Source organism: Nerophis lumbriciformis, linkage group LG20, assembly GCF_033978685.3.
Source record: "Nerophis lumbriciformis linkage group LG20, RoL_Nlum_v2.1, whole genome shotgun sequence".
In the NCBI taxonomy this organism is placed as follows: domain Eukaryota; kingdom Metazoa; phylum Chordata; class Actinopteri; order Syngnathiformes; family Syngnathidae; genus Nerophis; species Nerophis lumbriciformis.
In genome coordinates, this window is record NC_084567.2 from 25,550,973 (window position 1) to 25,695,151 (window position 144,179).

The window sequence follows — 144,179 nt, forward strand, 5'->3', positions numbered from 1 at the left end:
ACATCCCTAAAAATTACAGTAATTATCTTTCATTAAATATGTAGCTTGTTATATAAAAGTCTATGTCCATACTAACAATCTAACACAAGGGTGTCAAATTCAAATACAGAGTGGGCCAAAATTTAAAACTGAACAAAGCCGCGGGCCAAGGTTGAACAAATTAACCTTTAAGGTACTCTACGAGCCATCGTCACGTCCGCTTTTCATCCATTCTAACATCGTTCAGACCCAGTCACAAGATATGTGCGGCTTCTGTACGCACACACGAGGGAATGCAACGCATACTTCATCAACAGACATACAGGTTACACTGAGGGTGCCAGTATAAAAAACTTTAACACTGTTAGAAATATACGCCACACTGTGAATCCACACCAAACAAGAATGACAAACACATTTCGGGAGAACATCCGCACAGTAACACAACAGAACAAATACCCAGAATCCTTTGCAGCACTAACTCTTCCCGGGACGCTACAAAATACACCCCCGCTACCACCAAACCCCCCCGCCCCACACACCTTGTAGTGTCCCGGAAGAGTTAGTGCTGCAAAGGGTTCTGGTTTGGTGTGGATTCACAGTGTGGCGTATATTTCTAACAGTGTTAAAGTTTTTTATTCGGCTACCCTCAGTGTAACCTGTATCGCTGTTGATGTTGCATTCTAATGTGTGTGCGTGCAGAAGCCGCACATGTCATGTGACTGGGCCAGCACTCGTTGGGCTGGCTGGCTGGCGGGCGTTTGGAAGACTCCCGGGAGGATCGGCGGGCCAGCTTTAGTGTTAATTTGATATCGCCTCAAGGCCAGAGTTTGACACCCACGCTGTAGAATAAAGGTATTTTTCTGCAGAACTGTTTGCATCGTCACTTTATTAAAGGTGGTTGATATTAACAATTCAGAAAAAATCTGTAAAATAATGGTATTTTTTTGTGGAACTGCCAGCATTGTCACTTCATTAAAGGGGAGCATTATCACAATTTCAGAAGGGTTAAAACCATTAAAAATCAGTTCCCAGTGGCTTATTTTATTTTTCGAAGTTTTTTTCAAAATTATACCCATCACGCAATATCCCTAAAAAAAAGCTTCAAAGTGCCTGATTTTAACCAACTCGTCCATTTTCCTGTGACGTCACAAAGTGAAGCAACACAAACAAACATGGCGCATAGAACAGCAAGCTATAGCGACATTAGCTCGGATTCAGACTCGGATTTCAGCGGCTTAAGCGATTCAACAGATTACGCATGTATTGAAACGGATGATTGTAGTGTGGAGGCAGGTAGCGAAAACGAAATTGAAGAAGAAACTGAAGCTATTGAGGAAAACAGTCGAAAAAACGGAAAATAACAGAGCTGATTTGACTCGGTGTTTGAGAAAATGGCGGATTGCTTCCCGATGTGACGTCACGTTGTGACGTCATCGCTCCGAGAGCAAATAATAGAAAGGCGTTTAATTCGCCAAAATTCACCCATTTAGAGTTCGGAAATCGGTAAAAAAAATATATGGTCTTTTTTCTGCAACATCAAGGTATATATTGACGCTTACATAGGTCTGGTGATAATGTTCCCCTTTAAAGGTGTTTGATCGTAATAATTTGGAAAAACTCTGTAGAATAAAGGTATTTTTCTGCAGAACTGTTTGCATCGTCACTTTATTAAAGGTGGTTGATCTTAATAATTAAGTAAAAATCTGTAAAATTACGATATTTTTCCGCAAAACGCTTCATGAAAATTTCTGTAAATATAATGTTTTTGATCATTATTTGGTTGACAATGTTTTACTTTAATTTTATGGTTTTCGTTTGGCAGACGTAGCTGCCAGTAGATGTGCTCATTGTTTCCTGTCCTGTGTCGTCACCCTGCAGTTCCTCTTCGGTCCCTGGATTCCCTGGGGCATTCCCTGGATTTCCTGAGGGCATCTGTGTATCCCTGGATACACAGATGCCCTCAATTCCGATCGATCCACCTGCTACTCCGACCTCATACACTCTGGCTCTTCCAACCCCAAAGCTCTCTTCTCCACAATAAATAAACTCCTCAAACCTACAGACAACATCTCCAACACCTTCAACACTACCAAATGCAATGCCTTTCTATCATTCTTCCAAAAAAAATAGACACCATTTACAGCAACCTGACTACCTCCGCCACTCCCTCCTCCCCACCTGCACCACTCTGCCCCTGTCTCTCTTCTCTCCAGTCTCCCCAACGCAGCTATCCAAACTCATGGTGGGCATGAAAAGCTCCACCCCATCCCATCCACTCTGGTTAAAAACTGTCTCCCACCCATTTCCCCACTCATCATCAACATCATCAACTCCTCCTTCAGCTCTGGCTTAGTCCCCGACACCCTGAAACTGGCCGCTGTCACCCCTATCCTCAAAAAACCTGGACTCAACCCTGACACCATAAGCAACTTCCGGCCCATCTCCAACCTTCCCTTCCTGTCCAAAATACTAGAAAGTGCCGTCGCCACTCAGCTCAAAACTCACCTCACTTCCAATGATCTGTTCGAACCATTTCAATCCGGCTTCCGTGCACGTCACAGCACTGAAACAGCCCTTCTCAAAGTCACCAATGACCTCCTCCTCTCCTCAGACTCCAGCCACCTCAGTATTCTCCTCCTCCTTGACCTCACAGCAGCTTTTGACACCATCAGCCACACCATCCTCCTCTCCCGCCTGGAATCATCCCTCAACATCACCGGCTCTGCCCTCTCCTGGTTAAGGTCATATCTCACTAACAACAATACATCAGTATAAACAACTGCACCTCCTCCACTGCCCCTCTGTCACAAGGTGTCCCCCAGGGTTCGGTGCTTGGTCCACTTCTCTTCATCCTGTACATGCTCCCCCTCGGTAACATCATCCGCCGCCATCACCTCCAATTCCACTGCTACGCCGACGACGTCCAGCTATACACCTCCACAAAATCCATCTCCTCCATAACTCTCTCCACCCTGACCGACTGCCTCACTGAAATCAAATCATGGACGCACTGCAACTTCCTTAAACTCAACTGCTCATGCTCATCATTGGCCCCAAATCCCTCACCAAAACTGCTCACAACTTCCACCTCTCTGTCGACAATTCCATTCTGTCCCCATCCACTCAAATCCGCAACCTCAGAGTCATTCTGGACAATAAACTCTTTTTTGAACAACATGTCAACCACATCACAAGAACGGCTTTCTTCCACCTCGAAAATATTGCCCGTCTCCGTCCATCCCTCTCCTTCTCTGCCGCTGAAACCCTGACCCATGCCTCCATCACCTCCAGACTTGATTACTGCAACAGCATCCTCTGCGGCTCGTCTTGCAAAATTCTCAATAAACCCCAATACATTCAAAACTCTTCTGCCCGCTTGCTCACCCACACCCGCTCCCGTGAGCACATCACCCCAGTCCTTCAGAAACTCCACTGGCTCCGCGTTCCTCACCGGATCCTCTTTAAAATCCTCTTTAAAATCCTCCTCCTCACCCACAAAGCCCTCCACAACCAAGCCCCCTGCTACCTCACCAACCTACTTCACCACCATACCCCTTCACGCAGCCTCCGCTCTTCTGATGCCAACCTCCTCTCCCCTCTCTTTATTATATTAATAAATACGCCTCAGGCTAAAGGACATCCCTTCCTCAGTGCCGTCTTCTTCTCCACCGCACGTAACAGTTTGTTCATCGTCTCGGCGCTCTGCCAGAGCTGAAGTGCAGAATGGGAGGACTTCACTTCATCCAATCTTTACCGTGTTTGCTTATCTGAGTGTTTTTTTCTTTTGAGGTGGACAATGTTGGAAATACAATTAATTTATTTTGAATGTTTCTTGTATTTGGAAGAGTCACTTTATCATCGAGTTACCAGTCATCTTTTTGTCTACTTCCTCTAGCAGCTACATCAATGTGTCATCACTGACCCCTAGTGGCCAGTATATATTAATTCACATCAGAAATACTTTAATAATCCACGAGGGGAAATTAAGATTTTCAACCCAATCCCATTCAAGATCAGACAAACATTACAGGGAGTCAGAACAGGATCGCTGACGGGTCTGCCAACTTCCGGCGCCCCTTACAAAAAAGGTAATCATAAGAAAAATCATCAGAAAAAGTCTGGGATTTTTTCTAAGTACAAAATCGAAGTAGGTAGGATAGGTAGGAAGTTTTGCCTTCTCCCATTTTGGACCGGTGTGGCATTTTGGAACTCATTCCTGGGTATGATTTTTGAGCATTTTTGGCATTTTGGCTTCTTTTTTACTTTTCTGACCTACTCAGTGGCCTAGTTGTTAGAGTGTCAGCCCTGATCGGTAGGTTGTGAGTTCAAACCCCGGCCGAGTCATACCAAAGACTATAAAAAAGAGACACATTACCTCCTTGCTTGGCACTCAGCATCAAGGGTTGGAATTGGGGGTTAAATCACCAAAAATGATTCCTGGGCGTGGCACCGCTGCTGCCCACTGCTCCCCTCACCTCCCAGGGGGTGATAAAGGGGATGGGTCAAATGCAGAGGACAAATTTCACCACACCTTATGTGTGTGACAATCATTGGTACTTTAACTTGAACTTTAACTTCTTTAACCCCGCCTTCCTGTGCGACTTTTCCAGGTGTATTTTGGACATTTTGGGTATGATTTTTGAGCATTTTTGGCATTTTGGCTTCTATTTTACTTTTCTTCCCCGCCTTCCTGTGGTAATCATGTAATCTGGTACATCATCACAATCTGTTTATTTGTAGAGATTCTCATAAAATGTGCTCTTTAAAAAAAACAATGTCATTTTGATATAATTAATCATGAACTACAGGCAAAGTCTAGCCAATCAGATTCGACTACGAAAATCCTTAGTTGATGACAGCACTACTGCACTGTACGCTTCAGTTTATTGTGTTCAACAGCCTCTTAGCATCTACAATTTGAGGGAATTTCTGGTAGGATATTCTAGAACAGGGATTCTCAAACTGTGGTACCACAGTACCACTAGTGGTACGCGGGCTCCATCTAGTGGTACGCCAAAGGATCACTTAATTTAATATTCAAACACAGTGTTACTGTTCAAACTGTGTGTATTGTTACAGTGGCCATACATATTAAAAATATGTATGTAAATATACCGTAAGTAACAAGCGGTAGAAAATGGAATAGAAAGGACATATTTAAAAAAATGTTTAAAAAATAAATTATATATATATATATATATATATATATATATATATAAACTATTTTTAAACTTGGGACTTCCCACGGGCAGGATTTTGGACACTGGCGGGCCGGATTCAAGATTCAAGATTCAAGATGATTTATTGTCAATTCTTAACATGCACAAGACACATAAGAACTGAAAAGTATATTTTCAGCACAGTCCCACTAAGAGCAGACATACGTTACAGGGAGACAAGACAAGACCGCCGACGGCGCAGCCATTTTTACGGCGCTCCTTATGGACGCGGCCGTAGTTTGAGGACCCCTGGTCTACGGCGTTTTACTGTCCTTCAAAAAGAGACCCTTCAAGTACTTGGGGTTTTCTTAACCGGAGCAAAAATCTGCTTTTTGTCAATTTTGTTCAATTCGCAACAAAATCTTCAATGCTTTAAAAGGAACATTTTTTTATTGCATAAACTTATTAAGTCTGAAAGTGACAATGTTTCACCTGAAACCGATCATGTTTTTACTGTGCAATGTCATAATAATATTGTCGCAGTCGTGGCTCAATGACAGCAAAGGCAGGTCGTTTTTCAAAGCTGAAAAACATAAAAAGACACAATTGAGATATGAAGACACAAAGTTATAAGTTTCATTCATCATCTATCTGGATAAATCCACGTGGTGACATGAGCAGAGCTTACTCGTAAATCCAGCAGTTCTTCATGAGGCTGTATATTTCTTCAGGACATTTTGGTGGCGCGTCCATCCGCAGCCCACTCTCAATCATTTGCAGAACATTGTTGCCTTTCATCCCCTGTTCAAAAATACATCACTGCACATTAAAATAACCTTAGGGCAGATTCTTATCTGAAGGGCAATAGTGGTTCAAATAGGACCAAAAAAGGTTGCGAGTGCCAGCACTTTGTTAAAGAAGGTAAAAAACACCATTCAATTCAAGGAAGAACTCCTACTAAAAGTACGGAGGAACCTTTCTCCTCATCGTCATCTCCACCAAAACGTTTTTAAATAAAGGTAAAAGTGATGTTAAATGTTTATTCATTATGTATATACAAAACCCAAAACCAATGAAGTTGGCACATAGTGTAATTCGTAAATAAAAACAGAATACAATGATCTGCAAATCCTTTTCAACTTATATTCAATTGAATAGACTGCAAAGACAAGATATTTAATGTTCGAACTGAAAAACTTAATTTTTTTTTTGCAAATAATCATTAACTTAGAATTTAATGGCAGCAACACATTGCAAAAAAGTTGGCACAGGGGCATTTTTACCACTGTGTTATATGGCCTTTCCTTTTAACAACACTCAGTAAATATTTGGGAACTGAGGAGACCAAATATTTAAGCTTTTCAGGTGGAATTCTTTCCCATTCTTGCTTGATGTACAGCTTAAGTTGTTCAACAGTCCGGGGGTCTCCGTTGTGGTATTTTAGGCTTCATAATGCGCCACATATTTTCAATGGGAGACATGTCTGGACTACAGGCAGGCCAGTCTAGTACTCTTTTACTATGAAGCCACGCTGTTGTAAAACGTGGCTTGGCATTATCTTGCTGAAATAAGCAGGGGCGTCCATGATAACGTTGCTTGGATGGCTTTGCGCCGATAACAATCCGGATGGTTACAGACCACTTTCCTCTTTGTGCCAGAGGACACGACGTCCACAGTTTCCAAAAACAATTTGAAATGTGGACTCGTCAGACCACAGAACACTTTTCCACCTTGCATCAGTCCATCTTAAATGAGCTCAGGCCCAGCGAAGCCGGCTGCATTTCTGGGTGTTGTTGATAAATGGCTTGGCTTTGCATAGTACAGTTTTAACTTGCACTTACAGATGTAGCAACCAACTTTAGTTACTGACAGTGGTTTTCTGAAGTGTTCCTGAGCCCATGTGGTGATATCCTTTACATACTGATGTCGGTTTTTGATGAGGGATCAAAGGTCACGGGCATTCAATGTTACGTGCAGTGATTTCTACCGATTCTCAGAACCTTTTGATGATATTACGGACTGTAGATGGTGAAATCCCTAAATTCCTTGCAATAGCTTGTTCAGAAATGTTGTTTCTTAAACAATTTTCTCACGCATTTGTTGACAAAGTAGTGACCCTCGCCCCATCCTTGTTTGTGAATGACTGAGCATTTCACAGAAGCTACTTTTATACCCAATCATGGCACCCACCTGTTCCCAATTAGCCTGTTCACCTGTGGGATGTTCCCAATAAGTGTTTGATGAGCATTCCTCAACTTTCTCAGTCTTTTTGGCTACTTGTGCCAGCTTTTTTGAAACATGTTGCAGGCATCAAATTCCAAATGAGCTAATATTTGCAAAAAATAACAAAGCTTTCCAGTTTGAACGTTAAGTATCTTGTCTTTGCAGTCTATTTAATTGGAAATAAGTTGAAAAGGATTTGCAAATCATTGTATTCTGTTTTTATTTATGATTTACACAACGTACCAACTTCACTGGTTTTGGGTTTTGCAATAGAGGCCGGCCAGCTGTGTGGCTGTGCCATATGTACGTTGGCAAACATCACTACCTCGCACCTTAAGAGCTTGGGCCGGACATCAAGTTTGACAGTTTGGGCTTTTAGCTCAATGCCTAGCATGCTCAACTCGTATGTAGGGGACCAAGGCTACACATGCAGGTTACATAGGGACGGAATTATTCTGTACTGTACTTGTTGCCCCGACAGTTTTTGAGAAGAAATTTCATACCTTGTATGGCTTCTCTCCATACGAGTACGCCTCCCACATAAGCACTCCAAAGCTCCACACGTCACTTTTGGTGGAGAATTTAAAGTAATTGATGCACTCGGGCGCGTACCACTTTACTGGCCACTTGCCGTGTCTCTTGGCCTGAACAAAGACATACGTCGTGCATCGTCAGGAGAAACAATTATTCCACACAGCCTCCAAAGGGTGAAGTCATCCATCACATTTCAGCAGTACGACACAATATATCTTCTGATTTGGAAAAATAGAAAGTAAAGTTTGGGGGCTGCGGGTAGTAAACGTTTTGGTTGAGCAAACTTTGTTTTAATGATGTTGGGTTTTTTTTAGATTCCTCACACGATTTTGCCACAAATGTAAATGCCATCAAATACGGTACAGAATTTCAGTAATCCAACACACCGTAATGAACAAACAAAACTCTTTCAAGCAGGTCAACTTTTAGTCAAACAGAGAACAATGGTAGGTATGAAAAAAACTAATCTATTTTCTATTAACCATTTGGAGTGACCTTATAGTGTCTTTAAGTTGAAGAGGCGTGGTAATTGTTCTAGTGGCCATAATAATTACGCATATATGTAATATAGTATATGCTATTATTCTGACTTTTATATCTTCTTTCTGACTCAGGTTTATTCTGCATTCTGACTTTTATATCTCAGGTTTATTCTGCATTCTGACTTTTATATCTCAGCTTTACTCTGCATTCTGACTTTTATACCTCAGCTTTATTCTGCATTCTGACTTTTATATCTCAGCTTTATTCTCCATTCTGACTTTATATCTCAGCTTTATTCTTCATTCTGACTTTTATATCTCAGTTTTATTCTTCATTCTGACTTTTATATCTCAGGTTTATTCTGCATTCAGGTTTATTCTGCATTCTGACTTTTGTATCTCAGCTTTATTCTTCATTCTGACTTTTATATCTCAGGTTTATTCTTCATTCTGACTTTCATATCTCAGGTTTATTCTGCATTCAGGTTTATTCTGCATTCTGACTTTTATATCTCAGGTTTATTCTTCATTCTGACTTTTATATCTCAGGTTTATTCTTCATTCTGACTTTTATATCTCAGGTTTATTCTGCATTCAGGTTTATTCTGCATTCTGACTTTTATATGTCAGGTTTATTCTTCATTCTGACTTTTATATCTCGGGTTTATTCTTCATTCTGACTTTTATATCTCAGGTTTATTCTGCATGCAGGTTTATTCTGCATTCTGACTTTTATATCTCAAGTTTATTCTGCATTCTGACTTTTATATCTCAGGTTTATTCTTCATTCTGACTTTTATATCTCAGGTTTATTCTGCATTCTGACTTTTATATCTCAGGTTTATTCTTCATTCTGACTTTTATATCTCAGGTTTATTCTGCATTCTGACTTTTATATCTCAAGTTTATTCTTCATTCTGACTTTTATATCTCAAGTTTATTCTTCATTCTGACTTTTATATCTCAGGTTTATTCTTCATTCTGACTTTTATATCTCAGGTTTATTCTGCATTCAGGTTTATTCTGCATTCTGACTTTTATATCTCAGGTTTATTCTGCATTCTGACTTTTATATCTCAGGTTTATTCTGCATTCTGACTTTTATATCTCAGGTTTATTCTGCATTCAGGTTTATTCTGCATTCAGGTTTATTCTGCATTCTGACTTTTATATCTCAGGTTTATTCTGCATTCAGGTTTATTCTGCATTCTGACTTTTATATCTCAGGTTTATTCTGCATTCAGGTTTATTCTGCATTCTGACTTTTATACATCAGGTTTATTCCTCATTCTGACTTTTATATATTCTTTCTGACTCAGGTTTATTCTTCATCTACATTACATTCTGATTTTTATATCTTGTTTCTGGCCCTGCGATGAGGTGGCGACTTGTCCAGGGTGTACCCCGCCTACCGCCCGAATGCAGCTGAGATAGGCTCCAGCACCCCCCGCGACCCCAAAAGGGACAAGCGGTAGGAAATGGATGGATGGATAGTAATATACAACTATAAATATTTGATACTTGTTTATATGACAAATGTGCTATAGACTGCAGTATTGTTGAATGAAGAACACTTATGTAGCTTGTGTGCTATTGTGTGCTTGGCTGTTGTGTAGCTGCCAGCTCATAGCAGCGTATTTCCTACAATGTTTTCCTTTTGTAAATGACTTGACTTGTGCGCTTATTGGAGAACATTTAGATGTTGCACAATTAAATTGACTGTGTTTCGTGGATTTTAGATGCAAGACGATGTTAAAGTTATTTTTTAGATGATATCAGAACTTCATCTGATATCAATATCCAATAGGGACACTGCTAAAAATGACTAATTAGTTGCACTTAAGAGGCTTTTAAAAAATAGCTGCTTTTAAATAAAAATTTAAAAGTCCTTGGAAGGAGTTACCTTGTAGTAGTTCTCGTCATCAGCAACTACTTTGGAGAGACCAAAGTCGCTGATTTTGGCGTAGTGCCGCGTGACCAACAGCACATTCCTGGCAGCAAGATCTCTGTGGACAAAGTTATGCTCCTCAAGGTACTTCATGCCCATGGACACTTGGTGGACCAGCTCAGTGATGTTTGTGATGCTCGTTTGTCTGCAAAGCATCAATCAACAGTTATGTATCTTTAACTTGCAAAAACCAAAACCAATGAAGTTGGCACGTTGTGTAAATGGTAAATAAAACAGAATTCAATGATTTGCAAATCTTTTTCAACTTATATTCAACTGAATAGATTGCAAAGACAAGATATTTAATGTTCCAACTGAGAAACTAACTTTTATTTTGCAAATAATCATTAAGTTAGAGTTTAATGGCAGCAACACATTGCAAAAAAGTTGGCACAGGTGCATTTTTACCACTGTGTTACATGGCCTTTACTTTTAACAACACTCAGTAAACATTTGGGAACTGAGGAGACCAGTTTTTTCCCATGCCTTGGGCACTCATACACCCCCATACCATCATAGATGCTGGCTTTTAAACTTTGCACCTATAACAATCCGGATGGTTCTTTTCCTCTTTGGTCCGGAGGACACAACGTCCACAGTTTCCAAAAACAATTTGAAATGTGGACTCGTCAGACCACAGAACACTTTTCCACTTTACATCAGTCCATCTTAGATGAGCTCGGCCCAACAGAGCCGGCGGCGTTTCTGGGTGTTGTTGATAAATGGCTTTCGCTTTGCATAGATTTAACTTGCACTTACAGATGTAGCGACCAACTGTAGTTACTGACAGTGGTTTTCTGAAGTGTTCCTGAGCCCATGTGGTGATATCCTTTACACACTGATGTCGCTTTTTGATGCAGTACCGCCTGAGGGATCGAAGGTCACAGGCATTGCTGCGTACTTGCAGCAATTACAGACCGTAGATGGTGAAATCCCAAAATTCCTTGCAATAGCTGGTTGAGAAATGTTGTTCTTAAACTGTTGGACAATTTGCTCACGCATTTGTTCACAAAGTGGTGACCCTCGCCCCATCCTTGTTTGTGAATGACTGAGCATTTCATGGAAGCTGCTTTTATACCCAATCATGGCACCCACTGTTCCCAGTTGGCATTCACCTGTGGGATGTTCCAAATAAGTGTTTGATGAGCATTCCTCAACTCTCTCAGTCTTTAGTACCACTTGTGCCAGCTTTTTTGAAACATGTTGCAGGCATCAAATTCCAAATGAGCTAATAGTTGCAAAAAATAACAACGTTTATCAGTTTGAATGTTAAATATCTTGTCTTTGTAGTCTATTCAATTGAATATAGGTTCACTGGGCCCGAGCTCATCTAAGATGGACTGATGCAAAGTGGAAAAGTGTTCTGTGGTCTGACGAGTCCACATTTCAAATTGTTTTTGGAAACTGTGGACGTTGTGTCCTACGGACCAAAGAGGAAAAGAACCATCCAGATTGTTATAGGCGCAAAGTTGAAAAGCCAGCATCTGTGATGGTATGGGGGTGAACCCGGACTGTTGAACAACTTAAGCTGTACATCAAGCAAGAATGGTAAAGAATTCCACCTGAAAAGCTTCAAAAATTAGTCTCCTCAGTTCCCAAATGTTTACTGAGTGTTGTTAAAAGGAAAGGCCATGTAACACAGTGGTGAACATGCCCGTGCCAACCTTTTTTGCAATGTGTTGCTGCCATTAAACTCTAAGTTCATGATTATTTGCAAAAAAAAAATTTAGTTTCTCAGTCCGAACGTTAAGTATCTTGTCTTTGCAGTCTATTCAATTGAATATAGGTTGAAAAGGATTTGCAAATCATTGTATTCTGTTTTTATTTTCGAATTACACAATGTGCCAACTTCACTGGTTTTGGGTTTTGTACATGTGTGCTGCTGGTTCAAAACATGGCACACAGGTAGCAGCATGATAATATAACTGTGCAGAAAAGGATTGTCTCCGTGGTAAAAGCCCCGTATGCACGAAAAAAAACCTCATTTAAATAAGGCGGTCTGCACCACTTCTCAATTTGACACACAGTGTTAGTAAATCGCACGCAACACGCCCACTAATAATACATGCAATTATTTTTTGCACACACATTAGCGTGTGGTATTTAGATTTTACTAAATCAGGCCCTTAGTCTTTTAGTTGTATTATAGCGAGTAGAGTAGAAACACATACTTGTTTTTCTGCAGAAACTTGTGAAGTGGACCTAGCTCGGCCAGCTCCATCACCAGCATGAGGCTCTCTGCCTCACAAATACCGATCATCCGCACGATGTACGGATTGTCCAGCTGCTGCATGACGCTTGCTTCTCGCAGCATTTCCTCACGGATGAGCGGGCTGTCGTCCTCATTTTTCAGGATTTTGACCGCGACCGGCTGTGCTGTCCTAGCACACAAGGTGGAATAGTGTTAGCGTGATTGTGCTGTATCTTGTGTTGATGCTATTCCTTTGATGAAGCACAAACGTAAACAAGTGTACATATATTTGCTTTATTGTCACGCTCATTATATCTCGCCAGCAGTGGGTGCTGTCTCTCAAATTACACCTACTCAGTGGCCTAGTGGTTAGAGTGTCCGCCCTGAGATCGGTAGGTTGTGAGTTCAAATCCCGGCCGAGTCATACCAAAGACTATAAAAATGGGACCCATTACCTCCCTGCTTGGCACTCAGCATCAAGGGTTGGAATTGGGGGTTAAATCACCAAAATGATTCCCGGGCGCGGCCACCGCTGCTGCCCACTGCTCCCCTCACCTCCCAGGGGGTGATCAAGGGTGATGGGTCAAATGCAGAGAATAATCTCGCCACACCTAGTGTGTGTGTGACAATCATTGGTACTTTACTTTAACTTTTAACTTTTAAATTGTGGTATGGAAAGTAACACAATCAGGATCCGAGCTCACCTACAGAGTCTTCTCTGGAGTAAGACAGTTGAAGTTGAAGTGAGAGGACTTGTTGTGTTGTTCATGTCAAATAGTAAATAGTCAGCCTCTCAATATTTGTATTCTAGGATTTTACAAAAATGTGTTTATAACCACGAGGGTTACCCTTAAAGGGGAATTGCACATTTTTGGGAATTTTGCCTATTGTTCACAATCCTGAGAACACATATGACTAAAAAACAAAAGCATTGTAACTTGTAAATAAAAGTCTAAAACGGAGCCTTTGCATCTATTTCGACCATAAAACCCCCAAAATAACTATCCAAAAAGTCTACAATGGAACCATTGCATCTATTTCAACCATAAAACCCAATAAATAACCATCCAAAAAGTCTACAATGGGACCATTGCATCTATTTCGACCATAAAACCCAATAAATAACCATCCAAAAAGTCTACAATGGGACCATTGCATTATTTCGACCATAAAACCCAATAAATAACCATCCAAAAAGTCTACAATGGAACCATTGCATCTATTTCAACCATAAAACCCAATAAATAACCATCCAAAAAGTCTACAATGGAACCATTGCATCTATTTCGACCATAAAACCCAATAAATAACCATCCAAAAAGTCTACAATGGAACCATTGCATCTATTTCGACCATAAAACCCAATAAATAACCATTCAAAAAGTCTACAATGGAACCATTGCATCTATTCCGACCATAAAACCCAATAAATAACCATCCAAAAAGTCTACAATGGAACCATTGCATCTATTTCGACCATAAAACCCAATAAATAACGATCCAAAAAGTCTATAATGGAACCATTGCATCTATTTCGACCATAAAACCCAATAAATAACCATCCAAAAAGTCTACAATGGAACCATTGCATCTATTTCGACCATAAAACCCAACAAATAACCATCCAAAAAGGCCACAATGGGACCATTGCATCAATTTGGACCATAAACCCCATTAAATAACCATCCAAAAAGTCTACAATGGAACCATTGCATCTATTTCGACCATAAAACCCAATAAATAACCATCCAAAAAGTCTACAATGGAACCATTGCATCTATTTCAACCATAATACCCAATAAATAACCATCCAAAAAGTCTACAATGGAACCATTATATCTATTTTGACCATAAAACCCAATAAATAACCATCCGAAAAGTCTACAATTGAACCATTGCATCTATTTCGACCATAAAACTCAATAAATAACCATCCGAAAAGTCTACAATGGAACCATTGCATCTATTTCGACTATAAAACCCAATAAATAACCGTCCAAAAAGTGCTAACAATACTCCATTTACATTTCGTGACCTGAGTATTAACCAAGTACCGTATTAGCAATAATGTTATTTTAAGTGCTAATGTTAAGGACCTTCGTTATGTTGCTGTATTAACATCCTCAGCTGGTGAGCTGCTTTCTCGCCTCTGAGCTCGTGAAAGTTTATTCTGGATTACAGTATAAATCATGTCTTTATCCTTTAATAGTGAAATGATGGGGACATAATCTGAGAGGTTGATAAACTTCGACAGCCAATTTAAACCCGGAGATGGCGAAAAAAGACACACAAAAGACTGTGGTTTGCACCCACATTTTTTTTTACCTTTCACGAGGATTATGAACAGTAATGGATCATTGTCCTAACCGTTGGCATCCAAGTGAGAGCAGACAATGTACAGTAAGTGATGTTTTATTATGTTTGATGTTTCTCACGATGCCTGCAGTATGTTATAGAAAGAAAAAGCGAACATTGTGATGCGTCTGTGAAATGAATGCGCCGCCATATGCTTAAAATGATGAAGATATGAAAATACTATATCTTATTATGAATGTGCCTGTTACGACATTAGGTATATACTTACAGCATCTATATAACATCTTGATGGAAGTATTTGGATGTTTTACAAATGCTTTATATGCATTGTAAGTAGAGATGTCCGATAATGGCTTTTTTGCCGATATCCGATATTCCGATATTGTCCAACTCCGATATCAACGGATACAGATATATACAATCGTGGAATTAACACATTATTATGCCTAATTTTGTTGTGATGCCCCGCTGGATGCATTAAACAATGTAACAAGGTTTTCCAATATAAATCAACTCAAGTTATGGAAAAAAATGCCAACATGGCACTGCCATATTTATTATTGAAGTCACAAAGTGCATTATTTTTTTTAACATGCCTCAAAACAGCAGCTTGGAATTTGGGACATGCTCTCCTTGAGAGAGCATGAGGAGGTTGAGGTGGGCGGGGTTGGGGGGGTAGCAGGTTGCGGGGGGTGTATATTGTAGCGTCCCGGAAGAGTTAGTGCTTCAAGGGGTTCTGGGTATTTGTTCTGTTGTGTTTATGTTGTGTTACGGTGCGGATGTTCTTCCGAAATGTGTTTGTCATTCTTGTTTGGTGTGGGTTCACAGTGTGGCACATATTTGTAACAGTGTTAACGTTGTTTATACGGCCACCCCCCGTGTGACCTGTATGGCTGTTGACCAAGTATGCCTTGCATTCACTAGTGTGTGTGAAAAGCCGTAGATATTATGTGACTGGGCTGGCACGCAAAGGCAGTGCCTTTAAGGCACACCCCCAATATTGCTGTCTGAGTGGAAATCGGGAGAAATTCGGGAGAATGGTTGCCCCGGGAGATTTTCGGGAGGGGTACTGAAATTCGTGAGTCTCCCGGGAAAATTGGGAGGGTTGGCAAGTATGACTTGGAGACGCAACTGCTCTGTACTTCTCCCTACGTCCGTGTACCACTTCGTACAGCGGCGTTTTAAAAACTCATAAATTTTACTTTTTGAAACCGATACCAATAATTTCCGATATTACATTTTTAAAGCATTTATCGGCCGATAACATCGGCAGTCCAATATTATCGGACATCTCTAATTGTAAGCAGACTTTTGTTCACATTTATTTACTAGTTAGAATGCATGGTTAGAGTGTCCACCCTGAGATCGGTAGGTTGTGAGTTCAAACCCCAGCCAAGTCATACCAAAGACTTAAAAAATGGTTCCCATTACCTCCCTGCTTGGCACTCAGCATCAAGGGTTGGAATTGGGGATTAAATAACCAAAATGATTCCCGGGCGCAGCCACCGCTGCTGCCCATTGCTCCCCTCACCTCCCAGGGGGTGGAACAAGGGGATGAGTCAAATGCAGAGGACAAATTTCACCACACCTAGTGTGTGTGACTATCATTGGTACTATGTCAGAATAATTGTATCTAAGTTATCACAAAACTTTATGTTGAAATGAGTTCCCGGCGAGCAGACAAAAGCTGTCTTTAATCCTACTACGCAGAAGGCTTGTAAAACTCCACTGTGTAGGATGGGAAGCAACATGAAGGTGTTTTGTTTCTTTCATGTATTGTAATCAACAGAAAGATATTGTCTTGACCCAAGAACTACAAAAGCAAAGAGGAAGCAGGACCAGACTCCCCTCCAGGCACCGCTTCTTTGAACTGTTTTACGACCTTTTCTGTGAACTGTTTACGACCTTTTCTTTGAACTGTTCTGTAACCAAAGGCGATGGCTGTTTACGACCCCGTCCCTTAGAAACAGCTGTTGCCATGTAATCAGGCAAAGTCCAAATAAAAGAGGAGACGTACAATCTTTCGTCAGAGCGTGTTGAGACACTGTGCAAGGGTACAGTGTCTACGCGTTTCTCCTCATTGAGCTACATTTAATTCTGTCTCTGTTTAATTCCTTGTTTCTTGTCTTTTTTAATAGATGTCATCAGTGTTTGAACCTGACACTTTAACTTTAACTTTAACTTAAAAAAAGACAAACATGTGTTCTCGTCTTACATAAGGATTGTGAATGATAGGCAAAAATCCCCAAAAAAGTGTGCTTTAAAATTAGTAATGGGAAAACTATAGTTGACATTGTTATTAGCTTGCAAACTAGTTGTTCCAGTTATTAGCTTTGATGCTAGCAAGAAATTCCATTTGTGATTGTGGACGACAGGTATTTTTCAGAGGCAGTATAGTACCGAATATGATTCATTAGTATCGCGGTACTATACTAATACCGGTATACCGTACAACCCTAGTGTGTAGCATTGGAAGGGCTAAGTGTTATCTTCCAAACGCTGCTAAGTTTGTTACATGAGTGTTTTTTACATATACTGCTCTCTGACTTGTTTTCAACGTTTGTAAGTGTTTGTGCTTTGAAATGTCTTCTGTGTTCCCTAAAATTTCTCCTTGGGGATTAATAAAGTATAAAGTATTTCTGAGTCTGAAATTGGTTTGGTGGAGCTTTTATCTGTATCGCATGTCTAAATTGATGCAAGTGTTGTGTAGCAGTTAGCAACACAAATGCAACCTTAGACGTCAACGCTTTTAAAAGTAATAATCACGACACACAATGAATGATGAATACAGTCCTATACTTTTGTTCTAGCAACACTGGAGCAGAGTGGACACAGCTACAGCATTTCTTGGTTCAAGACTATAATTCTGCTCTTTGAGTTTGAAAGATTGTATGCAGATTGCGCAGAGAGGTGTGAAAGCAGAAGTCTTACGTTCTGGTCTTGTAAATGCCCTTGCTGACTGTACCGAAATTTCCAGAACCCAATTCTTCGTCCTCCAAACAGAGCTGTTCCCGGTCCACTGTGGAGTTCCTGATCTCGTCTGGATCTGCATAGGTCCTGTCATATACTGGAGTGTCCATCGGTAGGGACTCTGATGGAAAAGTCAGCATGAAATATTACCGTTCAACATTAGTCTGGCAAGAGAATATAGTTTACAATACACAGGCACACTGACTTCACACGGTACACATTAGAAGTGAGTGACTGGGAGTGTGGACTGCACTGACTAGCAGGAGTCATAGCTAGCGACATTGCTGAGAAGAATCCAGAGCTTTAAGACAGTTTGAATACACCAACTGGTGCTAATTGGACATGTGTCAATGAGGAAGTCAGGGTCACACTGTGTTTCCAGACTTCAACCTTCTTAGATCTTGGATCTGAGTCATCTTCTTTCTCACCAGGTTCCGCAGTTGATGAACAATTCACACTAGACCAGTCCCTTATCAGATAGTGGGAGCGGATCCCCCCTTTATTAAAAGGCCCCTCTAATGCTGACTACATAGGCACTTATTTCATAGTTCTGGACATAAAAACGATGTCTACATGTAAAATTTCCTTCAAAATAGACAACGTAGTGATTTTAGGCTTCTTTTCTAATGAGTTTCAACAGACTGTGAACCGCCTACTTTTAAGCTCCAAAATGTGGGTCAGAATAATAGCTTTATATTCCTTTATCCACAAAGTCTATGCGAGGAAATAAGCTCCAGTTCTGTAGATCAGTGTTTTTCAACCTTTTCTGAGCCAAGGCACATTTTTTTTATTAAAAAAATCCCGAGGCACACCACCAGCAGAAAACATAAAAAAATGAAACTCAGCAGCCGATATTGACAGTAAAAAGTCGTTCTTGCAATTGTTGGATATGAATTCAAATCATAACCAACCACAGATCAATATAGCTCTTGTCTCAAAGTAGGTGTACTGTCACGACCTGTCACATCACCCGTGACTTATTTAGATTTTTTGGGTGTTTTCCTGTGTGTAGTGTTTTAGTTTTTGTCTTGCGCTCCTATTTTGGTGTTGATTGTCATGGCATGTACGGATGTGCTTTGTGGACGCCGTCTGCTCCACACGCTGTAAGTCTTTGCTGTCGTCCAGCATTCTGTTTTTGTTTACTTTGCAGTCAGTTCAGTTTTAGCTTTGTTTTGCTTCAATGCCTTTTCTTAGCGGCACTCGCCTTTTGTTTATTTTGAGTATTACACGGTTACTCTGCCGAGCACTAGACAGCACAGACACTCAACAACGGCACATTTGCGGATATTAACTATATATATACTGGTTTGCAAAAAATATTTTTAACCCAATTATGTGAAATTACATAATCTCCCACGGCACACCAGACTGTATCTCATGGCACACTAGTGTGCCGTGGCACAGTGGTTGAAAAACACTGCTGTAGATGACGTCACGGCAAGAGGAGACGACATAACGACTCTGGCGATAGGAAGGAGGTCTTCCAAATATAGATAGTTATCTACCGATTATTTAAAAAGTAATTAATGATATGGGAAATGACTGCCAGATTTAGTTTCAACAACAAACAATACATAAAGGGCCCTATTCTCCTATTTGCACTTGAGTGTTTTTTGTACATGCTTGAAGTTACACACGTTCCTCTTATTCGTATTCTCCCATCCAGCCTGGGGAGAGGCCCACTCCGCGTTTTTTTGGCAAAAGTGCGTAATGAGGCAGACTGATTGATTGATTGATTGAGTTTTGATTGAAACTTTTATTAGTAGATTGCACAGTACAGTACATATTCCGTACAATTGACCACTAAATGGTAACACCCCAATAAGTTTTTCAACTTGTTTAAGTCGGGTCCACGTTAATCAATTTATGATAAATGGTTTTGTCTTTTTTTCTAAGTTGTGTGAACATTGCGGAGGGTGGAGTTTTACAAACAAATGTGAATGTCACTGAAATCCGTGAAAAAGATAACACTTTAAATTTCGAAAGACCATGTCAATCCAGGCAGTGCTGTCACGTGAACGTGTATTGCCCTGGTGATGTAGTGTGTGTGCTTGCTACAACAGTTTCTTCTTCCTGGCTAAATGTTAATAATAATTCGTAGATGAAACTTTGTTTCACTTGTTATTATAGCCACCCTGATTTTATTTGTGGTATTAAGAGTTCTGTTTAGTAAAAATGTTTGTGAAGCTGTGACACATCAAAGAGGCTTGCATTGGTGTGTGTACAGGTATATGCGTGCACTGCAAAAACTGAAATCTAAGTAAGATTAAATATCTCAAATAAGGGTGATATTTGCTTATTTTCTGTCTAATAAGATAATTAATCTCACTAAGCAGATTTTATGTTAGAGTCTTTTACTTGTTTTAAGGGTTTTGGTCCTAAATGATCTCAGTAAGATATTACAGCTTGTTGCTGAGATTTTATTACCTATATTGAGTAAAACATGCTTGAAACTAGAATATCAAGTGCTGCAAAGCTGTGTCATCAACACTCACAAGTAGAAAACTACTTTTTTAAAGTAATAATTTCTTATTTCAAGCATGAAAAAAAAAATCAAGATTTTGACACAATTGTGTCAGCCAAATTGACTTTGCTGTTTCATTTTCAATGAAACAATAGAAAATACGTACTCATATAGTATGTACAGTTGGCACAGTACAGTAAACTGACAGTTAATATTTAAACATTTAACATGTGACATTTCAAACAATTTTGAACAGAAATAGTTCATGCACATTCAGATAAATTCTTCCAAATTACAAATAAAAAAATTCAGGCCGGGGGCCAGGCTGTATATATGCGCACTAATTGACTGAAAGAGCACGCACTTGACGCGATGATGTCATGCTATCAATGGAAAAATTCATTTTTAGACAATATGATTTGCCTGAGTGGCTAGGAGACCCCGAGAGTGACAAGATGTAGCCTTGTTGCCTTTCCATTAAGAACAATAAATTAGTTTTTAGTATAAGTTTGCTGGTTTCAAGAAATGTAATGCTGAGCGCATATCATTATGTCAAGATAATGGCACTAGCATTTACTTCATTTAATAACATTTTTCAACATATTGAGCAAAAATGTCTCTTTTTTTTTCTACCAAGAAAAGTGCACTTGTTATTAGTGAGAACCTTCTTATTTTAAGGTATTTTTGGGTTCATTGAGGTTAGCTAATTTTACTTGGAAAGTCTTGACAAGCCAAATAGTCTTGTTCTATTGGCAGATTATTTTGCTTAGTTCAAGTAAAATATCCCTTTTTTTTTTGTTGTTGTTGTTGTTTTTGAACACTGACTTTTTGCAGTGTGGTTCTTACTGCACTGACCAAACTAAGATAGCGTTCATCATGAGCCTACTATCGGACAAAGCTGCCGGTTGGGCCATAGCCCTTAGTAAGAAGTTTCCTGCTGTGTGCACGTCACTACCATTGTTTACCAAGGAAATTGTGAAGGCAGCCGCTTAAGCAAGGCAAACTCTAAAGCCGCATACTCCATAGACTTTCGTATCCTCGCTGTGGAGAGCGGACTTGGTGACGCCACCTTATGAAGCATTTTTCGCAAGGAATTGAATCGTCACATCAAGAACGAACTTTCTACCCGTGATGAAACTGTCACCCTTGACACCCATCCATCCATCTATCCATCCATATTCCTCTGCTTATCCGAGGTCGGGTCGCGGGGGCAGCAGCCTGAGCAAAGAAGCCCAGATTTCCCTCTCCCGAGCCACTTCATCCAGCTCCTCCCAGGGGATCCCGAGGCATTCCCAGGCCAGCGGGTGACATAGTCTTCCCAACGTGTCCTGGGTCTTCCCCGTGGCCTCCTACCGGTCGGACGTGCCCTAAACACCTCCCTAGGGAGGCGTTCGGGTGGCATCCTGACCAGATGCCCGAACCACCTGATCTGGCTGATCTCAATGTGGAGGAGCAGCGGCTTTACTTTTAACTCCTCCCGGATGACAGAGCTTCTCACCCTATCTCTAAGGGAGAGCCCCGCCACCCTGTGGAGGAAACTCATTTCGGCTGTTTGTACCCGTGATCTTGACATTTCAGTCATAACCCAAAGCTCATGACCATAGGTGAAGATCGACCGATAAAATGAGAGCTTTGCTTTCCGGCTCAGCTCCTTCTTCACCACAACGGATCGATACATCGTCCGCATTACTGAAGACGACGCACCGATCCGTTTGTCGATCTCACGATCCACTCTTCCCCCACTCGTGAACAAGACTCCGAGGTATTTGAACTCTTCCACATGGGGCAATATCTCTGACACACTCATTGAACTAGCCATTTGCCTAGACAACAGAAATCGCGAGTGCGATAAAGAGGACGCTAAGGAGGATAGACGATACTGTCTCTCTTCGTCTAATGGAGCAATATCGACAGTGGCAGGAGTCGACCCTGTAATCGTTCCTGCCATAACCACCACTCTTCATCCTAAAGACGCCGTGTCAATGCAGCAAGTCACCGCTGCTGAATTACGCTTGTCGCTACTGGGAAAGCATCATCATCATCATATCTCCAAATGTTTCATTTGTCCTCCCAGACAGACGGCATTTACACCCCCCCGCTGCTCATGTTTCTTCTTCTCCTGTGGAGAGTACCAAACAGCCTGCTTCCAATAGATTGTGTGAGTACCTACAGGCTCCAAGTCCTGGAAAAAGACTTGAACTTTCAGCAACTTCGTCAGGGGGGGAAGAAGTGTCAAGATTGTTGCATTTATTGACCTCGGGCAAGACGATTGCTTCATGGACTCGGACTTTGCAAAAAATTGCTAAAATTAAATTTGCTCCCCTAAGGAGGTCCGGTCTTTAGATGGCCATTTATTGGCGAGGGTGACGCACCAAACTGATACTTTAGCTTTGCAGTTATCGGGTAATCACCATGAAGCGATACGCTCTTTTATCCTTCCATGTCAGTCGACACCCATTATATTAGGTCTCCCATGGCTGAAACTGCATAATCCCAGTATTGATTGGGGTACAACCACCATTTTGAACTGAAGCACCAACCCGGCTCCCGAACACCAAGCCTGATGCTCTCTCCAGAGTTTTCGGACCTACCACTCTGGACACCATCATACCTGTGGCCCGTGTGTGTGGCTCTTCAAATGGGAGGTGGAGAAAAGGGTGTCTGTTGCCCCTTCTAAGACCAAGGTCCCTGACAACGTTCCTGCAGGCGAGCTAGTTGTACCGAATGAACTGAGATACTCTCATGATCTGCCGCCTGTCTTCTTTTTGTTGCATTGCCTGGTTTCTGGGCCACCTGCGTGCATACCTGATATGCATTTCCTCCTGACTACTTAAACTCTCCAGTCCCTTCACTCAACGCCAGTAGATTCTTGATGAGTCACCCTTTCAGTAGTGTTCATCTCCTCTGCTTTGGCTCCATTCACACTTCTTCTTCCCTATGGCTCAGCCGTGTAGTGTTAACAGTTACCTTTCCACACATTTTGTGTGCAATTTCTGGTTTCTCCACATACTGTGTGTGCATCCTTAGTTATTTTCCCCCACTCCTTTTGGAGTGCGCTTTATGTTATTATTCTTATTTATGTTTTGCTCTGTGTTGGGGTTTTACTCCAGCTAAGCCGATTATGACAACTTGCTGAATCTGCTTATCACTCAGCTTATAAAACTTGCATCTCATCCTCCTTATTTTCATTTTCAAGAATATAAGGTTCTGGATCATTATTTGTCTGAAAGTAGTCTTTGTTGGTGATGATTAGCAGTTTTTATTTAAGGAAATAGCAAACATTGTGATGCGTCTGTGAAATAATAAGCAAAATACATAAATATTACATGTTCAATGTGCCGGTTACATACAGTATATACTTGAGGTTTTTGGATGTTTTTTAGAGGGCTTTATAGGCAGAATAGAGTGAATCCCATTACCTCCATTGTTGGCTGACTTTTGCTAGAGTTTATTTACATGTTAGAATGCATGAAAAAAGAAAAATATGTGTGCTTGTCTCACAAAACAATTGTTAATGATAGACAACATTTAAAAAAAAGTGAAATAATAAAATATTGAAATAACTAAATATCTAAATTTTAAAAAGTATTTAAATTAAAATATAATTTTACATAAAATTAATGACAAATTAAATGACACATTAATTAACTTAATTCCAATTGTAATTAATTCATGACTGATTTAAGAAATTATTTCAGGATAAATTTAACTATTTCATTCTGTTCTCTTTGTTTCTCTATTTAGGGCAGGGGTGGCCAACCAGTCACAGACTAAGAGCCACTTTTTTTTTTTTATTGTGTTACTGCAAAGAGCCACATCCTACACATGGGCACACATGAACATCACCCCATCCCTTCCTCACACACACACACACACACACACACACACACACACACACACACACACACACACACACACACACACACACACACACACACACACACACACACACACACAGACCTCTGCTCAGCTAGATTTATTGTAAATGTCACACACCAACATGACTCCTACAGTACTAAGACCACAGAACAGTTATTTTCAACAATTAACATTGTGTGCACTGTCTCACACACAAACTCTCAGTTCAACCAAGTCCACAAACAATTTTTTTTCTGTTACTATGCATGTTGCTTAGTGGGACTTCTGGCATTCCTTGTGACGCTGAAGATTTGAAGCTTTTAAATGCGCTAATGACGCCTGACATATAAGGCAGAATGGCTTGCCATTACGTTCAACAAAAAAAAACTAACCCTCCCACTGTGTTAAAAATGTCCTGTGTTCTGCTTCATATTTTCGTTTTGCTGTGCTTTTTTCCCCTGCCATTTTGAGAGCGAACTTGTCACAAATTGTTTACTACTGTGATCTCACGCACATGCACGTTTGACGTTCGGCTTATTCTTCTTTTGGTAGACTGACCATACGTCCTCTTTTCCCCGGACATGTCCTCTTTTGCGGGGCTGTCCGGGCGCGGTTTCTTAAATGCCTCAAATGTCTGGCATTTTGAGTTAGGGTTGCATGTATTTTCAATGTACGTCCAGGGTTAAGAATGGGTTAAAAACAAAACAAATTGTGGAGGCGAGCGCACGTAGCAGCATTCGTGAGGGAGGGCCAGAGACAGAGAGCGAGAGAGCGAGAGAGTCGAGAGACAGACAGGACACAATAGAGAGATGTGGAGACAGACAGGACACAAGAGAGAGATGTGGAGAGAGAAAGACAGGACAAAAGAGAGAGATGCCGAAATGTAAATGCAACTTCACGGATGATTTGCGGAAAAGGTATCCGTGTTTTGGTCCTGGCCGTGACACATGGGAAGAAGAATGCACTGTGTGCAAAGCAGGAAGGTATATATCTGTGGCAAATAAAGATCTACAAGCCCACATCGACACTACAAAACAGCTGTGCAGGGCGAGCGCTCGTCTGCTGTGTTTTGTTGAAATATATATGTAATTAACTTGTTTTGAGGCATTATTTATATTTACGTTGTACACAAGAGGTTATTTGGAATATTTCTACCTCTGCACTGTTTCTAAAACTGTGCATGTTAAAGAATATAAGTGTGACTTATTTTGTTATACTGTCAAGCAGTGTTGGCGTTACCGCACTTTGTGTGTCTTTTTACGCATTGAAATCAGAAAGGACGCGCAATTCCTGAAGCCCGAGTGTCACCCGGACGCGGATTTTTTTTTTACCTACCGCCCGGTTTGCTTGTTTTTTTATTGTCTCGATAATCGCTTTCCGTCAGTGTTTTCTTTTGTTTATATTTGCCAGGTCAAATTTCCGTCCCCGTTTATTGCGTTTTTATTGGTCATAAATTTTGATTCGCCGAAAGTTTTAGCAGTTACAAATACTGCCTCAGTTTGCACTCAGACAAGTTTAACGCGAGGGGCTGTCAAAATAAAGACTTAATTTAATAGAGTTCTTACACCTTTCCTGCTTCCGGCTCCCAGACCGTAGTCGAGGAGCTCAGGGGAGACGTTCCTCCAGGGCCGATGTACTTCGGGGGTAACACACTTCACTTTACCCGACGGTGGGTCTTTACAGCTCCGGACTCTAGGGTGAATGACGAGGCCGGCGGTTTGTTGCAACTTTGTGACTTTATTGGAGTCTTGCACGCAGCCATCCACCAAGCTACTAGCACCTGCAGGCACTCACTGTTACCGCTCCCTCACCTCTCTCGCCCACCCACTCACTGACGTCACTCACCTCACATGCTGTCATATCTTAAAGGGCCACACACACACATACGCTACTCTCATAACAGAGTTAAGAGCCGCATGAAACCAGCCAAAGAGCCGCATGAGGCTCGCGAGCCGTGGATTGGCCAGATCTGATTTAGGGCATGGAGATTGCTATGACAACTATAACTATTTCCACTGAAATACATTCAGCATTGTCTAAAAATGGGGTACAAAAAGTCATGTTTTAATTAAATTATTTTTAAAAGCAAATGATGCAGATATTGCTGATACACTTCCATACAATATCAATAGAGTTGACATACCTCTGGCTACTACACCATCATTGGTCATTTCATAGGGGTGGGTATTTGAGGTATCGTGTCGGGATCCTTGGCTCTGAGGGAAATTTTTACCACAGTTAAAACAATAAACAATTTGATCTAATTTCTCCAACTCTCATGAACAAAATCAACAACGCAGTTACTAAAGAAAGCATTTCTTTACTCAGTATCATTGTAAAAAAAAAAGTATGGGGTTACTCACTAGGTGTTACAAAGTACACTTTGCAAATACAAAATGCATGTCATCTTTAATATAATCTAATAAAATATGGACAAATTAATTATAACGAAAATGACTTATTTCTACGAAGGAAAAGTTATTTTGTGATATGGTTTTATCGGCAAGCCCTACTTGTCCAAAACAACAAGTTTCCCATTGAAAGAAAAAAAACGCATCCAAGCACTAGTTGAAAGAAAAAGCACTTATCCACCAATTACTCTACTGACGCTTGCTTTTAGGCAGAGGCTGGAGGAGTGTTAGTTTACCTTTTGTCGTTTAGGTGTGGGACCAATTTTGATTTTTGAAAAGAATCCTCCAGCTGCCTTTTTCTGAAACACAGACACAATGTGCTCGGCAACGCAATCATCACAGCGCAACAGAAAAACCGTTAATATTTTCATACTTCAAATCTCTCACTTTATCTTTAAAATACCAGGTACAGGCAGACATGTTGTAATTTATGTTATTACTTAATCTAATTTAATTTGTCATTGGCAAGTAGCGTACAAGTACTGTATACACAATGATATACAGTATAATGTCTTTCTGATGTATTGGCTGCCCCACAATGGCAGTGTGTCAGATAAGAGATCTTGCCCCAAGTGGAGGCACGTCACTGCGTTGTGCCTCAACATGGATTGCGGACTCCGCTAACTGCTGGCCTGCTGTACAGTGAGACCGTATTGCTATATGAATTATATTATACATTTCCATAGTTTAGTTAGCTGAGGTATATAATATACAGTGTATTTTGTCAACAACTGTATGTGTGTAAAGTATTTCTTGTGCTGAGCAATCATAAAACTGCTGCGAAGACGCACTGTGTGAGGCTCGCAGTAATCCCGCCTCCTGGTGCCGGTTAATGCACCTCCGCCGCAGAGTGCACCCCCCGACGGGAGCGCCACACCAACCAAAGCCCACACCCAAACCCTTCACGTGCAAGACCGAATCCACCCAAAAAAAGTCACTTAACAAGAAGCCAAAAAGTGCAAAAACAACAATGCTCGCGCCGGAGGAGCCGTGAACGACTGCAGGGACACAACATTAGGTACACCTGCAGACTGCAGCACGGATTTCATATTTCATTCATTCACAACTCCTCCAACACGAACACCACTGTTCTCGCACTTATAAGTAAAGGTAAGACCATAATAACGTTTTTTTTAATTAAATGTGCTTTTTTGTGTGCTACAGTTTGTATGTGTAAAGTTAAAGTTAAGTTAAAGTACCAATGATTGTCACACACACACTAGGTGTGGTGAAATTTGTCATCTGCATTTGACCCATCCCCTTGCTCACCCCCTGGGATGTGAGGGGAGCAGTGGGCAGCAGCGGCGCCGCGCCCGGGAATAATTTTTGGTGATTTAACCCCCAATTCCAACCCTTGATGCTGAGTGCCAAGCAGGGAAGAATGCTGGTATGAGCTTTTAAACATAACCCGTTAACTGCTGCCTGGTGAATAAGATACTCTTTAGGGTTCATATGTTTGTAAATCTGACTGTGATGAAGTCAGTGCCTCACCAGCCATGAACCTCACCGCACGTCACTGAATTTTACCCACTTAAGGTAGTTTTAAATCTAAATACAGGTTAAACAAAAACATTTTTTAATATCGTGTAAAGGTTTCTTCATTCCAACAATTAGATTTACAAGGTAAAATAATTTATGACACGGGCTCATTACATAACTCAAGATATTTCAAGCCTATATGATATACTTTTGATGATTATGGTTTACAGTTTATGAAAACCTCAAACTGAAAATGTCTGAAAATTTGGGGTTTTCAAAAACTGTAAGCCATGATCATCAAAATTATAACAACGACTCACATATTAGTTTCACATTTGATGTTGAATTGCTGACATGAAGAAACTTTTGCATGATTTTCCACTTTTTTTGAGTTTGTAAATTTGCAGACTTTATTCACACAGAAAACCTGCGGAGGGAGCTGAGTTTGTCAGTTTTTAAATCTGGCTGAGATTCTAGTTTTGTACAAATGATTACAAAGCAAGGTATGTCAAACAAGCATGCCTTGATATAAAAAAGAAATACCGTATTTTCCGGACTAAAAGCCGCACTGGTACATAAGTTGCACCCACTAAATTTTAGGGGAAAAAAAGATGTTTTCATTTATTAGCCGGACCGAACGATAATACGCAGATATATACCGAAACGTTGTAAAATTAGATATTTACATAGAAATATGTAGTAAATTTGTAAATCTCCTTTCTGAGCTGCCACCTTATTGTGGTAGAGGAGTTTGCGTGTCCCAATCATCCTAGGAGCTATGTTGTCCGGGGGCTTCTATGACCCTGGTAGGGTCTCCCAAGACAAACAGGTCCTAGGTGAGGGATCAGACAAAGAGCAGCTCGAAGACCTATATGGAAACCAAAAAACAAGGACTCAGATTTCCCTCTGGAACAGGGCCCGGAGGTAGGGTAAGATGGCAAGCATCTGGTGGCACAACAAGGGCTCTGGAACCAGTTCTCTCGAGAGGGGCTGGACTCTCTTCCACTCTGGCGTTGCATGCAGTGAGAGGCGACGGGCTGGGGGTGGCAATTCTTGTTGCCCCGCGGCTGAAAGCCTGCATGTTGGAGTTTAACCCAGTAGACGAGAGGGTAGCTTCCCTCTGCCTTCGGGTGGGGAGACGGGTCTTGACTGTTGTTTGTGCTTACGCACCAAACAGTAGCTCAGAGTACCCACCCTTTTTGGATTCCCTCGAGGGAGTACTGGTGAGTGCTCCCTCAGGTGATTCTCTTGTCCTGCTGGGTGACTTCAACGCTCATGTTGGCAACATGGGCATGTTGACAGTGAAACCTGGAGAGGCGTGATTGGTAAGAATGGCCGCCCAGAACTGAACCCAAGAGGTGTTTTGTTATTGTTATTGTGCCCGTCACAGATTGTCCATAACGAACACAATATTCAAACATAAGGGTGTCCATATGTGCACTTGGCACCAGGACACCCTAGGCCACAGTTCCATGTTCGACTTTGTAGTTGTGTCATCGGATTTGTGGCTTCATGTTTTGGACACTCGGGTGAAGAGAGGGGCAGAGCTTTCACCACCTGGTGGTGAGTTGGCTGATGGTGGGGGAGGATGCCGGACAGTCCTGGCAAGCCCAAACGCATTGTAAGGGTGTGCTGGGAACCTCTCCTGTCAGAGAGAGTTTCAATTCCCACCTCCGGAAGAACTCTGAACGTGTCACAAGGGAGGCGCTGGATATTGAGTCCGAGTGGACCATGCTCTGTACCTCTATTGTTGATTGGAGCCGTAGCCACAAGGTGGTTGGTGCCTGTCATGGCGGTAAACCGAGAACCCGCTGGTGAGGGATGCCGTCAAGCTGGAGAAAGAGTCCTATCGGGTCTTTTTGGCTCTTGGGACTCCGGAGGCAGCGGACAGGTACCGACAGGCCAAGCAGTGTGCGGCTTCGGTGGTCGCGGAGGCAAAAACTCGGACATGGTAGGAGTTTGGGGAAGCCATGGAAAACGACTTCCGGACGGCTTCGAATCGATTCTGGACCAGCATCCGCCGCCTCAGGAAGGGGAAGCAGTGCACTGTCAACACCGTGTATGGTGAGGATGGTGTTCTGCTGACCTGGACTGCGGATGTTGTGGATCGGTGGAGGGAATATTTCGAAGACCTCCTCAATCCCAACAACACGTCTTCCTGTGAGGTGCCTGGGGAATCTGTAGTGGACTCTCCTATTTCTGGCTGAGGCTGAGGTTGGCGAGGTAGTTATAAAGCTCCTCGGTGGCAAGGCCTCTGGGATGGATGGGATCTGCCCGGAGTTCCTTAAGGCTCTGCATGCTGTGGGGCTGCCTTGGTTGACAAGACTCTGCAACATTGCATGGACATTGGGGGCGGTGTGTTCTAACTATCGTGGGATCACACTCCTCAGCAAGGTCTATTCAGGTGTACTGGAGAGGAGGCTACGCCGGATAGTCGAACCTTGGATTCAGAAGGAACGTGTGGTTTTCGTCCTGGTTGTGGAACTGTGGACCAGCTCTATACTCTTGACAGGGTCCTTGAGGGTGCATGGGAGTTTCCTCAAACAGTCTACATGTGCTTTGTGAACTTGGAGAAGGCATTCGACCGTGTCCCTCGGGAAGTCCTGTGGGGAGTGCTCAGAGAGTATGGGGTATCGGACTGTCTGATTGTGGCGGTCCGCTCCCTGTATGATCAGTGTCAGAGCTTAGTCCGCATTGCCGGCAGTAAGTCGGACCCGTTTCCAGTGAGGGTTGGTCTCCGCCAGGGCTGCCCTTTGTTACTAATTCTGTTAATAACTTTTATGAACAAAATTTCTAGTCGCAGTCAGGGCGTTGAGGGGATCCAATTTGGTGGCTGCAGGATTAGGTCTCTGCTTTTTGCAGATGATGTGGTCCTGATGGCTTCATCTGGCCAGGATCTTCAGCTCTGACTGAATCGGTTCGCAGCCGAGTGTGAAGCGGATGAGAATCAGCACCTCCAAGTCCGAGTCCATGGTTCTTGCCCGGAAAAGGGTGGCGTGCCATCTCCGGGTTGGGGAAGAGATCTTGCCCCAAGTGGAGGAGTACTTCGGCGTCTTGTTCACGAGTGAGGGAAGTGTGGATCGTGAGATCCACAAGCGGATCGGTGCGGCGTCTTCAGTAATGCCAACACTGTAACGATCCGTTGTGGTGAAGAAGGAGCTGAGTCGGAAGGCAAAGCTCTCAATTTACCGATCGATCTACGTTCCAATCCTCACCTATGGTCATGAGCTTTGGGTTATGACCGAAAGAACAAGATCACAGGTACAAGCGGCCGAAATGAGTTTTCTCCATTGGGTGGCGGAGCTCTCCCTTAGAGATAGGGTGAGAAGCTCTGTCATCCAGGAGGAGCTAAAAGTAAAGCCCCTGCTCCTCCACATCGAGAGGAGCCAGATGAGGTGGTTCGAGCATCTGGTCAGGATTTGTTGACACTTTGAGTTTAGACAGTTTCTTAAAGTGGATAATTTTAGTACATTATTAGAGTTCTTTGCTTAATCCCTTCTATAATTAAGCCATTAGCGAAGAAAAATCAATCACTTAGCCACACTTTTGTCTAAACCGCAGGGTTCAAAGCTTTGGAAAAACATAGGGGTTTATATTCCGGAAAATACGGTATATATTTACTGTATACTGCAGCACCACAAGCATCACAGAACACACATAAACTTACAATTAAAGAACTGAATCCGGAGGGGTCAAGAGGCAGCAGCAATTGTCCAAACACAACTGTGAACAAAAAACATGCAGAAGTACTAGTACTTGTATACTGTGTGTATTGGCTGACATGTATGTTAGTACCTGTGTCTCCATCAGGCCGTGGACAGGGGTCAGTCAGCACCTGAAGAAGGCCGTCTGGTTTGTATGAGTAGTGCTCCACCAGCTAGTATAAAAACAGGCAAACAACAAACTCATGCTATGCTCTCTTGTACTTTGTACTGCAAAATGTAGGCCTATCTGATCAAATACTAAAAAAATGTTTAATGTTCTCATCGGAAATATTTTTTCATCAGTTTTTTAACAGGAGGAACAAACTGGGAGAAAATTAATATCAGTGTCCTGAAAGCAGTTTTTCAACAAGGAATCCTTATAATGTACCAGTACATGTACAGTGCCACCTCGGCTTTCGATTAAATTTTGCTCTGGTTTTCTGTTATCAAACTACCATAGTCCGATTTGCCCACAAATGTTTCCATGGAATGGCGTGTCAAAACTACAAAATAATCCACAATGGGACCAAAGATGCCATGATCTGTTTGGCGAGTTATGCGTCTAACATACAGGTTACACTGAGAACGGTAAATAATAATGGACTATTGTCTATAGAAGCCCTTCTGATGAGTGATAATTGATTATTTCCATGCTCATGTAAAATCATAATTATTCTCTATCAATGTTGTGGGTGTCAGCAACAAATTTATTGGATTTACATTAATACTAATAGGAAAAATGGTTTCAGTTTTTGTTGGGCCTTTTGGAACGGATTAATAATGAAAACCAAGGTACTAATCAGGCTTGAAGACAGAGCCTCAGTCAGAACACTGAAGATGGTTCATGAATGATTTTATCTGGCATGATAAGAACTACAATCATACTGCCAAAGCAACAAAAGAGCAGCTCAAAAAAGCGCATTAAAATGCTGGAGTGGTCTCTAAGTCTCTAAGATCTAATCTCAAAAAACATAGAAAATCCATGGCTGTCGCTGAAACTATGAGATACAAGGGACAACCTCAAAATGCCTCCAGAGATGTTTGCAACCCTGCTGACCAACTACAAACAACTACAAGTACACTATGACAAGTAACTACAAGTACTACAAATGCACTACAACAAGAACTCCAACTAACACAAGTACACTACTTCAAGCTTCAATTTATACACGTACAAGAAACTACAAGTACACTAGTACAAGTGCTAAAAGAAACTACAAGTAAACGACTACAACTACAAGAAACTACAAGTACACTACTACAAGAACTACAAAAAATTACAAAACTATAAGTTTACAAGCGACAACCTCAAAATGCCTCCAGAGATGTTTACAACCCAGCTGACCAGTAACAAGAAACTACAAGTACACTACTACACGTACTAAAACTACAAGAATCTACAAGTCTGCTACGACAAGTACACTATTACAGGTACTACAACTACAAGAAACTATAAGTACAAAAAAATAATAAAATGAAGCTCATTTGCTCACGTGACACAACACAATATGATAAAAAAATGACTGACCAATCACCGAGTACTGTGTTTTCTGTCGAGGTTGCTGATTGGCTCAGCCGCATCGAGCCTCCTGTTTACTTCAGCTAAGTTCAATGTTCTGCTTGCGTGTTTTTGTGGGAACATTTTAATTTATTCAAAGCCCTACCATGTCGTCACATTGTTCTGCGCCTTCTAAGAAATCTGGCTCAGAACTTAATCCCCAGAAAAATATGTTCCATCAGAGAAAAGGTGGACCTCCTCATTGCTATGCTAAAAGAAGGTAGCTCAGCTACAAGCTACTAAGGTTGTCTCGATACCAATATTTTGGTACCAGTACCAAAATGTATTTCGATACTTTTCGATACATTTCTAAATAAAGGAGAGCACAAAAAAATTGCATTATTGGCTTTATTTAAAAAAAAAATCTTAGGGTACATTAAACATCTGTTTTTTATTGCAATCAAAGAACAATTTTGTCCATAAATAAAAAAGTGAACATACGAGACAATATGCAGTAACATATTGTGTCTGTGGAAGGGGGTGTGGCCTGCGGGCCTGCCGCGGAACGGGGTGTGCAAGGACCGGCCTCGAAGACAGCGACAGGTGCGTGGATGGCCCAGGTGGGCCTTGTTATCTAATCACATGTCGCCTTTATTAACAGCAGCCGGGACGAGACACGTGGGGGGAGCTGGAGTGAGAGCAAAAAAGACACGGACACGAAAAGACAGTTTGCTGGAAAGCAAAACCCCTGCACTAATTTATGAAAATAAAACAGTGTTGTAACGCTGATCCGGGCTCTCGTGGCAGTGTTTGGTGGTCTGAGGAACCCACTGGAGGCCAACCTCCACAGTGTCATTGCACATTCTATTATTTTGTCAAAATTATAAAGGACAAGCTGTAAAAATTAATTATTAATTTACTTGTTCATTTACTATTAATATCTGGTTATTTTCTGTTTCAACATGTTGCATCTACACTTTTGTTAAAATGTAATAATCACTTCTTCTGTTGTTTAGATGTTTTACATTAGTTTTGGATGATACCACAAATTTAAGTATAGATCCGATACCAAGTAGGTCATAATTTAAGTTCTCATGTGTACAGGGACGTATTTCCTGATTTTATGACTATAATAGGAATTTAAAAAAAAAGAAAAACGATTTTCTGAAAATAAAAAATATTGATGTAATCATAGTAGTATCGACTAGATACGCTCTTGTACTTGGTATCATTACAGTGGATGCCAGGTGTAGATTCACCCGTGGCATTTGTTTACATTCAGGTGCGCTAACTTTTGTTAGCGGTGATGCCGGTGAGCTGTTGTATCCTCCTACGGTGTGTAGTGAAGCATGTTTAGCTATTCCTCGTCCTGCAGGGATGATACTTGTAAGAAACGTACTTTATTCGTCGCCATGGAGGCGAGGATTAGTGATTTAGAAGTAGCTAAAACACCGCCGACTGCGGATGGATGTTCGCTGCAATGTTCGCCTTGTCTCAAAGCACCTCTTCCTGAGGGTGTTTCAGTGTTATAGCTTCACCTTTATCGTCAGTTTTTAGGCCAAAATGCGTTCGTTCTCCCTTTTCTGTCTACACACCTTGTCTGCTTGTAAGTACTCTGTGATTGTGCGCTGCCGAACATGCTCCTCTGCTCGTAAAACCAGCAATGTCACGACATGACCGGGAACCGGTACTTTTCAAACAGAGTATAGTACCGTTTTTGATTCATTAGTACTGCAATACTATACTAGTACCGGTATACCGTACAACCCTACACGCTACTATCCACTAGCTTCCATTACAGGATCAATGAATATTTGGATATACACGAGTGACGCCAGAACATAACTCCCATGATAGACGTGGGCCCAATCACATCCTTTCCTCGAACATCTAAAGTAGGAGTGTGCAAACGTATTGCAGTGAGCGCTGCATACAGAAATATTTTATGTTTGAAGCCACGTTTATATGTACTTTTTCAAAAAGCCCTGGAGCAATAAGAAACTACCGAGACAACCCTTACCAAAGGACAGAAAGTTAAGTGGACCAGAGATGAGTGGAACATGATGCAGAGTAAACCAAAACCAAATGCTGAGGTACACCAAGATGAATAATAGACAAAGGGAAAGAAGAAAGGATGTTTTACCTGCCAAAGCGTGTCAAACATCTTTCCATCTGGAATACAGAACTTGTCAGCCACGTCCTTGTCGATGCGGTAATGCATGACTTGTCCTTGGTGTAATAAACAAAGAGCATAGGATCCATTCGCATCTCTCTGTCGGATACTACACACACAAAAAGAAGATTTGATGTTAGAAAGTAGTAGTGTCAGAGTAATTTTATGTATGTTATCACAAAAGTTTCCGTTTTCGGAAACTTCCGCCGAGCAGACAGAGGCTGTCTTTGTTGTACCAAGCCAAAGACTTGTAAAATTCCATTGTGTACGATGGGAGAAGACGGAAGGGGTTATCTATTGTGATCCAAGACCTGCCCAAGCTCGATCCAGGACCAGCCCAAGACCGAGGCATCTTTTTCTTTTGTGTTAATGTGACCGAAAACAATGGCTATTTACAAACCCCCCATTCCTTTAGAAACAGCTGTTATGTAAACAGGGAAAGTCCAAATGAAAGAGGTGGCGCAGAATTCTCTAGCCAGAGCGTGGGTGACACTGTAAGAGGTTACAGGTCGACACATTTCTCCTCAATTGAGCCAAATTGAATCCTGTCTGTTTAATTTCTTACTTCTTGTCTATGTCATCGATGTTTGAACCTGACAAGTAGTACTTGGACACAATTTGTACAATATGATGCTATAAACAATCCAATGCAGGTCAATATATGCACTACATACACATCATGTATTTGTGTTATAGCTGACATAACAAATGAGTGTGATATCTCCCGTATTTTTCGGACTATAAGGCGCACTTAAAATCCTTTCATTTTCTCAAAAATCGACAGTGCGTTGTCATTACCAACATCGAAGCTATTTTATTTGGTACATGGTGTAATGATAAGTGTAACCAGTAGATGGCAGTCACACATAAGAAATACGTGCAGACTGCAATATGACGCCAGTGAACGACACCAAAACTTGAAATGTTCCATTGAGAATATAGAACATTATACACGGTGCTCAAAAAGCTATGAAGCTGCACCGCTTGATGGATTGTCGGCGCGTTACGACTACAGTAGTCAGACGTACTTTTTAACATACAAGTATTAGTATGGTGTGTGTATAAGGACCGCAAAATGGCACTTATTAGCAGACATTTTATTGGGCGTTTTGTTTCGCAATATTATGCAAAACCAACTTTTCTTACCTTCTGGTACCTGTTGATGTGTATTTGGAATCTGCATAAATCCAGAAAATTTGCGCGCGTCCGCCTTTGTAGTCCGCCGTTGTCGATAAGCTTCTTCTTTTTCGCTATATTGTTATGGGGCATTCATCCTCCGCTGTTTCTATTTCTAATATAAAGTAGCGTAAAGTTCTAACTTATATCTGTCAGTCGACTTGCTATGGAAGTGCTAAAATCTACCGGTGTAGTGAGTTTACATTATTCACCCACGGAACTTTAGTTAGAGCAGGGGTCAGCAACCCAAAATGTTGAGCCATATTGGACCAAAAATACAAAAACAAATCTGTCTGGAGCCGCAAAAAATTAAAAGCCATATTATATACAGATAGTGTGTCATGAGATATAAATTGAATTAAGAGGACTTAAAGGAAACTAAATGACCTCAAATATACCTACAAACGAGGCACAATGATGCAATATGTACATATAGCTAGCCTAAATAGCATGTTAGCATCGATTAGCTTGCAGTCATGCAGTGACCAAATATGCCCGATTAGCACTCCACACAAGTCAATAACATCAACAAAACTCACCTTTGTGCATTCACGCACAATGTTAAAAGTATGGTGGACAAAATGAGACAGAAAAAGGAGAGGCATAAAACACGTCCTAGAAAGTCGGAGAAAGTTGTACATGTAAACAAACTACGGTGAGTTCAAGGACCGCCAAAATTAGTAGGACAAAACGGCGCTCGCCAAATACTCGAATCAGTGAATTATGTTTTCGGCTAATAAATGCTTTAAAATGTATCGGTATCGTTTTTTTAATTATCTGTATCGTTTAATTTTTTTAAATTTTTTATTAAATCAACATAAAAAACACATGATACACTTACAATTAGTGCACCAACCCAAAAAACCTCCCTCCCCCATTTACACTCATTCACACAAAAGGGTTGTTTCTTTCTGTTATTAATATTCTGGTTCCTACATTATATATCAATATATATCAATACAGTCTGCAAGGGATACAGTCCGTAAGCACACATGATTGTGCGTGCTGCTGGTCCACTAATAGTACTAACCTTTAACAGTTAATTTTACTGATTTTCATTAATTACTAGTTTCTATGTAACTGTTTTTATATTGTTTTGCTTTATTTTTTATTCAAGAAAATGATTTTAATTTATTTATCTTATTTTATTTTATACATTTTTTAAAAAAGGACCTTATCTTCACCATACCTGGTTGTCCAAATTAGGCATAATAATGTGTTAATTCCACGACTGTATATATCGGTATCGGTTGATATCGGTATCGGTAATTAAAGAGTTGGACAATATCGGAATATCGGATATCGGCAAAAAGCCATTATCGGACATCCCTAATGTTTAATATAAACAGTGTGCTTTATAACAATTATGGAGGTTTGTGTCATGTTTGTCCTCCTTCAGAAACCATATTAAAACAAAAAATATATTTTTTTCCCCTCATCTTTTTCCATTTTTCATACATTTTTGAAAAAGCTCCAGAGAGTCACTAGGGCGGCGCTAAAGAGCCGCATAGAGCCGCGGGTTGCCGACCCCCGTATTAGAGAGTTCCGGTCGGACGTTTTTTTAACGGGACACATTTTCGGCGTTGTTGTTGCACTAGTGAGCCACGGATGAGGAGATGCTGCTCCGTTATTCATTTAAGTAAAGTCTGAATGTCATTAAAACAGTTAGCTCCATCTTTTGACACTTCTTGGACTCCCGTCCTTGCACGCTACACAGCTACAACAAAGATGGCGGGGAGAAGACACAGTCGAAGGTGAGCCACGTAAAAAAGACCGCCCACAAAACGGCGCATCCTGAAGTGACTGTCAGAAAGCCACTTGAAGATGGTCTGTAAAACATAATCTATGCAACATTTTTACCAAAGAGCCACCATTACATGTTATGTAGACCACAAGGAAGTGTTTTCAATTTAGAAAAAAATCTTAATATGACCCCTTTAATGCGCCTTATAATCCGGTGCGCCCTATGGCCTGGAAAATACGGTAATTATATATCTCATTATTATGGCTTTTTTTTTTTTACAATGTGTCGAGTGACAATTAAAGACAAAATGCAGGCTGAAAATGTTCCATGGTCCTCACTTTAGACACCCCTGCTTTACAAGGAGTATTTTAGTAACATACATGTATGCAGACAAGAACATCACTAAGGGATTGAAAACTAAGTGACTATTTTATCAAAAGTAAAGAAACATTTATCATTGTTGAAAGTACAATGTTGGCTCAGTGGCCTAGTGGTTAGAGTGTCCGTCCTGAGATCGGTAGGTTGGGAGTTCAAATCCCGGCCGAGTCATACCAAAGACTATAAAAAAATGGAACCCATTACCTCCCTGCTTGGCACTCAGCATCAAGGGTTGGAATTGGGGGTTAAATCACCAAAATGATTCCCGGGCGCAGCCACCGCTGCTGCCCACTGCTCCCCTCACCTCCCAGGGGGTGATCAAGGGTGATGGGTCAAATGCAGAGAATAATTTCGCCACACCTAGTGTGTGTGTGACAATCATTGGTACTTTAACTTTAACTTTAACTTTTAATAGTTCCAGCTTGCAGTCCTAATCAACATTTCTATGGCTTTCTTCTTATCCCCTTGTAGTTGTTTACATACAATTTGGAAGGCCAAGTGTTGCCAAACAGGGGACTTGATCCACGAAAATGACTTTTTTAGCTCTGGATTTACCTTGGCACTACAGCTTGCCTTGACTCCTGCTAGCCAAAGACTAGACAGACGCATGGCACCATTACCACTTCCTGTCCCTCACCTACAAAACCCAAAACCAGTGAAGTTGGCACGTTGTGTAAATCGTAAATAAAAACAGAATACAATGATTTGCAAATCCTTTTCAACCTATATTCAATTGAATAGACTGCAAAGACAATATATTTAATGTTCAAACTGGAAAACTTTGTTATTTTTTGCAAATATTAGCTCATTTAGAATTTGATGTCTGCAACATGTTTCAAAAAGGCTGGCACAAGTGGCAAAAAAGACTGAGAGAGTTGAGGAATGCTCATCAAACACTTACTTGGAACATCCCACAGGTGAACAGGCTAATTGGGAACAGGTGGGTGTCATGATTGTGTATAAAAGCAGCTTCCATGAAATGCTCAGTCATTCACAAACAAGGATGGGGCGAGGGTCACCACTTCGTGAACAAATGCGTGAGCAAATTGTCAAACAGTTTAAGAACAACATTTCTCAACCAGCTATTGCAAATAATTTAGGGATTTCACCATCTACGGTCCGTAATATCATCAAAAGGTTCAGAGAATCTGGAGAAATCACTGCACGTAAGCGATGATATTACGGACCTTCGATCCCTCAGGCGGTGCTGCATCAAAAAGCGACATCAGTGTGTAAAGGATATCACCACATGGGCTCAGGAACACTTCAGAAAACCACTGTCAGTAACTACAGTTGGTCGCTACATCTGTAAGTGCAAGTTAAAACTCTACTATGCAAAGCGAAAGCCATTTATCAACAACACCCAGAAACGCTGTCAGCTTCGCTGGGACCTGAGCTCATCTAAGATGGACTGATGCGAAGTGGAAAAGTGGTCTGTGGTCTGACGAGTCCACATTTCAAATTGTTTTTGGAAACTGTGGACGTTGTGTCGTCCGGATTAAAGAGGAAAAGAACCATCCGGATTGTTATAGGCGCAAAGTTCAAAAGCCAGCATCTGTGATGGTATGGGGCTGTATTAGTGCCCAAGGCATGGGTAACGTACACGTCTGTGAAGGCACCATTAATGCTGAAAGGTACATGCAGGTTTTGGAGTAACATATGTTGCCATCCAAGTGACGTCTAAAGTCTGAATGTCATTACTACACCGGTACAACAAAGATGGCGGGGAGAAGACGCTGTCGAAGGTGAGCCACGTAAATAAGACCGCCCACAAAATGGCGCATCCTGAAGTGACTATCAGAAAGTAGCTTGAAGATGGTCTGTAAAACATAATCTATGCAACATCTTGACCAAAGAACCACCATTACATGTTATGTAGACCACAAGGAAGTGTTTTCAATTTAGAAAAAAATCATGGTAAGACCCCTTTATTGCGCCTTATAATCCGGTACGCTAGACCCGCTCATCGGTCGTGCGCCCTATGGTCCGGAAATTACGGTAGCTAAAATTTAGGGCACATTTTGATTAAACCTTCAAGAAATGTCGAAAATACTTGCAAGATAAGTCATTACATTTTTGGGGCTGATCCAGATCATTTCTACTAGATTAACTTACGTTTACATCACGAACTGCAACTTCAGTGTGCGTATGACTACAACCTTTGCCGCCTTCACGCATAGAGACAAAGACAGTGGTTGACTGACAAGAGGTTTCACTCCTTATATTTCATTCTATAGATTGCTCAAACAGTTATGAGTGGATTTTGATTAAACTTTGAGAACATGTCAGAGATAGCCTTCAGTGATGTCCTACTTAGTCCGACTTCACCTCTCTAGATACCGTAGTTTATGTCACGGCGAGAGATACTGTACAGAAACCCACTTGCACACTACTGCGCATTGGATCCCCTCAACAGTGTATAAAAGGGTATTTTTTTCGGCGTATTTAACATTCAATAAACCCGCTTCAGCAATTAAAATATATCTTATGTGGTACTGTCAAAATTTAAATAATTGTATAAAACAAATGAAACATGAAAAAATAAATAAATAAATATTTGAACTCACAATTTGTAGCACCCATTCGACGCCGTATAAGTCAGTGGTACTGTCGTAGTCGGTTGATTCGTGTGAAAGTGGCGGGATTTCCCCATTTAGCCGCCAATGTTGTGCCAAAATGTGATTGCCTGCCAAAAATGTATTTCCTTCGCGGTAATGCGCAGCGCTCGCTAAACCTTCATTGTTTGGCTTTGTCTGTCCACAGCGGATTACTAGGTGAAAGACAAACACTTTATCTTTGTGGTTATTGAGTTACAGTATCTGTGGCTCGTATGGTTCCGGTGCCACTTCCTGTTTTCCGCAACTTGTGATCGGATACTCACTTGGGACTCCCAAGTGAGTATCCAATCACAGCGTGAGGCCAGCAAGAAGGCCTTACTGGCAACAACTCGTGATCTGATTGGCTATCGCAATTGTCTATCACCTCTATGTGTCCGTTCACTTAAAGTGCACAGACGCCCACATTGTTGATTCTAAAGGCAGATTTCGAACAGCATGGCAACATAAGCTAGCTGAATTCTGATTGGATACAAACTCTAAACAAACAACAACAGCTTTGCAAGGAGCATAATATGACATTAAGAGAATATGAATACTTTTAGATAATTAGGGAAAGTAAATAAACAATGACCTGCGATGAGGTGGCGACTTGTCCAGGGTGTACCCCGCCTTCCGCCCGATTGTAGCTGAGATAGGCTCCAGCGCCCCCCGCGACCCCGAAGGGAATAAGCGGTAGAAAATGGATGGATGGAATAAACAATGACTTTTATCTTTAATTATAATCATACTTGCCAACCGTCCCGGATTTTCCGGGAGACTCCCGAAATTCAGCGCATCTCCCGAAAACCTCCCGGGACAAATTTTCTACCGACAATCTCCCGAAATTCAGGCGGAGCTGGAGGCCACGCCCCCTCCAGCTCCATGCGGACCTGAGTGACGTGTCGACAGCCTGTTTTCACGTCCGCTTTCCCACAATATAAACAGCGTGCCTGGCCAATCACATTATAACTGTAGAATGATCGAGGGCGAGTTCTTGGTTTCTTATGTGGGTTTATTGTTAGGCAGTTTCATTAACGTCCTCCCAGCGCGGCAACAACACACAACAGCAGCAGTCACGTTTTCGTCTACCGTAAAGCAGTTCGTCTGCCGTAAACAGCAATGTTGTGACACTCTTAAACAGGACAATACTGCCATCTACTGTACATGCATATGTGACAATAACATCTATGGCTTTTAGAGAGTGCAGTGCACAACTGCGCACACAACAAGGAGACGAAGCAGAATGCATCATCAGAGAGGGTGTTCAGCATGGTTAGAAACATAGTGACAGAGAATAGAACAAGGATGGACAATTCAACCCTTAACTCAACAATGAGTAGACGAGTGTTATGTGTGTGTATATGTGTAAATAAATGAACACTGACATTCAAGTATTTCTCTTATTTATATATATATTAGAGATGCGCGGTTTGCAGGCACAACCGCGGAGTCCGCGGATTATCCGCGGATCGGGCGGATGAAATAAAAAAAAAAAAGATTTTATCCGCGCGCGGGTCGGGCGGATTAATTAGATTTTTTTTTTTTTTTTTTTTTTTTTTTTTGCGGGTGGCAGTTAAACCAATTCGGAAATATATATACATAGTTAAATGTTGTTACCCACATACGGAAAACGAGCAGGCACCTGCTGCATATGCCACAACAGAAGAAGAAAAAAGAAAAGAGATGGACACTTTTACGGAGCGGAGAAGGGACCGAGGCCCCTTCCCCCGAGAGGGCCCCACCGGGAGCCGTAGCTGAGGCGATCCGCGAGAAGGGCCCGACGCACGTCCAGGGTCACTACCGCGCCCACCGCACTGACACCTCGTCCGCCTTCGCCGCGGCCGACGTCACGCGCAGCAGGTAAGCAGCTTACCTGCCCGCCACCCCCGTGGCCGGGGGCTCGTAACATGGGTCACTCCGCGCGCTCCGCCCGCGCAGCTTACCTGCCCGCCACCCCAGTTGCCGGGGGCGCGTAACAGGGGTCACTCCGTGCGCAGTGCGCTCACGAAAGGGGTGGGGCTCACCCTGGTTTATATAGAGAGCAGGACAGTGGCCATGGAAGTCGGAACCCGCTAAGGAGTGTGTAACAACCCACCTGCCGAATCAACTAGCCCTGAAAATGGATGGCGCTGGAGCGTGGGCCCATACCTGGCCGTCGCCGGCAGCGAGACGCGCTTGGAGGTGCGCTCAGCGCGGCTCCCATATGATTGCGCACTGGTGTGCGTCTGGGTCGTGACAGCGTGGCACGCGAAAGTCTGTGCTGCATTGGATCAGTCTCCTTTCTTTAACAGGCAAAAGCTTTATAACCTCACCATACCTGCCAACTTTTGAAATCAGAAAAACCTAGTAGCCAGGGTCCAAGGGCCGCAGGCCCCGGTAGGTCCAGGACAAAGTCCTGGTGGAGGGTTCAGGGCTTCGCCCCCCGACGCAAAATGATTATTAGCATTCAGACAGGTTAAAATGTTGCTAAAACCATCACTTTTCTATCAGTCACAGTGACTTTTCAAAACAAAAATATTACAGCAAAAATCATATGGGTTGATTGGCATGTTTATTCTGTAAGCTAACTTAAATAGTTTGAAATTATTTTGACAGTTAATGCCAGTTATCCTGTCAACCTTTCACAAGACTTCAATTTGTTAATTGAAAGTATAAACAGTATAAACACTTTTTACAGTAAACAAATGGTAAAACAGTACTAAACAATTCCATAAAAAAAAAAATTGGTGTCATTATTAACTTTCTGTCCAAGCTTGTATAATCTACTGCCTTGTTCAATTGTAAAAAATATTCTGTGCCTAAAATTCACATTTCTATCACAATTATCATACTGTAAACATGGTAAGCTAACTTCATTAAAATTAATAGTCCTGTCAATAGCATGGAATTACAATTCAAATGTAGTTTTTTTGTAAGCCTTTCAAAAGAATTCAAAATATGAAAAATTAATGAAAATTAATTTAAGCCATCAGACACTTGAAAAGTGGCACATCACATCTCTAATGTAATCATTTGAACTTTTCAACAGAAATAGCACTGCAAAAATATTAAGGACATACTTCTGTATTTTGGTAGTTATGCTGTCAACATTTAACAAGATTTCTTCAACTTGGACTTGAAAGCATAAATAGTATAAACACTTTTAACAGTATGTCGTGCTGTGAAATACAGCCGACAGGATTGCGCACCAAACACGAAGCAAGGCCAAAGCGCACGCGCGCATGGTGCAGGAGAACAAAGGACTTCTTTCATTTAAGGTTTGTGATAAACCATCAAACTCATTCGTTAAAAGGACTCTATAGTAATATAAAGCGAATTTTTCTGGACATTATCATGCAAGAAAAGTTTATTTTTGGGACCGCGATCACCACGTAATGATTTTTAAAGGTTGCATTACAAACATTTACTGTCCCATGTGATCAGCCAGTGCGATTGGAAATCCATGCTCAATTATTGCCTCCGTAAATAAAACTTCGGGCGGATGGCAGGCGGGTGCAGTTCTGATCAAACGTTACATCGGGTGGATGGCGGATGGTTGACGACTTTCTGACGCGGTTGCGGATGAAATAAATTGCCTATCCGCGCATCTCTAATATATATATATATATATATACATATATATATATATATATATATATATATATATATATATATATATATATATATATATATATACATATATAATAAAATATATATGTGAAATACTTGACTTGGTGAATTCTAGCTGTAAATATACTCCTCCCCTCTTAACCACGCCCCCAACCACGCCCCCACCCCAACCACGACCCCCCGACCACACACCCCCACATCCCCCCACACCCCCCCCACCCCACCTCCCGAAATCGGAGGTCTCAAGGTTGGCAAGTATGGATTATGTTAGGCCAGCAGAGAAAATCTTGGTGGACCTGACGGCACACCACAGAAGGAACCAGTGATTACATTTTGGGGCTGGATTTAGGACTTTTTTACTATTGGGAGGTGGGTTCTGACGGAGGTCTTTGGTGCTTTAAGTTATGTTTGTTGTGTTTTAAATACCTGCATTTGAAACGTGTTGGTTGATTCAACAATGTATTCCTCTAACTCATCAACATGTGTTGTGGATGTTGTAGGACTGTGTTGAATGACACGTTTCTTCAACATTGCAGGACAATTGGTACAAGTATATGTGGATTGGCAGCCTGGGGTGAAGGTCCCCCTTTTTAAAGAAAGAAGACTGGAGGTTATATTCCAACGACAGGAGGAGCACACTCCTCAGCTTCCAAGATATAAGTCTATTCCGGAGTGCTGGAAAGAAAATTACCGTATTTTCCGCACTATAAGGCGCACCTAAACACCTCCAATTTTGTCAAAAGCTGACAGTGCACCTTATAATCCGGTGCGCCTTATATATGGACCAATATTGAGCCACAACAAACCTAAACTTCAGTTTCATAAAGTTTAGGTCTTGCAACTACGGTAAACAGCCGCCAACTTCATTTTCCCCCGTAGAAGAAGAACTTCTTCTTCTACGGTAAGCAGCCGCCCCCGTAGAAGAAGAAGAAGCGCACTGTGCATGCTGGGATATAAGACGTTTCATTTCAATTTGTGTGTTTATGTAAAGACCCCAAAATGGCTCCTATTAAAGGCCTACTGAAACCCACTACTACCGATCACGCAGTCTGATAGTTTATATATCAATGATGAAATCTTAACATGGCAACACATGCCAATACGGCCGGGTTAGCTTACTAAAGTGCAATTTTAATTTCTGCGCGAAATATCCTGCTGAAAACGTCTCGGTATGATGACGCCTGCGCGTGACGTCACGGATTGTAGAGGACATTTTGGGACAGCATGGTATTGCTCTGCACTATTTCGGGTGTTACTATATTGTGATTGTTTGATTTACCGTAACACGAGTAAATCAGCTGTTTATTCATTTTGGGAGTGAACAGAGTTGTCAGAACGCTGGTTTGTAATCCATTACCGTATTTTTCGGAGTATAAGTCGCACCGGAGTATAAGCCGCACCTGCCGAAAATGCATAATAAAAAAGGAAAACAAACATATAAGTCGCACTGGAGTCTCATGCTGCTCATGTTTTTTGTTGTTGTTTTTGTTGTTGTTTTGTTGTTGTTGTTTGTTTTAAACAACAACAACCTTAGTTGTTGTTTTCATAGTTTCTTCAAACTATGAAAGAAACTGCAACTTATAGTCCGAAAAATTCGGTAATAAAGTTTGACTGACCTGACTGTTTTGATGACATTCCCTTTAGCGCAGCTCCATCTAATGGATGCATAGGTGCGCCTTATAATCCGTTGCGCCTTATATATGAACAAAGTTTTGAAATATGCCATTCATTGAAGGTGCGCCTTATAATCCGGTGCGCCTTATAGTGCGGAAAATACGGTACTGTAAGTCCAACAAGCTATAGAAGGGGCAGTACGTTTTTTGTCCTTGAACAGCTCTACCCGCCTTGGGGTGTAGAGCTACAGCAGTGAAGTCGGCCAACTGGCACAGTGGTGTAAGGACAACAAACTCTTTTTCCATGTGGGGAAGACCAAAGAGATCATTGTGGACTTTCAGAAAAGCATGCTGTGGAGAATGTGGGCAGTATCAGGTCCCTGGGGGCTGCACATTTCCTAAGACCTGTCCTGGTCTAATATCACAACATCACTGGCCATGGAGGACCAAAAAAACATATCTACTTTCGCCACAATCTGAAGAGACCAAAAGCCACACCACCCATCCTGTGTTCCTTCTATCGCTGCGCCATCAAGAGCATCATCTGTGCAATGGATTGTGAACACTGCCAGCAAAATGATGGATGTCCCTCTCTTCGCCACCATTGCTGACATTTTTAGTATTCGACGCAGTCACAATGCCGTCAGCAGTGCTGGTGACAACCCCCACTCCTCCCACTGCCACGAGGGGATCGGAGCCTCCGAGCACGCATTACAAGACTAACAAACAGCTTTCTTTATACTAAACATCAAGCTATCAGAAAGCTGAACACTGACTGCTAAATCCCCCCAATTCCATCCCTCTGGACATTAACCCACTGAGTAAATTAAGGTGCGTCTTTGCTGTTTTTTGCACAAATATGTGCTTTTTGCGCTCAGATTGTCTTTTTGCACTGTGTATTTTTTTTGTTTCTTTTTAACGTTTTAAGACTTTTCCTAAACTTATACTTATTTATGACTCCAGAATACCGCTTGAGAGAGAAACGGTAATTAGATACTTCTGTATGTCTTGCATATATGGAAAAATTGACAATACCGCTCACGACTGGATTCAACTTTATTGTCATTGCACATGCATTATACATATATACAGTACAGGCCAAAAGTTTGGACACACCTTCTCATTCAATGGGTTTTCTTTATTTTCATAACTGTTTACATTGTAGATTGTCATTGAAGACATCAAAACTATCAATGAACACATGTGGAGTTATGTACTTAACATAAAAATGTGTAATAACTGAAAACATGTTTTATATTCTAGTTTCTTCAAACTAGCCACCCTTTGCTCTGATTACTGTTTTGCACACTCTTGGCATTCTCTTGATGAGCTTCAAGAGGTAGTCACCTGAAAGGGCTTTCACTTCACAGGTGTCATAGTTTTGATGCCTTCAGAGACAATCTACAGTGTAAATAGTCATGAAAATAAAGAAAACGCATTGAAATGAGAAGGTGTGTCCAAACTTTTGGCCTGTACTTGTATATGTACGTTTGTATATGTATATGACCAATTTGACGTTGGAGTCTGCGCGTCTCCCTCGTCGAAAAAGACCTCAACGGCGCAGTGGGCGGATGAGGGTTGCATAGAAGCTCCACAACAGTCACAAAGGAGGAAGAAGGCTGCAGCAAAGATGGGCCCCCAATTGTCTTGGTCTCCATGCCATTAGACCCTGACCTTCTCTTTGCCAAGGACAGTGTGGTGGCTGTCTGTGCACCAGTCTCACCACTTTAAAAGATTTCACACACAGGCGTTCTCCTGAAGGCAATCCCACCAACAGGACGACAATCATACTCGTTTCGAGTACTGTATATGTATATATATATACATATGTACTGTTTTTACATTAGAGCTTTCATCCAATCAGAATTCAGCTGGCCGAGGCCTTCTGAATCAACAAAGCGGCGGTCCGTGCAGGGTAGGTGAACGGAGCACATACAATTGATAGATAGTTGCGACAGCCAATCAGATCACAAGATGTTGACAGTAGCCCTTCTGGCTTCACGTGGAACCGGTGAATGTGACTTTTACGCTTCCTGTGAATGGATATCCACTTGTGACCCACAAATGAGTATCCAATCACAAGTTGTGAGTTGCGAGAGCAGGAAGTACCACACCGAGCAATACCCGGCTCGCAGAGAAAACTGATATATACTCACTTTTTTAATCCACAAGGAAGGAGAGCTAAACGTTGACTAGGTTGCAGATATATTTGCGAGAAGGACATTTCAAGAGAAGCTAGATCTTGTGACACGAGCTTGTCCGACCCACAAGCTAGCTAACCTGCCCCAGCCAGGTTGATTTTTTCCCGTTTAATATGTTTTTTTTTACATTTTTACAATTTTTGACAATACCACGTGGAGATATGTTTTAATTGCTGACACAAGTTTGTTTCGCTAGAAAATAGCATGTTTTGTACACTGTTGAGGTGATGTAATGGCCAGTAGTGCACAAATGTGTTTCTGTATAGTATTGACTTAATCGTTTTAAATTATTTTTGACCTGTTGTGGTATGACGGCTGTTGTTCTGTTGTATTGTCTTGTTGCAATTATTGTTGTAAATCTGTTTGTGCCACCCTCTTTGTCAGGTCGCTCTTGAAAAAGAGTTTTAATCTCAATGAGTCTTTACCTGGTTAAATAAAGGAAATTGATAGATTTCTCCAGCCGTGGTCATGTGGCGACATAAATTATGGTATTAGTATTTATTAAAGTTGTCAAGACTAGGACTTTGGCGTGGTTTGTTTTCCCATGATGCAAATGATTTGGACCGGACATGGCGTGAAGGTAAATACATATTTAATTTTAACACTCAAAAAAAGAACAAACAAAAGGTGCTCACAATGGAGGCACAAAACTTAACGCAGGGAACAAAAACTTGGACTATGCATAACCCTAACCCTAACCCTAACCCTATGAACATGGCAAAACAAAAGACACTAACTGTGGCATAAATAAACACAACTTACTTGCGGAAGCAAAGAGCAGCATGAATATGATGGCGCCAGGCCGACCAACAGAAAATGACAGGCCTAAATAGTCATGTGGTGATTGAAAACAGGCCACCTCACAAAGCCTTTGAGGTTGATTAGACCTGCTCAATGAGAATACTACTCTGAATTGATGCATTATTAATAATTAGACTTGATTTGATGAAGCCATACAGATTATTTAAAAATATACATGGACACTGATGAAAGTTTTTTAAGATTGTTCATGTATTACAGCACCACCATTGTTTTAATAAAACAACTAACATAAGTGTGTGCCCTGTATACCGGTATATGATGTCAAGCACCGTCATGGTCACTGCAATTGTCGTCCTACCACAGTCGACCACAGATGGCGACACCATCTGCCACATAATTGTATGCCAAGGTACAAATAGGTTTTACTCCTCTTCATCCTATGCAATTTGGTTTCTGCCACCATCATTCCACAACTGTGTGTTTTAAAAAAAGATGAAATGTATGATGGACAAGAACTCTTATATGCCTGCTGTGTTCCTGTGTTCGAAACAGTCAACTATCATGTCCTCCTGACAAAATTAACATATTTAATTTTTTCTGATGACGCAATACTGCGATGAGGTGGCGACTTGTCCAGGGTGTACCCCGCCTTCCGCCCGAATGCAGCTGAGATAGGCTCCAGCACCCCCCACGACCCCGAACGGGACAAGCGGTAGACAATGGATGGATGGATGGATGGACGCTATACTGATAAATAGTGTCAAATCAAATTAAAAACTGGTGTTTTACAAGGATCAATCTTTGAGCCTTTACTCTTTTCCCTGTATATATTAATGATCAACCTGATGTATGTCCAGAGTTATTATACAAATGTACGCTGTAGATGCCGTCATTTTCATTCATGGTAACGATACTAAGGAAATGTCATCAACGTGCACTACATGATATTCATGACGAGCTAAATAACACATGCATACCATCAAATGCAAACTAAAAAAACCCCACAGTATACATCATGTTCCACAAGCGACGAGTAGATATTAAAAGATCCAAGGTCCACTTGAACTAGTTTCTCAATTTAAATATCTTGGAGTCAATGTTCCCCGCCTGTGCAATTGCGCACTGCTCAAGCGTCCTCTGCGCACGGCGAATCTATGCCACGCACAAAATCAAATAAAAAAATAAGCGCATAACAATTTTCGACACGACACGGACACGACAGAGAAAAAAGTTTTCGTCATCATTGTTCAAATATTGTAACGTCTGTCGAGACGCTTTGAGGACATGAATTCCATCGATCACTTTACTGAGCAAAACTCCTTAATGTCGGCCATAAACACATCACCAAAACATTAGTAAAAAAAAACGATATCTAGCAAAACTGGTCATTTTCTGCAGTACAAACCAGACCAAAACCAACTTTGTTATATCAACAGCAGCCGCTCGCCCTTTCTTAATTGCGCCAAAACATGCACATATGGCACTTAGCCAGTGATGCGTTTACAGCCGCACAAAAAGTCGGACAACTCCAACACCACACATAAAGTGTAATTCCAGGTCGTTACACTATGATTTACCAATCAAATGTGTGCTTATTCTAGTGTCATTCATTAGGAATCTTAATCTATAAATATTAATCATGAAATGCTGTTAGTATATTAAATAAATACTAATAAAAATATATTTTTTACAAACAGGAAGTTGCAGGAATGTACACATGATCCCCTGCTTACATCTCATTGTGCAACATGTGAATGTTTTAATGGGAACTAAATGCGATGTCTGAAAGGGGTACAAACTATTTCCAAAGCAGGACCTCCACCCAGACAAACAATACAAGTACACAGTTCATGAAAAACAATATTTTTTGTTATTGTCATTGTAAGTGGGCCTAAACACTTATATTAGAAAATAACCTCATGGAAATGACTGCTGTCATTTGATTATAATAATAAGAGAATGTTGTCTGTCTATCTGTGTTGGCCCTGCGATGAGGTGGGGACTTGTCCAGGGTGTACCCCGCCTTCCGCCCGAATGCAGCTGAGATAGGCTCAAGCACCCCCCGCAACCCCGAAAGGGACAAGCGGTAGAAAATGGATGGATGGATGGATGTTATTTAGTCAGATTTGGGACAGGTGTGCTGCTGGTGTAGCCACAGTGTGCACGTCTGATGTTGCTCACATGGGCTCCACTGAATGCTCAGGGAGTTTTTGAGTTTGCTCACACACATGAAAAATTGGAGGGAACATTGCTTGGAGTTATTCTGGACTACGGTTGTCCCGATACCAATCATTTGGTATCGGGACAACCGTAGTGTATATTGATGTGTATTGTATATTGATACTTTTCGATACTATTTAAAAATAAAGGGAACTACAAAAAATTTCAACATTGGCTTTATCTTAACAGAAAATTGTCAAGACTTGGACTAAGGTGTGTTTGTTTTCCCGAGATGCAAGTAAAGCTGGACTGGACATGGAGCGAAGGTAGATACATGTTTAATTTTACAAAAAGAACAAACGAAAAGCGCGCACAAGGCGGAAGTACAAAAACTTGGCTATTGAAACAAAAACTAAGACAAAGGCAAAACTATGGACGCAAAACTAATAAACACTTGCTGTGGCATGGCATGAAGCATGAATAACAAGGGTGTGTAGAGGGTGATGTCGCCAGAAAGACAGCCTGGCAACTTGAAGCTTAAATAATAGTGACATGATTAGTGAAAGCAGGTGCGTGACTCAAAATGTGAAAATGTGAGACAGGTGCGTGACATGAGGGTGTGAACCAGGTGAAACTAATGGTTGCTATGGTGACAAAGGGAGTGAAACCACGAACTAAAAAGTGTCCAGAAACCAAGCAAAACATAACTAAACAAAACATGATCACAGACATGACAAAAATCTTACAATACAATACACATATGTTTTTGTATTGCACTCAAACAACAATTTAAGAAGGTTAAAATATAAATTAAAAGGCATTAAACACATTGGGCTTTTCTTGTTGCACTGTAAGAACAATTTAAAATGTTTCCTTTTTACATATAGTCTGCCATAATCAAGTATTAGGTTAGAATATAATAAATAGCTTTATTTACATCCTATTAAATGTTTCATGATTTATGGTTGCCACTCCTGGTCTGTGCTTTAAGAAAAATAAAATTATTAGTCCATCCATCCATTTTCTACCGCTTATTCCCTTCGGGGTCGTGGTAAGTACTAAAAACAAAACTATGGATAAAAGTACACAGATAAGCCATATAGCAAGTAAAACACACTTTTGTTAAAGATAAAACACAAATTGTAGCAATTTGTTACAAAATTCAGTCATTTCACTTGCATTAGCTGACTGTTAATTGGGCAGTTTTAACTCAGCTAATATTTGGCATCAATCCAAGCAGCTGTGTGCGTGTCTACGTATTACATGTTATGTATCTACATGTTATGTATCTACATGTAGAGGAGCTGGTTAACTCATGAGAGTAGCGTGTGTGTGTTTATGAGAATGGCAACTGTTGGCTGAGTGACGTCAGTGAGTGAGTGGGTGAGCAAAGAGAGAGAGCGGTAGCGCTGCACTGCGCAGTAGAGTAATGAACGGGTCTGGTTGTGTACTGTAAAACTAACAATAAAGCAACCAGACTGTCACGAATCGGCGGCCTCGTCATTCTGACCTGAAAGCAGAGCTTAGCAGACCCATTGACGGGTAAAGTGAAGTGTGTTAACTAGGGGTGTAACGGTACACAAAAATTTCGGTTCGGTACGTACCTCGGTTTAGAGGTCACGGTTCGGTTCATTTTCGGTACAGTAAGAAAACAACAAAATACACATTTTTTGGTTATTTATTTACCAAATTTGTAAACAATGACATAACATACATATATATACACACAGGGTCCATTGCCAGGGTTAATGTGGTCAACATATATTAAATAAAAACTAAATAAGATAAGGCTCAGAATGGTTTCTTAACAAAACCTTTCTACATATAAAGTGCTTTTTTTGATTGATTGATTGAGACTTTTATTAGTAGATTGCACAGTACAGTACATATTCCGTACAATTGACCACTAAATGGTAACACCCCAATAAGTTTTTCAACTTGTTTAAGTCGGGGTCCAAGTTAATCAACATTAAACTGCCTCAAGTTGTTGCTCAGATTAAATAAAATGACAAAACTTTTATTCTACATATAAAAAGTGCAACATTAAACAGTTTCAAGTCAACTCAGCCTCAGATTAACTTTTCTTTCCCCCCCCAGCCTGGCTAACTTGGCAGTAAGAGGATATATGGGCTCATTGTTCTTCCACCATAGAAGTGGGTCAAAATCTAGTTTTTAATGCAATATGGACTTATATCTGCTGCTATAAAAACATTTGTATGTGAGGTGAGTGTGTGGGCGAGCGAGGTGAGTGAGCGGTAGCATGAGTGCGGGGAGTGGCTAGTGTTTTGTTGGATTGGCTGTGTGCAAGACCTCAATAAAGCCACGATTTGCAACTAATCACCGGACTCGTCATTTACCCTGGAGTCCGGAGCTGAGGAGACCCACTGCCGGGTAGAGTGAAGGGTGAAACCTCCGTCCTCCATTGTTGTATCGCGCAGCCAAAGTGTTCCCAAATGGGAGATCTTAACGAGGCAGGAGGGTCTTCCAGCTCTGGCTTTTACATGTTGTCCTAGCTCGGTCGCTGCTAACATGTGTACTCGTTCGGTACACCTTCGAACCGAACCGAAACCCCCGTACCGAAACGGTTCAATACAAATACACGTACCGTTACACCCCTAGTGTTAACCCAACGAAAACATCGACCCTGAAGGGAACGTCCGCCCTGTGCTCCTCTACTTTGGTCTGCACCAGAGCCAAACAGCAGGACAGGTGTAAGAACTACATTATTACCTGTCAATGTTTATAACTCCTTGTGCAGATCTGAATGTTTATTATTTAAATGTTTACCTAAGTTTGAAGCAAAGGTGGTAATACTAATCACCACATTTGGCGAGGCGTGTTTTAAAGCAACACTTGAAGCGCGGCGCTTCCTTGTTTAAAGCGCCAGCTTTACCGTAAGTTCTGAAGCCCAAATACCTCTATTTTGCACTTCACACCGTCTTTATTAACCAGTAGAATTGTCGTGTTTTGCCATTCTTCCTCTCTAAGATGTTATTTCTTGCATGTACTTTGTGTGTGCGTTTTGACACACTCAACATCATGCGCCTCGGCTCTGTAGTCACCGCCGCACAGCGGACATTCAGATGAAAGAACGGTACTGGTACTTTTCAAAGGCAGTATAGTACCGATTTCAATCAATTAGTATCGCGGTACTTTATTAGTACCGGTATACCGAACAACCCTATTCTGGACTCAAATTTGCCCTTTGAGAAACACATAAAAAATCTTATCACCATATTTTGATACAGTGATATGAGAGTATGGTCTACACTCATATTGAATATTGCTTCACAAACTGGGTGATTGCAGGCACCACCTTTTTAAAAGCGATTGAACATACACCTGGGGAGAGGTTGATTGGCAACACTAAATTGACCCTAGTGTGTGAATTTGAGTGTGAATGTTGTCTGTCTATCTGTGTTGGCCCTGCGATGAGGTGGCAACTTGTCCAGGGTGTACCCCGCCTTCCGCCCGAATGCAGCTGGGATAGGGTGGATGAACAGCTTTATAATAGAGCAATTAAGATATTTGTCAGAAAACCTTGTCTTATTATCTTTGTAAAGTTTTAGAGGAATGTACGTTTTTACACTGTGAAGACCTGAAACTATTCAAAATGTTGAGTCGTGATCGCATTTAACTGCGTGGATCATACTTGCCAACCCTCCCGAATTCAAAGATCGCTCGCCAGTACTCAAATGGCAGAACAAAAGCTACTCAAATAGTGAAAGGTAAGTGTTATTTTTTTTTTAAAGTAAGCAGCAAGTACAGTACAGTTAGTAGAACAACTGTGTTTTCATTACTGTTTACTATACTATATTTATATATATATATATATATATATATATATATATATATATATATATATATAAGAAATACTTTAATTTCAGTGAATTCTAGCTATAAATATACTCCTCCCCCTTAACCCCGCCCCCAGCCCACCCCCAGGCCCCCAATCTCCCGAATTCGGAGGTCTCAAGGTTGGCAAGTATGGCGTGGATCGTTCTCCCAAGATGCAGACTGGAACTCCAGAGGCAAAGTGCAGGTAAGACAACAATGTATTCTCATAAATCAGGAAGGAAATCCAGATGAACAAAACAAGCATGCCGATAGCACGAGAAGCAAAGCTAAGGAAAAGGCTAGCGCGAAAATTTAGCATATAAACAGGCATAGGAATCAAAAGATAGACGTCGTAACTGTTGCGTAGAGCACACAAGACAGCCAGACTGATTGTGGTGCAAAAAACAGGAATAAGTAGCTCTCTGATCAGTGCCCACGACCAGGTGAGCATCCCGACCACTAATCAGAGGCAGGTGAAACTAATCAGCACCCAGGGGTGCTGAAAACAGAACTAAGGGAGTCAAACTAACTGAACAAAACATGATCCGGGCAAGGGATCATAACACAAAAGTGCTATTTTCTTTAATAAATGTATATAAGAACAAGCTCTCACCCCTGTTATGGAATACAGCCATTAAAAAAAGAGCCACAGGACTTAACACCAAGTCAGGAACTAAAGGTGATTGCAAGATACAACACAAAATACATTTTAAACTGCTTTCCAGTCCCATTCAGGAAGAGCAGCACACGAGTTACTTTCAAAGTAAAACTAAAACCATGGTCACATGCAAACCAAACATGCAAAAAAAATGTTTTACCTATTTCAAAACGTTTGCTGTATGCTTGTGTTTTTATCTATTGTTAATACGGCATATTTAAGCAACATCTGATGTTGTGTCATTAACGTACATTGTCCTTTTGAAAAAATAAATACACAAACAAAACAAAAACTCATTCCTGTTAAGTTCAGTCCAGTTACTCTAATGAGTCATCTTAGGGAACTTTGTACAAAAATGACAAAAGTTGGTTGAGATAACCAGTTTTAGTCCAATATTAAAAGTTAATGCAAAAATTTAAGTTTATTTTGAGATAATTACAATAAGGAATAATACCCTTATACAACTTATACTGTATACTGTACGTGTCCTCTTTGAAGACAATTAAACTATTTTGGTATTAGTCACTGCATGACTCTCTAAAGCCAGTGTCAACATAGTATAAGTAATACAGTCATGAATAAGAACAGCATACATATTTTATGATATGATGTTTTGTTCAACTGAAACATTCTTGGGAGAAACAGACGACACCTAAAAGTCAAATCTTGATTTGCTGTCATTCTTCCTCTTTTATGGCTATTTCAGGAAGTGTTTTGCAAGCCATCTGAGCGGAAACCAGTCGACCTGTATGCGTGTATGTACTGTAAAATGTGTGTGTGTGTGTGTGTGTGTGTGTGTGTGTGTGTGTGTGGTCTTTGTATCTTCAGCCAACCGCGACCACTTCTCAACTGCAGAATGAGCAGACAGGAGGCCTCATTTTGTCCAAAAGCAGTACCTGTACTGTACATTATACAGTAAGTATACTATGTGCTGTACTGTCACGTTTAGAAATGATTTTACATTAATAAAACAAAAGTCCTGGAGGAATATGCTTCTATCAAACATACTGAAACATTTTTTTACGTCTGCAAAACCTGACCTGCAAAACAGTATTTACCACCATGAACCATCATCCTAATTAGTCATTTGAGTGTCTAAGAATCTGTTACATTTGGAATGCATGGCAGTGTTGGTTGTGTTCCCTCCAACGCAGAAAAACAAGCAGGAGCTCCGAGCAGGTAGGAGTCTGTCCTTTATTCCAGTGTTTTTCAACTTTTTTTGAGCCAAGGCACATTTTTTTCATTAAAAAAATACGGAGGCACACCACCAGCAGAAAAGGTTAAAAAATGAAACTCCACCAGGTTGTCGTGCCTTATTTTGAGTTTGTTTTTGTTTCCTGTGTGTAGTGCTTTAGTTCCTGTCTTGCGCTGTTATTTTGGTGACCCTTCCTGTTTTGCTTCACGCCTTCCTTTGAGTGCTATTGCCCGCACCTGCTTTGTTTTCGCAATCAAGACTATTGAAGTTGTGCGTACGCTATCCTTCTTTGTGGGGACATTGTTGATTGTCATGTCATGTACGGATGTGCTTTGTGGACACTGTAAGTTTTTGCTGTCGTCCAGCATTCTGTTTTTGTTGACTTTGTAGCCAGTTCAGTTTTACTTTTGTTTTACGTAGCCATCCCTATGCTTCAGTGTCTTTTCCTCGCGGGACTTGCCTTTTGTTGATTTTTGGTTTAAGCGTTACATACCTTTTTACCTGCACGCTGTCTCCCGCTGTGCTCTGCATATTGAGATCACGACAAACCATCCTCGACGCGTTCCAACTTCTACAAAGCAATGAACTACCTGCTGCCACCTACTGATATGGAGTATTATATGGTTACCCTGCCAAGCTCTACACAGCACAGGCACTAGACAACGGCACATTATTATGATTATTGATTTTGAAAAAATATTTTTGGGACCAATTAGGTGAAGTTGCATAATTTCCCACGGCACACCAGACAATATCTCACGGCACAGTGGTTGAAAATCACTGCTTTATTCGTTGAGGCAAGCCAAAATATACAAAAACTCAAGCCGCTAAACAAACGTGGAGCCAAAAAACCAAATAGTCACCAAAGGTGAACAGCGAGGAAGTCTATAATCAGGGAAAACACTTAAGCGCGGTGACAAAGCATAGGAAAATGTTGACCCAGCAACTTGAGCCGGGTGACTGAATACTATAAAGGGGAGTGATTAACCAAAACAGCTGGTGGGAACACTAATTACTAAACAAGGGCAGGTGTGGAGAATTGGTGCCCAAGGAAACCAACAGCAGACAAAAGGAAAGAGGGTACAGTCAGCAAACAGACTAAAACATAAGAAAAAAAGCTAATAAACAAATCACGCCATGACCCGGGTAACGGATCATGACAAGAATCATTCATAATAAATACTCACACACACCAAAACACCATCCATCCATCCATTTTCTACCGCTTGTCCCTTTTGGCACATTTTTTTATATTGTATAGTATGTAAAACACACAATAACTGAAATGAGGCGTCGATATGCAGTTACAAAATAAGTATTAGTTAGAACGATACATCTTTTTATGCTAGATTTATGACTTTTTATGTATTTATCATTTATATTTATCATTCATTTATGTTACACTAGTTTAGCTTCTTTTTTGTTCCTTCTAATCAATTTTATCCCATGTGTGCTTTGTATTATCTTATTTATCTTATTCTATTTAGGGCTATAATTTCCCTTGTTTGACGAACCAACGCTAGCAATGGTTATAGTGGTGAAAATAAGTAAAGCATGCTTAGCAGCCTAATGTACACCCAAAACAAAAGAGGAGACATTTTACCAAGGTATGCCTATAGGTCAGGGTGACATGGCACCCCAAACCATCACTGATGGTGGAAACTTTACACTAGACTTCAGGCAACGTGGATCCTGTGCCTCTCCTGTCTTCCTCCAGACTCTGGGACCTCGATTTCCAAAGGAAATGCAAAATTTGCATGGTTGGGTGATGGTTTGGGGTGCCATGTCATCTGCTGGTGTCGGTCCACTCTGTTTCCTGAGATCCAGGGTCAACGCAGCCGTCTACCAGCAAGTTTTAGAGCACTTCATGCTTCCTGCTGCTGACCTGCTCTATGGAGATGGAGATTTCAAGTTCCAACAGGACTTGGCGCCTGCACACAGCGCAAAATCTACCCGTGCCTGGTTTACGGACCATGGTATTTCTGTTCTAAATTGGCCCGCCAACTCCCCTGACCTTAGCCCCATAGAAAATCTGTGGGGTATTGTGAAAAGGAAGATGCAGAATGCCAGACCCAAAAACGCAGAAGAGTTGAAGGCCACTATCAGAGCAACCTGGGCTCTCATAACACCTGAGCAGAGCCAGAAACTCATCGACTCCATGCCACGCCGCATTAACGCAGTAATTGAGGCAAAAGGAGCTCCAACCAAGTATTGAGTATTGTACATGCTCATATTTTTCATTTTCATACTTTTCAGTTGGCCAACATTTCTAAAAATCCCTTTTTTGTATTAGCCTTAAGTAATATTCTAATTTTGTGACACACGGAATTTTGGATTTTCATTTGTTGCCACTTCAAATCATCAAAATTAAATGAAATAAACATTTGAATGCATCAGTCTGTGTGCAATGAATAAATATAATGTACAAGTTACACCTTTTGAATGCAATTACTGAAATAAATCAAGTTTTTCAAAATATTCTAATTTACTGGCTTTTACCTGTATACACACACATAACACTCAAGGGACGGCGTGGCGAAGTTGGTAGATTGCCAGCAATCGGAGGGTTGCTGGTTACTGGGGTTCAATCCCCACCTTCTACTTCTACCATCCTAGTCACGTCCGTTGTGTCCTTGGGCAAGACACTTCACCCCTTGCTCCTGATGGCTGCTGGTTAGCGCCTTGCATAGCAGCTCCCGCCATCAGTGTGTGAATGTGTGTGTGAATGGGTGAATGTGGAAATACTGTCAAAAGCGCTTTGAGTACCTTGTAGGTAGAAAATCGCTATACAAGTATAACCCATTTATCATTATTTATCTACTCATTGTTGAGTTAAGGGTTGAATTGTCCATCCTTGTTCTATTCTCTGTCACTATTTTTCGAACCATGCTGAACACCCTCTCTGATGATGCATTGCTGTGTGGCACGCACAAAAGTGCTTTCATCAAATGCACTAGATGGCAGTATTGTCCTGTTTAAGAGTGTCACAACATTGCTGTTTACGGCAGACGAACTGCTTTACGGTATACAAAAACGTGACTGCTGTTGTTGTGTGTTGTTGCCGCGCTGGGAGGACGTTAATGAAACTGCCTAACAATAAACTCACATAAGAAACCAAGAACTCGCCCTCCATCATTCTACAGTTATAACGTGATTGGGCAGGTATGCTGTTTATATTGTGGGTTAGCGGACGTGAAAACAGGCTGTCGACACGTCACTCAGGTCCGCATGGAGCTGGAGGGGGCGTAGTCTCCAGCTCCGCCTGAGTTTCGGGAGATTTTCGGGACAAAATTTGTCCCAGGAGGTTTTCGGGAGAGATGCTGAATTTCGGGAGTCTCCCGGAAAATCCGGGAGGGTTGGCAAGTATGCGTAAGGCGGAGTATTCTCGTCTGTCCATTGTGTGTGGAACTGTCAGTTTGCACGTCCTTTTGATACTAAGTAGTGCTCGCAAAACTGTGAAATAATCATTTATCACATTGCGAGTGATAAATGATTATATTTGCATTTTCTCCTACCAGTATTGTGGGCGTTTTGATGATCAGCTAATATTTTGCATATCAATGAAGACAGAGACACAAAATGGATTGCACGCCTTATTCTGCTCACTTAACAGACGCAATCCACTTTGCACATGTTTAGTAGATCAGCTTTGCGTGTGTTTTCAGGTTTGCACGTGTTTTGGTACACGCAAACCTTTAGTAAATCCGACCCTTGGTGAGAAAGAGCACTATTGGTGCAATAATAAATAATAAATGTAAAGATAAAAGTCAATCAACCTCACTCTGGAAAAAGGTTAGGGAGCAGCACAGCACACATCGTCAGCACGTAGACAGCAAAACCTGCATTAGAAACGTATTAGCAAAGTACTCACAGGAATTTTCCATTTGTTCGAGAGCCGTTTTGTAGCCTGGACTCTGAGTCTTCTCGAGTGATTTTACCATGGAACCAGGGCATTCCTTCATGAGCAGTGGTTGCAATACGCTTCTCCAAATGCGGCCTCTGGCTGATGATGGCTTGTTCCAGAGCTGTACCCTGCACACATCACCATCAACACACTCGTTATTCAAACTTACTCAAATAAACACACTAAATGTTCCATACCAACTGTCTAATACGATTGTACTTTTTATTTTATATTTACTGCTTTGAAGGTACAGGGTTTGACTTTTCACTCTCTTTGTAATACTGTTCAGCTTTTAGAAAACCCACGTTGTGTAAATCGTAAATAAAAACAGAATACAATGATTTGCAAATCCTTTTTCAACTTATATTCAATTGAATAGAATGAAAAGACAAGATACTTGAAGGTCGAAGTGGTAAACTTTGTTATTTTTTGCAAATATTTGCTCATTTGGAATTTGATGCCTGCAACATGTTTCAAAAAAGCTGGCACAAGTGCCAAAAAAGACTGACAAAGTTGAGGAATGCTCATCAAACACTTATTTGGAACATCCCACAGGTGAACAGGCTAATTGGGAACAGGAGGGTGCCATGATTGGGTATAAAAGCAGCTTCCATGAAATGCTCAGTCATTCACAAACAAGGATTGAATTGTTGAACAGTTTAAGAACAACATCTCTCAACAAGCTATTGCAAGGAATTTAGGGATTTCACCATCTACGGTCTGTAATATCATCAAAAGGTTCAGAGAATCTGGAAACCAACATTGAATGCCCGTGACCTTCGATCCCTCCTGATACTGCATCAAAAAGCGACATCAGTGTGTAAAGGATATCACCACATGGGCTCAGGAACACTTCAGAAAACCATTGTCAGTAACTACAGTTTGTCGCTACATCTGTAAGTGCAAGAAAGCCATTTATCAGCAACACCCAGAAACACCCAGAAACGCCGCCGGCTTCGCTGGGCCCAAGCTCATCTAAGATGGACTGATGCAAAGTGGAGAAATGTTCTATGGTCTGATGAGTCCACATTTCAAATTGTTTTTGGAAACTGTGGACATTGTGTCCTCCGGACCAAAGAGGAAAAGAACCGTCCAGACTGTTATAGGCGCTATGTTCAAAAGCCAGCATCTGTGGGGGTGTGTTAGTGTCCAAAGCATGGGTAACTTACACATCTGTGAAGGTACCATTAATACTGAAAGGTACATACCGGTACAGGTTTTGGAGCAACATATGTTGCCATCCAAGCAACGCCTTTTACATGGACGCCCCTGCTTATTTCAGCAAGACAATGCCAAGCCACATTCTGCATGTGTTACAACAGCGTGGCTTTGTAATAAAAGAGTGCGGGTACTAGACTGGCCTGCCTGTAGTCCAGACGTGTCTCCCATTGAAAATGTGTGGCGGATTATGAAGCGTAAAATACGACAACGGAGACCCCGGACTGTTGAACAACTTAAGCTGTACATCAAAAAAGCTTCAAAAATTGGTCTCCTCAGTTCTGAAACGTTTAGTGAGTGTTGTTAAAAGGAAAGGCCATGTAACACAGTGGTAAAAATGCCCCTGTGCCAAATTTTTTGCAATGTGTTGCTGCCATTAAATTCTAAGTTAATGATTTCTTTCCAAAAAAAAATAAGTTTCTCAGTTCGAACATTAAATATCTTGTCTTTGCAGTCATTCAATTGAATGCAATTTTAAAAGGATTTTTAAATAATTGTATTCTGTTTTTATTTACCATTTACACAATGTGCCAACTTCACTGGTTTTGAGTTTTGTAGTAGCAAACGTATCAGCATCATTGTATTGTGTACAGTCAATAGGCCCTTTTCCACTGGAGGAACCTTTTCAGGAACTTTCCCATTTATAAAGTTCCCTCTGTGTTTCTACCAAAAACTACCCGTTTTTAGTTCTTCAGGAACCTTTCTCCTAGCTCGGTAGGATTTTCAAAGCTACCCGGAACCTTTTCGGGGGCAGGCTGTGCTGTCGAACGCTAAAACATATTTTTCAAACAAACTAGCGCCATTGCGCAGCATGCGAGGACGACTTGTTTGTTTCTTACTTCTTGTGTATTTCTATTACAACTAACTTGACAACAGTGAAAAAGCGGAACGAAAGGTATTTATTTTTACTATAACAAAAACAACAAACTAAAGGCGCGCACAAGGCGGAGGTACAAACTTGACTATGAAACAAAAACTTACACTTAACGTAGACAAAGGACATGAAACAAAAGAACTGCTAAACGTGACATGAATAAACAAAAACTTACTTGGAACAAGCATGGAAACGATCATGGAACAATGGCATGGAATCAACGCATGAGTGACAAGGGTAACAGCAGATAATGTCGCCAGGCCGACCAACAGAAAAAGACAGGCTTAAATAACAGTGACATGATTGGTGACAGGTGTGTGAGTCCAAACGTGGAACAGGTGAAACTAATGGGTAACCATGGAAACAAAACAAGGGAGTGAACAACCAGGAACTAAAAAGCGTCCAAAAAACAAACAGCACATGGCCAAACAAAAACATGATCAACACAGACATGACACTGTGAACCCTTTCAATCCGGTTTCTGGGCAAATCACTCTACGGAGACAGCCCTCGCAAAAATGACTAATGATCTACTGCTAACGATGGATTCTGATGCGTCATCTATGTTGCTGCTTCTTGATCTTAGCGCCGCTTTCGATACCGTCGATCATAATATTTTATTAGAGCGTATCAAACCACGTGTTGGTATGTCAGACTTAGCCTTGTCTTGGTTTAACTCTTATCTGACTGACAGGATGCAATGCGTCTCCCATAACAATGTGACCTCGGACTATGTTAAGGTAACGTGCGGAGTTCACCAGGTTCGGTTCTTGGCCCTGCACTCTGTAGTATTTACATGCTGCCGCTAGGCGACATCATACGCAAATACGGTGTTAGCTTTCACTGTTATGCTGATGACACCCAACTCTAGATGCCCCTAAAGCTGACCAACACGCCGGATTGTAGTCAGCTGGAGGCGTGTCTGAATGAAATTAAACGATAGATGTCCGCTAACTTTTTGCAACTCAACGCCAAGAAAACGGAAATGCTGATTATCGGTTCTGCTAGACACCGACATTTATTTAATAATACCACCTTAACATTTGACAACCAAACAATTACACATGGCGACTCGGTAAAGAATCTGGGTATTATCTTCGACCCAACTCTCTCGTTTGAGTCACACATTAAGAGTGTTACTAAAACGGCCTCATCTCCGTAATATCGCTAAAATTTGTTCCATTTTGTCCACTCGCGACGCTGAGATCATTATTCATGCGTTCGTTACGTCTCGTCTCGATTACTGTAACGTATTATTTTCGGGTCTCCCTATGTCTAGCATTAAAAGATTACAGTTGGTACAAAATGCGGCTGCTAGACTTTTGACAAGAACAAGAAAGTTTGATCATATTACGCCTATACTGGCTCACCTGCACTGGCTTCCTGTGCACTTAAGATGTGACTTTAAGGTTTTACTACTTACGTATAAAATACTACACGGTCTAACTCCAGCCTATCTTGCTGATTGTATTGTACCATATGTCCCGGCAAGAAATCTGCGTTCAAAGAACTCCGGCTTATTAGTGATTTCCAGAGCCCAAAAAAAGTCTGCGGGCTACAGAGCATCTTCTATTCGGGCTCCAGTACTATGGAACGCCCTCCCGGTAACAGTTAGAGATGCTACCTCAGTAGAAGCATTTAAGTCCCATCTTAAAACTCATTTGTATACTCTAGCCTTTAAATAGACCCCCTTTCAGACCAGTTGATCTGCCGTTTCTTTCCTTTTCTCCTCTGCCCCCCTCTCCCTTGTGGAGGGGGAGTTACACAGGTCCGGTGGCTGGCTGTCCAGAGTGGACCGCTAGCCTGTGCATCGGTTGGGAACATCTCTGCGCTGCTGACCCGTCTCTGCTCGGGATGGTTTCCTGCTGGCCCCACTATGGACTGGACTCTCACTATTGTGCTAGATCCACTATGGACAGGACTTTCGCTGATAAGTTGGATCCACTATGGACTGGACTTTCACAATATTATGTCAGACCCACTTGACATCCATTGCTTTCGGTCTCCCCTGGGGGGGGTTACCCACATATGCGGTCCTCTTCAAGGTTTCTCATAGTCATTCACATCGACGTCCCACTGGGGTGAGTTTTTCCTTGCCCTTATGTGGGCTCTGTACTGAGGATGTCGTTGTGGCTTGTGCAGCCCTTTGAGACACTTGTGATTTAGGGCTATATAAATAAACATTGATTGATTGATTGATTGAAATGACATCAAATAATAATTATTTACTTTATTACATGTTGTAAAACTAGTCAGTGACACTTCATTTCCACAGTGTGGCGAAGACACAACAAACTTCCTTCTTGTTTGTCTAATCTTGAACAGGTTTGTGCTGAAAACAAAGTTTCGTTGTACTTGTGCAATGACAACAAAGACCTACCTACCTACCTACTTACTTGCCTACCATTTGTGATTATTAGCCTCAACTGAGAGAACAGAATGCTAATGCTAACTGCAAAGCTGCATTCAAGAATGGCATGAGCAGACTCTTTTTCCTGAGGAAGCTTAGGTCCTTTAATGTGTGCAGCAAGCTGTTGGAGATATTTTTTCAGTCTGTTGTGGCCAGTGCCCTGTACTTTGCAGTGGTTTGTTGGGGGAGCAGCACCAGCAAAAAGGACTTAAACCGCATTGACAAACTGATCGGGAAAGCCGGCCAAACTATTGGCACGCAGTTGGAGCATACTTGCCAACCCTCCCGATTTTCCCGGGAGACTCCCGAATTTCAGTGCCCCTCCCGAAAATCTCCCGAGGCAACCATTCTCCCGAATTTCTCCCGATTTCCACCCGGACAACAATATTGGGGGCGTGCCTAAAAAGACACTGTCTTTAGCGTCCTCTACAACCTGTCGTCACGTTCGCTTTTCCTCCATTCAAACAGCGTGCCGACCCAGTCACATAATATATGCGGTTTCTACACACACATGAGTGACTGCAAGGCATACTTGATCACTGAGGGTGGCCGTATAAACAACTTTAACACTGTTACAAATATGCGCCACACTGTGAACCCACACCAAACAAGAATGACAAACACATTTCGGGAGAACATCCGCACCGTAACACAACAGAACAAATACCCAGAATCCCTTGCAGGACTAACTCTTTCGGGACGCTACAATATACACCCCCCTTACCACCAAACCCCGTCCCCCCTAACTCCGCCCACCTATATTACATATATGTTATATTTTATATTGCTACTATTAGAGATGCGCGGTTTGCGGACACAACCGCGGAGTCCGGCGGTTGAAATAAAAAAAAATTAGATTTTATCCGCGGGTCGGGTCGGGCGGTTGAAATTAAAAAAAATTAGATTTTAAATAGATTCAGGCGGGTGGCAGTTAAACCAATTCGGAAATATATATACATAGTTAAATGTTGTTACCCACATACGAAAAACGAGCAGGCACCTGCAGCATATGCCACAACAGAAGAAGAAAAAAAAAAGAGATTGACACTTTTACGGAGCGGAGAAGGGACGCCTCGCCGGGGGTCCGGGACAGAGGCCCCTTCCCCCGAGAGCCGTAGCTGAGGTGATCCGCGAGAAGGGCCCGACGCACGTCCAGGGTCACCACCGCGCCCACCGCACGACACCCCGCCTCGTCTGCCTTCGCCGCGGCCGGCGTCACGCGCAGCAGGTAAGCAGCTTACCTGCCCGCCACCCCCGTGGCCGGGGGCTCGTAACAGGGGTCACTCCGCGCGCTCCGCCCGCGCAGCTTACCTGCCCGCCACCCCCGTTGCCGGGGGCGCGTAACAGGGGTCACTCCGCGTGCAGTGCGCTCACGAAAGGGGTGGGGCTCACCCTGGTGAGCCGAGTTGGCCACTTTTGGTAAGCAGAACTGGCACTGCGGGATGAACCGAACGCCGGGTTAAGGCGCCCGATGCCGACGCTCATCAGACCCCAGAAAAGGTGTTGGTTGATATAGACAGCAGGACGGTGGCCATGGAAGTCGGAACCCGCTAAGGAGTGTGTAACAACCCACCTGCCGAATCAACTAGCCCTGAAAATGGATGGCGCTGGAGCGTCGGGCCCATACCCGGCCGTCGCCGGCAGCGAGAGCCGCGAGGGCTAGGCCGCGACGAGTAGGATGGCCGCCGCGGTGCGCGCTGAAGCCTCGGGCGCGAGCCCGGGTGGAGCCGCCGCGGGTGCGAGAGACATCGCACCTCCACGCGCTTGGAAGTGCGCTCAGCGCGGCTCCCAGATGATTGCTGCATTGGATCAGTCTCCTTTCTTTAACAGGCAAAAGCTTTATAACCTCACTAATGCCTTGCATCGTCTATATTAGATATACAACAACGGGCGGGTGCGGGCGGGTGCGGTGTTGATTAAATGTTAATTCGGGTGGATGCGGATGGTTGACGACTTTTGTGATGCGGTTGCGGATGAAATAATTGCCTATCCGCGCATCTCTAGCTACTATGGTACATTTTTAGTCCACTTTATACCTGCATTACCCTTTCCATCCTTTGTAACTGAGCTACTGTGTGGAACAATTTCCCTTGTGGATCATTAAAGTTTGTCTAAGTCTAAGTCTAACAAGCTAACGCTCAAGCCATTGTGTTTGTGTTGTCAAACCCTGACATTTATTATTTATATTTTTTATTTACAGCTGAAATGGACCAAAAGGAATCGACTGACCCCCATGAATTCATCATTTACTGAGAGGACGACCTTTTGACTGTTGGACATTGCTGACAAAAGCCTGATATATTTTTTTTAATGAACAATTAACTTTATCTGTTAAATCGTATCGTTTTGTATATGATGGCTTTGTATTTAATTTACTTACTTTTTAGTAAAAAAAAAACTGTGACCTAACATTGTCCATTTATTTACATGGTATCAGGGTAGAAATATAGTAAACCATTCTTCCATACGTCATCAGCCTGATTTGTATAAACTACCCTGAGCTTTGAAATGCGGTGGAAACACAAACCACACACTTCTACAGGAACCTATAGACCCAGGTTCCAGGAACCAAAAGGGCCTAATAAATGTCCTTTAAACCTAAAAAAAAGACATTAAGAGACGTTAAATGTCACTCACCCACACTTTAAAGTTTGAAATATTATCTCACCAAAGCACAACACTTTCGCTTCAGCACTATGTTTGTGCCCTTTTTTCTTGCTTTTTATTTGGCCACGTTATCAGCATCCAACACTTGCTATTCACCACATACAGTACTGTATTTTTGTCCTAGTTTGTTTTTCATTGGCATATTGTCCAAACATGAGTTGATTGTTGATGATATACAGTATATTAATAGGGCTTTTTTTTAAATGAACACATTAAAACATCATCATTATTATTCTGAATAAAAATGTTAACACAATTAAGCCATCTTGGAGCTAGGAATGACTCAAGATCCCTGAAAGGGTTTTGGCAAGGTATTAGTGTCAGTTTATACAAGTAGTTTCAGTGTGGTATATGTACAAATGTACAGTTTATACAAGTAGTATTAGTGTGGTTCATGTACAAATGTACAGTTTTACAAGTAGTATTAGTGTGGTACATGTAAAAAATGTACAGTTTATACAAGTTGTGTTTATGTGGTACATGTACAACTGTACAGTTTATACAAGTAGTATTAGTGTGGTACATGTACACATGTACAGTTTATACAAGTAGTGTTAGTGTGGTACATGTACAAATGTACAGTTTTACAAGTTGTGTTAGTGTGGTTCATGTACACATGTAAGTAGTGTAAGTGTGGTACATGTACAAATGTACAGTTTTATAAGAAGTGTTAGTGTGGTACATGTACAAATGTACAGTTTTATAGTAAGTTTTAGTGTGGTACATGTACAAATATATAGTTTTAAAAGTAGTGATATTGTGGTACATGTACAACTGTACAGTTTTATAAAAGTTGTGTTAGTGTGGTTCATGTACAAATATACAGTTTTATAAGGAGTTTTAGTGTGGTTCATGTACAAATGTACAGTTTTATAAGTAGTGTTAGTGTGGTACATGTACAAATGTACAGTTTTACAAGTAGTATTAGTGTGGTACATGTAAAAAATGTACAGTTTATACAAGTTGTGTTAGTGTGGTTCGTGTACAAATATACAGTTTTAAAAGTAGTGATATTGTGGTACATGTACAAATGTACGGTTTATTCAAGTAGTATTAGTGTGGTATAAGTACAAATGTACAGTTTTACAAGTAGTGTTAGTGTGGTACATGTACAAATGTACAGTTTTACAAGAAGTGTTAGTGTGGTACATGTAAAAAAAAATTACAGTTTATACAAGTAGTGTTAGTGCGGTACATGTACAGTTTTACAAGTAGTGTTAATGTGGTATATGTACAAATGTACAGTTTTACAAGTAGTGCTAGTGTGGTACATGTACAAATATACAGTTTTATAAGAAGTGTTAGTGTGGTTCATGTACAAATGTACAGTTTTATAGTAAGTTTTAGTGTGGTACATGTACAAATATATAGTTTTAAAAGTAGTGATATTGTGGTACATGTACAACTGTACAGTTTTATAAAAGTTGTGTTAGTGTGGTTCATGTACAAATATACAGTTTTATAAGGAGTTTTAGTGTGGTTCATGTACAAATGTACAGTTTTATAAGTAGTGTTAGTGTGGTACATGTACAAATGTACAGTTTTACAAGTAGTATTAGTGTGGTACATGTAAAAAATGTACAGTTTATACAAGTTGTGTTAGTGTGGTTCGTGTACAAATATACAGTTTTAAAAGTAGTGATATTGTGGTACATGTACAAATGTACGGTTTATTCAAGTAGTATTAGTGTGGTATAAGTACAAATGTACAGTTTTACAAGTAGTGTTAGTGTGGTACATGTACAAATGTACAGTTTTACAAGAAGTGTTAGTGTGGTACATGTAAAAAAAAATTACAGTTTATACAAGTAGTGTTAGTGCGGTACATGTACAGTTTTACAAGTAGTGTTAATGTGGTACATGTACAAATGTACAGTTTTACAAGTAGTGCTAGTGTGGTACATGTACAAATATACAGTTTTATAAGAAGTGTTAGTGTGGTTCATGTATAAATGTATGTGTTAATGTGGTGCATGTACAAATATACAGTTTTACAAGTAGCGTTAGTGTGGTACATGTAAAAAATGTACAGTTTATACAAGTTGTGTTAGTGTGGTTCATGTACAAATATACAGTTTTACAAGTAGTATTAGTGTGGTTCATGTACAAATATACAGTTTTAAAAGTAGTGATATTGTGGTACATGTACAAATGTACAGTTTATACAAGTAATGATATTGTGGTACATGTACAAATGTACAGTTTTGCAAAAGTGTGAGTGTGGTACATGTAAAAAAAAATTACAGTTTATACAAGTAGTGTTAGTGCGATACATGTACAGTTTTACAAGTAGTATTAGTGTGGTACATGTAAAAACTGTACAGTTTATACAAGTTGTGTTAGTGTGGTTCATGTACAAATATACAGTTTTACAAGTAATATTAGTGTGGTTCGTGTACAAATATACAGTTTTATAAGTAGTGTTAGTGTGGTTCATGTATAAATGTACAGTTTTACAAGTAGTGTTAATGTGGTACATGTACAAATATACGGTTTTACAACTAGTATTGTACATGTACATCTACGTACAATAAACTTAGACTTAATTGCCTAAGTCTAAGTCTATTGTACATGTACAATGATGTCATATACCTGTAATGTACATTGTACTGCATGTGTTGTTAAGGTCAAGTGTTTAAACAATAGACTGGAAACCCACCTGTAGGTTCCAAGTCTGCTTGACGTACTCCTGGATCAGTTTTTCCTTCAGGTCCTCAAAGGGCCCCACCTTGGGCTGCATGTTCTTGGGCCGGTTGCAGGGCGTCTTTAAGCGACAGACAAGGCCGTCCAACTCTTGGGTGTGGTAGTCGATCAGGTCTATGGGGCTGCTGTGGCTCTTCCCACCATCGATAGCGTACGTTTCATCCTCTTCTCTCTCAATGCTGTAGTGGTAACAGCGACTGGAATGCAACACGGACAGGGCAAAGCCTCCCAGGTGGTTCCGACTTTGCCGTAGCAAATACACGCCACTTGCCACACCTGCCTGCTGCAGGTAATCCTCCGCCTCTTCTCTGGTAATGTTGCCGTAGAAGAAGGGCAGCTTGTTCACGCTGTCAGCCATCTCGGCCTGAGGATGGCGACTGCCGTCAAACAGTCCACTCGCAAGGTGTGGTGGCTACCACAATACCTAAAAAAAACAAAAACACATTTGTACAGTAATCAACAATGACAAGCCTTTAAACGTGTTGCTGAAAGAGGGAACCATGACACAGCAGTAAGGGTCACATGACCCAAAGTCCGATCGAAGAGGAACTATCTACAAACGAGCTACATTCTGCTTATTCTTTGTTAAATAGGAGAATTAGACTATGCATGTTGTTTTTTTGTCCGTGGAGATTGTTTTGTTTTTTTAAATAATATTAATCATACTTTTGAATTTTGTTCAATCACGATTAATCACAATAAATTACTTGCTTGGATTATTTCAGTTCAGTTTAGTTTCAGTTCATTTCGAACATGCATACGATACAATGTAATGCGTCACATATTTCCAGTTGTTTCATTACAGCACTTCCGAAAAGGAGTAGGAAGAAGCTGAGCTTTTTAAATCCTACCCCTTTTCATACCATAGCAATTTTTTCCTATTTCCTTGTTATCTGTAACATAACAGTGAACAAATAAATAATAAACAAATAATATACCATAGTAAGTAAACAAATATTATATACATAAATTATTTTTGTCTCAATAAAAATGTAAACAATTTAAAACAAAACAAAACAAACAACAAACAAAACAAAAAAAGGGTTCAAGATATTCATCATAATTCTTGTTCTGTGTACTTTGTGAACACTTGCATTTTGAACAGTCTCTTAGACCAGTGGTTCTTAACCTTGTTGGAGGTACCGAACCCCACCAGTTTCATATGCGCATTCACCAAACCCTTCTTTAGTGAAAAATATATATATCTATATTTTCAAATTCCAGACAAAGTTATATGTTTTTTTTCACTGGTGCACAAAATGAACCGTGCATGGACATCACCATGTTCAAAGAAAAAAGCCAACACAGTACATGAACTCACAACAAATTACACACCTGCAAATCAGATGGAAAATTAGAGGGAACATTGTTTGGGGGTATCCATAATACGCCGATAGGGAGAAGTTTTTATTTACACGATGAGTCGGGTGTGTCTTGACCTCCGCGGTGGAGGCTCCACCAAATCCCTGAGGCCGACTCACCGAACCCCTAGGGTTCGATCGAACCCAGGTTAAGAACCACTGTCATAGACTGAATCATATTGTTTGATTTCTTTGGTTGATTTAAATTAACTTTATAAAATACGCCAAAATTTTGACACAAATGCAATTTTATTGTCAGAATGTCATGCAGGAATATTTTTAAGTGCTTTAATTGTTGATAAAACTGCGAAATATGCCAGTGAGCACACCAGTTGGAGTCTCCTCACTCGTCTTTGCATTAACCGCGGAAGCCTTTCAGGTAACCATCCGCAGTTAAGGTTAAAAGGCATGTCCAGTCAAAATAAAGATTAACCTGCATTTACACATGATTAATGTGATATATATATATATATATATATATATATATATATATATATATATATATATATATATATATATATATATATATGGGCAGCACGGTGGAAGAAGGGTTAGTGCGTCTGCCTCACAATACGAAGGTCCTGAGTAGTCGTGAGTTCAATCCCGGCCTCGGGATCTTTCTGTGTGGAGTTTGCATGTTCTCCCCGTGACTGCGTGGGTTCCCTCCGGGTACTCCGGCTTCCTCCCACCTCCAAAGACATGCACCTGGGGATAGGTTGATTGGCACCACTAAATTGGCCCTAGTGTGTGAATGTGAGTGTGAATGTTGTCTGTCTATCTGTGTTGGCTCTGCGATGAGTTGGCGACTTGTCCAGGGTGTACCCCGCCTTCCGCCCGAATGTAGCTGAGATAGGCTCCAGCGCCCCCCGCGACCCCAAAGGGAATAAGCGGTAGAAAATGGATGGATGGATATATATATATATATATATATATATATATATATATATATATATATATATATATATATATATATATATATATATATATATATATATATATATATATATATATATATATATTTACGTTAGGTCAGGAAAAAACACAGAGGCTATTTCATCCCTACAAGCCTGTTTCGCAGCTTTCACTGCTCTTCAAGTGTCTGTGGTTGTTACATATACTGTATATAGGGTACAATACATGGGGGTGAGGCCATTGTTACACAGTAGCGCCTTATTTCTGTGCCGGCATGATGAGACCAGTTTGTTGCGTTTGTTTAAAGTTGACATGCTGGGGTGGTATATAATAAACATTTTTTCTTTCTCATCATGCCGGCACAGTAACTAGGCACTACTGTGTAACAATGGCCACACCCCCATATATATGTAACAACGACAGACACTTCAATAAAATCCCCTGAAGAGCAGTAAAACCTGCCAAACAGGCTTGTAGGGATGAAATAGCCTTTGTGTTTTTTCCTGGACAGGCACAGAAACAAGGCAGTACTGTGTAACAATGGCCACATCCCCATGTAATGTACCCTATGTACATGTAACAACCACAGACACTTCAATCAAATCCCCTGAAGAGCAGTGAAACCTGGGAAACAGGCTTGTAGGGATGAAATAGCCTCTGTGTTTTTTCTTGACCTAACGTATTTATACCGCTCTTCCCTGGTATTGAGCTCTGTATAACAGATAAACCCCAGAAACCTCGACTATATATATATATATATATATTAATTTTGCCAACTTAATTTTTTTTTTAAGTAATTTAAAACCCTACGGATCCCGGTACATGATGTAGTGTAGTTACATTTGTGTTACTATGGTAACTGTGACATGAAGCTTGTATTATTTATACACACACTACACATTCATGTAACCAAAATAAATTCTACTTCAAGTTCAACCAAATCAATCATACAGAAGACAATTCAAACCACAAACACTTATAAAGCAAGCAGCATATATCATGAAGAAAGCCATAGAACACAACACTAATGTAACAAACTTAGCAGTGTTTGAAAGTTAACAATAATACAATTATCATTCCTCTTAAGCAAAAATTCACTGAAGAAACATTTTTATTTACCTTTTTGTGATAAGTAGTAAATATACAGTATGTACATTTTAACATCTGCACTAACCATCAAAGTACGACATTTATTTTCATTAATCCATGTGCATTCATTAAATATAATTCAATTCCGGCTGAGAACAATGGCCTCAGATTTGGAGGTGTCGAGTCTCATCCCATAAGCTCTACACTCAGCTGTGAACCACCCCAGTAAACACTGAAGGTCACAAGCCTGGTGAGGCCATCAGGACCACATGCATCTGCAAACGGCAGAGATGACATCCTTAGACCCCCAAACGGGCAGTGTTGTGCCATCAGGGCCAGCAAGGCCTTCTCTTCTGGCCTAACATAACCAGAAATCATGATCATAATTAGAGGTAAAATAATTTTTTTATTTACTTTCCCTAAATATCTAAAAGTATTCATATTCTCTTCATGTCATATTATGTTGTTTTTATTTTTATTTTGTATCCAATCAGAATTCAGCTAGCTTATGTTGCCATGCTGTACCAAATCTGTCAGTGGCCTTCAGAATCAACAATGTGGGCGTCAGTGCACTGTAAGTGAACGGGGACATACAGGTGATAGACAGTTGTGATAGCCCATCAGATCACAAGTTGTTGTCAGTAAGGCTTCTAGCTGGCCTAAGGTTGAACGTGATATTTACGCGTCCTTTGATTGGATGCTCAGCGGGACTGTTACCGGATGAATTTGAGAACACATAGAGTTGATAGACAGTTGTGATAGCCAATCAGACCACAAGTTGTTGAGAGTAGCCTATCCAAGTAGGCTGATGTTAACGAGACTGTGATTGGATACTCACGTGTCATTCCAAAGTGAGTATGCATTCACAAGTTTCAATTTAGCAGGAAGCGGGAAGTGTTGTGCGGTAGCCAGACCGGGATAGCAGAGAAGGAGAACAAAACGTTGATTTGGTGGCAGATATATATATGCAAGGCCATTTTCAAGAAGGATATTTAAAGAGAAACGAGACGATGTCGGCCAACCCCGGAAGCTAGCTCAGCTGTTCTGGCGATGAAATGCTCGCCATTTCCACTCGAAAAAAGCCGACGACGAGGAGTACCACTGGCTTATACTGCGTTGAATAGATCCTACTAATTGTGAGGTTCAAATATTTTAGTTTTTCACTTTTAATGTTTTTTTCAATTTTAATTTTGACAGTACCACATAAGATATCTTTTAATTGCTGATGCGTTTTAATAGATTTTTTAAATGCGCCAGAAAAAACAGTTTTGTACACTGTTGATGGGATCCAATACTCGTTGGGGCGTAAATGTGTTTTTGTATCGTATTTATCCAACAATGGTCATGTGGTGACATAAATTATGGTATTTTGAGAGGTAATCTCTGAAGTCGGACATCACTGAAGGCCTAGGTGGGAAACGCACGGTCCGCCACTGCAAACTGGACACACTCAACCCCTTGGCAGCGCCTATAAATGCTGTTCATGAAAATTTTGAACCAAACCCGGAAGAGGCTAATATTTACACCGAATAGGCTGGACTTACTGCTAGCAATGCGAACCAGACTCCTGCTCTGTTTAGGACAAAATGGAATTCAGCCGCATTCCACAAATCCTGTACTCCCAGAGCAATGCACTCAGGTCAAATGCCTTTCCAAGTCCACAAAATGCAGGTGGATCAGTTGGGGAAACTCCAATGCACCTTCCATTACCCCTAATTTGGTGTACAGCTGGTCCAGTATTCCATGCCCAGGATGAAAACCACATTGTTCCTTCTGCAGCTGAGGTTGGGCAGTCATACCTTTCTCTCAGCACTCTGGAATACACTTTCTCAAGGAGCCTGAGGAGTGTAATACCCCTGTAGTTGGAACACACCCTACGGTCACCCTTATTGAAAAGGGGGACCACCGTACCGGTCTACTAATCCAGAGGGACTTTTTTCAGCCTCCACGCAATGCTGAAGACATGCGTCAACTAGGATGGTCGTACAACGGCAGCCCAGAAACCAACACACACTGAATAGTACTCACTCTGGACACAGTACACAAATCAACAGGTGTCAGAAGACTTTACAAACCTACCAACAACATAACAAAAGAAGAGGAAAGACTAGAGAAAAAACACATTTTATACGCACTCAAAAGCTGCCAGTATCTAAGACTACAATAAGTAGTTTTTATTATTAAGTCAATTTTAGCAACAAGTGTACAGCTCATATTTTTGTTAATATTTTTAGTAATGAGAGTATATAGTGTATAATTTGTTAAGTTGTTTTTAGTAGTAAGGGTACAGTAAATTGCAAAAAAAAAAACAGCAAGGCCGAGCACCTGTTTTCTGGAGGTTAAAGATAATTTGTAAGTAGATAAGATTTGATTGACGAATTTAAATTCTTAATACTACTAAATCCTACTAATTATATGCATCTCGTTTTATTCATCCAGGATTAATTTGCATAAACTGATCCTGTAGCTTCCAGCGAGTATTTGTAGTTTTAAATTTGCCTTGGTACTACAGTCGAATACAACGTAATTATTTTGAGTCAAAATATTGCACTTATAGCTCAACTCCCACAGTTTGCTAAGGAAAATAAAACTATATTTTTTTGAAGCGATTAACACAAAAGAAGAGATTCAGCATTTAGAAAAACAAATATTGTTAAAAACCTGAACAAAAATAGTTTAACTCATTTAAAATACAATACAATACAAATAACAATTTGAAAATTACTGTCATAGTAGATATAGCTCCAAAGGAAGAAGTTGAAGCAGATCTCAACTGAATATAGCTGAAAGGTTTGGACGTAAATAAAAGCTGCTGATTTAGTGTGTGGAAAAGAAAGGAAACTTACTGTATGTTTTGTAGTAAAGATGGACATGAGAAAAGATGTGTGGGTCATGTCAGCCATTTTAGTAATGTGGCCAGCGGGTCACGTTCAGCCACTAACTGACATTTCAATGCTTGAAAGCAGTTCTGGCTTCCTGATTTCAGACGCCTTTGACAGTTGGATGCTTTTACTTCCCCTTCTTTTGATAAGAACACTGAACAACGCCGACGCACCGCTCAAAATATACAATTATACAACATAAACTACTCTGTGTATAGGCCGACAGTAAATACACTGCTTTGTTTAGTAGTACTCTAGTGGCGTCAGTCTCATGCACCGAGGCAAATTCCTTGTTTTGTTGCACATATTCTAATTATTTTTAAGGACAGTATATGTAAAACACAAAAATAATATAGGAAAAAATGGTAGAAGAATTTAAATTGTAATATTTTATGGAATAACCTTCTAAAATGTGAATAGTAAAAGTGATAAGTTAAATACAGGTGAATGCTTGAATGATACAATAAGACCATGCAGCAATATTGTACTATTAATGTACATAGTATAGTGTTAATGTTAATATTATTCGTTCATGCACAACATCTTACATATATCTTACATTGTTCAGGCTAAATGTACTAATAATTGTAAATGTAAACTTTAAAATAAGGCAATTTCATTTTGTTTCTGTACCAGGCTGCCAAACTCAAGATTACTCATTTGAATAAGAGGACTGAAAGGAACAGAACTGAGTTTGTATTATAGAATTAGCAAATACATTAAATATGGCCATTTATGCTAATTGCATGTTGACAAAAAGCACATAACAATGATTTAAAAAAATTAAAAAATGTGTTAAAAAAAATAAACAAAATAAATATAGGTAACATGACTGTGTCTCAGTCTGTGGGGTGAACATATGGAACAGCCTGAGTGATGAGCTCAAACACTGTTCAAACATTGAGCATTTTAAGATATTGTACAAATCTAATATTTTGGTTCGGTATAGTGAGGTCTAGGCTTATTTTGAATATGAGTATGAATGACTTATATGACTTACTTATGATGATATATTGAGAATTGTAAGCACATTGTTCTGGGCATGTGGATCTAGGTATGTGGATCCAGATGAATGTGATAAAATGTGGTTCAGAGGAAACTAGATACAATATTAGTTTAAGTAACTAAAAAACTTTAGTTTTTTGTGAAATAATAATATTGCCATTGAGCACAAGACTGTTCAATGGAGTTATGTATGTAGATTATGTACTACATGTATGATGTGGAGCTGACTATGACATACTCAAACAACTAAAATAAATAAGATAAATAAATAAATAAATAAATAAATAAATAGAACTATTTTAACCCCAAATCAAAGTTGAAATATTATTGAATATACAGAAAAATAAATGGGCTCTTTTTCCCATGGCCACATATTGTGCACAAGTTGAGGGGTGTAGGGGTCAGCCATCCCTGTTGTGGCCTATTTGGTAAAAAAAAAAAAAAAGCGCAAAATTGCCCTCTTAGGAACAAAAACACCTGTTAAAGTGCCCTTTTTTGAGGCAAAACGCCTGCTTGAGTTCACTCATAGGAGCCAAAACGTGTTAAAGCTGGGGTACCTAATTTATATTTTTTAACTAAAAAAGAACAATCATATTATCATCATAAAGTGTATCGTAACAGTAATCATTTCTGAAAAAAATTGTATGTCTGCGTGCTGACTGTGCCCTTATAATTCAAGTATTTTAGTAAATAAAACCCCGGGAGACAAACTAATTTGTCTATCTTACTAACCACAGGATTTAGAGAAAAGAGGGGTGAGCAGGGCCCACGAAGGAGCCTCCTCATTGGCTGAAAAGATACATAGTGAGTGCAAATATGTTTTCAGTAAAGCATGGCTGCCGAACACACACCTGGAAAGAATGCGATACCTGCGCTTGCTGTTACAGCATATATTGCTAAAAAACCCAAAAAGAGGAAATCAGAGGAAGAAAAAGTGGCTGCTTTCCCTCCAGACAGGTAATGTAACGTTCCATTTTCCTATATTTTGTATGTATCTTTTTGCGTGGCGACGTGTGTTACCGATAGTCTGTAACAAAATACGAACTAGGGGATCCTTCGATGCAAATTCAGACTGTCAACAACCTATTGTAAGTGTGTGCACATACAGCTCTCTTGTGAGATATTGTGCACTTCCAGAGAGGAGGAGACTGAGAGGGACTATCAGTGAGGTGTGCAGAGTAGGGGGCGGGACTTACAGTTTGTTTTATGCCATGGCATACTTGCCAACCCTCCCGGATTTTCCGGGAGACTCCCGAAATTCAGCGCCTCTCCCGAAAACCTCACGGGACAAATTTTCTCCCGAAAATCTCCCGAAATTCAGGCGGAGCTGGAGGCCATGCCCCCTCCAGATCCATGCGGACCTGAGTGACGTGTCGACAGCGGCCAGCCTGTTTTCATGTCCGCTTTCCCACAATATGAACAGCGTGCCTGCCCAATTACGTTACAACTGTAGAATGATCGAGGGCAAGTTCTTGGTTTCTTATTTGGGTTTATTGTTTCATTAACGTCCTCCCAGCGCGGTAACAACACACAACAACAGCAGTCACGTTTTCGTCTACAGTAAAGCAGTTCGTCTGCCGTAAACAGCCATGTTGTGACACTCTTAAACAGGACAATACTGCCATCTACTGTACATGCAGATGTGACAATAACATCTAGAGCTTTTAGAGAGTGCAGTGCACCACTGCTATACTATATATATATATATATATATATATATATATATATATATATATATATATATATATATATAGAATTCACTGAAAGTCAAGTATTTCATATATATATATATATATATATATATATGAAATACTTGAGTATTTCTTATATATATATATATATATATATATATATATATATATATATATATATATATATATATATATATATATACATATATATGTATATATATATATATATATATATGTGTGTGAAATACTTGACTTGGTGAATTCTAGCTGTAAATATACTCCTCCCCTCTTAACCACGCCCCCACCCCCACCCCCCACCTCCCGAAATCGGAGGTCTCAAGGTTGGCAAGTACCGGTATGTGCCATGGTGACACAAGATTCAAGTATCTCAGCTTTAAAGTACCCTAATATAAGCAAAATGTGTACTAAAGTGCCTTCTTAGAGACAAAATGTGTGGTAAAGTGCCTTCTCAGCAAACAAAATGTGTTTTTAAGTGCCCTCTTAAATAATGCATGTTAAAGGGGAACTGCACTTTTTTTGGAATTTTGTTTTGTTCAGAATCATTATGAGGGACATAACGATGGAAGGTTTTTTTGCATTGTAAATATTAAATAAATACGATCAAAAGTTTGCTTACAATGGAGCCTATGAGAAACGCACAATTCCGCCTATAAAGCCCTGAAAAGACATCCAAACCCCTCCATTGATGTTTTATATACATGATGTAATTATATATGTAATGTAGTAACTGGCACATTTATAATAACATTTAATATTTGCGTATTTTGATCATTTTAAGCATGCGCGGCGCATTCATTTAAAAAACGCATCACGACGTCTGCATTTTTTTGTTCCTCATCACTGATTATCAAGCAGTGGTTCTCATCCAATTTCCTTCAACTCAATAGTAATAAAACCGAAATCTTACTTATCGGTACGAAAACCATTCTCGCCAAAACCAACAGCTTGTCCATTACTCTCGGCAATTCCTCTGCCTTACCCTCCTCCCAAGTCAAGAGTCTGGGTGTCATTCTCGACAGCACACTCTCCTTTCAAGCCCACATAAACAACATTACCCTGTCTGCTTACTTTCATCTACGAAACATTAATCGTCTTCGCCTATCCCTTACCCCACATACTGCTGCCATACTAGTCCATAGCCTGGTCACCTCTCGCCTGGACTACTGCAACTCTCTCCTGTTTGGTCTCCCTCACAAGTCACTTCACAAACTTCAGCTTCTCCAGAACTCTGCAGCCCGGATAATCACCAGAACCCCTTCAATCCAGCACATCACCCCTGTTCTGCAGCAACTCCGCTGGCATCAAACATCGTATCCACTTTAAAATAATTCTCCTCACCTTCAAAGCCATCCATAACCTCTCTCCGTCATATCTCTCTGACCTGCTCCATGTCGCCACGCCCTCCCGTTCCCTAAGATCTTCTTCATCCATCCATCTCACTGTCCCTTTATTTAAACTGTCCACCATGGGTGCCCGAGCTTTCAGCCGCTCTGCCCCACATCTTTGGAACTCTTTACCACCAGACCTTCGTAACTTAGACTCAATATCCCTCTTCAAATCAAGACTCAAAACACACCTATTCCTGACTGCTTATTCATTGTAATCATCTTATCTTCTCTATCTTTGTTGTTGTTGTTTTTATCCAATTTGATTTTATTGTTTTGATTTTGTACGGTGTCCTTGAGTGCCCAGAAAGGCGCCTTATAAGTAAAATGTATTATTATTATTATTATTATTACTCATTGCAGACTTTATGAGAGCTAACAAACAAAATAAAACCTCACTTACTGTACAAGGTCCGCTGTCATTAGGATGCCGACTGCTACGATGTTCATATATTCTCATTTAGGTGAAGAATGTCTCATAATCCTCACAAAGAAAAGAGGAGGGGGGCAGAGGGGGCCAGGTGTCTTTTCGTGTCATTTACCGGTCCTAAATAGCTGTCAAAGTGTACCAACTTGTCAAACTCATAAACTTTTTTTTTTTTTGCAAATAATAATTAACTTAGAATTTCATGGCTGCAACACGTGCCAAAGTAGTTGGGAAAGGGCATGTTCACCACTGTGTTACATGGACTTTCCTTTTAACAACATTTAGTAAACGTTTGGGAACTGAGGAGACACATTTTTTAAGCTTCTCAGGTGGAATTCATTCCCAGTCTTGCTTGATGTACAGCTTAAGTTGTTCAACAGTCCGGGGGTCTACGTTGTGGTATTTTAGGCTTCATAATGCGCCACACATTTTCAATGGGAGACAGGTCTGGACTACAGGCAGGCCAGTCTAGTACCCGCACTCTTTTACTATGAAGCTACGGTGATGTGACACTTGGCTTGGCATTGTCTTGCTGAAATAAGCAGGGGCGTCCATGGTAACGTTGCTTGGATGGCAACATATGTTGCTCCAAAACCTGTATGTACCTTTCAGCATTAATGGCGCCTTCACAGATGTGTAAGTTACCCATGTCTTGGGCACTAATACACCCCCATACCATCACAGATGCTGGATTTTCAACTTTGGCCTATAACAATCCGGATGGTTCTTTTCCTCTTTGGTCCGGAGGACACAACGTCCACAGTTTCCAAAAACAATTTGAAATGTGGACTCGTCAGACCACAGAACACTTTTCCACTTTGAATCAGTCCATCTTAGATGAGCTCAGGCCCAGCGAAGCCGACGGCGTTTCTGGGTGTTGTTGATAAACGGTTTTCGCCTTGCATAGGAGAGTTTTAACTTGCACTTACAGATGTTGCGACCCACTGTAGTTACTGACAGTGGGTTTCTGAAGTGTTCCTGAGCCCATGTGGTGATATCCTTTACACACTGATGTCGCTTGTTGATGCAGTACAGCCTGAGGGATCGAAGGTCACGGGCTTAGCTGCTTACGTGCAGTGATTTCTCCAGATTCTCTGAACCCTTTGATGATATTACGGACCGCAGATGGTGAAATCCCTGAATTCCTTGCAATAGCTGGTTGAGAAAGGTTTTTCTTAAACTGTTCAACAATTTGCTCACGCATTTGTTGACAAAGTGGTGACCCTCGCCCCATCCTTGTTTGTGAATGACTGAGCATTTCATGGAATCTACTTTTATACCCAATCATGGCACCCACCTGTTTCCAATTTGCCTGTTCACCTGTGGGATGTTCCAAATAAGTGTTTGATGAGAATTCCTCAACTTTATCAGTATTTATTGCCACCTTTCCCAACTTCTTTGTCACATGTTGCTGGCATCAAATTCTAAAGTTAATGATTATTTGCAAAAAAAAAAAAAAAGTTTATCAGCTTGAACATCAAATATGTTGTCTTTGTAGCATATTCAACGGAAAATGGGTTGAAAATGATTTGCAAATTATTGTATTCCGTTTATATTTACATCTAACACAATTTCCCAACTCATATGGAAACGGGGTTTGTACTTTTGAAACAGGAAGTAAATAGTTTTATAAAAGAGATGATGTCATTCATTTCTGGCAAGCTAAATGAAAAAAAATGTACAAATGCAAAAAGTTACAGTAAAAAAAATGGAGCAGTCATGTGCAATGACCAAACACTGCTCACCGCTCAGGAAGTGCCATCTGACTTAATTTGCTGTTACTTCTTGTAAAGGAAGCATTGTACCTTTTATTCAGAGGTTAGAATGCATCTGCTTCAGAAATGCAACATTTAAATCATGCACACTGTGTGACAGACCACACACAACAATAACAAATATTATTTGTCAGACTTTGAAAATCCCTCATCTGCAGTACATGTTACTGCTTTTCTACCTTCAAGGTACTCAAAGCGCTTTGACAATTTCACCACATTTACCTGCTGATGACGCAGCCTCAGGAGAAACTGGGGGTTTAGTATCTTGCTCAAGGATACTTTGGACATGGTCACAGGGGGATTGGGAGACAACCACTCTATCGCCTGAGCAACACTGCCCCAATGATCGCGTCTCATCACGAAAGAAGAGAGCACTTTGAGATAAAGTTCAAGTGTTCAAATCATCAAATATCATTTTAAAATTTCAACATTTAAAGCGATACACATGTTTAAAAATACTGAACACATGCACTTAATGATGTGCGCAACAACTATCAGATTTCCACACTACAAAGCTTTACACCAGGGGTCACCAATGCGGTGCCCGCGGGCACCAGGTAGCCCGTAAGGACCAGATGAGTAGCCCGCTGGCCTGTTCAAAAAATAGCTCAAATAGCAGCACTTACCAGTGAGCTGCCTCTATTTTTAAAATTTTATTTATTTACTAGCAAGCTGGTCTCGCTTTGCTCGACATTTTTAATTCTAAGAGAGACAAAACTCAAATAGAATTTGAAAATCCAAGAAAATTATTTTAAAGACTTGGTCTTCACTAACTGACAAAGAAACAGATAACAGATTTGGTGTCCAGTTCAAAGTGTGACATGATTTATTTCAAAATTTGAGAGTTTACTTTTTTATTTTACGTGAGTTATTATTTGTACAAACATGGTGCAAAGTAATTCATGATTTGTTAAAAAAATGTTAGTGGCTAGCTAATTAAAATGGGATATTGTGATTTCACAAGACTGTCTTAGAAGTCATCATTTGAAAATGTTCAATTTGAAAAATGTGCACTTAGAGAAAATATAAAAATAAAGTGTTGCATATTGATATTTATCTGTTTCTATATATATTTATTGTGAGAAATCATTAAGATGACCAGTGTTTCCACAAAGACAAATATCATTGATTATTAATAATAACATAAGAGTTAAAGGTAAATTGAGCAAATTGGCTATTTCTGACAATTTATTTAAGTGTGTATCAAACTGGTAGCCCCTGCAATGAGATGGAGACTTGTCCAGGGTGTACCCCGCCTTCCGCCCGATTGTAGCTGAGATAGGCTCCAGCGCCCCCGCGACCCCAAAGGGAATAAGCGGTAGAAAATGGATGGATGGAAACTGGTAGCCCTTCGCATTAATCAGTACCCAAGAAGTAGCTCTTGCTTTCAAAAAGGTTGGTGACCCCTGCTTTACACACTGCTAAAGCTTACTTTAATTGTACCATAACAGTGTTTAGGTAAATATAGTCCACTTAGGGTTGTACGGTATACTGGTATTAGTATAGTACCCCGATACTAATGAATCATATTCGGTACTATACCGAATATGACCGATATATGGTCCTGTAACGACTTGGTATCGGATTTGTGGTTTCATCCAAAACTAATGTAAATTATCAAACAACAGAAGATTAAGTGATTATTACATTTTAACAGAAGTGTAGAATCCACACTGTAGATAGAACATGTTAAAAGAGAAAGTAACCAGATATTAACAGTAAATGAACAAGTAGAATAATAATTCATTCTCTACCACTTGTCCTTAATAATTTGACAAAATAATAGAATGGAAAATGACAAAATATGTTACTGCTTACATCAGCAGACTAAATTAGGAGGCTTTGTTTGTTTACTTACTAATAAAACACAAGTTGTCTTGTATGTTCACTATTTTATTTAAGTACAAAATTGCAATTAGAAACATATGTTGAAGATTTTTTGTTAAAATAAAAATTTTTGTGGTCCCCTTTATTTAGAAAAGTACCGAAAAGTATCGAAATAATATTGGTACCGGTACCGTGTTTTTTCCTGACCTTACGTATATTCCACTCTACCCCTTGTAATGAGCACTATATAACAGATAAGCCACAGTAACCTCGACTATATATATAAATATATATATATATATATATATATATATCCATCCATCCATCCATCCATTTTCTACCGCTTATTCCCTTCGGGGTCGCGGGGGGCGCTGGGGCCTATCTCAGCTACAATCGGGCGGAAGGCGGCGTACACCCTGGACAAGTCGCCACCTCATCGCAGGGCCAACACAGATAGACAGACAACATTCACACTCACATTCACACACTAGGGCCAATTTAGTGTTGCCAATCAACCTATCCCCAGGTGCATGTCTTTGGAGGTGGGAGGAAGCCGGAGTACCCGGAGGGAACCCACGCAGTCACGGGGAGAACATGCAAACTCCACACAGAAAGATCCCGAGCCTGGGATTGAACCCCAGACTACTCAGCACCTTCGTATTGTGAGGCAGATGCACTAACCCCTCTACCACCGTGCTGCCATATATATATATATATATATATATATATATATATATATATATATATATATATATATATATATATATATATATATACACACAGGTAAAAGCCAGGAAATTAGAATATTTTGAAAAACTTGATTTATTTCAGTAATTGCATTCAAAAGGTGTAACTTGTACATTATATTTATTCATTGCACACAAACTGATGCATTCAAATGTTTATTTCATTTAATTTTGATGATTTGAAGTGGCAACAAATGAAAATCCAAAATTCCGTGTGTCACAAAATTAGAATATTACTTAAGGCTAATACAAAAAAGGGATTTTTAGAAATGTTGGCCAACTGAAAAGTATGAAAATGAAAAATATGAGCATGTACAATACTCAATACTTGGTTGGAGCTCCTTTTGCCTCAATTACTGCGTTAATGCGGCGTGGCATGGAGTCGATGAGTTTCTGGCACTGCTCAGGTGTTATGAGAGCCCAGGTTGCTCTGATAGTGGCCTTCAACTCTTCTGCGTTTTTGGGTCTGGCATTCTGCATCTTCCTTTTCACAATACCCCACAGATTTTCTATGGGGCTAAGGTCAGGGGAGTTGGCGGGCCAATTTAGAACAGAAATACCATGGTCCGTAAACCAGGCACGGGTAGATTTTGCGCTGTGTGCAGGCGCCAAGTCCTGTTGGAACTTGAAATCTCCATCTCCATAGAGCAGGTCAGCAGCAGGAAGCATGAAGTGCTCTAAAACTTGCTGGTAGACGGCTGCGTTGACCCTGGATCTCAGGAAACAGAGTGGACCGACACCAGCAGATGACATGGCACCCCAAACCATCACTGATGGTGGAAACTTTACACTAGACTTCAGGCAACGTGGATCCTGTGCCTCTCCTGTCTTCCTCCAGACTCTGGGACCTCGATTTCCAAAGGAAATGCAAAATTTTCTTTCGTCAGAAAACATGACTTTGGACCACTCAGCAGCAGTCCAGCTGGTGTCGGTCCACTCTGTTTCCTGAGATCCAGGGTCAACGCAGCCGTCTACCAGCAAGTTTTAGAGCACTTCATGCTTCCTGCTGCTGACCTGCTCTATGGAGATGGAGATTTCAAGTTCCAACAGGACTTGCCTGGTTTACGGACCATGAAATTTCTGTTCTAAATTGGCCCGCCAACTCCCCTGACCTTAGCCCCATAGAAAATCTGTGGGGTATTGTGAAAAGGAAGATGCAGAATGCCAGACCCAAAAACGCAGAAGAGTTGAAGGCCACTATCAGACCAACCTGGGCTCTCATAACACCTGAGCAGTGCCAGAAACTCATCGACTCCATGCCACGCCGCATTAACGCAGTAATTGAGGCAAAAGGAGCTCCAACCAAGTATTGAGTATTGTACATGCTCATATTTTTCATTTTCATACTTTTCAGTTGGCCAACATTTCTAAAAATCCCTTTTTTGTATTAGCCTTAAGTAATACTCTAATTTTGTGACACACGGAATTTTGGATTTTCATTTGTTGCCACTTCAAATCATCAAAATTAAATGAAATAAACATTTGAATGCATCAGTCTGTGTGCAATGAATAAATATAATGTACAAGTTACACCTTTTGAATGCAATTACTGAAATAAATCAAGTTTTTCAAAATATTCTAATTTATATATATTATATATATATATGATATATGATTTTAAAAATCATTAAAACAGTGTCATTTAGTGTCTTATTAGCATAAATAGCGATAGTGATATAGTTTTATATATATTAATTTATATATATATATATATATATATATATATATATATATATATATATATATATATATATATATATATATATATATATATATATATATGTTAGGGTTGTCCCGATATCAATAATTTATATGTATATATGTGTATATCTATATATATATATTTTTTTTTTTATTATTTTGCTTTTTCTATTTTTTTTATTTTTTTTAAAGATTTCTCTTTTTTAAAAGCTTTTTCTGTTTTTAAATTGATTCTTGAAAAATATAAATGGATTTACTATCGGCTTAAATAAGAATCCCGATTTGGATGTGAATCAATTTTTTTCAGCACAAATTTTTTTTTACTTCAAAACATTACATTTCCTAGTTCTACGGGCACACTTTTTTCTTCTTGTATTAAGATAAAATTGATCAAATGTAATTGTACTTGATGAGAAAATTAGCTGAAATGTGCAAGTCATTGCAAATCCAGGACGTGTTGATGGGTATACAATATGCTGTATGCTGGACCAGTTTATAATTGCAAATTAATATTTATCATTATCTCTTGTTTGGTAGCTACTATATACAGTAAAGTGATAGTACACTTTTGTCAATATACATTATGTGGCAGCTGAACTGTTATTAACCTGCTTTATTTCTTTCATAATTCCTGTACTTGGAAGTCTGGAAAAACACTATAATCAATTTAAATTATACACAAAATGTTCAATTGAAGTAATAATTCATAAATATGTAAAACAAAAAAATAACTATTTGAAAATAATTGCAATGAACTAATAAAAGTATAGAGATACAATATATTATAATAAATAAAATGAAAAATAAAATGTACTTATGTAGTATTAATAAATTATATGTTTGGATATGATGTATGTATTTATGGTTGTGTCAAAAATACCAGTACTCTGCTTGTTGAGGAATTAGCCTGCGCCACCATTAAAGTGGTAAATACTGCCATCTGTTGGAAGCAATTATCAAACGTCAAAAGCAATAGCAGTCATACTCACGCCATGGAATGTGGAACACGATCATCTTACGCTCCATTTTTTTCCTCTCACTGTGTGAAATTCATTTTAGCATTCCGGTAGCATCCCATCGTCGTCATCCTTCTGTCCCACAGACGCCAGATTCCTCAGCCACTTCCGATTGGTCGACAGGCACTTATACGTCATCATTTAGGTGACCAATGGAAATGGAGATGCCAAACGTGTCCGGCACATGTAGGGCATACTCACGTTTCGCCTTTAGAGGGCGGTGTTGTCAAACCCATTACAAGCGTTTCACCTCGAATAGTTAACAAATGTGTAATGTTTTACAACTACAATACTATCTAATATTATACATTTTACAAATGTTACGTTATTCGTGCTAAATGTACTATTGATACTTTAGCGTCCAGAAGAAGTGCACACAACTTTTATTGAGCAACCTACTATGCTAACACAGCTCAATTTATCTCGTTCCTTCCATGTGCTTACCATGAATTGATTAAGGTGGACCCCGACTTAAACAAGTTGAAAAACGTATTCGGGTGTTACCATTTAGTGGTCAATTGTACGGAATATGTACTGTACTGTTGTGCAATCTAATAGTAAAAGTTTCAATCAATCAATGCTCGTCTATCCTCGTGCCTCATTTCCGCAACCGACGACGAACGCTTCCGCCCTCTTCGCGTGGTATGTTCAAGATAATGGGAACTCTGACTATCACTCACTCAGGAACACAACATCAACCCAGCAAGTCGTTCCAATACTTTATAGAGTAGTAAAATGAACTTAATTGAACAAAGAACATATGATTAAAAAAAATCATTAAAACAGTGTCATTTAGTGTCTTAATAGCATAAATAGCGATAGTGATATAGTTTTGCGCCTGGGGATAAGTTGATTGCCAACACTAAATTCAAGATTCAAGATTGTTTATTGTCATATGCACAGTTAGACAGTTTGCCGTACAATGAAAATCTTACTTTGCTAGTCCACGCTTCAACAAGTCTTAGCTAAAAATAAAAAATACATATAAAAATGTATATACAAGGCACAGTAAGTAACATAACATTATTGCACATTCTGATTGACAGTCAACAGTATAAATATGGAGGTGACATTTGGTCACAGCAGCAGTTAAAGTGTCTTTCGTGATCAAAAGTGAAAAGTGTCTACAGTGATGGTTCACAGTTCGGGGGTGGTCATGGTAGCTGTCTTTTGTTCAAAAAGATAAAAGTAAAAGTAAAACAGGGGGGGCTAGCATTCACATGTTAGCATTCATAAGCCTGATGGCCTGTGGGTAGAAACTGTTTGTCAGTCTCGTAGTCCTGGATTTCAGGCTCCTGTATCGTCTGCCTGATGGTAGGAGGCTGAAGAGACTGTGCTGGGGGTGTGTACTGTCCTTTATGATGTTGTGTGCTCTCCTGGTGGCCCTGGTAGAGTACATGTCCTGTAGTGAGGGGAAGGCTGCTCCTAATATGTACTGAGCAGTTTTAATCACTCGCTGGAGTGCCTTCCTGTCCTTAGCAGTGCAGTTTCCATACCAGACCGTGATTGAGCTGGTAAGGACACTCTCAACCGTACTTCTATAGAAGTTGCTGAGAATTTTGGGTGGCATGCCAAATTTTCTCAGCCTTCTTAGGAAGTACAGTCGCTGCTGGGCTTTCTTTATTGTTTGTTGGGTGTTGTGATCCCAGGTGAGGTCCTTGCTGATATGGGTCCAGAGGAATTTAAAGGTTTTCACCCTGTCCACCTTTGTCCCCCCTATGTACAGAATTGGCCCTAGTGTTACGTACAGCGGGGGAAGGAGATGACACAACGGCAGAGATCAGTTCAAAAAGTTTAATGAACTGGCTAATGATGAAGTGGTGGGCATACTTGCCAACCCTCCCAATTTTCCCGGGAGACTCCCGAATTTCAGTGCCCCCCTCCCGAAAATCTCCCGGGGCAACCATTCTCCCGAATTTCTCCCAATTTCCACCCATACAACAATATAGGGGGTGTGCCTTAAAGGCACTGTCTATAGCGTCCCCTTTTCCTCCATACAAACAGCTCATGGACACTACTGTATACCATCAATGACCCAACCCTAACTAGATGAGCCCGCCCACCAATTCAGAGGCTTCACTACACATCTTAAAGGGGAACTGCACTATTGGGCGGAATTTTGCTTATCATTCACAATCCTTATGTACGACAAGAACAGTTTTTTTTTAATGCATTCTAAAATGCGATCAAAAGTCTGCTTATATTGTAGCCTATAACAGTCGCTCTATATAGCCCTTTAAAAAACATCCCAACACCTTCACTAAGGTTTTATATACATGATGTAAGTATATACTGTATGTTTTTTGGATGGTTATCGGATTTTATGGGCGGAATAGAGGACTTCACATTGTATTTTATTTATTGTAGGCATTTATTGTACATTTATTGTAAGCAGACTTTTTACATTTATTTTCGAGTTAGAATGCATAACAAAATATACCTCCGTGGTCATCCATCCATCCATTTTATACCGCTTGTCATGTCTTTCATAATGATTGTGAAAAAGTGCATGTGGAGGCAGATGTTGTCAGCGCTGCCTGCAGGAGCAAAGGTCACCGCCTCTGTCAATGGTGCTGAGGACAGAGCACCATCAGACGGGGGCGTGGCAGTGCTGACGGCGAGACACAGCTGGCAGGTGATTAGATTTCACAGGTGGTACGTGTTAATCTAATCATCTGTTATCTTTAACAGTAAGCGGCCGGGAGCAGAGGGAGAGAGAGGATACGGACGTGACCGGAAAGTCGCGTCCTGGTGGAGAGAGAACTTTTTTGAAACCATTGATTATTAAAACTTTGTTAAAACCTGCACGCTGGGCTCCTGTGCCGTGTCTGACAGTGGGACCGCTAGGAAGCGACTTCCACAGTGCAGTACTCCTTTAAAAGTAAGCTCAGTCAGCTCAGACTTGGGAGTTGTATGTTTTAAAATGTTCTTTGTCTTCAGGAAGAGGCTAACGTAGCATGCTCTTAAAACGTGAGCGTAATATTAGCACTTTAGGTCTCATAGCAGAAACTATACAGAAATTCCAAGCACAAGTATTTATCCACAGCGTGTATGTACTTCTTTTTGTACACTGATAATGATTAACTGGAGAGCACTCTAAGCTTAAAATGCCATAGCATGAAATGTAACCCCATTAAATAAAACACTTAATGTCGTAAAAACGAGGGCCGATTAGTAGGGACAGTAAGTATTTGTTTTAACAAGTTTGTCCTTAAAAAGATATGGTCAATATATATGCTTTAACACAGCGATATAGAAGGTTTAAAAAATCCAAAACTTTGTCTTGCCAAACAACAGCCTCAAAACTAGGATTTGGATAACACTGTAAAAGGAGGGAACTTAAAAACCAAAGTTACTGTTCATATCTTCGTATGGGTGCAAACCTATTAAATCACCAGAGGATAAAATATTTATTTTCCGTTCTATATGTGTCCTGTGATAAGACTGGTGACCACTCCAGGGTGTCCCCCAACTCTCACCCAGTCAGCTAGAATAGGTTCCAGCTCACCTATAATAAGGACAAGTGCAATGAAAGACACAGATGGATGGATTGTCATTTATCTATAAAAGTACAAAAGTGTGTATAACTAAGCGTAATTACCGTGTCCATAGTAAAAAATATTACATTTTTATTGCATTATTATTTTAACATGTATGACTGTACTAATACATGCTACCATAACAATAATTGCATTACTTATTATCATAATATTAATGATTACTATCAACATCAATTATCTTAATACTTCCATGAATAAAATAAATTCATTGTACATTAGTGGATAAGCTCTTACGGTATTTGCCAATGAAGTGGTAGCTACTTTGTTCTATCTAATCATCCATGGTGTGTGAAGAGAAAGAAGCAAACATTTCATCAATTGTCATTTCCCTTTCACAAAGGAACATTGAACTCGAGGCTCTCGGTGTTGTGAAAAGTTTGACACAACAGGTGCAGTGAGGCCTGACTGCAATTTAAACTTCATGGAAAGGTGGTGTGAAGAAAAAAGTGGAGTGTTGTGAGAGAACACACTGCAGTATAGGTAGAACGTCAGAAGTCAAAACATCTCATGATGGCATCTTTGTCAAATTTAAAATGAAGGAACGTGTTGGACGACAGCAGGTGATCCAAGTCTTTTAGGTGGGCTGTATGCAGACCACTACGAGAATTGCATGGACTCCCGTCTGTGGAAAAAAAAAAAGATTGATCATAAGTATATCTATTCATACTCAGAACAACGTAAAGAAAGTCGCTTCATCTCAGCTTGTAGTATTGGTTACTGGTAGAGATGTTGAAAATATCCATACCTCTACAAAGTTGATGCCAAAGAACATTTCCGGTCTTAAAAAAATGTTTCCAATGTTTCCATATACATGTATTTACTTACTCGCGAAAGCCTGTCACGAAGTCTGCTATGGTTCACCTTCGCTAATAAACAAAGGATTATGGAAGTGTAGCATAACTGTAGGTGTGGTGTAACTCCGGTTCACAACACACCTCATACACACATGGTTTGCCAGAGAATAAGACATAGCAGAAATGATCTGTGATGCACTTTTGCCACTTTGTCGCTACATTCAGCGAGTAGAGGTGCAGTACATATTAAAAGTAAAAGAAAGGTTTATCTTGCGTCATGCAATAAGCCCAGGGAGTGTGCATTACCACAGTGTGCAGAAAATCTCCAGCAACATGCAACCCAACCTTTATCCCTTTAAGTGTTAAAAAAAAACACACACATTTTTAACACACACACACAAAGCTTAGAGACACTCTTCTGTAGTTTGGTAACAGGTTGTACAACACGGCTTTACTTATTTCATCAGGAAGGCAAAGGTTTTTTATTATTATTATTATTATTATTATTTATTTACTGCTGCTCTTTTTTAAGTATATTTTATATAAGTGTACAGTTACCTCTTGGCAGTTGATACGGCAATTTGAATTTTGTGCAAACAAATCTAGAAGCACAGTGATCTTAAATACTCAACATGTTAAAATACCTTTCAGGAATTAAAAAAATTCATGGGTTCAGTTTTTTCTATCATGGTGTCGAATAAGAAGAATTGTGGAAGGTATTGACATCTGAAATTTTGGTATGATAACCCTCATACTCCTGCAGTACTTTGTTACTGTTTTGTTGGTTTCATGCAAACAACAAGGTGATCCACTTTGTAAAGAAGTACAAGTGTGAATAATTTTGAGTGCAACTGTATGTTCACAACATATCATAACGTGATATTCATAGCCATAATGAATGTCCTAAGCACAGGTTAAGTTGTGTCTTTATGACGAAGGCTTTTTTTTTTTTTTTACACTGAATTTATGTAACTAAATTTTCTGCGTTTGAATTTTGTGAACTGATTTTTTATTTTTATTTTTTTTACATCAAATTAGGCTGATGGCAGCACCGTGAAAACAGGGGTTAGTGCGTGTGCCTCACGAAGGTCCTGGGTTCGATCCCGGGCCCGGGGTCTTTCTTTGTGGAGTTTGCATGTTCTTCCCTTTATTGCGTGGGTTCCCTCCAGGTACTCCGGCTTTCTCCCACCTCCAAAAGACATGCACCTGGGGATAGGTTGATTGGCAACACTAAATGGTCCCTAGTGTGTGAATGTGAGTGTGAATGTTGTCTGTCTATCTGTGTTGGCCCTGCGATGAGGTGGCGACTTGTCCAGGGTGTACCCCGCCTTCCGCCCGAGTGCAGATAGGATAGGCTACAGCACCCCCGCGATCCCGAGAGGGACAAGCGGTAGAAAATGGATGGATGGATATGCTGACAATTTCAATGAAAATAAATTCAGTGTAAAAACAGCATAGAAAAAGCAGTTAACTGGGCTACGTTGGCGTAATACAACATAATTAACATTTCAATGTGGCCCGCTGGATATTTTCAAACTATAGAAATGATTCCAAAGGTTAAAATCTGCACTTTTTAGTGACATACGGTTTCTATGTCACGATATGCAGCTAAACTGACTGTGATACACAATGTGACCAGCAGGTGGTGCTGAATAATGATGTTCAGATAAACATAAGAAGAGTCCCATCTTAAAACTCATTTGTACACTCCTGCCTTTAAATAGAGCCCCCTTTTAGACCAGTTGATCTGCCCTCTCTTTTCTGCTCTACCTTCTCTCCTTCGTGGAGAGATTATTAGGTGACCACGGAGGACGCGCTAGCTGTTCAAAGTCGGCCCTGGGGTGGACCACTCATCTGTGCATCAGTTGGGAACGTCTCTGCGCTGCTGACTTGTCTCCACTCAAGATGATCCCCTGCTGGCCCCACTATGGACTGGACTCTCACATTAATAACTAGATCCACTCGAAATCCACTGCACCGGTCGCCCGGGGGGGGGGGCGACCCCACATCTGAGGTCCCTTCCGAGGTTTCTCATTGTGCCCATTGGGTTAAGTTTTTTTCTTTCATTTAACTTTTTTAAATGTCATAATTTTGATTTAATAATTTGCTTGCTTTAAGTCATGGTAAGCTGTTTGCCTTTGGGACAACCGAGGCCAAAAGGCTGGTGAAGGGAGAGCTGCCACCTGTGTTAAGGGTGCCTCAACAGAGTGGCCCCACGACTCAACTCCCACCCCACCTTCAAGCAGTCAGTGATCGTGCTGAGGCTAAAAAAAAACCAACTTGGAATTGGACTTCAAAATGTGCATTCACAAGGAGCTGAGCAGCAATTGATGGTAATTTTCAAATTGTTTACATTTTCTCATCACTACTGCTTAAATGATTAACAGGCACAACAATTATTTGTTAGGATTATTCTCAGAAATAGTAACACACACACACCACCAAACTAACTAGCCTTTTTCTAGCTTTAGGATATGCATGTATTTAATTCATTATAGTATTAGTATAGTATTAGTATTTCAGGGAGCTCTTGCCACACAAAACACCAAATCATCCAATTCCCAACCCTTTTTCTTTGAGTATACTTGGTGGCAAGCCGTCCAAGTGGGCAGCTATGAAGCAGATCCCTGTTTGCATTGACAGGAAAAATAACAAAATACTCTTTTCACCCATCTGAAGTCACTCCTCGCCACAACTCCATCAACAGTGGAATATACTGGTGATGTGAAATTAGTTTGCGAAGTTCTTTTTTCAGAGGTGAGCATAACCGTGTAAGTGCTACAGAATTGTCAATGCCAAAATAAATGGTGTGTTAATTGTTAAATAAATTTAGTTGCTTAAAATTCTCTCTGTCTTTTTATGTGGCATTTCTGCAGTGAATGGCATTTCGTGACAGGAGGCAGAACAGGTCTTCCTGACAGGGCCTGTTGTCCATCAAAGGTAAGAGGAGAAAAGTAGGAACACTTGTAGCTCTTCTATTCCAATAGTTATCATTGTCTGTTTTCAGTGAAATGGACGAGTTCTGCAGGAGGCTTGAAAGGCAGTTGAGGAAGGAAGGAGCACTGCCATTAAGGCTGTTTTGTGAAAAGTTCAGCTTGTTAGACTTAGACTTGGACTTCCTTTTTATTGTCATTCAAATTTGAACTTTACAGCACAGATAAGAACGAAATTTCGTTACATAAGCTCATGGTAGTGCAGGATAAAAAAGCAATAAGGTGCATATATAAATAAATAAATATATATAAATAATATATAAATATATATATATAAAATAAATAAATATATATAAATAAATAAATAAATAGATTACTGTACAATAAAACAGTTAAAACCATTTCATATAATCTATTTCATTGTAGGTTATTTAAGGCTGTTTTGTCAATATAACAACAGCGATTTAAAATAATTGTGTTTAATTGTAGGTTATTTAGTACAAAGGCTTTAAAAATGTGTTTCAAGCATTTCAAACCATTACATCTTGATATATTATTTGGATTTTGCTTTGTGGAGTGCTATTGTGCAGTTGCATTTATAGAGTCAAGCAGTAGGTGGCACTGTCGAAAAACCATAAGGGGTCTTAACGTGCAGCCTCCGGGTCTGCAGAAACATACTATTGCAAAGTTTGGTCATTAATAGATGAACAACACACTACAGTGACCATAGGAACAGTGATATAAGTGGATGTTTTTGATATCCTTTTGCCTTTATTTTTCGCCATGTTTGTTGCATATGTGTTGCTCTTGCTTGATTATAAAATATGTCAGTCAAGAGGTGGTCTGCAGTAGAGGAGTATATATTTTAAATGTACAGTGTTTTATTGTTCATAGTTAATATTGTAAATTCCACATTCTGTATTTGTATGTACATTTGAGTGTCTTTTTCAGTAAAAAACTAAACAGACCATCTCAAAAACAGATTGCACTTTAGATATTTTACTGAATTATATGACAGAATGTACATACAAATATAGAATGTGGGATTTACAATATAAATTATTAACAATAAAACACTTGATACTGAGAATGTGTTGCGCTCCTGCAGACTAGATCCTTGATTGACATGTTTTATAATCAAGCAAGAGCAACAAACACGGCGAAACATTAACGCAAAGGGTAAAAAAACATCCACATATTCGATATATCACTGTTATGCAGAACTTTGCTGTAGAATTCTGCCTCCATCTTGACACTCGCTCCGGATTTTTTGCTCTGAACACAAGCCCTGCACACTCTGTTCGTTCCCAGAGGTTCGTAGGTCACTCAAAAGTGCAGATTCTAACCATTGGAATCATTTCTACAGTTTGAAAATATCCAGCATTGAAATGTTGATTATGTTGTATTATGCCAAGATAGCCCAGTTAACGGCTTTTTTTATGCTGTTTAGTGATACCCGTGTTACATGACTTCAAACTCACTGGCTGGTTCTGAGACAGGATTGATTGCCCATCCATCCATTTTTCTACCGCTTATTCCCTTCGAGATCGCGGGGGGGGGGGGGCGCTGAAGCCTATCTCAGCTACAATCGGGCGGAAGGCGGGGTACACCCTGGACTAGTCGCCACCTCATCGCAGGGCCAACACAGATAGACAGACAACATTCACACTCACATTCACACACTAGGGCCAATTTAGTGTTGCCAATCAACCTATCCCCAGGTGCATGTTTTTGGAGGTGGGAGTAAGCTGGAGTACCCGGAGGGAACCCACGCAGTCACGGGGAGAACATGCAAACTCCACACAGAAAGATCCCGAGCCCGGGATTGAACCCAGGACTACTCAGGACCTTCGTATTGTGAGGCAGACGCGCTAACCCCTCTCCCACCGTGCTGCAGGATCAATTGCTTCCGTCTTAATTAACCGGAAGTTAGTCTTGCATTTTGAAGCAGCACATTTTTCCACACTGATTTTATCATACACACAATTTTTTACACCGAATTTTAAAACACTGAATTTATTTTCAATGAAATTGTCAACAATAATTTGATGTACCGGTAAATTAGAATCAGTTCACAAAATTCACACGCAAAAAATTATGTTACATCAATTCAGTGTCAAAAAAAGCTTTTTCATTGACACAAATGAACATCCATACACAACTTTGAACCTTTTATAGGGACCCCAGTACAGAGTACATGTTGTTGTATTTGTTGCTATGGTAACTGTTTACATGATGTTTGTATCAATACACATGCTATACATCCACCTTACCGCAAGAACTTAAGCAATGTTATAAAAACTCACCAAAACTGTGGTAATCTAGTAAATACATGTACATTTTCAACACTAACCATTGAAGTCTTTACTTGTATTGATCCATGCACACCTTATTATTAATGGGATTAATTTGAGGATTTTTTCTAGCAAGCCTGTCAAGTCCAGGGCATTAGCGGTTAAGAAGTGCTGACAGATATTTTATATCATTATTGTAAAACATACTTGTTTTACAAGAGTGCATTGAAGAGAGCAAACATTACAGTAGCAATAAAAAGCATACCTTTCTCAAAACTGTCTTGCAGTCTTCTGGGATGAAGCCGTTTTTCTTCCTTCTACATAAAAGTAAATTATTATGTAATATATCATATATACCCAGAGTAAATAATGACTTTTAGTGAAGTACTTACTGCAAATACTTTGACGTGCTGGCTGTTAAATCCAGTTTCATCGTTTCCTTTCTTTGGATAAGATGAATTCTTCCCAATGCCTTTTAAGTATTGATTCTACAAACACACAACAAAAATATTTTCACCACGACACATTTTCATGTTTCTTACATGTTCATTTTGTCCAAACAGAAGCCTGGAAAATCAACCACAGCTGACTTAATATATGACTTGTGTCATATATTACATGTACAATGTAAGTTATATTTAAAATATTTTACATGCAGTACAGGAAACAACATACATGTACTTTTTGTGTACAAATGTATTTGTTTAGCGCATTTCATACGCAAAGCAGCTCAATGTGCTTTACATTTGGTAACAGAACAGAAAAACATTAAAATTAACAGTAAAATAATTTAAAATGATCAATAAACACACTACATCAACATGACCGAAAATCTCCCTCTCAATTATATGCAGTAGAGAAAAAAACTGTTTTTAGCTATGATTTAAAAATGTTAACATTAGTTGCGAATTTTAGCTCTGGTGGCAGTTTGTTCCACTTCTTTGCAGCATAACAACTAAAAGCAGCATCACTGTGTTTACTGTGAACTCTGGACTCCACTGTCTGACTTGTGTCCATAGACCTCCGAGATCTGCTGGGTTCATACCTGGCTAACCTTTCTCTGATGTATTCTGGACCAAACCCATTCACAGATTTACTCACCAGCAGCAGAACTTTAACATATACTCTGAGGTTGACTGGGAGCCAGTGTAAATAATTTAAAACTGGAGTAATGTGCTCAGACCTCTTTGTTCTGGTTAAGCTAAAGCGTTCTCAACCAGTCGTAGCTGTTTGATACTCTTTTGGGGGATTCCTGTTAGAAAACCATTACAATAGTGCAGTCTGCTGGAGATAAAGTGAAGTGAAGTGAAGTGAAGTGAATTATATTTATATAGCGCTTTTCTCTAGTGACTCAAAGCGCTTTTACATAGTGAAACCCAATATCTAAGTTACATTTAAACCAGTGTGGGTGGCATTGGGAGCAGGTGGGTAAAGTGTCTTGCCCAAGGACACAACGGCAGTGACTAGGATGGCGGAAGCAGGGATCGAACCTGGAACCCTCAAGTTGCTGGCACGGCCACTCTACCAACCGAGCTATATCGCCCCTAAAAAAGCATGGACTAGTTTATCTTGACCTCTCTGTACTGTATGTTATGAATCTGAATGTAACACTGTATGAAATAAAATATCATGTAAATCAATAACTTCATTACTTGTGTTACATAAAATTTAAATACATAAATGTCACAGAGTATCTCTTAAAACACAAGATGAAAAGCTCACAAACGAAGAAGTACGGTGTGGTGAGCAGAAAGGTGTTTAGCAGGTGAGCATAAGGCAGCTGACTCTCCCCAAATTATAATAAACACCTCCCAGTCAACTACATCACTATGAGCCCGTTGACGTTCTAGAAACGTAAGTGGCAGCTCAGCTCGCTCGCAGTCCTTGAGGTGAAGGCTAATTAGCTTTTAGCGTAACGTTAGCTCATTTTGCGGTGTGTGCGCGTGCGTGTGTGCATGTGTGTTACGGACAGAAAAACCCTGTCTGTCTGAGAGAAAGACAAGCATTATTGACCAAAAGATAACAACTAAGTTATTTAACATTACCCTTTTCTGTGTTGATTGAGCTGTGTTGAAGCAGCAAAAAGGACATTAGGTTAAATGAAAAGTTTCCTGAAGCTGTCTCTGATAGTTGATATAATAATGTAACTGCATCATAAAGCCTACATGAACTCCATGGTGTTCAAGGATGAATAGTCTTTCCTATTGCTATTGTACTATTTTTTCAGCTAGTTACATTAATCATTAGTAATGTAGCAGCCTAGTTTTGAATGGCAGGGCCCCTGCTATCACATGTTGATAAATATATAACATTTACATAATTAAAAATCAACTACAGGCTTCCCAAATGCTGTAATAAATTAAGCATGATGAGTTGAACATATGTCAGCATGTGGCATAATAATGCCATACTTAGTATCTCAGATAACCAGGACTGTTTTGTTTTTACTTTACGGAAAAAATATCGAGATATATATCGTATATCGCCATTCAGCAAATGGAGCGGAAAACACACGCGACGAAGCCGGTCTACTACGCAGTCTGTAGTCTATTGCCCCCCAGGCTGTGGTGGCAGCGACGAGGTGGAGACGTGATGGCGACAGGCCGAGTTACACCGATCCTTACACTCACTCACCCACCCCCTTGCCCCGTCTGTCCGCCGGAGAGACACCACCTTAACTAACACATTTTCTGGGGGAAACACTGATTATTATTATTATTATTATTATTATTATCATGCATTCAAGGTCATAAAACATATTGAAATGCACCTGCATTGTTTTGTGACTGACTTAAATAAAAAGTCTGTTTGTCCACTTTTATATTTAGTCGCCGCAGTTTTCTTGAAAATAATCTCGAAATATCGTCTTGTCTCGTTCTCGTGAACCCAATATTGAGTATCGCCTGCTGAGCTAAGTGTATTGCACACTCCTAGAATTCTATTGTCCTCCTCATCTACTTTATCAAAAGGCGAGTACTCGCAACTTTCTTTGGCCACATGGTGGATATGTTATAATTGTACTCAATATAAAAAAACAGAGACTGAGTCACCCAACACATCGGACTAGTCTGTTACGTGCAATGTTTGGCCATACAATACTTGAGAGAGTATACGAAAACCAAGGCAAACGTGCGGCAAACATTTCGAGGAAAAGCAAAGTGTATTTATGGTCCAAATTCTAGAGCCAAATAGTTTTTTTTAGAAATGTTTTAAAATAAATTCTGCACTATTTTGTAAATATACAACTTTTATAAGTGAGCCCAAATCCCTGCCAATGCAAATGTAACGAGATTCCACACTCAACTGTGTTTTGCTGAGACTTTGGTAGCTTTGTGAAGAAAATGAACATGAAAGGCTTGCAAACATGCAGAAATAACAGTTGAGTTGGTAAAGAGTGTGAAGTCATCTTGTATTTTCCAACCTGGTTCAGCTCATAGTGGATCAGCTGACTTGGGTTTTTCTGCTGCTTCTGTTTGCTGCAGCTGTCTCCTGTAAATACTTCAACAGTGAGGTGCCCAAATTTTGATCTGAGAGAAACAAGGAAGGTAAAGTGAAAGTTTTACATTTTAGTCAGCGACCATGATGCCTGCCTCCATGCTTGTTCACAGTCTGGTCACACATCGATTAGGTAACGCTTTCCTCTCCAACTAAGTAATACAAATATCACATGTGCAGCAACCGGATTACACCGAGTCAGTTCTACTTTCTGAAAACCTCACAAAAGTAGCCATGAATCAAAGGAAACGTAGCAATATTTTGATTGACTTTTCTGGTTGATTGTTTAGTTAAGTAGTCTAGTTTATGTGTACAAGCACAAGGTAGGAGATGACAGTTTTGTATTCACTTCATTTATATATTGTGGAAATTTTGGTTTATTTTTTTATACACAAATTACTAGACATTCTATTTGTAGTTTTTTCCCCCTGTATTGTTAAAATGCTCGTTTGGGAAAAAGTTCCTGTAAAGTTGATTTATCTGTAGCTGTGTGGTTTTTATTGTGTGCCTTCCATTTTTTTTAGGTGAGAGACAATTCAAATGAATGATCTCACTGTCAAAGCATTTGGAGAAAATACTACCTTAAAAAGAAACTGCACTTTTTTTGGGGAATTTTGCCTATCGTTAACAATCATTATGAGCGACAAGAAGACAAAAGAGTTTTTTTTTCTTTCTTGCTTTCTATCATATAAAAATCAGCTAGTTCGCGGAGGGGGTAATGCAGCTAATGGGAGCAATCAATTCTACCTCTTAACACTTTAAAAATGCATAAAAAACCCGTCAACAATACTTCATTTACGTTCCGTAATCAGTATAACAACCAAGCTGTAGCGACATTGTTATTGTAAGAGCGAACATGGAGGAACTATTTTTCTATTGTAGTAACACATAGACGTGCTTCGGTATTAGCCGTAAAAGATAACTAAGGCAAGTGATAGGCTTTTTACATCCTTCCATACATCCATTTTCTACTGCTTATTCCCTTCGGGGTCGCCGGAGCCTATCTCAGCTACAATCGGGCGGAAGGCGGTGTACACCCTGGACAAGTCGCCACCTCATCGCAAACAACACCAAATGCGTTTGGGTTTGTAATGCACAACACTGCGATACGACACCAATCTTTACTGACTGAAAAACATGAACAATCATATTACAGTACCTGTAAAATATTAGCCCACATTTTATGTTTTGTTTGTACACAGCTGAGCTAGCCAGACAGCGTATGTACTGTAGTTGTACTAACATGCATGGCGTGCTGCGTGTATCATGATCGATATTAAAGTGACTCAATCGATGGACAGCTGTTCGTCCGGTCCAGCTGGCCAGGGACGTTTCCTGTTGATTTTTGGTAAGCAATTCATTTATTGCATCAAAATCGCTGTCATCCTTTTCTCCAGGCTTCCATCTACTCCAACATCTCACTCTTCCTTAGTGCTTGCTTCTATAAACAGCAGTATATTTAGCTTCAAAAGTATATGGTTGTAAATCCTCATTTGTCAAAAAATGTTCGTCTGTTGTCTGTTACCAAGTCTGCCATGATTAGAAAACACACTTGTGTTTGATTCCAGAAGTAAGAACACACATGTTGCCAGAAGTCAGACGTGCGCTGCTATGAAAACAGAAATCAATGCGCACAAAAAATTACTAAAATTCTCAAAATACGGTAAATATTGAACATATTGTTATGAACGTGTCAGTTACTATATTATATATAAACTTGCACTGTATATATAAAACGCTGTTGGAGGGTTTTGAAGTTGTTTTAGAGGCTTTGAAGGCTACAACGGTGACTCTCATTAGCCGCATCTTTTAAGCTTTTTTTTTATCATCTTTAAAATATTAGTTTTTTTTAAAAGACATGTCTTCTTGTCTCTCATAATGATTGTGAATGTTAGGCAAAATTCCAAATTTCGGAATTATTCCCATTTTATCTTATAACTTCTGCCAGTGATTATTCCATTCGTAAAAACAAGTAATTTCTGAAAAAATTTATAAAAGAAATATAAGAACAAGCTCGTCTTTTGAACAGCTCTTTGAACAGAACTGCTCTTCAAAATCCGGCTCCTTTCAGAGAGCCATAAATCCCATCTCTATTAGATACCTAAAATTGTACACCACCTCTAGACATTTATCCATCCATCCATTTTCTACCGCTTATTCCCTTTGGGGTCGCAGGGGGCGCTGGAGCCTATCTCAGCTACAATCGGGCGGAAGGCGGGATACACCCTGGACAAGTCGCCACCTCATCACAGGGCCAACACAGATAGACAGACAAAATTCACACTCATATCCACACACTAGGGCCAATTTAGTGTTGTCAATCAACCTATCCCCAGGTGCATGTCTTTGGAGGTGGGAGGAAGCCGGAGTACCCGGAGGGAACCCACGCAGTCAAGGGGAGGACATGCAAACTCCACACAGAAAGATCCCGAGACCGGGATTGAACCCAAGACTATTCAGGACCTTCGTATTATGATTTATCATAGACAAAAAAAAAATAATTGTGGGTCTTTAGCAGCCTGCTGTGAATATATATTTTTTCGTATTAAGATGTAGACCGGAATTTCAGAGCCAGTAAGACACTACTACCATGGCTCCAGAAAATATTGCAGCAGCTGTTGTTTAGGTTTAGCATAAGCATTTAGCACTCTTTTGGCAGGCCATTGACATAGAGACTAAATAAAATTAGGCCTAGGATTGAGCCTAAGGGAAAATGTACAGTTTGATGTCTGCTAGGTAAGAATGTATCCAGCAGAGGTGAACTTCTGGATAAGTTAGGTGCTTATAAATGTAATTTATTTCTATTTTTACACAAGGAGTGACTAAAGAGATAAGCTTTAGATGAAAGTAAGATGTAGAAAAGTGATGAGCTAATTTACCCCGCATTGTCTGATGGCTTTCCTGGAGTGCTGCCATTGGTTGCCAAGTCTTCTTCACTGTCTGGACTCTCACCTTTCAACCTAGCAATCCATTCCTTTAATGGCCTGTGTCCGGAGAAAGCAAATTTGCCGTTAAGTGTTAAACATTATTTGTGAAGAACTGATTGACGTTAAAAGTTTGAGCTTCAAGATAAATAAATAGGAGATGACAATGAAACTTTGCGAAGAAGTTCACCTGAACAATTTGTTGTTTCAAAAGACAATTACCAGTACTTATATTTACATTCCACCTTAACACTCATTAGTAATGCAATGCATTCTCAAAATGATGTTTGACCCTGTAATTAAACAATGTGAACGTTTTAATAATCATAATACCTTATTCAGTGTACTTTTAGTTAGGGAATACTACAATCAAATGGTAGTTATGTGACATGTATAACAATTAAAGGATGGAGACTACTTTCATATAATTTGTACATTACAGATGGTTACATTGTAAATCAATCAACGCTAAACTATCTGAAAATGTTGTATATCTAAGTGACAAAGCTAATCCGTGTAGTATTTGATGAAATACCCTAATAATCAATGTCATATTTTTGTTATAATATGCCTTGCTAAAGATAGGTACAAGGATGCAGACCAATACAAAAATAAGAGTTTGAAGAGTGTGAATGAATATTCATTATTTTTGGTAAAGTTTATTATTAGTTGAATGCACTATCAATAGTTCCAGTTTGTAGTCCTGTTCTAAGCCCTGTTCTCCATCTCTACTAAACAATGGCGGCTCAGATTTGTCTTATTCACTTGTCTTTGTGTACGTATTTCACCTGGAAGGCCAAATGTTCTCAAGACTTAACCACAGAAGAGGTTTTTCTGGCTACAACTTAGCACTATCGCTAGCCATAACTCTTGAGAAACTAAAAATTAGACGAGATTTATCGAGCAGCAGAAGCCATAAACACTTCCTGTTTGGAGATGGGTGTACCTTTCACAATTGAACCAATACCGTACCAATTTGCGGTACGTAAGTGTTAATGCGGTAATAACTATTTATTTGTTTAGTAACAAAATATTTTTAATAAACATTTAATACTGATCTGATCATTACTTCAGCGGTCAGCTCTGTCTAAGTTGTGTTACTCGAATCGCTTGGGGTGATGTCAAGCTTGTCCCTAATAAGGTCTAGGAGGGGGCCCCACGTTTTATGGAAAGATGAAACCGATTCTTTCTGCGAGAACCGAAGCTTCTCTAACTGGAGACACCGCAAGACATCTTGTATCCAACTAAAATGGCTCGGCGGAGACGCAAGCTTCCATTTAAAAAGAATTGTACGCCTAGCCAGCAGAGTCGTTAACGCAATGACATGACGAGCGGTTGCAGGTAAACCGTCCACCTGGGGAACGCCAAAAAGGGCAGTCAGCGGGCTGGGTGTTATTGTCCTATCGAGGGCCTGCCCAACAGTGTCAAAAATAGCCGACCAAAAACTTGAGAATTTTGGGCACGTCCAGAACATATGCAAATGGTCAGCTGGGGATTGTCTACAGCGGTTACAAGTGTCGCTATGGTTGGGGTATATTTTAGCCAGTCTAGCATTGGTGAAATGTGCTTTATGTAATACCTTACATTGTATTAGGCCATGCCTAGCGCATATGGACGATGAATGTACCAGCCTCAGAGCCTCTCTCCACCTCCCGTCAGGTATAGGTGCTCCAAGGTCATGCTCCTATGATTCTCTGACAGGTGAAGTATTAAGTGGATTCAGAAGGCCGATTTCATTATATATGACAGATATCAAACGTCGTTGGTCAGAGTCAAAGGAGAGAAACCGATCGATTTCTGCTTCTGGGGGGCGGTTGGGAAAATTAGGAATTTTTTTTTAAATAAAATGCCTTGCTTGGAGGTATCGAAAGAAATGAGTATTAGGCAGATTGTATCTTGTTGACAGAGAAGCGAAGGAAGAGAACACTCCATCGTGGTATAGGTCATTGAGAATTTTAAGTCCGTTGGTCGACCAAGTGCGAAACGCAGAATCAGAACAGGCAGGGAGAAAGGCGGGATTGTTCAAAATCGGAGCACCGCTGGAAGCCTTGTGCAAGCCGTGATGTTTCCTAAATTGAGTCCAAATTTTAATGGTATTTTTAACAACTGGGTTTAGGGAGGTCCCCAATGAACATAATGGTAGCTGTGAGCAAATCACCGCGTGCAGGGAACCATTAGACGATGCCACCTCTATGTGGGCCCAAGGTGGACAGGCGTGGTGCCTTACTTTTGAGCGATTTCTATCAGGCATCCTGGTTTTGTTGGCATGGAAATTTGCAACATCACCTAAAGGCAGTCCAGCTAAGTCCGCTACAAATACACCTGTTTGCCCGCCAAGTGACTGAGCCGGTGCAGAGTCTGCAACTGGCCATGGCTACTCAGTGGCCTAGTGGTTAGAGTGTCCCACCTGAAATCGGTAGGTTGTGAGCTCAAACCCCGGCCGAGTCACATGCAACAAAGGTATAGAAAGTACCAACAGAATTTGGCCAGTACATATAAAAGTACTCAACTCGGTACCCATCCCAATCCCTGTCCCTTAATTAATGTGTACCCTGTAGGAACTCAGTGCACTTCTGTACCAAATCAAATGCTCTGTACCAGAAAATGTGATTACGAATACATAGTCGTTAGAAATATTTTAAAGATTCTGGATCATTATATACGAAAGCAGAACAATAATGTTCTTTGTTCACCTTATGAATGGAATGGCCATAAAAAATCTATTGGGGGCAAGTCCAAGTTTGGACTTTGGGGTCATGTCGTTCCTGTGACATGGCAGCTTCTCAATCGGGAACCATTCAATGTTCTACAAGACAGGCAGAAGAAGAAAAAAAAAGATTATTTGTGATCAATGAAAAAGCCAATTGATTGAAATAATAGATCTTGTACCCGAATTTCCTTTCTAGTTTTAGGATTGAACTTTGTATCCTTGGATACTCCTGGGATGATGTAGAGCCGCACCACCTGGTCAGTAATTTTCTGCTCAATGTACATATCTTTGCAAATACGATTCTTGATGTCAAAGCTTGTCTCCTCCAACACCTGGAAAAAAAATAGTACAATATATAAATTATGAAGTCAAGATATTGCCATGGGCTGTCAGTTGCTCAGAGGTAACGGTCAGTAAAAATGGGACTTACTTCACGAACAGCACAATCATGTGGTGCTTCGTCTTCGTTCACTTTCCCTTTGGGAAACCCCCAGCCTGACTTTGCAAGGTATCCCTGAACAAGGAGTGCCTTAAAAATACACAAATACATGAAAAAGGTTTTCACACAGAGATACATTACTGTCCGCTTAGACTGCTGCCTCCGCGACCCAGACTCGGATAAGCGGCGGAAAAATGGATGGATGGATGGATTGACATATGAATTACGAATTTTATTCATTCCGATTCTAAATCAATGTAAGTCTTCAAAAATCGATTAAAAAAATATTAAAATGTTATTTTTCTAAGAATACATTTCAAAATAGACGTTTTAGGCCATTTCCGTGCTTACTCGCTGAGCGTATACGTCATACGTCAGCAGCCAATATAAACTTTTGTAACCTGTTAACTGTTTTAAAGTTGTTTTTTTTAATACCAAATAATATATGAATCAAAAATCGGTTTGAATCGAATATCAATTCTTTAATTAAATTGTCACCCTAAGAATCAGAATCGAATCGAGACTTGCCGTAAGAGTCCAATCCCTACAAGAGACATTGACGTATTTCCCCATATCAAACAATATACCCCAATCCAAACCTATATAAACACATTGCTGTCTGAGCAACTAAGATATTCAACATTGAACCTACAGGCTCTGCTCTCTTAATACACAGTGATCTACAGGTAAAAGCCAATAAATTAGAATATTTTGAAAAACTTGATTTATTTCAGTAATTGCATTCAAAAGGTGTAACTTGTACATTATATTTATTCATTGCACACAGACTGATGCATTCAAATGTTTATTTCATTTAATTTTGATGATTTGAAGTGGCAACAAATGAAAATCCAAAATTCCGTGTGTCACAAAATTAGAATATTACTTAAGGCTAATACAAAAAAGGGATTTTTAGAAATGTTGGCCAACTGAAAAGTATGAAAATGAAAAATATGAGCATGTACAATACTCAATACCTGGTTGGAGCTCCTTTTGCCTCAATTACTGCGTTAATGCGGCGTGGCATGGAGTCGATGAGTTTCTGGCACTGCTCAGGTGTTATGAGAGCCCAGGTTGCTCTGATAGTGGCCTTCAACTCTTCTGCGTTTTTGGGTCTGGCATTCTGCATCTTCCTTTTCACAATACCCCACAGATTTTCTATGGGGCTAAGGTCAGGGGAGTTGGCGGGCCAATTTAGAACAGAAATACCATGGTCCGTAAACCAGGCACGGGTAGATTTTGCGCTGTGTGCAGGTGCCAAGTCCTGTTGGAACTTGAAATCTCCATCTCCATAGAGCAGGTCAGCAGCAGGAAGCATGAAGTGCTCTAAAACTTGCTGGTAGACGGCTGCGTTGACCCTGGATCTCAGGAAACAGAGTGGACCGACACCAGCAGATGACATGGCACCCCAAACCATCACCCAACCATGCACATTTTGCATTTCCTTTGGAAATCGAGGTCCCAGAGTCTGGAGGAAGACAGGAGAGGCACAGGATCCACGTTGCCTGAAGTCTAGTGTAAAGTTTCCACCATCAGTGATGGTTTGGGGTGCCATGTCATCTGCTGGTGTCGGTCCACTCTGTTTCCTGAGATCCAGGGTCAACGCAGCCGTCTACCAGCAAGTTTTAGAGCACTTCATGCTTCCTGCTGCTGACCTGCTCTATGGAGATGGAGATTTCAAGTTCCAACAGGACTTGGCGCCTGCACACAGCGCAAAATCTACCCGTGCCTGGTTTACGGACCATGGTATTTCTGTTCTAAATTGGCCCGCCAACTCCCCTGACCTTAGCCCCATAGAAAATCTGTGGGGTATTGTGAAAAGGAAGATGCAGAATGCCAGACCCAAAAACGCAGAAGAGTTGAAGGCCACTATCAGAGCAACCTGGGCTCTCATAACACCTGAGCAGTGCCAGAAACTCATCGACTCCATGCCACGCCGCATTAACGCAGTAATTGAGGCAAAAGGAGCTCCAACCAGGTATTGAGTATTGTACATGCTCATATTTTTCATTTTCATACTTTTCAGTTGGCCAACATTTCTAAAAATCCCTTTTTTGTATTAGCCTTAAGTAATATTCTAATTTTGTGACACACGGAATTTTGGATTTTCATTTGTTGCCACTTCAAATCATCAAAATTAAATGAAATAAACATTTGAATGCATCAGTCTGTGTGCAATGAATAAATATAATGTACAAGTTACACCTTTTGAATGCAATTACTGAAATAAATCAAGTTTTTCAAAATATTCTAATTTACTGGCTTTTACCTGTATGTCTCCAACCGGACAAGAACCCAAATGTTTGCTAACTTTTTTTTATACACTATTGCTTACCCTGAAAAGTGGAAATAGAAACAATATAACTTGGTTGTTTGGCCATCTAATAATAATTGTGCACACTCATGCTATATGTACAGTGATTGATTCTAGTGAAATTTGCAAAGCCATTAGTAATATTGCTGAGAGCAAGGGAGAAAAAAAACCTCACATTTTCTAATGACTCATCAAGAATGATTGCTCCGTAAGTGGGAACACCCATCTTGTACTCCTTCCACTGTTCCAGGACTTTCTGCACGTCCTCTCCATGGGGCAACAGGAATGGACAGTGCTGGAAAAGTTTGTAGCCGTCAAGAAAAACTGAAGCTTTTTTAAAAGCAACTTAAAGAAACAAGCGATAACTGAAGTAGATGCTTTTATAACAAAACAAGGTTTCAATAATAAGGAAGGCTTAAATTAGAGCTGGGTGGATCGATTCAGATATTAATAGTATCAAATGTAGTAATAGTGTCGGATCGATACTAGCTATTTATATTTTTCAGTTGTCTTCTTTATGTTTATTATCACTAATATACAATTTTTGTTGTTGTATTGTTAGAAAGTCAATAAGTTAGGTAATAAACTGTCGGACATAGAAGCAGGGCTGTACGCTTAGCTTTTTCACTTGACTTGTAGCACCGGTGCTACTAAGTGACAAAAATTTGTAGCACAACATATTTGTAGCACAGAAATTTTTTTTATTGCAATATGAAATGTCTTCAATATCACAATTTCATTATTAACATCACTGCAAGGTACACGTGCACTCATACATATAAACACAATGCCATCACAAAGCCTACTGTACTGCTCAGTTAAACACAGAGAACATCCCTAAACTGTGCTCTAGCACTGTCGCTAACACGAGTGTAGGGCTGGGTGATATGGTCCTAATCTCATACCCCGATATACTTTGGCCCATAAACTAATCCATGCATGGAAATATCAGTTGACGTAACTCAATATCTCCACCATGCCTTGATTTTAAATGTTCAGGTCTGATGGGGATCCCAAATACACAAAAACAAGTACCAACAAGTAAGAAAAGTAGGTTGTGCATAATAGGGTCCCAACTTAAGAGGTGTTTTGAGATAAGAAAATAGAAAACACCTTGAAAAACAATATCAGAAAAGTATAATATAATCTCCAATATTCTTAAAAAACATTAATTTTTGTTCAATTATTCAGCTAACAAAAAGACAAAGAACAAAATGTGAACCAAAGTGCCCTGGTTTTAGAGGAAACGTGAAAACAACGTGAAAATAATTGACCTTTAACAACGGTGTTTTTAGAGGTAAATATTATAAGACATACACACAAATATTTCAGCCAGGAACACCAACCTGCCAACTGCTTCATGAGGCTGTGTGACAGGCTGTGTTCTGAAAATTACTTTTAAAAAGTCATTCATTATACCGGTAGTTACTTTGTTACTTTACCAAAAAAGTGATTGATTGACAGAATTACTCTTTAATAAATGTCATTAATTTTACCAAAAAAGTGATTGATTGACAAAATTAAATTTTTTAATAAATGTCATTAATTACCAGGGAAAGTAATTATTGCGTTACTTAAATATATTGCAGTTATGTGTCATATGTGTGTGTGTGTGTGTGTGTGTGCCTTTTAAAAGGAGTTGCCTGTTGCCTAGTGACGTGTGACATCAACGAGTCCAGCTTGAGACGTTTTTGTTAGCTTAGCATGGTAGCAGTTTGTCGGCTCCGAGAGCAGTTCTTTTAAATCTTTCACTGGTTTGTTACCTCTTTCCTAATAAATGGATTGAATGCGCTTCCATGGTTGTATGTTCTTGTCAACAAACAGGGTATTATTTGGATGGCAAATTTGTCACTTCAATCATTGATTTGTTGTTCAACATTCCTTTGACCTACGTAGTTACTAGCGCAAAGTGCAGTTTGTTTGTGTCAAGTTTTAAAGTGGTGAAAAAAAGTTTTTTTACTGACCAGTTCCGAAAACTAAGATCTTCTTTCTTCCGTGTTGGGAAGGCTGAGTTTATGAACTAGGAGGAGCGGGGCACCCCTCTGTGCATGGTGCAGAAGGAAGGACCACACACACAGCTCTCAGCGCGCATCGAGTGATCAGTACTTCCGCGTCAACCACTTATCCATTTGGTTATGGTTATGAGTTTTTTCAAACATGCTATACAGGTGAGCGAACATTTTACTCTCGTTTGATCAAATTTGGATGGATTTCTTTTAAGAGCAAAGTGCGGTGAAAGGGTTGACATACCTATTCGCACATGAGCGACAGTGTGTTTTTGTTTTTTTACCCCCGTCGCACGGTTTATTTTTAGAGGGTAAATTTGTCGCTCCGTACAGCCCTGCATAAAAGTACTTTGGAGGATTTTAATCAAAGGTAATAGTTTTTCACTTTTCTTTACTTATTCTGACACTATTGACTCAATTTTGTTCAAACAACTGTATAAATGTTATTGTGTTGATATTGTCTCATATTGCTGTATCAAAGCATCTTGTTTGCTTAAAATAGTTGTCCTATGTTTTATTGTGATTATAATGTTGATCAACACATTTAGGAAAAAATCTCCTATTGATCTTAAAAAATGTCAAAGCAAAATGCAGCAATCTCCGAATCTCTGTATCTAGTTGGTATCAGATCCAGTGTTTTACACACGACTGAGAAATGTATGAAAAGCGAGACATATTTTTGCCAATAATCTTCTTGGAAAGCCGAAGTACCAGTGTACTTTAATCAAGTAACTTAGTTCTCTAGTAAACATTTTAAAAGGTGACACACAGAAACACAAAGATTGATGCCTCAAAGCATTGATTTTTGGGCTACAAAAACCATCTTTCTGCATCAGGAACACCACACTGATGACATGACTACTAACAGGAAAGGATATCAGCTTTGGCGAAGTCTCTGATGCCACAGTGAGGAGCGTTTGGTGTGTTGGGCAAGCAGAAGTCCAGGTAAAACCAGTGTGCCAGCTCAATCTGGAAGCAAACCCTGATAGCGTTGTCCCTTTCCTCGCTGGGAATGTGCAGGATGAACCGACTATACAGACAAAGGACAGATTATTTGTAGACAAAATAAAATTGTAACCATTTTAGTTGCCGCTCCTAATTGCCGATAAATTATATTATTGCCATTATTTTTATGAGACCCCACATCTGCGGTCCCCTCCAAGGTTTCTCATTGTAGCCCATTAGGTTGAGTTTTTCCTTGCCCTGATGTGGGATCTGAACCGAGGATGTCGTTGTGGCTTGTGCAGCCCTTTGAGACACTTGGGATTTAGGGCTATATAAATAAACTTTGATTGATTGATTGATCGATCTAAATATATGTTTGAACACATGCATTAAAAGTACATAAATATGAAAGGACAAAGGCCCGCGACCCCGAAGGGAATAAGCGGTAGGAAATGGATGGATGAAAGGCCACTTTGATACAATTTCTACATTAAATCAAATCAAATCAAATCAACTTTATTTATAAAGCACATTTAAAATTTACCACAGGGGTAGCCAAAGTGCTGTACAATGAGCAGGTTAAAAGATAAAACGAGTACCGAGCAAACACAACACAACACAAACAGAACATGATAAAAAATAAATAATTAAAATAGAATTAATAAAAACATAAAAACATAAAAACAGGATTAAAGGCTAAAGGCAGTCCATTGTACAAACCCCGTTTCCATATGAGTTGGGAAATTGTGTTAGATGTAAATATAAATGGAATACAATGATTTGCAAATCCTTTTCAACCCATATTCAATTGAATGCACTACAAAGACAAGATATTTGATGTTCAAACTCATAAACTTTTTTTTTTTTGCAAATAATAATTAACTTAGAATTTCATGGCTGCAACACGTGCCAAAGTAGTTGGGGAAGGGCATGTTCACCACTGTGTTACATGGCCTTTCCTTTTAACAACACTCAGTAAACGTTTGGGAACTGAGGAGACACATTTTTTAAGCTTCTCAGGTGGAATTCTTTCCCACTCTTGCTTGATGTACAGCTTAAGTTGTTCAACAGTCCGGGGGTCTCCGTTGTGGTATTTTAGGCTTCAAAATGCGCCACACATTTTCAATGGGAGACAGGTCTGGACTACATGCAGGCCAGTATACTACCCACACTCTTTTACTATGAAGCCACGTTAACGTTAACACGTGGCTTGGCATTGTCTTACTGAAATAAGCAGGGGCGTCCATGGTAACGTTGCTTGGATGGCAACATATGTTGCTCCAAAACCTGTATGTACCTTTCAGCATTAAGGGCGCCGTCACAGATGTGTACGTTACCCATATCTTGGGCACTAATACACCCCCATACCATCACAGATGCTGGCTTTTCAACTTTGCGTGTATAACAATCCGGATGGTTCTTTTCTTCTTTGGTCCGGAGGACACGACGTCCACAGTTTCCATAAACAGTTTGAAATGTGGACTCGTCAGACCACAGAACACTTTTCCACTTTGTATCAGTCCATCTTAGATGAGCTCACGCCCGACGAAGCCGACGGCGTTTCTGGGTGTTGTTGATAAACGGTTTTCGCCTTGCATAGAAGAGTTTTAACTTGAACTTACAGATATAGTGACCAACTGTATTTACTGACAGTGGGTTTCTGAAGTGTTCCTGAGCCCATGTGGTGATATCCTTTACACACTGATGTCACTTGTTGATGCAGTACAGCCTGAGGGATCGAAGGTCACGGGCTTAGCTGCTTACGTGCAGTGATTTCTCCAGATTCTCTGAACCCTTTGATGATATTACGATCCGTAGATGGTGAAATCCCTAAATTCCTTGCAATAGCTGGTTAAGAAAGTTTTTTCTGAAACTGTTCAACAATTTGCTCGCACATTTGTTGACAGAGTGGTGACCCTCACCCCATCCTTGTTTGTGAATGACTGAGCATTTCATGGAATCTACTTGTATACCCATTCATGGCACCCACCTGTTCCCAATTTGCCTGTTCACCTGTGGGATGTTCCAAATAAGTGTTTGATGAGCATTCCTCAACTTTATCAGTATTTGTTGCCACCTTTCCCAACTTCTTTGTCACGTGTTGCTGGCATCAAATTCTAAAGTTAATGATTATTTGCACACAAAAAAAATGTTTATCAGTTTGAACATCAAAATATGTTGTCTTTGTAGCATATTCAACTGAATATGGGTTGAAAATGATTTGCAAGTCATTGTATTCCGTTTATATTTACATCTAACACAATTTCCCAACTCATATGGAAACGGGGTTTGTACATTTATACACCGACACTCGCAGTAACGAAATAACAACAAACGTGTCGATATTTTCGAGGTAAACAAGTTGAGCGTATGAGTCTAAGATTACGTTTGAAGAAAATAAAAGACAAAATAAAGAACAACAAGCATGTAGTCACCTGCAGAGGTCGTCCAGTAAACCAGTCGGGATATCAGCTCTTTTTGTTTCCATGTTTACAAACATTGAGTCGAAGTGGAAGAAAAGCACGGGAGCTTCAACCTTCCTCCTCCTTTATTTTCACATATTTCTTCCCGAATAAGACCTCATTCGGCTCCAGGGTAGATTAAAAAATGGATAAAAGTAGGAATTATCGGCTACAAAAAATACATCATGGGCTAGCAACTGCGGGGATTACGACCCGGAAGTTAACCGTCCAATGAGGAAGTAACGTAAGGGAATTTTAAGAAATATCATTGGTTTGTTGAGATGCCTGTCAATGACCAAGAAGCGATCATGTTTACAAGCTATTTTGTGCTGCAAAATCGACTTTTAACTGGAATAAAAGTAATTACATTCCTGCTACTATTGTTTAAGCATCAAAGTAATTTATCTTTATATCTTCTTATTTTTGGCTGTTTGCAAACATGCTTAGAGTCGCATTTCGGATTCCCGCCACGAGCTGTTCATTAGAGATGGGATAAATGTATTTTATTTTTTTATTTTTTATTTTTTTGAACAACAAACATACATTTATAAAGCACACACAAGAAAGAAAAAAGAAAACAAAAGTTATTATTAAATAATAATAAATAATAAAAATACCCCGCCTTCCGCCCGAATGCAACTGAGATAGGCTCCAGCACCCCCCGCGACCCCGAAAGGGACAAGCGGTAGAAAATAGATGGATGGATGGATCTTCTTATTTTTGGCTGTTTGCAAACATGCTTAGAGTCGCATTCCCGCCACTAGCTGTTTATTAGAGATGGGATAAATGTATTTATTTATTTATTTTATTTTATTTTTTTATTTTTTTTTTAACAACAAACATACATTTATAAAGCACACAAAAGTCAGGGCACTTTCAACATCGGCGAAACATGTCAAGGAAAGAAAACAAAAGTTATTATTAAATAATAATAAATAATAATAATACAAGATAGCCCTGCGATGAGATAGCGACTTGTCCAGGGTGTACACTGCCTTCCGCCCGAATGCAGCTGAGATAGGCTCCAGCACCCCCCGCGACCCCGAAAGGGACAAGCGGTAGAAATGGATGGATGGATGGCTGGATCTTCTTATTTTTGGCTGTTTGCAAACATGCTTAGAGTCGCATTCCCGCCACTAACTGTTTATTAGAGATGGGATAAATGTATTTATTTATTTATTTTATTTTTATTTTTTATTTTTTTGAACAACAAACATACATTTATAAAGCACACAAAAGTCAGGGCACTTTCAACATCAGCGAAACATGTCAAGGAAAGAAAACAAAAGTTATTTTTAAATAATAATGAATATTAATAATACAAAATAACCCTGCGATGAGGTGGCGACTTGTCCAGGGTGTACGCCGCCTTCCGCCCAAATGCAGCTGAGATAGGCTCCAGCACCTCCCGCGACCCCGAAAGGGACAAGCGGTAGGAAATGGATGGGTGGATGGATCTTTTTATTTTTGGCTGTTTGCAAACATGCTTAGTGTCGCATTCCCGCCACTAGCTGTTTATTAGAGATGGGATAAATCTTTTTTTTTTTTTTTTTTTTTTTTTTTTTTTTTTTTTTTTTTTTTTTGGAACAACAAACATACATTTATAAAGCACACAAAAGTCAAGGCACTTTCAACATCAGCGAAACATGTCAAGGAAAGAAAACAAAAGTTATTATTAAATAATAACAAATAATAATAATACAAGATAGCCCTGCGATGAGATGGCGACTTGTCCAGGGTGTACCCCGCCTTCCGCCCGAATACAGCTGAGATAGGCTCCAGCACCCCCCGCGACCCCGAAAGGGACAAGCGGTAGAAATGGATGGATGGATGGCTGGATCTTCTTATTTTTGGCTGTTTGCAAACATGCTTAGAGTCGCATTCCCGCCACTAGCTGTTTATTAGAGATGGGATAAATGTATTTATTTATTTATTTTATTTTTATTTTTTTATTTTTTTGAACAACAAACATACATTTATAAAGCACACAAAAGTCAGGGCACTTTCAACATCAGCGAAACATGTCAAGGAAAGAAAACAAAAGTTATTATTAAATAATAATGAATATTAATAATACAAAATAACCCTGCGATGAGGTGGCGACTTGTCCAGGGTGTACGCCGCCTTCCGCCCAAATGCAGCTGAGATAGGCTCCAGCACCCCCCGCGACCCCGAAAGGGACAAGCGGTAGGAAATGGATGGGTGGATGGATCTTCTTATTTTTGGCTGTTTGCAAACATGCTTAGTGTCGCATTCCCGCCACTAGCTGTTTATTAGAGATGGGATAAATCTTTTTTTTTTTTTTTTTTTTTTTTTTTTTTTTTTTTTTTGAACAACAAACATACATTTATAAAGCACACAAAAGTCAAGGCACTTTCAACATCAGCGAAACATGTCAAGGAAAGAAAACAAAAGTTATTATTAAATAATAACAAATAATAATAATACAAGATAGCCCTGCGATGAGATGGCGACTTGTCCAGGGTGTACCCCGCCTTCCGCCCGAATACAGCTGAGATAGGCTCCAGCACCCCCAGCGACCCCGAAAGGGACAAGCGGTAGAAATGGATGGATGGATGGCTGGATCTTCTTATTTTTGGCTGTTTGCAAACATGCTTAGAGTCGCATTCCCGCCACTAGCTGTTTATTAGAGATGGGATAAATGTATTTATTTATTTATTTTATTTTTATTTTTTATTTTTTTGAACAACAAACATACATTTATAAAGCACACAAAAGTCAGGGCACTTTCAACATCAGCGAAACATGTCAAGGAAAGAAAACAAAAGTTATTATTAAATAATAATGAATATTAATAATACAAAATAACCCTGCGATGAGGTGGCGACTTGTCCAGGGTGTACGCCGCCTTCCGCCCAAAAGCAGCTGAGATAGGCTCCAGCACCCCCCGCGACCCCGAAAGGGACAAGCGGTAGGAAATGGATGGGTGGATGGATCTTCTTATTTTTGGCTGTTTGCAAACATGCTTAGTGTCGCATTCCCGCCACTAGCTGTTTATTAGAGATGGGATAAATCTATTTATTTATTTATTTTATTTTTATTTTTATTTTTTTGAACAACAAACATACATTTATAAAGCACACAAAAGTGAAGGCACTTTCAACATCAGCGAAACATGTCAAGGAAAGAAAACAAAAGTTATTATTAAATAATAACAAATAATAATAATACAAGATAGCCCTGCGATGAGATGGCGACTTGTCCAGGGTGTACCCCGCCTTCCGCCCGAATACAGCTGAGATAGGCTCCAGCACCCCCCGCGACCCCGAAAGGGACAAGCGGTAGAAATGGATGGATGGATGGCTGGGTCTTCTTATTTTTGGCTGTTTGCAAACATGCTTAGAGTCGCATTCCCGCCACTAGCTGTTTATTAGAGATGGGATAAATGTATTTATTTAGTTATTTTATTTTTTATTTTTTTGAACAACAAACATACATTTATAAAGCACACAAAAGTCAGGGCACTTTCAACATCAGCGAAACATGTCAAGGAAAGAAAACAAAAGTTATTATTAAATAATAATGAATATTAATAATACAAAATAACCCTGCGATGAGGTGGCGACTTGTCCAGGGTGTACCCCGCCTTCCGCCCGAATGCAGCTGAGATAGGCTCCAGCACCCCCCGTGACCCCGAAAGGGACAAGCGGTAGGAAATGGATGGGTGGATGGATCTTCTTATTTTTGGCTGTTTGCAAACATGCTTAGTGTCGCATTCCCGCCACTAGCTGTTTATTAGAGATGGGATGAATCTATTTATTTTTAATTTTAATTTTAATTTTTATTTTTTTGAACAACAAACATACATTTATAAAGCACACAAAAGTCAAGGCACTTTCAACATCAGCGAAACATGTCAAGGAAAGAAAACAAAAGTTATTATTAAATAATAATAAATAATAATAATAATACAAAATAATAATTATACAAAATAGCCCTGCGATGAGGTGGCGACTTGTCCAGGGTGTACCCCGCCTTCCGCCCAAATGCAGCTGAGATAGGCTCCAGGCTAGCACCCCCCGTGACCCCAAAAAGAACAAGCGGTAGAAAATGGATGGATGGATGGATCTTCTTATTTTTGGCTGTTTGCAAACATGCTTAGAGTCGCATTCCCGCCACTAGCTGTTTATTAGAGATGGGATACATTTTTTAATTTAATTTTTTATTTTTTGAACAACAAACATACATTTATGAAGCACACAAAAGTGTGTTTCAACATCAGCGAAACATGTCAAGGAAAGGAAAGAAAACAAAAGTAATTATTAAATAATAATAAATAATAATAATACAAAATAATAATACAAAATAGCCTTGCGATGAGGTGGCGACTTGTCCAGGGTGTACCCCGCCTTCTGTCCGAATGCAGCTGAGATAGGCTCCAGCACCCCACGTGACCCCAAAAGGGATAAGCGGTAGAAAATGGATGGATGGATGGATGGATAATACAAAATATGAAAAAATACAAAAAGGGCTACTTAAATCACTTGAAATGTTTTTAACAGAGATATAAATTTAAGGGATTGTGTACTCTTAATCATCCTCCAAGATTTATTGATAATTGTAACCCATTAAGCCAATTTAAGTTTCAAAAAATCCTTTGAAGTGTATATTCCATTAATAATTTTAAATTGTATTTATTTTATTTTGGGAAGAATTGGGTATGTAATACATCTTGTCCTTATTTTCCTTAGCTCAACTTTTGTAAACTCCTTCAAGATATATTGTCTATGACAGTGGTTCTTAACCTTGTTGGAGGTACCAAACCCCACCAGTTTCATATGCGCATTCACCGAACCCTTCTTTAGCGAAAAATAAACTGTTTTTTTTTTCAAATTCAAGACAAAGTTATATGTTTTTGCTAACACTTTAGTATGGGGAACATATTCTAAGTAACAAATACTTAATTTAGAGTTATTTGGACACTAGGGGAACATATTCTAAGTAATAAAGACTTAATTTAGAGTTATTTGGTTAGGGTTAGGGTCAGGGTTAGATGGTTAGCGTTATAACCCTCTAATGCCGAATAAGGCATTAATAAGTACTTAATAATGACTAGTTAAGAGCCAATATGTTACTAATTTGCATGTTATTAAGCAACTAATTAATGGTGAATATGTTCCCCATACTAAATTATCATGTTTTTTTTACTGGTGAATAAAATGAACCGTGCATGAACATCACCTTGTTCAAAGAACAAAACCAACACAGTGCATAAACTCACAACAAATTACACACCTGCAAATCAGTCAGCTGTTGCCGTATTCGTAATACGCCGATAAGGAGAAGTCGGGTGTGTTTTGACCTCCGCCGAACCCTTGAGGCCGACTCACTGGTCTATGAAATGTGCCCGGAAAATATTATTTCAACATTTTTCATCACAGCAATGAACATTTTTAATATTAAGGTTTCTTAGACAAGGGGTAGTATTTAAATATATAAAACATCTTGAGTCGCCATAGATTTTAAGGATAGAGGTATTGCTTTGGTGATCTTTTGAACCAGATTTTTTTGAACAACAACATTGATACTTTTCATGAATTTTTCATACGTAAAACAAACTGCCACAACTGTCCATAAAATGTCTGACAGCCCAAATGCCCACAGAGTTGCATTCTTCTATATATACATGGATTTTGTATTAACTAGAATGTAACGGTTATTCCATATAGATGTGTTGTGTGGAGAGAAATTGTGTTTAAACAATAATTTCCAGTAAAGTAGGGTCTGTTGGTGAAAATCAGACAGTTTGACTGGTAATGAGTTGACATAAAAGTCACAATCAACAGAAAATTTATTCTTCCCAATCTGTGGAATATGACATTTGGAATCATATATTTTATTGAACACGAGTTCGCAAGATACTTTTTAACCATTTTAGCTTTAAGACTCCATTCATGACTTTAAAGTCAATCATATTTAAACCACCCTCTTCAACATCTTTAACCATATCTTCTTTTCTGATACAATGACATTTTAGAGATGGGATTAGCTCTTTGAAGGGACCAGGAACTTGAGGAGCCGTTCTTTTTAAAGACCCGTTCGTAAGAGCCGGCTCGCTATCTATTTATTTTTTCCAATCAAAGAAACAATTACTGGTAGCAATTATTATAAAGGATGTGCATCAGAATAATTTAAACCTACACAAATATTATTCAAATGGTGGGAGCTATTCTGGAATATTGACTGTGGGGGGAGGTGTAGTCAGCGCTGCCTGTAGGAGCAAAAGTCACCGCCGCTGTCCGGGGTGCTGAGGACGAGCACTATCGGGCATGGGCGGGGCATGTGCTGACGGCGAGACACAGCTGCCAGGTGATTAGATTTCACAGGTGGTATCACAACGTGACGTCACATCGGGAAGCAATCCGCCATTTTCTCAAACACATTACAAACACCGAGTCAAATCAGCTCTGTTATTTTCCGTTTTTTCGACTGTTTTCCGTACCTTGGAGACATCATGCCTGGTCAGTGTGTTGTCGGAGGGTGTAACAACACGAACAGGGACGGATTCAAGTTGCACCAGTGGCCCAAAGATGCGAAAGTGTCAAGAAATTGGACGTTTGTTCCGCACACTTTACCGACGAAAGCTATGCTACGACAGAGATGGCAAGAATGTGTGGATATCCTGCGACACTCAAAGCAGATGCATTTCCAACTGGACTGGACAGATCAGCTTTCAGGAAAAGAGAGCGGATGAGGGTATGTCTACAGAATATATTAATTGATGAAAACTGGGCTGTTTGCACTCTCAAAGTGCATGTTGTTGCCACATGTATTTCATATGCTGTAAACCTAGTTCATAGTTGTTAGTTTCCTTTAATGCCAAACAAACACATACCAATCGTTGGTTAGAAGGCGATCACCGAATTCCAGAGGTGGGACCAAGTCATTGCTTTGCAAGTCACAAGTAAGTCTCAAGTCTTTACCCTCAAGTCTCGAGTCAAGTCCCGAGTCAAGACAGGGCAAGTCCGAGTCAAGTCCAAAGTCAAGACTGGAAAGTCTCAAGTCAAGTCCCAAGTCCTGCATTTTGAGTTTCGAGTCCTTTCAAGTCATTTAACCACAGACTAATATATTTACACAGATTGTGTATGCTTTTAAAATGCTGTATTTATTTATTAAAACAAGTGCATTTGAAATTGCAGGGAAAAAGATAGTGCTGACATTGCACTTCAAAATAGCACTATTAACCAGTCATTTTAAACATGTAACTCATTCCTTTACAGAATAAACACATTTGAAAAAAAACAAGTGCAACTGTACTTATTTGCACAAAAGTGTTAACATTGTATTTCCATGGCATATTGCATTGTAACTAGTTCCACAGCAGTTTCTATCCTGTTCTTACCTTATCTCATTGATCTCTTCTCATACTGTATGTGTGTTTATGTGTGCGTACACATGAAAAACATAACAAATATATGAACATAACAATGAACAGAGTTGTACTTTTTAGATGTCAGGACCCTATGCAATATGTACACATATTCTTAATATAGTATACATTTTAACTGACCTTTATTTGACTATGTTTGTCTTTTTGTAGGTGGCTAAAATACGCGGTACTGCTGACTGCTGTCTAACGTTACGTTACTGTGTGTGATACATTGACTAACCTAATGTTACTGTGTGTGATACATTGACTAACGTAATGTTACTGTGTGTGATACATTGACTAACGTAATGTTACTGTGTGTGATACATTGACTAACGTTACGTTACTGTGTGTGATACATTGACTAACGTAACGTTATGTATAGGTACCTCATGAAACCCTGCTTAAAAAAAAATCACTTGACAAAAAGTATGAATAAGGTAGCAAACTGCAGTGGACGCAACAGATTGCCGTGTTTGCAATGACGTTATAACCATAGACATCTTATAAGTAGACGCAGCATTGGTTGCTGTGACGTGAGCAATTTGCCCGCCATCTTGAAGTGCTGATGAGGAGCCGGCGAGCAGCCTAAACTGACAGTTGAAAGGTAGAAAACAAAGATGGTGTTCAGCGTTTTCCTGCTCAAATGAGCGGACTGTTGAAAATAGGAATCGGGGGATTACTTTTCACAAGTAAGATTTAACATTAACGTACTATTGGTTGTATTTTATGAAAATAATATTACCACAGAGTTGAGAAGGATCAAAGATCTTCAATATTTGTATGTGAAAATCACAAAGAAATCTTCTGGGGTAGGATGACGCCCCTACAGGGGTTTGGTTTACAAACTTTCAGCCCCACCTAAAACAAAACTCACCAGCCACTACTGATTATGATGCATTCTCATTTTAGGCAAAGTATAAGACAATACTTTCTTAACAGTATAATTGTAACCAGGAATCAGTCTTCAAGTAACAATATTCAAATACTAACATTGTTGGGTTAAACAGAATTTGGTTTTATTCTGAATCCAGTGAAACAGATTGGTGGTTTTAACTGATATGAAGACTTTCAGGTGTTTATATATGTTTAAGTATTTGGCAGACGCTTTTATCCAAAGCGACTTACATAAAATAATACATATAAAACAATCACTGCAAACATTATCATTTAAGGGAAGAATGTAATAGAAAATATCAATACAAAGTGTCAAGACAGAATAAACTCTCTGCTGCTGAAGCAACAGAGATACAGTCTATAGGTCCCTAAGATATATAGATATCTAATGTATTCATACATTGTTTATGTAGGATACACGCATATGTATATATAACCTAATCATATTGTTTCTTCAACTTAAAAATAGCTTACCGTTTTTTTCCCCCTTCTCTGGGATTATATTCCCAGTTTTGATCTCGGACGTCTGGTCACTTATAGCGTATAAGAATATTATATTACTGTTAAGCAAACTATGAATAATAAAACACGCCAAAACATGTGTCTGTTACACACGTATGACAAAAAAGCGCGTGAAAATCAGTGGTATTCAGTGAGGTAAAATGAATTAAATGCGCTGACAGTTCATTGTTCCTGCCAAATGAATTGCACTGAGTGGAGCGGATCACCACTCCAAGATGGCGGCCCCGCGCCTCGTCTGCGCCAGTAGGCAGTAGCGCTCTATGCTACGTACCCTTATAAGATGTCTATGGTTATAACGTTAGCAGTGAGTTTGCAGCCTCACTGATTTAACTACACAGCAAATAAAAGTCACGTTACTTAGCCAATAAACGTTATCTTACATTCAAAACTTACCCTTCTTTGTGCAACTTCAAATGTCGCTATAACTTGCTGTTCTATCCGCCATGTTTGTTTGTATTGGCATCACTGTGTGACGTCACAGGAAAATGGACGGGTGTATATAACGATGGTTAAAATCAGGCACTTTGAAGCTTTTTTTAGGGATATTGCGTGATGGGTAAAATTTTGAAAAAAACTTTGAAAAATAAAATAAGCCACTGGGAACTGATTTTTAATGGTTTTAACCCTTCTGAAATTGTGATAATGTTCCCCTTTAAACAAATGTATTGGCACAAATAGCATGTACCAACCATGACCATTGATATAACTGAATGGCAGGCTAATAAACAGGATTCTCATCTAGCAACTGTTGTTGTGCTGGCAGAGGTCTCTTCTTTGTATTTTTTTAAATATTTTATTATTTTTATATTTCATTTTGCACCACAATATAGCAAAACCATTCTTAAGTGTAAATGAAGAGTTCAGACGTAAACAACGATAAATACCATTTTGCAGACTTTGAGCTGTGATTGCCACTTAATAGTTTATACCAGTGGTTCCCAAACATTTTTCACCAATCACCACCTGACAAAAACACTTGAACCTCCAAGTACGACTGTAATGACCAACAGTAAAATACAGTAGCATAGTAGGCCTACATATTCATCAAAAATAAGGCAGAGGTTTTGTTTTACAAGTATATTTAATATTTTGGCCACTGTTACATTACACACGGTTTGTATATAGGAAAATAAAACACTGTTCTTTAATTAAGTGATTCTTTGGCGTACCACTAGATGGAGCTTGCGTACCACCTGAGGCAGAGTCGTGTATAAACAGAGAATGGCCAACTAAACCAGAAGCGCCATGACTGCTACCAAGGATGTGTGCAGCTCGTCCATGCCCGGAAGCATGCAATTGCTGTCGTTTCGACGTTAGTTTTTCTGACAAAATAAATCAAAATAATACGCCTATACATAGTTCTAAACATGCTCCAGCTTATAAACTTCTAATAAAACATGATTTTACTTTGTGAAAATAGAATTTTGCGGTCGTATTTGACGCAGGCTGCTGCAATCCTGCAGTGTTTCATGACCAGCAGGCACTTTAATAGAAAGGCGTTTAATTCGCCAAAATTCACCCATTTAGAGTTCGGAAATCGATTAAAAAAATATATGGTCTTTTTTCTGCAACATCAAGGTATATATTGACGCTTACATAGGTCTGGTGATAATGTTCCCCTTTAAATGTATTGAATATTTTAGAAAGGGATGAAAGGATAGCATTTCAGGGATAGTTTTTCAACTTTTACATGCATTGCCTCCCTCATTCCCCTTTCAAACCATCTGTTTTCTCTATCCAGAGTATCTTTACCCATCCGTCAGTATCAGAATCAGAATCAGAATCAGAATCAGAATCAGATGTACACCCTATACACTCTGCACAAATGTCACCCTACACATTCTGTACAAATGTACACTCTATACAGTGGGTGAAATGAATATATACATGAATATCTACATGAAAAAAACAGGGTGGTTGGTGGAATGGGTTATTGCACCGAAGAGAAGGCAGTTATGAGGGACAATGGGGCAGTCCGTTCAGGGTGGTTATGGCCCTTGGGAAGAAGCTGTTCTTTAGCCTGTTTGTCTTGGTTTTAATGCACATGTAGTGCTTCCCAGAGGGCAGCAGGTGGAACAGGTCCGAGCCAGGGTGGGTGCTGTCCTTGATGATGGCACTGGCTCTGTTGAGGCAGCGGGAGGTGTGTATCAATCAGTATACAAATCAACGGTGGCACAGGTAACAAATTAGTTTTTAAATCTGATGGTGTTGCTCCTGAGAAGAAGCAGCCTGTCACTGAACAGACTTTTCTGCACGCTGATAAGGCCTACAGAAGGTCGCTGGCATTTACGTCGGCAAGCAGTTTGTCCAGAGATCTTCCCTTTGAAATCGTAACATCCTGAAAAAGTAGTGTCTGCTCTGCCTTTCAGATGGTTTGTGTTGCTTGACCTGTCTTGCTTATTGTCCAGCCACAGCCAGCGGTATGTGTCCATGGTGACTACCTTGCCCTGCTGCCTTGGTCTGGACCTCCCAGAATTTGTAACCAGCTCATTTTTGTTTTTACGGTGTTGAGCTGCGGGTGGTTGGTATGGCTCCAGACGACAAACGTCTTGACAAGACTCTTCTACTCCTCCTCTCAGTCGTCTTAGTGGCTGTGATCTGCGAACTTCTGAATGTGATACAGTTCAGAGTTGTAGCAGAAGTCTGAGCTGTATCGTGTGAAGGGAGGGATGCCAGCATAGTGCCTTGAGGAGCGCCTGTGCTGCCGACCACCGTGTCAAATGTGACGGCCTTCAACAGTAAATACTGTCGTTTATCTGTGAGATAGTTTCACAAGAAGTAGATGCAGCTTAAAAACGTGTTGAGGCAACTCCCCACACGGGACACACCTTGTCTTCTACTTGTTTAATGGCCTTGATTTCCTTCTAATATATTTCACATTTCCTCATCTCAGTTTCTTTTAAGGTAGGTGTGTTTTTTTTACCCTGACATGTTTTAACTGTCATTTGTGGTTTTCTTCAGAAACTAACTAGAATTCAATGAGAATACATCACTAATCTATTTTAAGTATTCTGAGGATTTATTTTCCTCCTACTGTTCAGTTTGACAGAGTTTATTTAAAAAAAAATCTCTCTCCACATAATATTGTAGGCCTTGTCTACATTGAAGATCATTTAACGCTCGGTTGACTGGTTGAAACTTTTATTAGTAGATTGCAAAAGAAGAGAATATATTATATGAAACACTGCAGTTTACACAGTACAGTACATATTTCGTACAATTGACCACTAAATAGTAACACCCGAGTAAGTTTTTCAACTTGTTTAAGTCGGGGTCCATGTTAATCAATTCATGGTACACGCTGCTATTTTTCAATGTCATCTTCTAATCTGAGTGCAGGACCAATGATACTTATCTTTAAATCAACCTGGTTGCATTTTAGTTCTCCGGTTTCCAGCTGATAGACTCATCTGTCAACGTTTTTGTTAGAATTAATCATATTCTTCTGCCACATGTCCTTCAAATTGTTGAATAAACATGGCCTGCACACAATTTGTCTGTTTCTATGTGGAAAGATTTTTATATATTCCTCTCCACTTCACTCGAGAACTATGGACTCATACTAGGAAGTGATGATTTTCATCCCAGTCGTTTCACAATCAGCTGTGAACCGATCCAGTGATAGCTGAAGATTCTGGCCAGATGAAGACAGCAGGACCACATCATCCCCAAAAATCAGAGACATAATCCTGCAGCCACCAAACTGGATCCCCTCAACGCCCTGACTGTGCCTAGAAATTCTGTCCATAAACGTTGTAACAGAATCGGTGACAAAGGGCTAGTGGAGTCCAACCCTCACTGAAAACGGGTCCCACTTACTGCCAGCAAGCTCTGACACTGATCATACAGGGAGCGGACCACCACAATCAGGCGGTCCAATAACCCATATTTTCTGAGCACTCTCCACAGGACTTCCCGAGGGACACGTTCCCAGTTTATAAATCTTTGGCAAATTCCATCTGCACAGCGATACACAACAGCGAGTTGCAAATTGCCCCAAAGCAGTCGATTGCCTTCATCAAAGCAGGGCAGAAGGCAAACCACCGACACAACTCATCAGAGGGGCTCCTCTCCACTGCTCCTGACTGGCAGCTCCGAGTTGATCTGGGAAGGCAACCCAAGTTCCCGGCCAACATCGCTACCACTTCACTCTGCCCAGACATGGTGTTAACATTGGAGTCAACCAAGCAAGTGGTGCTACTGGAACTGACTGTTCTTGGAGGACCGGATTGGCAAAGCCAATGAGCGCAAGAGGGCCAAATACTCCGCGCTCACTGCAGAGTACCGAAGCAGTGGCTGGAAATCCCGCTGCAAACCAATTGAGAGGTTTTGCATTTCACTCCCTACATCTAGTGTTCAAACTCCTTGGCATCAGAAGACTGCAGTTGAGAAAAGCCACTAAGAACATCCTCGAGGTCGCAGAGAAGGCCGTGGATCCGTAGGGGGGATCCGTGGTACGCTACTTGGATACAAGCCGGGTTCTGATCACCCCAGGCTGGGTTGTCCGGACGAAGGTGTCTGATGATTAAAGACCCAAAACACCCCATGACCCCAGGTTTACCACTGATGACGTGTCCAAGTATCACTGTAAGGTGTATTTGAGTTCTGGAGAAACGATTTGAAAGAGATAAGCAATATCACAAAGTTTCAGGAATGAAACAAAAGAGCATGGAGATGCAGAAAAGGTATCTCCTGAAGAACTGAACAAAAGACCTGCCTAATACATACCACACCACGGGGTGTACCATCCTCAGAAACCTGGAAAAATAAGTTTTGTTGAGTCACCTGTTAACCAACACACTAGTTGGAGTTAACCAGAGTTAACCAACACACTAGTTGGAGTCCTATGCAGATTTCACAAAGGTCAAGTGGCAGTGTGACATAAAACGCATGTTTTATCAGTTCTGAGTTAGAGTGGAAGACCAAGACTATTTGCGCTTCCTGTGGAGGGACAATGGAGATTTCCAGTCCAGGGGTTAAATCACCAAAAATGATAACCGGGCACGGCCACTGCTGCTGCTCACTGCTCTCCTCACCTCCCAGGGGGTGAACAAGGGGATGGGTCAAATGCAGAGGACACATTTCTTTAGGTAGATGATGGTCTGATCCGTGTTCAGTCCGAAAAAAAGGCAGCTGAGGCAGGGCAATTCTGCAACACCGGAAAGGTACGAGTAAGTTTGTTTCTTAGAGAGAAAAGGTATTGACTCTCTTTCCAAAGAAGATTGTGCAGAGAGGTAAGAAACCAAGATCTCACGCACGGTGAGCAACAGATTGAAAGAGGTATTGGCCTCAAGTGGTGCGTCACCTCTGACCATTTACAGTTTCGAGTAGTTGTGAAAGAGCGTCCGCTCTACAGAAGAGGAGTGTTGTCGTTCGTTGCATCCATCGACGACCCACTATGGTTTGTGGCGCCTTTTGTTTTTCTTGGCAAACAAATTTTGCTGACCGTGCGTCTCATGACCTAGAAGCTAAAGACCCAAAAGGATCCAGCTGGTTTAGTGGACCAAGAACTTCCGAGCAGAAAGATTAATGTGGGAAAACTTGATGCAGAAAACCAAGAAGTACACAAATCTGTTGTACACCACACTTTTAACAAAAGTGGATCCTCTAGCTAAAGGTTTTCCGAAATTTTCCAGTTGGTCAAGACTAGTCAAAGCTATAGCAAGGCTCATCAGATGTGTGATTGTGTTTAAGAGCATGCAAAAGAGAACAGATGACACAAGTCTTGACAATACACAAGAAGCTGAGCGTACTATATTAGCCTTTAAACTAAGCCAAGAGCTTCAGTCCCAAAAGGAGTTGACTGAAAACAAGACAAGGAGGCTCTACTGACTCAATCCCTTCCTGGACCACAAAGGCATCCTTAGAGTTGGAGGTAAATCAGAGCAAGGTATGTCACATCCATATGTCAAGCACCCAGCTATCTTCCCAAAAACCAGCCACATCACAGGGTTATTGATTTATTACCATCATTGGCAAGTGGAACATCAAGGGTGATGATTAATGAACTGAGAGGATATGGGATTTGGATACTGGATGTAGGCAAGCAGTATAATTCTTTATCTACATATTCGCAAATGCAGGGAATCTAGACATGGAACAGAAGAGCAGAAAATGGCAAACATGCCCGGAGAGAGAGTGAAGACAACTCCTCCCTTCGTGTACAGTGGAATGGATTGTTCCAGGCCATTTTATGTTAAAGAAGGAAGGAAAGAGCTGAAACACTATGGACTGCTGTTTACACGCTTGTGCTGACGCGCAGTACATTTAGAGTTGTTAGACGAGCTTTCAACTGAAACCTTTCTTAACTTTCTCCGTGCCTTCATTCTCCTACACGAAAATGTGCAACAGCTTCAGTTAGACCAAGGACCCTTCCCCAGCTGCATCCGGGCGAAAGGTGGGGTACATCATGGAAAAGTTCCATAATATATAAAATAAAGAATACAAAAGAATAGTGTAGTAGCTTTCTAAGCTTGTTTTTAAAAGCCCTAACATTATTTGACTCCTTTAATACAAGAGGCAGCCTATTCCACTGGGAAGCGCCTCTGTACAACACAGTTTTTTTCACAGCACATGTTCTTGGTCCTGGTACTACTATGTTTTCATTAGTATGTTGTCTCGTGGAGTGTCTGTGCCTCTGTCTGTTACAAACACAAGCTCTTTTAGAGTGTAACATGTTTTGCCTTGTTGTAGTATTAATAGTAAAAAAAATATACCAGCTGTTTTTTTTTAGTAATTGCTTATCAACATATAGATTGTGGTGCATCCTGTCAATCTTAGTCCAAAGTGGGCACTTCAATGCTAATCATGCACCTTTGTTTTGCAAAATTTTGAGCTTTTTAATATCTTAATAGAGCGCATGACCAAATAACTTTGGAGCAATAATCGAGATGAGACACAATGACCCCGAATGCAGCTGAGATAGGCTACAGCACCCCCCGTGACCCCAAAAGGGACAAGCGGTAGAAAATGGATGGATGGATGGATGGATGGAAAATAGGAACATTTTCTAATAACAGTAACAGTTTTGCCCATTTTAGATACAATCTTGTTTATATGTCAAGACCAATTCAATTGATCATTTATGGTTACCCTAACACAGTGGTTCTTAACCTGGGTTCGATCGAACCCTAGGGGTTCGATGAGTCGGCCTGAGGGGTTCGGCGGAGGTCAAAACACACCGACTCATCGTGTAAATACAAACTTCTCCCTATCGGCGTATTACGGATATGACAACAGCTGACTGGTTTGCAGGTGTGTAATTTGTTGTGAGTTTATGCACTGTGTTGGTTTTGTTGTTTTAACAATGTGATGTTCATGCACGGTTCATTTTGTGCACCAGTAAAACAATATGGTAACACTTTAATATGAGGAACATATTCACCATTAATTAGTTGCTTATGAACATGCAAATTAGTAACATATTGGCTCTTAACTAGTCATTATTAAGTACTTATTAATGCCTTATTCGGCATGGCCTTATTATAACCCTAACCCTCTAACCCTGACCCTAACCCTAACCAAATAACTCTAAATTAAGTCTTTATTACTGAGAATATGTTCCCCTAGTGTCCAAATAACTCTAAATTAGTCTTTGTTACTTAGAATATGTTCCCCATACTAAAGTGTTACCAAAAACTTTGTCTTGAATTTGAAAAAAATAAAAAAATAATTTTTCACTAAAGAAGGGTTCAGTGAATGCGCATATGAAACTGGTGGGGTTCGGTACCTCCAACAAGGTTAAGAACCACTGCCCTAACAACTCAGTTTAATGCACCTGCGCCAAAGAAATACATTTCAAAGTAAGTGACAGAGGCTGTAAATTGTTTAATGAATCATGTATTTTGATTTACTGTTTATTCACGGCCATTACTGTGAACCAAACTTGATACACAGTCCAGTTCACTTTGCATTACATTGTAGTAAACTGTATTTGTATTTGTTGTTTAAGTTATACGTTGTCGGACGTACCGTAATAGCTCATTGCTTTGCAATATTGTTTAATGTTAGTAATTGTCTAACAAGAATATTCACTCAATACTTGGTTAAAGTTAAAGTTAAAGTACCAATGATTGTCACGGCAACTGTGGTAAAAGTAGCTACAGCTGCTCCTCGGGCAGACTGACTGTTTTTTGGGTGCCACCCCTACAGAACGAGGCGCCACTGGACATGCCACCGCATTGACCTGGGCACTGACCATACAACAACCCGCGGCACCTTTCATGTAGACCAGGGGTCCCCAAACTTTTTGACTCGGGGGCCACATTGGGTTAAAACAATTTGGCCGGGGGCCGGGCTGTATATATATATATATATATATATATATATACTTTCAACCTGAGAAATAACAGCTACCAACCATTCACGAAACCCAACACAACACTCCAATACGTGCACCATGACAGCAACCATCCACCCACCACCACGAAAAGAATACCTACCGGAATCAATAAAAGGCTATCGATGCTGTCATCTAGCAAAGCTGAATTTGACCAAGCAACCCCCCCGTACCAAAAAGCCCTTGATGAAAGCGGATACAATTTCACCCTCACCTATGAACCCACGCCAGGAAACCAGCCAAAAAAGAACAGAAAACGAAACGGCATCATCTGGTACAACCCCCCATACAGCAAAAACGTCTCAACGAACATTGGACACAAATTCCTCAACCTGATTGACAAACACTTTCCCAAAGACAACAACCTAAGAAAAGTATTCAACAAGAACAACATCAAATTGAGCTACAGCTGCATGAACAATATACGACAAATCATCTCAAACCACAACAAAACAATTGCAAATGAGCCGTCGACCCCCAGTCAGAACGACTCCAAAACCAACAAAGCATGTAACTGTCGAAAGAAACCTGATTGCCCCCTCAACGGGGGATGCTTACAAACATCAGTTGTCTACCAATCTAAGGTAATACGCAAGGACATTAACACATCCGACACATATGTAGGATTAACCGAGGGTGAATTCAAAACCAGATGGAACAACCACAAGGCTTCTTTCAGGAACAAAAACCTGCGAAATACCACAGAACTCAGCAAACACATTTGGGACCTCAAAGACAATAATGTTGAATATTCAATAACATGGCAAATTCTTGCATCCAGCACACCTTACAATAGTGGTAATAAAAGATGCAACCTATGCTTGAAAGAGAAACTGTTTATTATCTACCGTCCAGACCTGTCATCCCTCAACAAGCGCAGCGAAATTGTAACAACATGCCGCCATAGACGGAAACACCTCCTAGGTAACACATGAACCAATCACCACGCCCCTAGGCCAGCCTGTACCCACCCACTCTGTGCCCTATATAAACCATGGTATGCGAATGCTCCCATTAAAATCTCCTGACGATTGAGGGTACCCCCCTCATGAAACAGGCCTGTAGAGATGAAATAGTCTTGTGATTTTTTTTCCCCACACATACATATATATATATATATGTATGTCCTGGGCATGACGTTAAAGTGCATCCGGCAGTGGAGGCTCCTCTATGGGGTCTTGGGGCACTAGGAGGTTAACCCCTTTACTACTGTTACCCCAGGTGGCCCTTGGCAAAGGCTTAGTACCTGACTGCCTCCTAGCCAGGGAGACGGTGAAGACCTCAACGGCGGAGCAGGCGGAAGATGGTAGATTTAAGAACTACCACAACGGCTGCGATGGATTAAGAAGGCTGCAGCAGAAAAGGGTCCCCAGTCGTCTTGGACTCCATGCCACTGGACCCTGACCAGATTCTGTCAAGGATCGTGTGGTGACTGTAAATAATAATTTAAAAAAAATAATTGTTATTTTTTAATTTTTTTAAAAACTTGGGACTTCCCGCGGGCCGGATTTTGGGAAGCTGGTGGGCCGTAACAGGCCCGCGGGCCGTGATTTGGGGACACAACCAGCCGTGGTTTAGCTAAAGCAGCATGTACGCTCAAAATAAATTGGGTGTGGGGTGTGACCTCCACCCCAGATCACACCTCACTCCACTGGCTCAGGGTGGAGGACAGAGTAAAACAACTTGCACTGAGCCTTGTCTATAAAATCCGCTACACCTCCCTGATACCGAAGTACATGTCAAACTACTTCCTTAACGTAAATTACCGCCATAACCACAACACCAGGGGGAGCTCCACTAACCACGTTAAACCCAGATTCCGATCTAACAAAGGTCTTAACTCATTCTCTTTCTATGCCACATCAATGTGGATTAGCAACTGTTATGTAAAAGAAAAGGGGTAGGATTGAATAAGCTCTGCTTCTTCCTAATCCTTTTCGAACATGTTGAAAAGAGAAACTGGAGATTGTGATGTATCATGTTGTATACTTGCATGTTCGAAATAAACTCAAACTCAACTCAACTCAACTCAACTCCCAACAGGTGTAAAAGAAAGGGCATCTCTATCCTCCTTCAAAACCGCACTAAAAGAACACCTCCAGGCAACTTCAACCCTAAACTAACACACTCCCTTCCTCATCATACCTCCTCGGATTGTAAATAATCAAATGTAAACAATCAAATGTAGTCACTTTTTCTTATAATTTCTGATCTCTCTCTCTGTGTCCACTACTTGCTGTACATATGTACCAAGTCAGACCTACACTGTTCCAATGTCATTTTCTCTGATGATGCAATTGTTGATGACTGAAGTGTTGATTCCAACCAAACTCTCCCCCCCCCTCTCTATATCCCACACCCCGGATTGTAAATAATGTAAATAATTCAATTTATATACTGTGATGACTATCTTGTGTGATGACTGTATTATGAAAATAGTATTTATCTGTATCATGAATCAATTGTGGACCCCGACTTAAACAAGTTGAAAAACTTATTCGGGTGTTACCATTTAGTGGTCAATTGTACGGAATATGTATTTCACTGTGCAATCTACTAATAAAAGTTTCAATCAATCAATCAATCAATCAAATTAATCTGCATTCATACAATACTAATGTGACAATTTTTAGGAGGGGATTAATCACATCTTTTAAATTTGACAGGCCTAACAGTGATAGTAATAGTCTTTTTTGTTTTCCTGGACCTATTTTCGACTTCATTTTGAACGTACAATTGCTTGTAATAAAAGGGGATACTTGTTTTATTTTGTTGATGTTTACCCCATTGTCTTATCTTGTTGTATTCGTATATTGTTTAACTGTGGCTTGATACCAACATTTTCAATATTGCCGACCTCTATAATTATATATATATATATATATATATATATATATATATATATATATATATATATATATATATATATATATACCGGTATATATATATAAATACAGTAGGTTTTTTTGCAATGTCATCGCAGCCAAGACATTGTAGCATTACATGAAATATAATGCCCTGAAATAAGACTCGCGCGGGATATTATTCACGTTTGATGCACGCTTGCGGGGCGTACTGTGTGCCTTTATCTCGCCTTACATTTGAAATATAAATAAAAACAAAGCCTAGTTGTGATTAAAAAGTTGTTTAAATGCTGTTTTCAGCATGACGAGGACATTATAGTGAAAGGTGTATGTCGTACAGTAGCGGTTGACATAAGCCGGACTTCCGTGCTGTCAGCGTGGATGAAGTCCCCACCCAATGACGGTGTGAAAGTGAGTGGTTATTTGTTATTTTTTTATAGGTTTGGCGGCTTTACTTGTTTTATGAAAATAGTTGACTCGTATATGACATACAGAGGACAACGAAACACCTTAAGACTAAATTCAGGAAATATTACATGTGCATGCATACTGTATCTTCCGCATGTGTTTTATTAAGCTAACCATTTTGTAAAGAACTTGTTGTTCCGATTAGCTTCAAATTAACACAACAAACATCCTAGCTAAAGAACCCAAATTCTGTCGTAGTTATTGTTTTTTTTCTAATTGATAAAATGTGCAACATACTTAAATAAATATTTTCATTATGTTCTTTTCAATCATTTCAACAAAAGAATCGGGTTGTTTTATTTTGAAGCCGTAACCGGAAGTGGAAGCGTGCCACTCTAAAGCTTGATGCTTGGCGGAGTAACGGGGGGTGTCGTGTTGCAGTAGTGTCGCAGTTTCCCACACCGAAACTTCCTAATTCAACGGCTTCTTCTTCGGGCATACCGACCATGGCGCAGGCTCTTAAGGAACGGTTCGAAAGGTTTCTCCACGAAAAGAACCTCGTGACCGATGCCCTCGCCAAGATCGAAGCAAAGACGGGAGTCAGCAGGGCGTATGTCGCTTTGGGTGAGTGCCGACAAAGGGATGAAATAACAAAAGACAATTATTACATTTCAAGGCGTGTTTAACATCGTCCAAAATAAAAATCATTCAATTCTAACATGGCGGCGTGTTTGTTCTGTTGCAGCTGTCATCGTCATTATCGCAGTGTACTTGGTGGTTGGCTATGGAGCCTCCCTTCTATGTAACCTCATCGGTTTCCTTTACCCGGCCTACATATCGTAAGTGACCGCATCTCTCTCACACACACAAATAAACACACACACATTCTTGTATTTCTCCCCTTCTTGAAACCTTCGAAAAATGCCTACCTCTTTAGGACCACCATTTCTAGATATATAAAGATTTGTATTTTACAACATTAATAATATATATGTACAGCTCCACTAATGGACATTGGAGTGTTACTTTCAAAGGCAAAATTAATGAGCGAATACACATATGTAAATACACGATTTCTAGTAACATACTTTGGAAAATCAAAACATAAAACGTTTTGTTTTATGAATATGAATCTATCTGGGTTTATTGTGTATGAAATTAACATAATTAATCATTGACATACGCTCGAAATAATTACACAAACACACGGCATAGACGCTCGATATATCGGCGTGACTATCACGGACGTATGCATATTGAATAATTCGAATTATTACGAGAAATACACATAAGCTTTTGCAAGAGCATGGAATATTTAAAAAGTACTATGAAAACCAATTTGAATGGGAGTAATGTAAAATATGCAACTAAAAGCGGCGACAAGAAACAAGCTGAAAAAATAAAGAAATTGAAAATTGTTAGCGTGGGTACCCAACTTTGATTCAATCAAAGTACACATTTTCTTTAGTGACTAAAACAAGAGGTTAACGCATCGATAGAAAATTGATATACAAGTATTCACTTACCGGCAAAACTATGATAACTATTAGGGATGTCTGATAATGGCTTTTTGCCGATATTCCGATATTGTCCAACTCTTTAATTACCGATACCGATAGCAACCGATATATGCAGTCATGGAATTAACACATTATTATACCTAATTTGGACAACCAGGTATGGTGAAGATAAGTACATTTTAAAAAAAATTCATAAGATAAGATAAATAAATTAAAAACATTTTCTTGAATGAAACAGAAAGTAAAACAATATAAAAACAGTTACATAGAAACTAGTAATGAATGAAAATGAGTAAAATTAACTGTTAAAGGTTAGTACTATTAGTGGACCAGCAGCACGCACAATCATGTGTGCTTACGGACTGTATCCCTTTCAGACTGTATTGATATATATTGATATATAATGTAGGAACCAAAAAAAAACAAAAAAAACAATACCGATAATAAAAAAAACAATACCAATAATTTCCGATATTACATTTTAACGCATTTATCGGCCGATAATATCTAATAACTATGATTAATAAAATCCCATTATTTTCCTTATTTCCGTCCGTGGCGAACGCTCGGCATAAACTTGCTGGTAACACCAAATCGTCAACATGTTCTATTTATACCCTAAGCACGGCGGATGAATATCGTTTATCGCACCACGTGTTTACATTAATTATACGTTCGTGATGCGTTACGAAATTCTCTCCGGGTGAAACAATTCCCTCTTATAAAGGCATAATTCAGAAAAGATGTTATTGTAAAATAGGTCGTTTATTTCTTATATAAATTATCAAACTATTAGAACTATTTCGCGCACAGATGTTTTATGTAAAACTGTTGTTATGGGGTAGTTTGAAAATAGAAATTGGTTCCACAAAATAATTACGAACGTATGCGTTTTTCACTGCCGGTTTTTCGGTGGATGCTACAGAAATACTTCTGTATGTATTCATATTTCATCAACAGAATATGAATTGTTAATAAATTGACCAATTCATTTAAGCTGTATTTTTCTTGCATAAACGGGAATGGGGGTAAAAAGTAACGCTATGAATCGCGTTTTTCCAAGTTTTTGGGGCATTTTTATGCTATTTCCAAGCATCTCCTTTTTATTATCGTTGATTTTAAATGGTCAAACTAATGCATATTATATATGCATGCCCTAGTAAACAAAAAAAAAGTCATATTTATTTTGATTATTACATTTTGAAGTACATTTGTGCAGGTGGGTGCCAATGTACCCATTACCAGAGCTGTACACATATACATACATTGCAAATATAAAAAAGCCTGTTGTGAAAAATTAGTTGGAATTTCACAAGAAAAATGTCACAATTTCAGGAGAAAAACTTAGAATTTTGGCAGTATTGTAATAAAAGTCGTCATTTTACTCGACGCAAGTCAAAACGTTACAAGAAAAACGGAACATTTGTGCAGTATTATGATAAAAGTTGGAACTTTACTCAACAGACGCAATTTTACAAGAAAAGCTGAACATTTTATGAAAAGTCGTAATTTTACTCGACAAAAGTCACAATTTTATAAGAAAACTAACATTTTGGCAATATTATAATAACAATCGGAATTTCACTCGGTAAAATTATGACAAAAGTCATAATTTTACTCAAAAAACTGTCACTATTTTACAAGAACAACAAAAAAATGGGGCAATATTGTGATAAAAGTCAGAATTGTATATGACAAATGTCCCCCATTTTGCATTAAAAAGTCATAATTTTACCTCAAAAAGTAATAATTTTACAAAAAAATTATGCAATATTAGAGAAGCAGACAGAATATGAGAAATGTTTCCCAATTTTAGAAGAAAAAAGTCGACACATTGTGAGAAAAAGACTGCTTTTAGTTATTTTTGTTGTTGTTGAATTTTTTGTTTGTAATTGTTTTTTTAATCTTCATTATTTACTTCAAGTTATTACAGTATGTCCCTATTATACATATTTATTTTATTGTTTTAAAATTAATTTTGGCCAAAGGGGACACATTTCAATTTCTTACACACATTTGTTATTACATATGTTGGCCAGAGGGGGGGGCACTTCAAATTTTTACACACACTTGTTATTTCATATGTTGACCAGAGGGGGAGCACTTTTAAAACCGACACACAGTCAATTTGAAAAATCTCTCCTTTTTGGGACCACCCTCATTTTGATAGACTTCACCACCAGGGGTGCAAATGAGACATTCTCTATTAGATGCAATGGTTTTCCGTATTGGGACCATGATTTATGTCCTAACTTGTTCACCGGTCCTTATATGGAAGGTACTATTCCTTGTTGATGTCTCAAGAAGGGTAGAAATACAAGAACACACACACACATACGCGCCTCGCTGTTCCTAAAGTGACTTCGCTGACATATATTAGTATTTGTTGTTTTTGTTAATGCAAGATTACACAATACGAAGGTCCTGAGTAGTCTTGGGTTCAATCCCGGGCTCGGGATCTTTCTGTGTGGAGTTTGCATGTCCTCCCCGTGACTGCGTGGGTTCCCTCCGGGTACTCCGGCTTCCTCCCACTTCCAAAGACATGCACCTGGGGATAAGTTGATTGGCAACACTAAATTGGCCCTAGTGTGTGAATGTGAGTGTGAATGTTGTCTATCTGTGTTGGCCCTGCGATGAGGTGGCGACTTGTCCAGGGTGTACCCCGCCTTCCGCCCGATTGTAGCTGAGATAGGCTCCAGCGCCCCCCGTGACCCCAAAAGGGAATACCGGTCAGCGGTAGAAAATGGATGGATGGAACTATTAATGTCATATTTATTTGAGCACTTGATATTGCAGTTGAACCATTATATTTCCGGGGTATATATTTTACTACCATATCTACTACCATATCTACATTAGTATTTGCTATTGCTGTGTGGCAGAAGTCAGAGACGTTAAATAAATGTCTGTTAGCAGCCAGCATGAACTGAGCAAACATTAGAGTGCTACTCAAACACTACAAAGACCCCACCCTGTCAACTAGTTTTCTAGCCTGGTACCACGTGTAAACACAGACGTTACTTTGGCATAGCATTTTTCTGCTGATGTTGCTACTTGTGTGTACATGTCAATCAGGGCGGTGCTAGACTTTTTGTGGCCCTAAACTATGTTTTGTTTGTTTCAATCCTTAATGTTACTTGTCTAACATGCAGGGGGCTAGTGAGTATTGTAATAGTCGTCCTTTACCACATCACGCTTTGAGGTGTTTTGTCTTTGGAAGGTGACTCTGGGGGTGTTATTTCATGTCTAAAGAGTTTTCTTATTGTTAATGACTTCATTAACTCATAACGTTTTGGGAGACAACGATCTGGTGTTTAGAAAGCCCATATAATAGGTAGTTGGCTGTTTTGAGGAATTTTTGTTAATGGTATCTGTACTACTGCTATTAATAACGTTACGTTTATTTTGTGTAGTGCGCCTTAAATTATTTTGATTTAGGGCTGGGGGATATGGACGAAAAAGTATATCTCGATATATTTTTACTTAAACTCGATATTCGATATATATATATATATATATATATTGCGCAAAAAATTTCGGTGAAAGTATACATATAAAGATATTTTTGAACGATATTCATTGGAATTTAAGTGAATGATAACTGTACTGTAAACAGTCAGTGGCACTTTTATTAACCCACTTAGTCAAGATGGGTATTAACAGCACATCAAATAAACTGTTTAAGTAGTACAGAATTACATAACATAAATAAATTATCCATCCATCCATCCATCCATCTTCTTCCGCTTATCTGAGGTCGGGTCGCGGGGGCAGCAGCCTAAGCAGGGAAGCCCAGACTTCCCTCTCCCCAGCCACTTCGTCCAGCTCCTCCCGGGGGATCCCGAGGTGTTCCCAGGCCAGCCGGGATATATAGTCTTCCCAACGTGTCCTGGGTCTTCCCCGTGGCCTCCTACCGGTCGGACGTGCCCTAAACACCTCCCTAGGGAGGCGTTCGGGTGGCATCCTGATTAGATGCCCGAACCACCTCATCTGGCTCCTCTCGATGTGGAGGAGCAGCGGCTTTACTTTGAGCTCCCCCCGGATGACAGAGCTAAATTAGAAAAATATTATTTATACGTAAAATAAATGACATAGCTGTGCAAATAATACAAAATGTATCAAACTCCGATAAAAAAAATACATTTGCAGGCAGCAAATTGTGCTTTCCCTTTCTGGTTCGATGACCCGCCCTATCTTGCCTCTGATTGGCATGTGCCTAACCAATCGTTACTCATCACAGTAAACAACCAACCAATCATGGATGTTCTTATACATGCAAGCACGTCTTGGAAGGAGGAAGGGGAGAGGTTTAGTAGCCCATGGAGGGGGAGAGGGGGAGAACAAGGAACACAACAAATAAGCGGCGTTTGGTAATTTTAACGTGAAATAGATTATATCAATACAACAATATTTTCTTAATTCATATCATGTTTAAAAATATATCGATATACGTTTGTATCTTACAAACTCGATATATCACCAGCCCTATTTTGATCACATCTAGGAATTGATATGATGGGGATCTTGAGATTATTTGCTTGGTGCTGCAATAGATTTAACGCGTCATAATTTGCCACCTCAGTAGAAGACATGTTCACCTCTGGCACAGTCACTACAGAAAAATCATTATGTGAGTTGTGTATTAGTCTACGAGAAATGCTGTGTGTGCAGGAATTTTCCAGCCTGGCGCTGGTTAGTTCTAGCTTAACTGACCTAACTAACAGCTAGTTGCTTGTGGGCGAGCTGGCTCTCGTCAGTCAAGTGTGACTCAAACAGTAATCTATGTTAATAGTATGGGTGATGGCGTCTTACCGGTTAGGATGAAGGCCGCCCCTCCTCAGCAACCCCGGTTTGCCCCAGAAAGAGTGTCAATTATCAATAAACATTAGTCCCTGTTCTCTACAAAAAGTAGCAAGCCACTTGTTAAGCGAGACTAATATGATACCAACCTCGTCATGTCCGTTGTGTCCTGAGCAAGACACTTCACCCTTGCTCCTGATGGGTGCTGGTTAGCGCCTTGCATGGCAGCTCCCTCCATCAGTGTGTGAATGTGTGTGTGAATGGGTAAATGTGGAAGTAGTGTCAAAGCGCTTTGAGTACCTTGAAGGTAGAAAAGCGCTATACAAGTACAACCCATTTATCATTTATTTATATGCCTTTAATCATTGCCTGTCGCACGCAGTGAGGGGGCCAGAGACAAGTACTCGATGCCAAGAGTTTGACTTTCATAAGTACTTTGACAACTACATCCAATCTGTTCAACATAAATGTGTTTCTATTCCAAATAATGTCCAAAGTTTATATGATAAGGTAAAAAATAAATAAAAGGTTTATATGTTCAAGGATAGAACATGTGTTGTATTCACTTTTAGGAACACCGATATCTCCTACCGCAGTGAAGACAATTCAATACTGCTATGCCGCTTCAAGCATTAATTAAAAAAGTAACCAACACCAATAAATGAGCAAAACTATGACCAAAACAAATGTTCTTTTGACACTATATCCTTAGGTTAGAGGTTTGCTTACAATATAAATTGTATTATTACGGTTGTTTTAGAAATATGGCCGTAAATTTGTCATGATGATGGCGTTCGAAGCAATACTAAATTAGCATTTATCTCTATGGGATTTTGAATGGAAATCATTGCTTTGCTGCTAAACAAACTAAAACTAAAACTGATGACTAACAGCTGAATAAAAGTTTAGTATAAACAAAGTCTAATTGTATCCATGAAGTGATTCAGTCCATCAAAATGCACAACAACCACTTTGATGATCAGCTACTGAATTGATTGGTCACCATAATCATGTGGACCCCTCTAGGGGTTGTGGCCTAGACAACCGCATAAATTGTTTATGCCAGGGGCTGGCCCTGATGTCAAACATGCTGCTGTCCCATTTTCAATTTCATCGGAAGCAAGCAGCATGTCTCACTATCAAGTCTTGATAAAACATGCCTGAAATGGAAGAGGAAGTCAGCCATGTTGTTTAGAAGCAGACATTTTGAGAGAATTCCTTGAGTCAAACTCTTAACAAGCTTCTCTTTGGGATTTTGCTAAATAGATTGATTGATTGATTGAAACCTGTATTAGTAGATTGCACAGTACAGTACATATTCCGTACAATTGACCACTAAATGGTAACACCCGAATAAGTTTTTCAACTTGTTTAAGTCGGGGTCCACGTTAATCAATTCATGGTGCAAATATATACTATCAGCATAATACAGTCATCACACAAGTTAATCATCAGAGTATATACATTGAGTTATTTACATTATTTACAATCCGGGGGGTGGGATGTGGAGGGGGTTGGGGCGGAGGGGTTAGGTTTGGTTGATATCAGCACTTCAGTCATAAACAATTATATCGTCTGGGAAATGGACAGTGTAGGTCTGACTTCGTAGGATATGTACAGCGAGCAGT

At 40.0% G+C, this 144,179-nt stretch overlaps 3 protein-coding genes and 1 long non-coding RNA gene across 6 annotated transcripts in view; 2 read left to right on the forward strand and 2 right to left on the reverse strand.

The window, feature by feature from the left end:
- Positions 1 to 5,572: 5,572 nt before the first annotated feature.
- On the reverse strand, positions 5,573 to 89,175 carry syk (spleen tyrosine kinase). Of its 3 annotated transcripts, none has more exons than XM_061980680.2 (14): positions 88,910 to 89,175; positions 71,055 to 71,522; positions 61,194 to 61,354; positions 35,363 to 35,501; positions 31,813 to 31,894; positions 31,685 to 31,740; positions 26,775 to 26,837; positions 26,271 to 26,343; positions 17,767 to 17,926; positions 12,500 to 12,709; positions 10,284 to 10,473; positions 7,868 to 8,008; positions 5,830 to 5,942; positions 5,573 to 5,724 (listed from the first exon to the last, which is right to left on the reverse strand). In XM_061980680.2, the coding sequence occupies exons 2-14, from the start codon at positions 71,454 to 71,456 to the stop codon at positions 5,652 to 5,654; spliced, it is 1,863 nt and encodes a 620-aa protein (XP_061836664.1). In that variant the 5' UTR covers positions 71,457 to 71,522; positions 88,910 to 89,175; the 3' UTR covers positions 5,573 to 5,651. The 3 variants fall into 3 exon arrangements, with proteins under 3 accessions (XP_061836664.1, XP_061836665.1, XP_072771436.1); XM_061980681.2 differs by lacking the exon at positions 88,910 to 89,175 and adding an exon at positions 77,307 to 77,426; XM_072915335.1 differs by lacking the exons at positions 26,775 to 26,837; positions 88,910 to 89,175 and adding an exon at positions 77,307 to 77,426.
- Positions 89,176 to 89,877: 702 nt separating this feature from the next.
- Positions 89,878 to 116,037, reverse strand: dcp2 (decapping mRNA 2). Its single transcript, XM_061980683.2, has 11 exons — positions 115,786 to 116,037; positions 113,284 to 113,435; positions 110,575 to 110,702; positions 108,077 to 108,175; positions 107,826 to 107,978; positions 107,630 to 107,742; positions 104,892 to 104,996; positions 101,939 to 102,044; positions 98,910 to 99,005; positions 98,783 to 98,834; positions 89,878 to 93,118 (listed from the first exon to the last, which is right to left on the reverse strand). The coding sequence occupies exons 1-11, from the start codon at positions 115,848 to 115,850 to the stop codon at positions 92,985 to 92,987; spliced, it is 1,203 nt and encodes a 400-aa protein (XP_061836667.1). The 5' UTR covers positions 115,851 to 116,037; the 3' UTR covers positions 89,878 to 92,984.
- Positions 101,999 to 113,732, forward strand: LOC133619573 (uncharacterized). The gene is made up of 3 exons (XR_009817435.1): positions 101,999 to 102,062; positions 112,406 to 112,567; positions 113,242 to 113,732. It is a non-coding gene; the product is annotated as an uncharacterized lncRNA (long non-coding RNA).
- A 20,589-nt stretch (positions 116,038 to 136,626) lies between the features above and the next one.
- The window catches only part of reep5 (receptor accessory protein 5), a 19,331-nt gene continuing 11,778 nt past the window's right edge, over positions 136,627 to 144,179 (forward strand). The window contains exons 1-2 of the mRNA XM_061980684.2: positions 136,627 to 136,855; positions 136,977 to 137,070. Coding sequence (XP_061836668.1) covers positions 136,738 to 136,855; positions 136,977 to 137,070 — 212 coding nt within the window. The 5' untranslated portion in view covers positions 136,627 to 136,737. The remainder of the gene's footprint in view (positions 136,856 to 136,976; positions 137,071 to 144,179) is intronic.

Bases quoted from the DNA above. Each gene is read 5' to 3' on its own strand.
- syk (XM_061980680.2), bottom strand. From the start codon at position 71,456: ATGGCTGACAGCGTGAACAAGCTGCCCTTCTTCTACGGCAACATTACC. The intron at 26,838-31,684 runs GTAAGTTTATGT...TCTGTGTTTCAG, and splicing joins CCGGATTCAGTTCTTTAATT to AAAAAGGCAGCTGGAGGATT. The intron at 26,344-26,774 runs GTAAACTAACAC...AATTTCCCTCAG, and splicing joins CCACACCTAAACGACAAAAG to AGCCAAGGATCCCGACACGA.
- dcp2 (XM_061980683.2), bottom strand. From the start codon at position 115,850: ATGTTTGTAAACATGGAAACAAAAAGAGCTGATATCCCGACTGGTTTA. The intron at 104,997-107,629 runs GTGAACAAAGAA...CTCCGGACACAG, and splicing joins ATGGCCATTCCATTCATAAG to GCCATTAAAGGAATGGATTG. The intron at 98,835-98,909 runs GTAAGTACTTCA...ACTTTTATGTAG, and splicing joins AGCACGTCAAAGTATTTGCA to AAGGAAGAAAAACGGCTTCA.